A 141,333-nucleotide genomic window follows, 5' to 3' on the forward strand; every position below is an offset into this window, starting at 1 on the left:
TATAAAAGCGTGTGCCTGGTGTAATTACAACGTGTTAGGGGTTAGTATTTTACCTTTGTTTTCCTTCTCTCAGGGAATTTTGTCCCATTTGTTGACAATAGATACAATAATGACCGCTACTTAACAAGAGACAAAAGATATGTTCACACAATGGACGGGGAGGAGTGCGCCTGGCTGCACTTATCTTAGGCGTTTCTCTTAGAAGAGTAGAGACAGGGCAGCATTTGGGCTGGGGCTGGGCGCAGCTCCTCGCTCGCTCTGGCTCTCCCGGCGTTCGGGGTGCCAGAGGCCGGGGTCGCTGTGGGGAGGATTCGCCCCCACTGCGGGGCTCTGTCTCCGCTGCCTTTCTCCTCCCGCCAGGGGAGCTCTGCTCACAGCAGCGGCCGCTGCTCTGGGACCTCATCCACACCCAACCTCACCAAGGGGGACCCTTCTGCTTCTGCTGGGTGTCTCAGGGCAAACCCCGGCATCCTGAGCCCCTTCCCCCGTCCAAGGGAGCCTCTCTCTGCCCTGCTCGGGAACCGGCCTACCACTGCCCGGCCACTGCGGTTTCTTTCGCACTGCTCTGGGGTTTTTTGCTACACTGTAGCCACACACTCCCTGCCAGCTGGGACGCCCTGCGGTTCCTGCTGCCTCTTGCTGCCCCGGGTGAGCCCGCACTAGCCTACCAGCCGCAGCTCCGAGGTTCCTGTTGCCGCCCGCCCTCGCCATCCACCCCGCTGCCATTGCCGCCTGAGGGAGGCGCGGCCGAGCCCGCGCCACGGCGCCCCCCGCAGGCGCGACGAAACTGCACGTGCACGCGCACGGCCGGGAGCCAACAGCGCCCCTGCTGGCTGCAGCCGGAACTGCACCGAAGGGGAGAGCGCTGAAAGAGCGGCGAGAGCTCCCTGGGCTTTCTGTGTCTGTTTTGTTTTCTCTATGCTTGTTTTCCTTGTTTTCCACACATACACCAGTAAGGAACAGTTGTTCCTTCTCCCATATATTTGCCTGAAAGCCCCTACATTTCAAAGTTACAATAATTCAGAGGGAAGAGGATCATAGTCTCCATTCCAAGGGAGGTTCCCGCCTCCCTTGGCAGACACCTGTCTTTCAAGCCAAAACACAAGGTTAGTTTGAAATATAATAAAAGTGTGAGATGTTTTTGAAGTCCATTCTCTAAGGACTTCCTTGGAGACATGTCTTAGTCCTCTGGGGAGGCAGATGTCTCCTCATGGCCTACACACTCTACTTCCGGAGCCTGCTCTGAGCAGGAGGTTATTTTATAGTTATTGGCTGACATTTTGTGTGCCAATCTTGTTTTAAGATGAAGCATCTGTATAACTGTATTTTGAAAGGAATACAGTTTCACTCAGCCCCTGGAGTTAAGTGTCCTGGCAGAATTCCCAGTGGACTAGCATCCCAAGGACATCACTCAGCCCAGGCTCAAGATTTTATTTGAAGAATTCTCTGGTAGGCAATACCAGAATTGTTGGCACAATAAATGTTAGGAAACTTGCTTTGCATATAGTGGGCCTCTTAACATTGATAGAGGGGGACCCAAAGAAAGGGAAAAATCAAGGCTGTCTTTCATAGATCTCATAGTTCCACACTTGCTGACTCTGAGCTCCTCAATCCTGCTCTGGTCTGCCCTTCTAACACGGATGTGGTAAAACTATTTGCTCTGACAAAATTTGCAGTGCTCCTGTTTAGCAAAGTACTTCTCATAACACCTACAGGTTATCACCTACCAGTGCTTTGTCTTGTGTAAGCATGGGGCCATGATAAAAAGGTCACAGCTTACACATGAAGGAAAAGAAAAACATGTAAGTGTTGCTGCAGTTTTCTAAAGTGGAGTCCTGGAAAAATTCATGTAAACTGTGCATAGCTGTAATGTGAAAGGGGACATTTGTTTCTTCAGAAGGAATTACTATGGTGCAAGAATTGTCTTGGCAGATAAACAGAACATATTTGCCCAGTGTGTAAATAACTTTTTCTTCTGTAAAACTTCTAGTGAATAAGTAACTTTTTGAAAGTCAAAAAACACTCAATCTCTTTAATTTCTGTATAGAGACACATACCTGTTCCTTAACAAAAAAAAAAAAAAGGAAAGAAAGGAAAAAGGAGTTTTGGAATTTTTTAATTCTACCTTTTGACCCCAGTGGTTTTGGCACAAGTTTCAAATGTCAGACCAAAGAGTATTGCTCATGAAAAAAAAAACCACTGGCAAAAGTAATTCTCCTATCAGGGTCACATTCTGAAAATGTTCAAAATGTGGGGAAAATGATCATTTTTCCTCATTTTCCTAAGAGATTACTCACATAAACATTTTTTAATTAGAGAAAGCACTACACGCGACTTTGCCCATTGAAATGCATTCGAGTGTCGATCTGCGCAGTTTCGATTGCACAGTTTCACTGGAAGGAATGCCTGCTTTCCACAAGCTCTGTGCAAGCTGGCCCTTCCCCATTGCCTGACCCGGGGGAATGAAACCTCTCCAGACCCTGGCAGCTCTATAGACAGAGATTCCTCCTGCCTCAAGCCCTGAGAGGTCTGTGCCCAGCAAGGTGCAGCATGAAATCCGGCGTTACCTGCTGGTCACCAGCATGGTCTGTGTGAGTGCTGAGCTGCACCGGCTGTGCTAACACCAGGCTGGAGCTCCCAGCTGGGCCTGCCCTCCTGAGCCCACAGTCAAAGAGGTTTTCTGCTGCAAAGGGGTCTTTCACACAAGCATAACAGAGCTGAGGCTAAAATTTGCCTCACCGGAGGGAGAAGGGCGGGCGAAGTGAGTTCTGCTCAGCTGAGCCAAGATAGCCTTTTCCTCTAAGCTATGGTCACCTCACTGGCCTGGATCCTCTGACAGAGGATGTTCACACTCAATGCAAAGACTTTTTTTCCCAGTTTAATAGCAAGTCCATCAGGACATGGAATTAAAGGCTTTCCTGGGTGGTAGCATGGAACATAAGTGTACCCACTGTTACAACATGAGTAATTTTGATACTTGCCAGAACTCAACAAAATAGTCTCGTCTCCTTGCCTGTTCTCTTTGGAAATATGACTTTTAATTACACTATTTTGCCTGAACTTTTCTTCTCTCTACTTCTTTTCTGTGTTGCCAGTGGCAGAACTGCTTCATTATTTGCTGTACAAGAAAGAAGAATTGAAAAAGGGAAAAAAGCCTGTTTTAATTAATAGCCTATCAGGAGCTTAAAGTACACTTTAAAAATATTGAACAAAACAAAACCTAAATAAGTTTTTCTTACCATTTTTTGACATTCAGCAGGTTGGAAGTACTTGGTATTTTCTCATGATTCACCTGGAGATCCATACAAACTTTAAAAGAATTAATGAATATATCACCCCGCAGAACACTAATGCATGCATTACTCATTTTGTCTCAGCTTGTTTGAAATGTTTGCATGAAGAGAAACTCAAGTAGGTACTGTTTCATTTCATCACTTACATTGTCTGTAACCTGACTGTAGTAAAATTTACAGCCCTGGGCTCTTGTATGACTAAAATACTACTAGCCTAAGGATCTGCTGTATTTTTGGTACCATTATATACATATGTTTCTGTTGATACCAATCTGATACCAATCTATGACTTCACATAATGTGATTTTAAAGCTAGGAAATGCTTCCTTAAATTATGTTTTCAATATTATGGATCAGAGGTAGGAGATACTCTGTGAAACTTGTAGAAGAGCTCCTTTGGAAGCAGCTGATGCAAATCAAGACCAGCAAGTTGCATATGTCTACTCATCTGTAATTTAAAACTGGTTAACTCCACAAAACAAAAAGACCTATAGGAGTCCTAGACAGGTAAATTAATAAAAATCCAGCAAGGTGTCTCTCAGTTATCCAGCAAAGCATGGGTAAAGTGGAAACTTCACAACACACTAACCCTGCCACCTTTTTGCTCTTGTTCCTGGAATTCCTTATCATATGAAGTAGAAAGCTGCACAGAAAAGGCCCAACCAAAATAAAACTACCTGGAATAGCTTGTTTGTGGTGAAATCCACACTGCTCAGAGGACAAAAGGGAAGTGGGGGAAGAGGAGGTGAAACCATAATACATGTCACTAACTACCTGCAGTCCCCTGCCCCCCCAAAATGTGAAAGGAGACACAAGCTGAATACCAGTGGAGCCATCACAGGAAGTGAGAAACTGTGAATCCAGCTCCAGCTGAAAGCAGGGAGGGAGACCTAGCACATGAAAGCCTTCCTCCATTAACAGCTGTCATGAAAATAACTAGCTGACTCCTTCCCTATCTGAATTACTTTGGGAACATTTGAAATATCATGGTATAGCTGCTAGAAGAAAAAAATATGTTAAAGTGTACAACTATAAGCTAAAGGCGAATTTTTTAATCTTTCTCTTTTTTTTTTCCAGTCCTCATATGTGTGTGATTACAAAAGGTCCCCTCGTATTTTTAATTAAAATTCAGTGCCAGAAAGCAGCTTACAAGTTCCTACAGCTCTTGTAATCTATAGCACAGTCCTTTAGGGCATCATTTACCAAATTTGACCAATATGTTTAACTGTTGAAACAAAATTAGCAAAGGTTTGTATTATACACTGCTTGAATTGTGTGTAATTAAGAGTAAACAAGCTCTGTCGTTTCCATTGGTATCTAATATGGTGTTATAATAAACAGACAGAGACAACCTTTGCTGTTGGGAAATTTATATTCTGCAGAGTTATGAGAAACTGAGACTTCAGACTTCACTGTAGAGTATTAAGACACAATAGAACTGAGGAGACAAAGCTCCTTTATAATAGATGTGATCCCTGAAAGACCCTTGGAAAGAGACCATTCTTTAACAAGTCATTCTCTAACAACAGTAAAGCTGGTAAGTAGCAAATACCTGAGACTCTACAATGCAGTGACCCCTACTTGAGTTTTAATGGCTGGTGACATCAGATGCAGAAAACACAAATAGAAGGGAAACAGTCACTATTTCAGTTTTGAACACCTGCAGTATTTGATAATATTGCTGTGAAAAACCTAAAGATTGTCCAAAGCAGTAAATAAAACCTCAGGGAAGCAATTTACTATAAACAGGTGAAAACTAACAAATACAATTGTATTAAAAATTTATTCATGGACCCTGCAAAGACATCATCACTTCAGTGTTTATGCACTGCGCAATGCATAAGTGAACTTCTGCATAATTTTCAAGGGAATAACAAGTAGGAGGAAATCGTTAACAATAATTACTGGTTTTTAGATTGGAGCCACACTTGAACTCCCATTCTTCAAGTCAAATGCACAGAATTTTGTAAGATGCAACACCACGTATTTTCATTTTGAACAAGCTTTGGTTAGAAATAAAAATCAGAATTTATTTTTTCACTGGATGATTTTTAAAATGTTTTTTCCCAGATGACAGGGAACAATTTTGTTTGGGTGTTTGTTTTTTATTTCCGAGAATGCAGTAACACTTCAGAACAACTCAGTTCACAGAAGAAGAACATGCTCAGCCTGAAGTCATTTGAAGAGGCAGACCTCACCTCACTAAGGACCAAGTATCATTCTACATCAGAAATACCAGGAAAATTTTAAGAGCTGACACCTCAACAAGAAGCATTTCAGTAGAAAATAATATTCTAACACTACAGAAAGCCTGTATTGACATAAAGTCACTAACTATGGGATATTTTATATATACATATAAACTAATATTATTCATGCTATATATTTTAGATTATTTTACAAGTCTTCATATTGCATTTCATGAATATATTTGGAATTAATTTTTTTACATAGTTATACAAACTTATAGTTAACTTACAGTAAACTTTTACATAGTTTACATACTTACTAGAATGATGAAAATTTAGCCAGGAAAAGAAGTGATGGGACAATGTGCTCTGGCTGAGGGTTGCATTGACACCTAGGTGAAAGACTTGACACAGTTATCTGAGGATCAGTCAGGAAAAGGCCCTTCCTCCTTTTATAACAGTTTTTGATTGCTGTCAGATAGATGATGCAATTGCAGAATCACACAGAATCTCAGAATCAGTTAGGCTGGAAAAGACCTTTGATGTCATTGAGCCCAACCTGTGACCCAACACCACCTTGTCAACCAAACCATGGCACTGAGTGGCAGTCCAGTCTTTCTTTAAACACCTCCAGGGATAGTGACTTCACCACGTCCCTGGGCAGCCCCTCCCAATGCCTGATCAACCCTTCGGTGGTGAAACTCTTCCTGATGTCCAACCTGAACCTTACCTGGCACAGCTTAAGACTGTGTCCTCTTGTCATTTGTTAACTGGGAGAAGAGACCAACCCTACCTGGCTACAGCCTCCTCTCAGGGGTGACAGACGGGCTGTACATCTAGGCACAATTCTGCTTGCACAGCACATGACCAGGTAACCACATAAGCCAACACACTAAAGGACAGTAAATATTTGACTTGTGTTGACATTGTCCACACATTTTTTTCCAAGATATGAATTTCCTTTGCTAGCTTTTCTGCAGTGAACCGTCTCTACCTCAAGAATAGAATATTTCCTCTTGGCTTTGTTTCTTTCTATCTTTTCGCTCTCTTTTGGGGTTTTTTGTTTTGTTTTGTTTTTTTGTTTGGGGTTTTTTCCTGCTTTTTTTCCTTTTCTGACTTTGATGCATCTTTCTCTACACCCAAATTTTCATCCTTAAGGCAAACCTACACACAAATCAAAAGCACTGTTGTGCAAACCATGTTTCTGTTGACTCAACTCATGGTGCAAGCCACTGTTACTGCTACAAAGAGGATGGAGACCAGCACTGTAGCAGGAGAAACAGGACCCTCTTTATGGCTACCTCACTGTTCTACATTACAGGAAAACCAGCATCCAAACTTAAGAAGGATAGCATAGGCAAAAGTCAGCCACAAGCATCTTGTGGCTCCAAAGTAACAAGATGTCACTTCAGATTAAGCTCTCTTGATTTTCAGATGAAAAACCATAAGGCACAGAAAGGAAAATTCTGCTGCCCATGCTCACTTAGGCACCATTTGCACGTTCCCAGCAGACGCACTATTGTCTCTGCAGCCACACAATGAGCTTCTTAGATGTATTTATGTGGAACAAGTGACATCCAGTGGCTGGTACAGTCAATTACCATTCAGCTGTCGAGCCAAGTGCTCCAGCACCCACATCTTTCTTCCCTTGTTCTGCTCCCTCTTTAACCCAAGTGCCCAAACCAATTTTTCTGACTGAAAAGAACTTCTTCAAGGCCCTCACTAGAAAAATCACATGGGAGATTGACATAAGGATTAGGGAGGCACAGAAATAGCCCAGACCACATTTAAATGAGGATTTTGATGTTCAAGATTGCAGTGGAATTTGACTACAAGACTATTTATTTTGCAGCTTGTTTTAATCCTCAAAAAGGCAGAATGAAAATTGATTTCCCAGAGGCAGTCTGATGAAGTTTGCTACCTGTCTGTGATACTCATCGATTCTCAAAGTGCTGCATAGAATACTCTCAAAAAACACAGCTGAAATGAGAAGCCATATTAGAGATTGTGTCTGAAAAACCTCAGCAAGACTATTCTAGGACTAGGAAACAGAACACAACCGCTGCATTAGGCCTTTTTTCTGGGTATTCTGTATTCTGTTATGGGATATTTTCACACTTATAAACTACATTCAACCTCATCTTTATGAGCTCAAAAATCAAGCATTTTCATACTAACTTTTTCAGAACAGATGGTTACATAAAGACCTAGGAAATCATCTCATTAATTGGTTTTCCTGAGCATTACTCACAACAGTATCACATGGGCAGAATGTATACATCAGAGAAGATGGGCATGGGCAGATCTTCCACCTGGGCACCCTGGAGTGATTCCTGTGACAGTCACAAGCACAAGGCCCTGTCACAGCATCAGGGACTTAGACCTTCCTGTTGTTCTTACCACCAGCACTCAGTGAAAAAGGACACAGCACAGAAAAGCAGGCCAGGTCCTATCAAAAGGCAGCTATTGACCATTTGTGCCATGAAAACTACTACTACATGTCACTTAGGGACTTGGATGAGTGTGAGGTTTGTCGTTGGATGCAATGATCCAGGTAAGCAATGACAGACTACAGGATATGTAATTCTGTAAGAGGCTGAAGTGTTTCAGTTAACTTTAAAGATATATTTAATAAAACATTCAAATCAAGTACTCTAGTGTTGAAGACATCAAAGGCCAAAAAACACCATACAGTATTTTAAAAATTTTGCCCTTTTTTCTGTCTTGAAATCTCATCCATACCTATTTACCATGCATGCACATAATCTTTTATTTGCTGTTGCTTACTTAGAGGAACCAGATTAATTTTTGCTGTGTCAATAGAAACATGTGCATTCCATTTTAAATTCTTATTTAAGAATTGTCAAGATGTTAGGATTTACAATAAGATTAACAAATATTTCTGCTAGAGAAAAAGGAAAACAGACATTCATTTAAGAATAAATACCAGAAAAAAAACACACTAGATATATTTAGTGCTATATTAATGTTCAATAATTTTAGATCCCACAGCAATAAGAAATTTTGTAAAAGTCTGCCTGATATGCCATGGAAAGCAAGTGTTGTAAGAAGAAATAATGTAAGACCTAACGATATAGATTGGAAAAGGACCAGAGTATTTCAAGCTAAGCACACTTCAAAGCTAAGTACAAGGCCATTTCTGACTAGAGGAAGAAAATGAGGGCTGAAAAAATGTGTCTATTCTTTTCGCAACTACATCAGTTGCCTAATAAAAGATGTCAACCCTCCCTTTCATTTTTAGTCTGTTATGACAACAGCAGACCACCAAACAATAGCAACAACCAACCCACCAAGAGGGAAAGATCTTTTTCAGAAGACAATGCCATAGCTGCTCCCTTACACATTCTGCATGAGGTTAATTCTCAGTGGTAATGCAAATACAAGCTAAGCCAAAGCAACCTAACTGATGTTTCTGGAACAGGCTTTCAAAAAAGCTCTCTAAATATGCAACCAGGCAGCAGCATATATAAAAGTCTTGGATACTTGAGCAAAATGTGTTTGTGGAGACATATACCTGCTGAAACATAGGTTTTGACAAATACCGCAACACATGTAGAGCACTCTGCTCCCACTGTTTAGACCTAAACAGTATTTATATCTACAGAATTTTAATAAATGATGGCAAAAGTTTGGCCTTTAAAGGCCTTCTTATTTTGTGGGAACTCATGTTCCACACCCTGAACACTTAAGTAGTGATTGGGGTGACAAAGATCGTAAGTCCTCTTGTAGACTAGTTCTACCATCACAGGAAAGACAAGAGGCAAACTGCAACTCCCCTGCCCAGAAAGGTCTGTTATGAAGGAAAGAAAGGTCTGTTATTAAGGGCCTTTCTTTTCCACCATCCCTTGTTTTGGGATGCTGAAAATATTTTCTACACAGCAAATACAATCCAGTAAGGGGATAATGGTTTATCTACTCATTAATCAGAAATCATAAATGTCATACATAAACATCGCAACATCTACATTTCTTAAATGTCTTTTTCTTTTCTTTTTTCTTTTTTTTTTTTTGAAAGCTTGTGAATACTGTAGTACTTCCTATAAGGAGTACAGAAATTTTTGGATACAGCATCAAATTTACGCTCGATAAAGTATCTTCTTTATTTTGTGGAAACTTTCATATAAAAACACCAAAAGTTTTTTGGTAAAAAAAATGCTTTAGATACCCAACTCCTATTTGTCTCTGTTCCCTTCCTATTATATTTGTATTCAACACAATTTAATTGCTTGCAAAGTGTGGTAATTCTTTCCCATGTTTTTATGCCTACAGACTATGGCCACCTCTTCCAACACAAAACGCAGACAATTAACAAAATTACCAAAACTAATTTTCACCCACAAAATGAATGCATCAAAATTTATACTGCCAGATCATCAGAGTAATTTCCAAGACAGCTACAACTAGTCTTAAAAGTAAAAGCCATGAGGGAAACAATCTTTGGAGCTAGGTAGACAAAAGCGAGTTGATACTAACTCTGCTTGGAAATAGAATAATATTAATGAACTCAAACTCTGGCAGAATGCTTTGGTATTTCCTGCAAAGAACATAAGTCTTCAGGTATGGTAAACCTAAAGTCAAACTGATCAAAACCTGAGCTACTTCCCTGTCCTAACTTTGTAATGTATTAGATAAGTCTCGACAAGAATCAAATCTGTATATTTTGAGGATAGAATAAAAAGATATAGGTTAAAAACTAAGGCTCAAATATTAACTTTTGCACCTCACTGGAGTGGGATTTTTTTGAGGAAAGAAGAAGCATTGTCTGCAGGAACAATTCTAAGAAAATATCCTCTCAAATACACGTCTTTCACATACTAGAACTTACTCCTAAATTAAAGAGACAAGTAGGCTAAACAGCCTTTATAGCTGTTTGGAGTGAGAAGTTACCTTATCCACAGAAGCCTGTGCTACAGGTTTATTAAGATCTAAGGGTAGAATACCACCTTACAAACACAAGAGCAGTAAGGGACCATTCTGTAGACTATGTGTGTTCCAGGTTCTGGATGGCAAAAGATCCAGCTTTCTTCTTTCTCTTTTTAAGAGCTGACAATTTTGAAAACAATTATTTTGAGAAGAATGCATGCACAGAAACAATGTGTTGCTAAGGCTACTTCTTACTTTATTTAAAAAATGGTTGCTGTTTGTAAGCCATTGTACATTTTCTGAGATGGAAGGATATCACGCCCCTCCAAACACTGAGATTTAACTGTTCAGCCCAAAGCCACAGAACTGGTCCCTGAATAGAGTGAAAGAGAATTGACTGTTACAGCTGTCAAAATCACCCTCTCTTGAAAATTTTCTCATTTCTCATGTCATCAGCAAAGGACATAAAATTTCAGATGTCTCCTTATTCAGAGGGATGTACTGCAGCTCATTAGGGAGATCAATCCAATGCATCTGCAGGATAACCAAAGCAAGGCTTTTTATGTGCAGTGTTACGCTGTTTATTACACTAAGGTTTTAAACTATATTTTGGTCTTCGGTCACTTCAACTTCATCACAATATTGTTTTACTTGAACTTTTAATAAAATTAACTTCAGCAAACCCGAGGAATTGCAACATATGTCTAACATGAAGACTATGTAGTCCCAAAGTAACACAATATACTAGGGCATGTTTCCACATTAAAACTGGAGCTTCTCACTCATGTCATGTCCCATCCAGGCTGTAATGAACGTAAAGGGCTACCTGTGCCAGTGCCTCACCATCCTCACTGTAAAGACAAATGAGCACCATGCAAGTAACATTTTAGGAACAACCACAACAGCTGGTCCAGAAGAAATGGGAAGCTCCTTCTCTTTTCTAAAACTGGCAGCAGAGTTAGAGATACAGGGCAGTAAAGTGGGGCTGCTGCAGGGCTTCCTGTAAGAATAACTCCATAAAAATCTTGCCAAGATGACTAGTTCCTGAGGTAGACAACAGAAAGTAGATGCCTCAGAAAGAGTTAACGTTTAAGTACCAAATGTCATGATAATTTCTCACAGGACACAAAATGGAATTAGTAGGTAAAAAGGCAATAGATGCTTCTTGCTATATCATCCTGCAGGGAAAAAAAATAAAAATGGTTCCAAGGTCTACAGCCAGAGTTCAGCAGCTCCATGGATCGATCACTTTAACACTTTTCACAGATCAAATTAATCAGGTATAAAGTGTGGATTATGATATCTCTGAAAAGTTAAAAAAGATAAGTCAGTGTTGCATCAGCAATATGACACGAAAATTATAGCAATTTATAGCACATTGCATTTGTTGACATGTTTTACTTTTTTTCAGGTTTCAAAACTCAGATATAATTCAATCACATCAAATTATATGGTTCACTAAACTAACATTCAATTATTCAATTATTCAATTATTATTTTGGGAGACAAAATTATAGTGAAAAATAAGGTTGTTGATGTTGATTAGAGTTGTGTCCTGTGTTGTGTCTGTACATTGATAAATGCACCATAAAACTCTTGAAAACTGAAGTTCATTGTTCCATGGTCCATAACAAAAATGAGCTTCTGAGAGTGTAAAATCAGAAAATTAAATGGCTTTTCTTACCCACATCTGTAATATTTTAATAAGAGTAATAGGCAACTGCTAGTTATTACTGCATGAGACAGCTTTAACATCTGCTTGAGCTTTTTATATTCATTAGCTGTTAGTTTCCCTTCTGTTAGGGATTTTTTTAAATTATGGGTTAGACTGACCATGTAATAGAATAACTTAATTTCATGCTGTGCTGAAGTTCAACCTCAATCTTCTTTCAGAAGACACTTCTTATTGAGTGTGAAGCCCCTTCAGTCCTTCTTTCCTCCAGTTCCTTTGTTGCTTCCTTTCATAGGGAAATGGATGGATAATAACCAGTTTTATGGGGTTTTGTCAACAAGGGACAGGAAAAAAATGGTCAGGAGACAGACAGGGCCTTTTTAACAGTATCATGTCTAATTGCAAAACATCATACTTAGTAAATGTCATCCTTAGCGCATCTAACAGAACTGCATCATGTATAACCTTAATTTAAAGCCATACTTACATGTGAGGTTTGATCTTTACAGCATGACTCCTTTAATTCTCTGACATACAATTCTTTTCCCCTTTTCTGGCCCATTTTGACCCTCTTATCAAAATGAGTAACAGACATATTTTGTACCTTGTTTACATAATATTCTCAAAACAGTTGTAGTTGGTAAATAAAGTTTAACAGCTATTTTCCATATCATTTTCCAATGAAACTGCTTTGCAGAAGTACAGTCTACAGAGTTCAAAAAAGTGTCAAGAGGTGGGAATTCACTCAGTAATGGAGAATTTACACTGCCATTTCTCTAATAAGCGAGTAAAAATGGGTATTAACATGTAATTTATATATGCTGTGCAGAAAATTGGACTCTGAAGTGCCAGGTTTCAAAATTGATATAGAGGCCTATGTTCAGCCTGTGAGTGTATGGGGTAAAACAAAACTGATGAACTGTCACTAAAGGAAGAACACAAAATAACCTCTTTATATGTTCAGTTGAAGAATATGATCCCACTCACTCTCAAGGAAAATGTATCTCCAGGCAAAAGTGAAAAAAACAAAGCAGAACAGTTGTTTCCTCTAACCCTTTTTTCTGATCGATGTCTTCCCATTAGCTAACATTCCTCGCCATCATTGCAACTGGAGAAAACGCTCTTTCCTTAGAAGTCATTAGGATAATCACCCTGGAATAAGGGCTATAAATTAGTCCCTTAATTTCTCAAGAAATGCCTTAAATTAGTTTTTTAGGATTGTTTCTGCTGCTTAAAAAATCATCTTTTTGAGAACTTAGAGCTTGAAATATTATTAACTCCATTTATGGAAACATCTAATTATGTATTTTCCTCTCAGAAAGAGCCATGTATCACAACAGCCTAAGACAGCAATGCAATATATCCTCTGGGCAGCTGCAGAGCAGTTGGATTATGCAAGCTATTACCATTTGTAATTTGTTTATTCATACACCACCCCACACTAATCATATTGATGGAACAATACTCATTGCAAGTCTTATGAAATGAGTATTTGAACTGCACTTCTTAGGTACAGAACAGAGGATTCAGATCTCCTGCTACTCAAATCCCCTTCCGTAAAGTTTTCCTGCAGAATATGAAAGCTTACACAAAAACTCACATGCACTGATATTGCAAAACACTCTTGATTTTGAGCATTTCTATGAATTTAAATGTTCTGTTTGCTTACTACAAATAACTGAGGCTTAGAATAGAACATACTGAAATATTCCCCCTCATTGTTTCTCATGCACTGCAGATCTGGAAGACTACCTCAACTGGCACTCTAGAAACAAACCTAGCAAACAAGACCTTCTGTGCTGAGGATATTAAATTCATTCCTATTTGTTTGAGGATGTTTACTATGGATGATCTGTAATCTAAGTCCTCCAGACTAAATGTTCCTTCATGGTGCTAATATATCTTCTAGCTTAGTTTCAAAAACATCCAGGTTTGTGTGTTCTAACAGTGCCCTGCAACAGAATCCAAAACTTAGCAAGTGCATAGAAATCCAGATGCTGGGGGTTTTAGTCAACTTCAATACAGAAGCAGATTCAGTCCCCAGTTTCTCTGTTTGAATGGACCAGAATTACATGCTTGCTGCATGATACCAATATACACATGACACATTACACTGGAATTTCAGAAACCACATCTTATACAGAAGCAAGAATCTGAGAGACACAGATTGATAGATCACATAATGGAAACCTTCACATTTTGCAAACCTTGTTATTTTCTTAACAGTAAAATTGCCCTACTTACAAAAGATTTCAAAGCCAATTTAACAGCACACAAAATTTTGTACTTCTCAGTACAGAAAGTAAGAAGTGTTTCTTCGAAATACCATATTTTATAAATTTAATTTCTGATCTAAATAAGTCTCTGGCTCAAAAGGAGTGGAAAAATGATGGAAGATAGTTGGGCTTCAGCTCTGTTTTCAGTCCATCTTCCCCCACATGCATCCCCTCCCTTTCAGCCTCCTCTGATGTTCAATGCGGTTTGTCTAAGAACATCAGGTGGGTATTGCAGAGGGGACTGGATGCTTGCACAATTAATGCATTCCAGAGATGGGGAGCACATCAACCTGCTAAAGGGTATGAAGTGCTGCTGGAGACTGGAACAACTGGGCAAACTGGTCTCCTGAAGTTGCAGGCAATTCCAGTAAAGGAAATTCTAATTACAGTTGAAAAGGAAATTCCAATTACAATTAAAAAAAAAATCATTTGTTCCCAACTGGAAGAACTGAACACTGTAACAACAGGGAGGTGGACATCTCCACCAAGAAGTTCAAATGAAAGCCTGTACCAATCTAATCAAATTGGATCTGTTTTCAGCAGGGAACTGATGCAAATTAGTGGATCTTTCCAAACTAAATTTCTCTGTAGCTTTAGCACTGTAACAATTTGTACTAAAAGAAATAAATTAAAAAAAAAAAAAGCAGCAATGGTTAAAGTTCTTAGTGAGTCATGGACACACACTGCAAACTGCAAAAGCTCCACAGCTGAACAGAGACAAGTGTCCTACATACTCTCATTCTTGCTGCACTGCTTTGCCATGACCTGATCAGATTTTCATAGCCTGCTTGAGTCAGGCTGGAGCAAACCCTCTTGGATGATAATAAGAGGTTGGAGATAGGGTAGAGAGAGGAAAATCTTCAAAGCAGCAGTCAGATCCACAGGACATAGGCTAGATCTTTATCCTCTGTCATACTACAAACTCACAGGTTCTCTGTATATGTTTCCCTTTTTTCATCAAGAGGGAAGACAGGTTACTTCATGGGCCAATGCCAGGCTGCAGCCTCTGGAAGAGACCCCCAGTCTGGGCTTCACTAAAGCTTGAGGAAAACATGAAAGCTGCATTGTCGGACCTGTGATATTACTGAACAGACTGTCAGATGTCTAAAATTATTCACTTATCACTCATTTTGAAGGTGGAAACTGGAATCATCACAGCAATCAACTCAACAGTCTTGTAGAACTAAAAAACAGCGGAAGCGAATCTACATGGTATCTGGCTCAAAGGGATAGTATTCATCTCACACTGCAGCCACTAGAAAATTAACTACTCAGTTAATTATCTAGTCAGTTATTATAGCTTTTATCTTCCTTAATCTCAAAAAGCAACACATATCTTGTTCAATCACTCTCAGTTGTCTAACCCTTTTCATTCACTAGAAAAGCTAAGTGAAATTGCTATGGTCAGGTGACAGTCATACCTAGAATGAAAAAATGTAAAGAACCAATGCAATTAGAAAAGAAAAAAGAATGTTTTATTATTATTTCCATTCACTACAGCCTTCAATCTCAACATCCTTTGGTGGCAGCTTGATTATTTTAACTTTCAAAAATAACATTTGACTAGTTAACTACTCAGGAAAAACAACAGAAGAAAACAAACGCAGTGATCAACAGAGAAAAATAACTGACCTTTTATTAGCACTTCAGCAATTATCTAGTGTTCCATGGTAAAGCAAATGCTAAAAGAGAATCGTGGTACCACTTATCCAAAGTAACAGAATGGGGTTTTTCTCCAAGTACAAATGAAAAAGTGTTCACCCTCCCCCATTTGCTATTTTTTAAAGAAAAGCTGGATCTTTTATTAGCTATCTATGAACAGAGACATGATGCATACTGCAGCTGGATACTTCAAGTTTGACAAGACAAAAATTAATGCTTTAGCATGTTAGATCCCTTCAAATCCCCATTTTTTCTTTTGCTTAGTCAGGAGGGATATGGAGAATTTGTCTTCCCTATTCTCCAATTTTCCTCCTATTTTTTATAGACCTGAAGGAAAAGTTGAAATTGAGAAGCCATACATGCTAGATTCAAATATAGCTGTCACAGTGTTTTAAATTAAAATTCAATTACAAGCCTTTTCCTGCAGTATACAACATAGTGCTTGCATGAAAAATTTTATGTCAAATCATAGAAAAGAGATCTACAAAAATGATAGATCTGCTGTATATTGTTACATTTTTAATGTATTATCTGTTCAAAAATCTGTGTTTTAAGTGATCTTCACATAAAAACAGAGGTAGCCAAGAAGAAATGCTGTATTTTATATGAGGTCACTAGGCATGGTGTAATAAAAAAATGTTTGCTCTCTTGACCAAGATGGATTAATTTCAAGACTTTATTGATAATAGTTTGTCTTCTCTAACACAAGGACAGTGATTTCTATTTTGCCTTTTCACCATGGTCAGTTGCTATATCATTATGGAAATATGACAAATTCATGTTATTAGGCAAATATTTGAATTTCAGTCAAGGATACTTACTAGAATAAAAATGAAACACCAATCTATGTCATAATTTAAATTTGCTGGACTTATTATGGAAATTAAACAGTGCTTTTAATTAAATTAGCGAAAAGTCAATCAAAGCACTGGATTTTATGTTTAGTATGTTTCTATGCTGTCCAAAAAATAGCTTATTTGTATAGAAAAAATTCTAATGAACTTCGGCATCTTAAATATAGAAGCACAGAATGGCTTGGGCTGTAAGGGACCTTAAAGACCATCCAGGTGCAATTGGAACCCCATAGGCAGGGAACCTTCTGCTAGACCAGGTTGCTCAGAGCCCCATACGGCCTAGGTCATGAGCAATTCCAGGGATAGGGAATCCACAGCTTCTCTGGGAACCTGTTCCACTGCCTCATCACTCGCACAGCAAAGAATTTCTTAACATCTAGTCTAAACCTGTCCTCTGTTAGTTTGAACCCATTCCCCTCTGTCCTGTCAGTACATGCCCATGTGAAAAGTCCTTTTCCCGCCCTCTTTGGGGTCCATTTTAGGCACTGGAAAGTGCTACCAGGTGTCACTGATGCCTTCTCTGCTCCCCGCTGAGCATTACCAGATCTCTCAGCCTGTGCACACAGGAAAGCTGCTCAGGGCCTGTGATCAGCTTAGTGGCCTCCTCTGGATTTGTTCCAACAGGTCAACATCTTTCTTGTGTTGGGGGCCCCAGAGCTGAAGACAGCAATCCAGACGGGATCTCACAAGAGCAGAATAGAGAGTGAGAATTCAAATGTGTTTTTTTCAGCATCACAAGAATATTAATTAAGAAAGCATCACTATGCATCACTACTACTAAAGTAGTAAGTACAATTAAAAGCTAAGTGAACAAACTGAAGCACTGTGGTCCAAATTCTGTGAACAGATAGGTATGCAAGACATTCTGCCTGTGCAGAACTGGACCATATTTTTTCTCAGACACTTAAAAAGGCAACAACTGGAAATGATGGACAATTTAGCAGCTGCTTAAAATAGGTAAGCAGTGCAAGTAAATGTACATTTCCTTGTCAGACTTGACGATTACTTGGCAAGTGCCTGATAGCCTGTGTTTCATTTAACGTAAGTGCACAGCATAAAAAGTGGAACTGTATTTTAAAGAAAACTAACTTTCCTAAAATGTTCCTGATTCACAGCATCCATACAATCCCCAAAAGAAAAAGAACATTATGCTTAGATCTCAAATCATGTACACATCTAGTTCAGAGAATGTCCTGAGTTTGAAGGGACATGCAAGGATTTCCTTCTGCTTGCATCTGTTTGAAATTTATTTTTAAGTTTTGATGAAATCAAAAGTTGCATTGTCCATACCAGCCAAAAAACAGCTTTGATGATAAGACTGAATACAGTTTTGGCACAGTATTTTTTAGTGAATTTCCATGACAGAAGTACAGACAGTAAGGAGGAGGAAGTCAGTAACTACTTAAAGATGGCCATGAGTTATTAGTTCCTTCTTGTAACAGCACAATGCTGACCTTAAAATAAACCCATTTTTATTCTTTTATGCATTGTCTCATTGGAGATTTAGTCTGAAGGGCTAATCTGCCCATCTTTTTATAAAAGTCTATATCCCCTGACTGAACTACATCTCCTAGGAGTCAATGCAGTCTTCTCCAAAAGCCAGCTGCCTTAGGACATTGAGAGATGCTTCCACCTCTTGTTTTCTGTGACCTCTGTGACAAAACTGTAGTTGGAAATATGAGCCGAATATAAATCAGTATTTAGCTTTGGTACGATTCCCTGACTTTGGCCTGCAGGGCATCACAGGTCTTTTTAGCATCGCCCAACAACATGGCAGTATTGGGCTTGTAGAAGATGGGATTGTCCACCGCTGCATAACCAACTCCCAGAGATCTCTTCATTACAATGACCTGCACATAAAGAGTTCATGTTTGAAACAGAAAAGCACAGGCACCACCCTTCCACAAACAAAGGCAACGCAAAACCAACAAATAAAGAGAAACCTCTGACCAAAACAGGGTGCTCACTGCTATGAAAATGTATTTCAAATTTTAATATAGAAGATGAATTGATATCCAGATCAATTTCAGAAACATCTTCTTGTTAAAAAGAATGTTATAGTTCAGATTAAGAGATTGTGGACATTGCACATGCATTTACTTTATTCTATGTGATAAAGTCAAAGCAAGGCATGTCCACTGATGACCATAACACTGAAGGGACTTGAGACTTTAATTTTGAAGTGTTCAATTCCCTGATAGCAACAAAATTCAGATAAGTGTTCACACCAATACTTGGCGCAACAGTTTCTTTACTATTCATCTGTATTACTTCATACATAGGACATTAAAAAAAATTAGCCAGTTTTACCTATTGATTGTAAAATTAGTAAACCAAGGCATCTTCAGCAGAGAAACTGAGAAGCTTTATCTTAACTGTGTCCATTTTTATTTCTCAAATTGCAATACATAGCTACACACACTGCTGATAAATGTATATGCCTGTGACTGAGAATTTGAATGGATAACCCACAGAACAACTGAGGCCAGGACTTCATTCAGATCAAAGTATCAAAGATTTCACACCAAGGAAACACAAGTATATGTACTTTAGATCAGAGCAAAACTGTTAAGGTAACTACACTGTTGGTTCAACTTGGACAGTCTAAGTGCTCTACTTGTCTCAGTCATGCATTTTTTAGGGGTTTTGTTGGGAGGGATGTTTGTTGGTTTTTAATTACTATTTATTATTTTATTTAAGCATACTATTCATTCTTGTATTTCTACCTCAGTATTAAAGTTGTCAACTATAAACTTAACAAAACAGCTATTAGTACAGAAATGTTTCAGGACTGTGGATGTAAGCAGACCACCATTTATTCTAATCACATTCTAGTAGAAGCACCCTAATTGATCTTTTCTATTGCAGTCATCACTGGTCTCACTAAAGTACTTGATGACGATTCTGAAATCATGAACAGTGCATCACACTTGCAAAGCACCGACCATTTTGTTGGACAACCTGAAGAAAAGCTTCTTGTGGAAACCAGAATAGTAGAAGAATCCTGTTAGCTTATCCTCCAAACCACGTTTTTAAAAGCTTGCTAAAGGTAGGTGATAATTCAGCTCCATTAATCTCACCTGTTTGGACTTCCAGACCTCAAGAACTGGCATTCCAGCTATGATAGAGTTTGGATCTTCCTGAGCTGCTGAATTAACTGTATCATTTGCACCAATTACAAGGACCAAGTCAGTCTCTGCAGCAAGACAAAGAAAATAACACTGATGAAAAATTATCTGAAATTGAAACACTGAGGCTGATGCACATTCTAGGCAGAAGGACCCCTAACAATTAAGCATGCTCACAAGTATTTTATAAACTTCTCAGGCAAATTATATGTGAGAGTTCAAATGTGCTCCCAGCTACGTCTAACAAACTACACACATTCACAATCCAATTCAACCCTGCCACACAAAATTTAAAACCTTTTGATATTTAAATGTGGTTGAATACACATATCACTTTCACATTTTTTTTGTGCCTGGCTTTTCTTTTGAATATTCTTCTGAAAAACCTTTAGCAGCAACCTTCTGCCTTTCAAATAAAGATGTAAAAAAGCAAGAAGTTGCCAGTACAATGCTGTACATGACAGGGTCAAGTCATCCACAATAACTGACCTAAAGAAGAAATAATAATTTTCCTCTGCAAGGACAGGGCAGTAAAAGAGATAATAAGGATACAGCATTTGCCATTTACTTCACAGCTACAAGCAATTAAAAAAAAACTCCCCCTACCTACCCCCCCAAAAAAAAGACCTCTAGTCCTCTACAAAGAGAAATTCAATGGCTTGACTTCTTGACTTTCTATTGTTAAAATCCCTGTGCAGTGCAAAACCAGAATCAAATCAATCATCCAATCTAGTGGAAGCTTATGGCTCACATGCTAACCTGGGAAGTCTTCATTGATTTCATCCATTTCCAGTACAATATCATAGGGAACACCAGCTTCTGCTAGCAGTACATTCAGCTGACCAGGCATACGGCCAGCCACAGGGTGAATACCAAACCTAAAAAGGAAGAAACTCCATTAATAAGTTTGGACTACTGTGTTTTATACATTAAAATTGCCACCTGTGACTTAGAAGGCTGAGAAATTCTTAAGTATAAGCACAAATGGCAATTAATAAAAAGAATATGTTAAAATTTCACAGTTCACCTTCCAAGCAGTACCATATTTCAAACCTTGTGACAGATTCTTTTGGACTTTTACAAATGATCCTTTTAACTCCAAAACTACCATCCACATTAATCTATTTTTCAGGTCCTTTACATCACTGAAAACACCACAGACTAAAAAAAATTGCCATGAGAAAGGCAAGAGACCATGCCACCTTTCTGAAGCAGAACTACTCTTAGACCTAGAGATGCCCTTAACAAATGACCTTATTGACTCAGGTATGTCTGGAGTATGTACAAGGAACACTTGTATGAACACTTTCAATTCAACAGAAAAATTAACAGCACAAGATTTCAAGCACAAGAGAATGTCTAGCTGAATTAGGTTAACATGCCACTTTCTTCTCAGGATTGATCTTAGGAGGAAATGAAAAGGGGAAAAGGATGGGGAGTGAAAAGGTAAAGAGCTAAGAAACTAACAGTTTAAGCATTAACATTTTTTAAAATGTTTTCAGAACAGCTCAAAAACAACTTAGAGAGAATACACTGCTCATGAGTTACTAAAACTTCAGACAGACCAACAGATCTGGGGTGCTCAGGCATGTATGCAGCTCCCTAAGAGTAAGAACCTGAAAAAGCCAGAATGGTTTAGCTGCAAACCCAAGATGTATTTGGTTAGAAGCAAATCTATTTCCTGATGTTACTCTTCTGATCATCTACTGGCCCTTACAAGCAAGGCATAGCCATGCCTACCGTCATGTGCACTTTCTGTCTTTCCATCTCCAAAGCTATCACCAGATGGAATGCTGACTCACGCAGGCCAGAAGTGCCTCAGATTAAGATTGTATGGGGCTGAAGATAATGTTTAATTCAGAAGTCTACAGATACTTTGGAAGAGAAGGAAAATAGTAAAGAAAAAACTTGGATTTTTGAATTATAGGATTTTGGAAGAGAAATTTCTGAAGAGAAATCCAAGTAAGTCAGGAATTACATGAAAGTAATTCAGAATTCTTCAGAAAAGAGAGAATTACTAATAAATCAACTTGCCATGACAGATGGATTGTCATATACTTCTATTTTCAACTCCACTGCAATGGGAATGACTGACAGACCACAAGTCACAGTCCAATCAACACAGATCACTTGTGAATTGAGGACTGTACAAATACATCCTTAAATGGGCAACTGAGCACTCCATCATCAAGGCAACATTCATACAATAAAACACGAGACAATTGGAACTCCAGCAACAAAATTAAGGACATATGATTAATCCACATAATACTAGATATAATACAACTTTAAGCTCTAGGTCGAAGAGTAGGATAAAAACTAGTTTTAGAAGGAATGCTTTTAAAGAAGAACAGGAATAGATTGTATTCAGCTAGTAAACATTTGGGACCCTGTTGCACAGGCTAATACCTAGAATCAGAAGGAGAGCAAACATACAGCACAAATTACTAACAGCTTATGTTTCACACCACTCACTCAGTAACACAAGCCATGTGCAGTACTGCAGATAGATCTTAAGTATACCAAATTTGATCACTAACAGTACAGTAGGAGAACTCTTATTCTGAAGTACCCTTGAGAAAACTCATCACTCCTCTGGCAGTGAAAATAGATTTTCCAACAAAATTCTCTTTTGTGTCTAATAAAATTATTTGAGTGCCTTTGTGACCAAAGCTGCTTTGGCAATACACAAAACAAAACACTCGTGAGGTTTCTATTAAGTACTATATACACATACAATCTTATTTCAAGGGCTGGAAAGCCAAAATTTAAGCTGCCAAGAGAATGAATTTCACCTTTGACTTCGCCATTCCTGGCAAGATACAAGGAAAGAAGAAAAGAAAGGGACAAATTATCTTCATACAGGAAGAGTTATGGCATGAACCATCAGTAGTTAGAGACTTCTGACAGACTCTGCTTGAAACCACACACTGTGTATTCAAAAAGTTTGAGAAAGCTGCTCATACAAAAGCTTTTTTGGACAAATATTGAAGTGACTCCCAAAAGTCTGCTTGTAAGAGTCTGTTAACCAAATATGACAGTAGCTTGCCAGTACTACTCAAAATTGGATGTGCAAGAATGTAAAAAAGAGTAATTTAAAATTATAGCTTCTCTAAGGCTCTCACTATGTCACAAGGTAACACACACTTCTGGACTGAAATCAGCCTACCCGATAGAAAGCAGGATTCAGAATTCAGGTAACCATGCAAAATAGATACTAAAAATCCTTGATGGCTCCTAATGAGTCCAATAAAAGTAGCAATCTTGCCTCCAACTCACAACAGCAGCAGTTCTTCAAAGTAACGTGCATTTCAGCGGAACATTTTGTTGCATATGCTGTCTCAGATGTTCATAAAAGGAACCTCATTCATATTCAAAGATTTAACACAAATTATTTTAAAAGAGAAACATGTTTTATGGCAAAAATGCTTTCAAGTGAAAAATTGCAAAGTTTCTTTGATACTCTGCTGTCACCAGTAATGCAGGAACTCCCTTAGGTTGGTTGATTTGTTTATAAATCAAGAAGAAATCTTAAACCACAACACATAGTCACAGCCATGTTGTGTATGATTTGAAACTTTATTCTAGTATTTCACTGAAACAAAGAATTCAACAAGAATTTTTTCTTTTGACCTTGAAAACGATGTTGGGCTTGCTCACCACCAACGGTTGTCAAATACTGAAGTAAGTGTACATCACCTTGCTACTTCATAGGTAAACAGCTTGCGGCAATGATATTCAACTCTTTTAACCAGCCTCTACTGAATACCTTTTAGTTTTATAGTCTTATAAAGACAACACAACACACAAGTTTATGTTTTGAACTTTTTAAAGTAATATAAAAAGGGCAGCATTTTATTTTAAATTGAGATGAAATATCTAAAACTCCTGACATACACATATCTAGCACTTTCAGCACAGAAAACACTGCATTTGGAGTGGGATAGAAAAGACTGAACGTGGCTGAAGTAGTATGAAAGTCAGCAATATCAAAAAGACAGCTATAGCATCTAAAATGATTGGAAAATCTCAGAATAGAAATTACTTTTCATACAGTTCATAAAGTCAGTATCTATCATTATTACAGCTGGCTAAATAATATTCTTGTAATCAATAGCAAAAGAGCTGGCTCATAATAGCAGCACCTAACCCAGTACAGAAGTGTTTCAGGATCACTTCATCAATGTGAAGATAGGGTTCCTGTCATTATACCAGAGCTGGGCAGAGCAAAGTAACATCTGCTTGGTGCCTAGGTGAGCTTACTCAACAATTAAATTGTCATATTTGCCCATGGGTTTGGCTTCACTTACAGGTTGTCACATCTCATTCACTTTATTTAGACACCTCTCTGCAGCTCTGTTTTCAGTACAAACAAGAATACATCATTCTAGGTAATGGGAAGGGAAAAAAAGCCACCAACAAACTATATGAACAGAGAAGTACATCATTCAAGTATGCCACATCTTGAATCCTGCCATGTAACAGTTGCAGTGCAGCACGACTTAGAGTATAATGTTTATCACAGGTATGGACAACTGTAGGTTACAACTAGCCCAGCCAGCTTAGACTTCCTGTTATGCTGAAGGCAACATATGCTCCCAAAACCAGGCCTATGGCATGGATCAAGCTTGGTGGCTCTGCTGCAGTCAAGTCAGTTAAATTTAAATTAAGTTAGACAGCTAAATTACACATACTTAAATAAGGGCTGATACTGGCTCCCTATTTCCAACCACTATAGGTTATGACAGCAGGGGCAAGATGCAGGTGGATCTTAGCTCTGTGCAATAGCCTTCCCAAGAACCCAACTACAGGCAGAAAACAAGACCCTGCTTCCACAAAGAATCGTATACTGACCTAGTAAGGTCATCCAGAGGTGAGCTGACCCATATGGAACCAACAGCCCATCTACAATACTCCCCCAGGTGAACATAGTTACAGCTGCGTCCTTGCAGAAGCCATCAGGCACTGCATGGTTTGCAAGTTCTAACTACAGCAATAAAGCACTGGAGCGAAACAGACCTGTTGGACTTCGGCTGTCCCTTCATGTGCAGCATTAATAATTCAGAACCCACACACCAAAGTTGATTACAACAAACCAAGAACTGACACACAGGTACACAGTTTGCGTTTTCGTGCTGTGTATAACTCAGCTTCCCAGAAACCTGCACCAGCACACAGTGTCCTTATGCTGCCTCTCATCAGCGACAGTAATTTCCATCTTGCACATGAGCTACACAGTGTGTTAAGGCTGCTTGGGACAGCATCTTAACAACTCATCCTTTAAAATTCTTCTAGATTTTCTTGTAGAGCCACAACAGATGATGGTTTTAAATTGATACCATAAACAGTTTAAGGTAATCAGGCTTATTTATTAATTTGCAGATAAATGTGCAACTGATACTCACGCACATGCTCTATTACTTACAAGAAATTAAAGAGTGGAGAAAAAAATCAGAACACTAAACACATTTGATTAGAGTTCAACCACTGACATATCAATAAGAAAAACTTAAATACACAGGTACAACACTAAATCAATACTACCATATTTTCAAAAATGTAGAAAACTCTTGTTTTCATGTGTTCAAAAGTAATTACATTCTCCAGCATCAAAAGACAGAAATCCAAGCCCTTCAAGATATCTACCTTTAAGAAGGTAAAAAAAACTCCAAACCAGAACACTAACTTCCTAGCAACTATTTTGAAAAGCTGTTAAAGAGGCAATGTGCATGTTCCTCTACTATGAATTCCCAGAAAATCAACTTATTAACTACATAATTATTTAGAAAGTCTACACTAAACATAATTTTAAGAGTCCTTCCATACCAAAATGCATTTTTCTTATCAAGAACATCTTACTATGCAGGAGAACAAAACATATTGACAGAAAATGTCTCAAGAAAATCATACTGTGGTAAAAACTAGGACAGTTAACTGGATGTGGATATGGAGAGCATCAACAACCCGTGCATTATGAGAACATACAGTTTTAGACTGTAATTATGTTTGTATATACAAAATTACTACAGAATATAGTTTTATTATACAGGAAAAATCAGAATTTCACAACCAGGGTTCTACAAACAACATTGCATGTGGCTGATGAACTTTAGTAAGGCAAGAACTTTCAACAATTTACTTTCTTCTAACTTTGCAGAAATACAACACCAGTTGTAGAACAGCCATTTCCTCTCCAAGGCCAATAGATTCAGGGGGCTATGGGATTTAGCCTATAAAAAGTTTTGTTGTTTATCCATCCATGACAAGGGAAAGCTATACTCAAGGCTCAGTAATATCCAGCTTTCTCTGTGACTTTACTAATGCATTAAAGATGTGATCTGCTGCAAGACCATCTCAAGTGAGCGATGATGTTAGCTATGCAACTGAGTAACTAAAACAGTCTAAAGTTTCCAAAATCTCTCCTGTATTTCTAAATTTAAATCCTAGTCAAAGGTTACGCATCATGTTATATAATCTGCGGTCTTCAATGAGAATGTTATGGCTATAGGCAAAGCAAATTAAAACAACAGCTTCTCTGGATCAGTGGTGAGCCATGAAACAAAAAACCAGACCATATGACAGTCGCAATTTTTCTTGGCACACGATGGGCATTACAGACTGATGCAATCCTGTGTCCATGCTGGCAGCCCTCCACAGCGTGTGTGTGAGAGTGTCACTACATCTGGATGGTGAGTGCATTAGGGTCCCGAGGCACTCCAGGCCTACTGAAACCAGAGGACAACAGCTGCACTCAATGAACACCATGGGAGCTCAGCAAAGTGATGAAAGGCCTGAATTACCACAAACTGTAAATACAGATTTATTTCATTAAAATACTAGGTAACCACTGCAGTGATCCCTTCCTGAAATTGATTCATTTCAAGTATAAGCCATTTATTTCAAGGACTCATTCACTTTTCTCCCCTGCAAAGCCAACATAAAAGGCAACAGCAATTTTTTTCTTCATTTCACCAAGGTTAGTCAAAAAAGAGCTAACCCCCCACAGAAGCACTGCAAGGAAAGTCAGAAGTGTACAAGACTGTCATCACATTAGCCATGAAAGACTTTTTTTGTTGCAAAACTAAGAGCCATCAAATGCGATCTGGACACACACAGAGCTGTTGCTAAACATGGAGAATCAAGGTGTGAAGACTGCTCCAGGAAGCAAATACACCACCACACACCCTCATTTCTCATGTATGCAAAAACAAATACATCCATAAAGCAATTTTATATGCAAAATTGCAAAATCCTGGTTAAACACTAACAAGCTATTGCTGCTAAACCCTAGAACTCTACTGTTACCCAACACAATGCTGTAATATGCTGCAAAAGCTTACATGCAACTTTTTAATAAGGTTGGAAAAGTAGTGGAAGAAGAAAAACAAAACCAAAAAACCCTAATTACTAGAGGAATTATTCCAAAGGGAAGTCACCATCTAATTGAAATAAACATATGGAAATCAGAGAATGTCTGGCTAACCAGCATCTGCCAAAATACCTTGTTTGAAATGAAAACGGAGCCTCAATTGATTTTAAAATATTAAGTTATCATAAATAGAAAACAAACAAAATTTCAAACAATCAGCAAGATAGACATAATGTTTGCTTTCCAGTACTTTCAGAATCTATAAGGTCTACAGAAAAACTGAAGGAGGAAAGGACTTGAGGCCAATACTGGAAACCTAAGAATTATCTCTGTTTTTTGGAATAGCACTCCAGCAGAATAAATTCATGAGACTGGAGACATGCACTCCCATAATCCTTTCATGAGATGCTCAAAGAACTCTAATAGCAGTCTTGCCTGCAACAGCAAAATCTTACAGGAGCCCCATAAGTATACCATAAGTATAGGTGTAAGTTGCTTTATGGTTAGGACTATCTGCCATAAGAGGAGAGGCTGAAATCTGGGATTCTTCTGCCTGCAGAAGAGAAGGATCAAGGGAATCTTATAACTGTGTATAACTATAGATAAAGGGCAATAAAAAAGATAGAGTTAAATTCTTCTGAGGGATATCCAGGGAATGGGCAAGAGGCAACAGTTGCAAATTGCAACACAGAAAAAACTGGTTTTACCCTAAGGATGACTAAACATTGTAAGAAACTGCCCAAAAGAGGTTGTCAGCCTCCATCAAGATATTCAAAATCCAATTGGACAAGATTCCAGGCAACTTCTCAAGTTGATTCTGGTCTGAGCAAGGGGGCTGGATGAACTAGACAATCTCCAGAGGCGTCTTTAACTTTGCTATTCTGTGCCTCTGTCAACGCCGAAAAAAAGGTTAAACCAAAACTAGCAGTTTTAATGGAATGAAAAAAACAAAACAAAGCAAACCACCTGTAATACTTCTCATCAAGGAAAGCACTTACCTGACGTTTTTCCCTTGTTCTCTCAACATCTTCACCAGATCAGCTATTGGGTACTGAGCTTTTGCTGCACACAAGCCATAACCTGAGAGAATTTCAAAATTTTAATGTATTTTTCTGTTTTAGTGCAGAAAAACCAGTTGCAGACAATAAGTGTACCTTCCACACACAGAGATGTTCTCATAATTAAAAATAAATGAAATTTAAAAAACACACATCAGATTCTTATACATTCCCAGCCTGACCACTGTAATTAATCTCTTTTTTGATCTCCTGACCACTTACAGTGCAGTGATTTGACCAGTCAAACTACAAAAGCACTTATTTCACCTTCACAAAAAGACACGTTCCTTTCTATATCAGAAAAGGATCTCTCAGACAGGTATTTTGAAAAATTGATAAAAGGGCAATTGTCAGGTTCCTTCACAACCATTATCCTCAACAGAATTTCAATTTGCTTAATGCAAATCTAGTCGCTAGATATGGCTTTTAGCAGCAAATAATGTTTTCAGTCTCTCTGAGCTAATTCATCAGAGCAACTATGCCCAGGATAAAAATAAAAAACATGCATTATTAATGGTGCGCTCAAGATTTGACCACAGGAGAAAGAGGCAAACTCCTTGAAGATGATTGCAAGCTTCATCAGAAACAAAGGTAGCTTACCAAATTAAAACCCTACCCCACTGATGGTCTCTTTAAATTTGAAGCAAAATGAAAGATAACTTTTTATTTTAGCATTCTTCACATTCCAGTGCTAAAATGAGTTTAACATCATAGTCATGCCATTTAGTTGAAGGAGAAGTCTTAAACTGTCCCCTACCTGAGTTTTCCTTTCAGGGAACTACTAAACTACTAAACAACTACTAAACTACTAAACTACTACTAAACAACATGAACAGCCAACATAATCATTTCAGACAATTCAGGTTTCGGTTTTCAGGTTGGGCTTTTTTACTTTAATTATGGTATTTAGTACATTTTGGATGGGGGTTTTTGGCCTTTCTTTTTCATAAACAAATGCAGAATTGAACAAGTACATGAGAAGTGTAAACAAAATCCTGTCTTCCAAGATTTAACAGATCTGTCGATACAATTAGTACCACTGGTACTGTAGTTGTGCTTGGAATTCAGTTAATTTTGTGTACAGCTGTTGTGGTGTAAACTTAATTTACAAAAGACAGTCCTTGTTCTGAAGAATTTAAAATGCAAATAAAAATGAAAAACTTTGAGGACACATACACAACAAAAAATGAAGTGGCACACATCTCTGCACAGGGGAATGATATCTGACCAGGGAACAAAAACAAATCACATGGACCCAGTCAGCATTTGATATACTGCTGCCTTACTGCAACCTCTTTGCTGCTACATTTTTTTGGTTTGTTTTGTGTTTTTGTTTGGTTGGGATATTTTTTTTAAATCACGTCCTCCGAACATCTTGTTGTGTCAGTCAAGAGAGTCTTACCTGGAGTAATAATAATGCTATTAGCTTCTTTTATCATTTCAACTGCATTGTCCAAATTGATTTCTGTGTGAGTTCCAGTAATTTCCATAGGTTTCCCACCAGCTGTTGATGCAGTGCCATAGCCCCCAAGAATCACATTTGCAAGGGAACGGTTCATAGCCTAAAAGACAGGATGGTTTTGGTCATATAAAGATGAAATCCAAAAATAAAGGTGAGACTCCACAAAGAAAACTTCTGAAGAAGATTTCTGAAAATATTAAAGACTTTCTGACAATAGTCTTTATAAGCTGATTTTGCCTTCTTATAATCCAAAGACTCTTAAAACAGGCTCTTTAAAACAGTTTACCACAGCCATCACCAAACATCAGCTTCGAACACATTACATTACACATGTAGCAGGAGAACGCCAATATTTCTCCAAAACAAAGAACAAAACTATGCAAATAGCAAATATTGGTCTCTATTTGTTCTTAAAAGGGAAGAATATGAAAGAATGCATGTTTGATGACAGAGTTTCAAAAATTTTTTTTTATATTGGTATATACACATACACATTTTTGCAAGATATTTTCCATAGTTTTTAACCAATTTAACATGTAAGCACAGCACTGCTCCATGACAGCATGGAATCCACAAAGCTCTTACAGGTAGTACTGAAGCATAACTGCTACAGTAACAAAACAGGAAAACACAAAAGCACCTAATCAGCCACACTGACCCAGCCACATTGTAAAGAACTGAAGGGGGCCATTGACTTACTGGCTGACCACCAAAGAAAAACTAGAGATTTTAACTAGAATGTTTAAGAGAAGAACACACCCTGAAACTCTGGCTCCATTAGACACATAGCCAGGAAAAGCCATTGGCTAAATACTTTCTTTGGCACGCCTGCTTGTGACTGTGGTACCAAAGCAATATCTGTCAATAACTGGAAATAGGAAAAACTTGTAACTGCAGGGGAGAAAAAACTTTAGAAGCAGGAAAGGAAGAGGATAAAATGCTTCTTTAATTACACTTATGAGTCATACATCTTCTTTACTAGCTGAGAAGCCATGACAAAATTTAGGAATGGATCTGGAGAGACACAAATATAAGTAGGAGAAAGTACAAAATTGTGCTTCCAGATGTCCATTCTCCACTGACATTTCAAATCATGCAGTTCCACAGGTTTTCTGCTATAGCCTCAGAAGATATGCCATTCTTTGAAATTTATTATCTAGCAAATAAGCAAAATGATGATGTTAGAACTTCTGTTTTTCCTGATAAGTCATCACTGGTTTCAGATACTGTAAGGGATGCACACAAACATGGTGCAATCAACATTTTTTACTGTCTGCAGCACACAGTATTTCACATACCCTGAGAACACACTGCCTTTGGCATCTATCTCAACATTACAGCAGTTGTGTCAGCTAAGACAGCCTAGACAGATGAATACCCTCTGCAGATGTTGCACATGCCAAACTTACAGGGAGCAGAGCACTTTCTATACATATCTAAACCAAAAGACAACAGTTAGACCAAGTCAAAGGGAAAAAAAAAAAAAGAAGATAAAATATTATTAGAAATCTGAGAATCAGCTAAAAGCAAGCATGAGATTGAAGTACCCTTGCCTGCCTCCACTGCAAAGAGTCAAGAACTTCCAAGAGAAAATGTGGAAGGCAGAGAAGAGCCAAGACCTTATCAAGCAAACATTAACCAACATATCTGGGACAGTTTGAAAATTCTTCTGTAGCCTCTTCCACTTTCTTTACCACCACACACCACAAATATGGAGGTATAAAGTGCAAGCTTCATCACTCACTGATAATCCAACAAGCGGCAAAAAGCCCTCTATGCTGAGCACAGACAAGTAACAACAATGGTCAGGAGCTTACAGCCCAGGGAAGAGCAAATACCTGAATCCTGAGAACTGCAAATGCTTCCACTGTGCCCATAGAAGCTTCACAGCTAGTACACAGGAATGGCCAGCATACAATCTGTAAGACTAACACAGTTTGTCCCCTCTCCTGCTCTGTTTCATCAACCCAGTTAATGGTTCTTCTTCAACCTTAAGTTTCTTCTGCATCCCATAATGATTCTAATACCAGAATTGCAATCATCAAGTATTCCCTCCGGGTAAAAAAGGAGCGACAAGGACATGCTAACAATCAAATGTTCTGAATAAGATGTATTGTGTTGGTGTCTTAAAAGAGTCACAATTCACAGGATAAGCAAACAGTACAGGCCTTTGCTTTTTGAAGTTAAATTCCCTGTCTTTAACTCAGTTATCAACTGAGGTTTTAAAAGATTAGCTGGACTGCTTTTGGATAATTAGGTAAGTATCAATAAATATACTAGTTTTGACAGAAATCACACTAAAAAGTAGGGGGGAAAAACTAAACCAAACAAAAAAAAAACCCAAAAACCAACCATACAAACAAAAGAAAACCAAGAAACCAAACCAAACATCCACAAAAAAATCCCCCAAAAAAACCCCAAAACCCACAGAAAAAAAAAAGGACAAAAAAGGGGAAGGGGAAACTTTTGCTTCATTAGAACAGGTTGAAACATCAAGTGCAGAATTTATTGAAACTATTGAGCATTTCCTTCTTCTGAAATGCAGCTTCAAGACAATGATACTGAATCCCCTGGTTATAACAATGCTTTCTAAAGTAATGATTTCCATTAAAGGAAGTAAAGCAGAAAAGAAAAATTCTGGGCTAAGAGCATGTTATTCTGCTTACTGTGCAGAAATCATACAAAATAATTTTCATTTTACTGGTTGATAAACTTCAGTTGTCTAAGCTTATATAAAGCAGCACAAGATTTCTAGACACTACCTCAAAAACTAAACTTCCTGTAATCTGAGAAACACTGGGGAAAGCCACTGTGTCATTGCCTAACTATTTTGCTAACTACTCCCTCAGGCTTCCTATTTACCTAGGTTCCTCCAACCAGCTCTGTAAGTATTTCAAAACTCTCTTGTGAGTGCTAAGAGAGTGAGTGATATTAAGAAAGGAAAGAGACAGTAAAACAAAAATGAAGGTATAGGTAGATTACTGGTAAATACACACCAAACAGTTCACATTTTCCCTGATGTTTACAAGAATTCGATTCTTAACAGAGTTTTTATACCTGTGTAATCCATAAGCACTATTTTTCCACTAATGTGGACTAAATTCCTGAATGTATACAACCAAATATATGAGCTACATATTTGATTTCCTTTTGATAAGGGGACAGAAAATGTTCAAGAAAGAACAAGATTCTTTGCAATTCATACTTAGAATTGTTAATTTTAACTCACTTTCATGTAGTAGTACAAGAACACCTTTTTAAGCTTTTCTGAAATTTTTCCTCAAGAATGATGAAAAAGAATGATATTGAACATTCCTAACATGGTAACAATACTATTTATCAGCGGAGGTGAAGTAAAAGATGATTGCCAGAGCTGACCAGAGGAAAACATCAGACAGGAGAACAGCGGCATTGATCACACAAGGGCAGAAATTAAGCAGGATTACACAACAGGGGATGAGGAAGTTGGCAGCTGTTGCACTGCAAACTGTTTTCTTTAAACCATTACCTCTCCATCTTTGAATACAAAGCCGTTATACAAATGTTGCAGAGAAAAGGAGGTCATTACTAATACAATACAACTCTCACACCGAGATGAAGCTCAAGCTTGCTGACACACAGCACTGAACTCGTGCAGGCCTGCTGCCACCCCGTGGTACTCCAAAGCAGCTGCTCTGATGAAAAGGGCACACTTTTCTGCCCTCCAAAAACCAAGCTGTAAATCACTGCCTAACCAACGAACACAATTCTTAAAGTATCTCCTGCTACATATTAAATCTCGCTTAAATTTGACCACATTTCAGAAGCTGTATGACTGAAAAAAATAGCTGACCACAAGTAATCATACTTCTTTGAACCCAGATTCAAATCCTTAATGCTTAAGTCAATGCAAGGGCTTTCTTCAGTTTTGAGATATGTCTCTCACCAAAGCAAAGAAAAATTACTGACATCTAGTCCAACAGTTTCAATCAAGAATTTTCTAGTCTATAAACATCTAACAGTTTGAGATCCAATGGCTTATCTTCCTAAAAAACATGGTTAAAAAAGCTTTTTCATTACTCAGCAGACAAGCAGAGTTTCTGTTGACTTCTTACCACACACATGATGTAAGAGAGGATGGCCCCAGAGGAGCCGATGAGCGCACCAACAATGGTCAGCAAGTTGTTGTTCAGGAGAAAGCCCTCAGCACACAAAGCCCATCCAGAGTAACTGTTCAGGACAGTAATAACTACAGGCATGTCAGCACCTCCAATAGCTGCTGTTAAAGTAACACCCTGGAGAAGGAAAGAAAATATTTAACGTCAGCAATCACAAAGGAGAATACCCAGAAAAGACACTCAGCCTACAGCACTGAAAAATAAATATAGAATCATAGAATGGTTTCTGTTGGAAGGGACCTTAAAGATCGGCCAGTTCCAACTGCCCTGCTTTGGGCAGGGATATTACCCACTGGGATAATTAAATCATGTTGCCTAGGGTCCCAACCAACCTGGTCTTGGACAGTCCAGGAATGGGGCATCCACAGCCTTTCTAAGCAGCTATCAAGTTACTTAGAGCCTATTCAAGTATTGTCAGTGTAGGTATTCAGGCTGAGAATTGGACTTGGCAAATCTGCCTTTTCAGAGAAGACAGGAAGGTACCCCACAATTCTCACGCTCAGCTTAGTCACATTTTTTTACTTGCAAAATTATCCTACTAGCTCCATGGAACTGTTCATACCATTAAGGCATTCATATTGAACAGTCTTGCAAGACTCAGTTTACAGAATGGCAATATTCAAGGTAAATTTTGCAACGCTGGCATACACTGGCATACACTGGTGTACGTGAATGGCAAAAGTTACACAAGGACATCATCTCAAGAGGTTATCATAATAATCTGTAAATCAGAGCTCTTTTAGGCATTATAGGGATTAACTTTCTAAAAAGTCTTCTCTAATATCACTGTCATATAAAAAAACTTCATTAATCAGTAGCTGCAAAAAGTAAGTATAAAAATGCATTCCAGTTCTCTGGAACAGTTCTGGTTTACACCTAGATCTAGAAAAGTCAGTTGCTACTTGTTACTTCAAGTTACCACACAGGTAGGCACCATGCCTACTGTGACTCAGGATGGCAAAATATAATGCATAAAGAAGAAACTTGCAGGACTGGAGAATAAGCTCCTTTTGTAACTTGTTTCATTTTCTACAATTCCTCAACTTACCATTATGGCTGACAATGCTGACACAGAACCCAGGCAAGTAATTCCTGTCGTGTAAGTGAAGGATCAAGCATGTAAGGTATCATCCCACCAAAGCTGGCAGCCAGCAATCCTGCATTCAATGCATGCCGACCAGGCAAGAGCAGAGGTGCAGAGTTCAGGATACCTGCAATCAAACACATTTTCAGACATGAACATGCACATTCAAGGAAGCCTGTTGCTAACATTTGGAGAAGACTGAATAACTCAGCAAAAGAAAAATTAAAAAAGAAAAAAAGGGAAGGGTAGAAGAAAAAACAAGTTAGTTGAAGCTGAGATTTTCTGCTGACCCAGAACTGCAAGACATTCAAACTTCCTCTAGATTCTCAAATATCCTTCTTTAAATTCTATTTACTTCCTAATTTCACTGAAGTGCTCCAGAATAGCTAGAAAAATCTCTTTTCCTTTTGAAAAGCCTTTTTATTTTTCCTTCAACAAAGCCCTTCCACTTTGTCTTCAGGTCTTTGTATGTTGAATATGACACACAGTAGAAGGAAGCTTTTAGCTGGAACTGTGACACAAGGATTATCTCAGTCTCTCAAAAACTGTGTGCTTAAAAAAATATGACTACACAGGTAACACCAAATACAAAACATTCCTATTTTCAAATGCATTAATTTCACAACTACCCTCAATCACACGGAACTCCCACAGCTTCCCACATCTGCAGAAACTTGAGGGGAAAAGGCAGTTCAGTATTTGTGTGCTTCAGTTCAAAAAGACAGTCATATTTATTTCATACTAGGGTTTGTTTTTTTTCAAACCACATGACAAAGGGTTGGAACAATGCAAGTTTCGCAGTAATTACTTACATCAGAAATAAGTGTCTCATTTAGATTTGAGAAAAAAATTAATTCTCATTTAAAATTCATTTTAATTTCATTCATTTTAACTTCATTTAATTAATTTTAATTTTCTCATAAAAATTTGAGAAAAGCTGAATTCAAGGGAAAGAATGAACTGATGGTCTCAGTCAGGGGAATCAAAGTGTGTGACTTACTACCCTTTTCCATACCATAGGATCAGTAGTTCGCTAATATAGACAAGCTTCATATTTCATACCATGATGATATGAAAATGCAAGGGAGAAAAAAGTAAACAGAAACAGAAGAGCAGGCTCGAACAGGCAGTGAAGTTTACCAGGGACATGCACACAAATCACTGAGGAGGTACAATGGAGACAGAAAAAATAACTCAGAGGAAATAAATGAATAACTACTTAGCAGAGATACATCAGAAATACATACTACTGACAAATCCTTCAAAAGATTATTAGAGAAGACAGCTTTCCATCCTTTTCATATTTCCTCCTTCAAAGGCTGGTCTCACAAACATTGAAGAAAGCAAAGAGATGTTTCCCAAAGGAACTATTGCAAAGTTAACAACAGGATTAGTAATAGGAAGCTCTTAGCCTGAAATTCTTAGTACAAGTATTACCTCAGCTTCTCAAAAGCTGTGTCCTTACAAAACCAAAAATAAATGCAATAAAGAAACCTTCACATGCATAACAACCGGGAATTAGCGAGTATTTAACTTAGAAAACATATTTGCTAAAACAGCGAAAGGCATGGAGCATGGAGTCTGTGCAATAGATAAACAGACAGTGAACTGAATGGTTTAAAGTGAGGCAGCCTCAATACTGCAGGTTGCCTACCTTAATGAAGATCGCAGTGTTAAGAACAAAATCCTAGAAGTATTACTAGTGCTCACTGAATACAGTAACATGAGAGTTTCAATCAAAATTCTGCTCAGAAATACAAAGTTGTGATCATAAAAGTTCAATAAAATGAATTTGAGAAAAAGCATCAGGTAGTGTCTTAACACCAAAGCAACACTTATTTCTAGACAAGATGAATAATAATATGTCAAAGCACTGAAGACAACCTTTCATAATTAAAGCTGTACACAAATTAAACAGAATTAGAAACAAAAAAGTACACTCGTAAAAATTAAACATTTAAACTTTTACTTGATCCAAAATACAATGGTTTTTTTCCAATTATGTAGCAGTCTGAAAGTAGAGCCAAATCCCGGGGGAAGAAAAACCCTTTAACAAATATTTAATTCTAAACAGAAGGTCTCACCTTGCAGTTTTCCATATGCAACAAGAGAGCCACTGAATGTGACTCCACCAATGTACGTGCCAAGATATGCCACAATCTTGGTGAGGTTTGCAGCAGGGTTGCCGGAGAAGTGAGGATATTCAATCATGTACTCTGCTACACAGGTGAGCACAGCAGCCAAACCAACCAAACTGTGGAAAGCAGCCACCAGCTGAGGCAGATCTGTAATCTGGATGCGTTTAGCAATTGTCAAACCTATTGAGAGTTGAAGACAGAAGGGAAGTCTTAGAAAACACAGCCCACCTGCTCAGCTAGAAATTAGTACAGGATGGTTCAATGTGCAATGAATACACATACACAAGTCTGTTCCAACTAGAAATCCCTATGGCATTGAACCGAAGGCTGCACATGTGCATTTTGTGCATCATGAAAAATAGAAAGATTAAAGCATATCATGTGCTAAGAAGCTTCACCAAATATTGAGAAATTCATTGTTTTCTGTGACAAAGGCACAGTGTGAAAGAGAGAATTTGGCAGTATTCGGTCAGGAACTGAACAGAAGTACAAAGTTGGGCAAGATCATTTACCTCTGGACACAAGTTTTCCTATCAGAGATGATGTGGTCCCACTTTTCAGTCAGCCCATTCCTTATCACATTGTGAAGCATTAACAAAAGCCCTGACAGTTATGATATTTTGTTCACACATTTGCCGAATAATTTTGCACAAGCCACAAATGTCAGTTAGTCAATTCACTTGGGAGCTATACAGTATTTTATGTATATACAGGTTCCATATATGCATGCATGGAACAACGATTGTTAGTTCATTGTACACATACCTATTGTCCCACCAAGTGCCATTGCACCTGACATCTGTGCCAACAATGCAGGAGTGGGATTGAGGCTTCCAAGAGTTGCGGCTAAACCTCCTGCAACACCAATCATACCCAAAGCATTTCCCAGACGAGCTGTTCCTTGGGTAGACAAACCAGCCAGGGCACCAACACAGCACAGTCCAGAACCCAGATACATCACCTTTAAAATAAGAAAAAACATCAGTATGAAGTAGGGACAAATTGCATTGCTATAAAACATCTCTGATAATTACACAAAATGACTGATTTCTCCAGAATGTGTTTAAGTCACAATTCTTAATTAAAGTCAAGAAACTTTACAGGATGAGGTTTTGGCCAATTAAAATGTGATATCGATAAAGATTTTCCCTCCCTTGATGACCCTTTTTTATCTGCAAAATGACTATTAAATAAAGCCAAACCAATTTTCCTCATCAGTTCAGAAGCAACCTTTCCTTTAGCACACAAATCCAAAACTATATGGTCCTCTTCATTATAGGGATATTTTCAGAATTTGTTCATGGCAAATTTGAACTAAGAAATAGCTTTGATATTTGAACTAAGAAATAGCTTTGATAGTTCTGAACTACCAGCAAGAATGTGGCCAGAAGGAGTAAAACTGTGATCATTCCCCTGTAGTCAGCACTGGAGAAGCCACACCTTGAATCCTATGTCCAGTTTTGGACCCCTCACTCCAATAAAGACACTGGAGCAAGTCCAGAGAAGGACAACTGAGCTGATGAAGCATCTGGAGCACAAGCCTGATGAGGAAGGAGTTGGGGGTTTCAGCCTGGAGAAAAGGAAGATCAATGGAGACTTTACTACCCTGTACAATTCCCCAAAATGAGATTGTAGCCAGGTGGGAACTGGTCTCATCTCCCAGGTAACAAGTGAGAGGACAAGAGGAAATGGCCTCAAGTTCATAGGGAAGGTTATATTAGATATCAGGACAATTTTTCTTCACAGAAAGCATGGCCAAACTTTGGAACAGGCTGCCTAGAAAAGTGATGGAGTCACCATCCCTGGAACTGTTCGAAAAAACTTGTGGATGTGGCACTTGAGGACATGGTCTAGTGGTGACCACGGTGGTGGTGCAAGGCTGACAGCTGGATTTGATGATCTTAAAGGTTTTTCCCTATACTAATGACACCGTGGCATTCTGTAACTGTTGTTTGCAAAAAGTATAAACAAACTTACATGAACTGAGCTATATATGACCAGATAATTGACAAAATACAAATACATTACAAACCTCTGCCATAACAGTATGTTTGGATTCACTTTTTCCAAGTGCACAAGGCAATATAAAATGATTTTTCTTACTATTAAAACAAATGTAAACAAAAGTTTACTATAAAAGGTGTTACAGGTAAAATCCCTGTACATCCCTCTGCACTGAAAACTGATCCCATCCTTTTTTAACTGTCATGCCAAGTTGAACTTTCAGAAACATTTAACACAAAGACTGATTTCTGTAGTTACTGTATTATTTAGACTGCAGTTTAGGAAAACAGTCCAATAAATAAAAGCACCTGCTATGTTAACACAAAACCAAACAACAACAGAGCTTTCAAAGTATGTTAGCTATGTGACTGCAAGCTTACAGTTAATCAGCTTCAGACTGGCCTTGTGGGAACATGCAGCTGATGGAAAGACCTTGGATTATTTGTTATCTACTCCTCCACAGAAGAGGCATGAAGAAACATAACACTGAGCACTGGGCTAAGAGCCATGAAGTTATCGTCTTACTTGTTCAATGTAATAGCCACTGCTGAGAGCAGCTGCATAGCCTCCTACAAATACACCACCAGGGAGCAGGTACAAGTAGTTGTACTCAGGAGGGTCTGTGGGACGTTTGAACATATCCAGCATTCTCTGTGTAACTAAAAAGCCACCTGGACAAAGTAAAGGAGCAATCTTTAAAAAATAAAATCTGAAATCAAGCACATGCCAAATTATAAGAGAAATATTTAGTAATACCATATTACCACACGATTCAGCAACTAATAAAGCTAGTAACCTGGAAAACTACCAGGAAACAAAGGCATAATCAGTGTTAGATTTTGCTGTCTCTTTTAGCCTTTTCAGAAGAAAAGGAGGAATTGCTCTGGGTCCATACTCTACACTGACCGTAGGATACAGCTTAGTTTATGACTGCACTCTTTGCCCAACCTGCTTCAGCAAAAGCAGTATTTCTAAGTCACATTACTCACTTTGTTCCCTTTTTATTATTGAAGCTGGGACTTCTGAAGCTCAAGGAAAAAGAATTTTGTTCTATGCTGCTAGTATGTATTTCATGTAGGAAAATTAATACAAGTACAAATCCTCAACAACTACCCCCTTGGGTTACACAGGAAATAATATTGTATATAATCACCAGCCAAATTTATGAAAGGAAAATGTGCATTTAAATAATTCGTAAAAGAGGTTATTCCACAGGGTATGCAAAATGTCTACAATAACTACTGTGAAAATGGGAGGGCTGATGGGTTTTTATTGATAAATGCTCTCAGAATCTATTCTCAGAGTAGTATTTCTGGAATTATACAATTAATTAACTACAAGAAATTTAAAAATTACACTAGTACTTGAAGTTATCCTCGGGAGAAAAGCTAACATTCATACCTGCAATATTGACTGAAGATATAAAGGTTGAAAGCACTGCTAGGCTTTGGGAAATGTCTTGAGGGAGATAGTGTCCTCCCATCAGTACCAGCCCACCAACTGCAGTCAGACCTATTTAGGAGATAAAAGTGTTACTGGAAGAGGTTACTGTGTAACCTTAAAAGGCTCTACACCTTATAGGAAGTTTCCTTTCAACTGTTGGACTAATATCAGTTAACTCAAATTTTGACCCCTACTTACACATTAACGCTTAAAAGAAGACTACCACAGTCTTTTTCAGGAATACAAACATGCTTCAAAAGAAAAAGAAAACGAGTAAATGAATGTAGTTTTGAAGAACAGTGCACCAGGCACAGAATTAGCCAAGTACTTGTTCAATAAAAGAAACTTTGTTTATAATAATCAAAGCAGATCCACATATAGCCAAACACAGATACATAAAATCTTACTTATAAGAATTACAACTTTTATGGGTATTTTAGGATTTATTTTCTTTTTTCCCCTCTCTCAAAACACATAGTTTGAGGACATGAATAGAAGAATGTAAAAAATAGGAAAGATTAGTTATTTTCAGGGCTATCTTTTGAAGAGATGGGAGAAAAGATGTGATCTACAAAAGGAGACTGCATCACTCCAAGTAAAACAAACTTTTAAGCAAATAAGTCAAGTGTAAAAATTACTTAGGAAAATTAAAAGGATACAACATCACATTTGCCTTTCTTTTGAAAAAATCACACTCTCAGAAATACATTGTTTCAGGTGTCCTTGCTATTTATGAAAGTAAACTCAAACATGCACAGCAGTACTAATTCAGGTAAAAGGAGTTGTGCCTGCTTCAAGTAGAAAACAAGAGGCTGTGTGACAGCCACTTACCTGAGATAGCATTAGTCACAGACATGAGGGGGGAGTGCAGAGCAGGAGTCACACCCCACACTGTGTGGTACCCCACTATCCCAGAGAGGCCAAACGTTGTCACCATTTGTGTGAAAGCATCATTAGGTGCTACAATGCCCAGCCCTAACATACCAGCTAAACCTAGAAGGCAAGCACAGGAAAGCTCTGTAAATTTTCAATAACTTCTTACATTTAAACTGTGTAAAACAGGAGCCTAGTACTGACACAAAAGCAAAATGGAGTTCTCTGCATGGACTGGTGTCATGGTTTGACACTGGCACAATGCCAGTGCCCCATGAAAATATACTTCCCTGGTGTTTGCTGTGAGATGTGACCAGGAAATAAGCAAAGCAGGCCTCTAGCTTAGAAAAAAAGGTTTATTAACTAAACTACAAAAGGAAAACACACACACACCCACACACACCCACACACACACACACCCACCCCCCTGGAAAATGAAAACTCCACAAAAACATTTCCTCCTCCCCCCACCACATTTCCAGTACATCTTCCAAATTTCAACTCTCCATCCATCACCCTGTAAATACTCAATTTCAGTCCGTCAAGAGGAGAGGAGTCCTTCCTGGGGCCATGGTGACCTCTTCCTTGCATGCCCAGCACTCTCACCACTGTGCATGGAACAGAGCTGCTTCAAGGGTGCTTTGACCAGTTCCAAAAAAGCACAGTTTTCTCTCACTCTCGGGACCTCTTGTCCCCCCCATACTTGTCTACCCCCTGGGGCCGGGGGGTCTCCAAACTGAACCCTCTCAGTTCTGAGCCATCGCCTCCCCCCTGCATGCAGCCTCTGTATCACAAGGAAGCATGGTTCTGTCCATGGCTGTACCAAAAAGAGTCCAGCAACCAGCTACTCCATCATCTCTGTCCAACCTCTTCTTTACTCTCCCAGCCTCACTCACTGCTCCGACTGTCATTCTCTTGCCCATTTCCTCTTTATCATCCACTCCATCTCCCCTCCAGGAAAGGTCCAAATGCTCTGTGAGGTCTTCATCGTCCAGAAGGGGGTTAACAAACTCCTGCACTCGGCCAGGCTCCTTCCCTGCTGCACTCCCCCCTTCCCCCCACTTCTTCACAGGCCGATATCACCTCAAGGCCACAGGCCCGTACCGGCTTTCTCTCTCTCATCTTCTGGCTGGGGGCGGGGGAAGCTGCCCAAATCCTCTCGGGGCCTCTCTCTCTCTGTCTCTCCTGGAGGGGGGGCCTGCCCAACCTCCCCTGGTGCCCCCACCACCCTTCCATCTTGAGGGGTCAGGCCTACCTCTGCCGGGCGCAGGTTTTCCCTCCCCACCCAGCTCGAAGCCGGGCAGGGGAGGCCTTGCCTCTTTGCTGGCCGGAAATCAAAGAGAGAGCCCAAGGGAGTGCTCTGCTTCTAACCCCTGTGTTCTCAGAGGCGCATCCACCCTCAGTGGCCAAGCCTGGTGTCAGTTTAGAATCTGAACACCTATTGGCCTCTGGCCACTCCATTCCCAGAAAACCTGCTTCCTGTAAACCCACGACAACTAGTGTCAAAATCAGGGAGATAATTTTTTCAAATACACTAAGTTCTTTCAGTGCAAATCTTTCCTTTGTAACAGAAAATAAAGCCATAAATATAATCCACACATATTTGTTACACATGGACACAATGCAGCAAAGATAGGTTTCTACACCAACACTGAATCCTGCCACTCTCCTGTTCTGTCGAAAAAAATGTAGAAGTCACAATTATGTCGAGATATGGATGTATTAAAGCATATGTATGAAGAACAGGGATTAAAATTAAGACTACTGAATTCATTAATTACTTCATGCAAAAGTTCTGATACACTGAGAGTAACAAATGAAATGAAGAGCCAATGTTTATTTGTCAAAGTAAAGTCCTATTTCCAATACTTCAGTAAACTGTGGCCATTTAAGTCTCACACAATACAGTAAAATCTGAAGAAAGCAAAAGCCATTGAACTGATTCTGCTGCAAAGTAGAGGCACAGTCCCTGGCAGAAGTCCTTCAGAATTTTAAGCACTCTACTAATATTTAAGTAGAGACAAACACACATATATACAGATAATCAGCACTTGTTGAAATGTCAAATACTTTTGGTAAAATTTCAGAAGTTTTATTTTCCCTCTCAAGAAATTCTTACACTATGCTGATTTTGCACCAGGATACACTAGCCAATCAATTGCTCCCCAAATAGGTATTCAATTAAATGAGTTAGATGATGGGTCATTCAAAAGTATTAGCCAAATGAGAAGTACTCTACACTGATTCTTCAGCTATGGAAGTTGCCTACCTGCTGTGTATATAGATGCAGTAGTCATGGTTTTTCTGAAAGGTGTAATAGTAGCTGCTTTTTCTGCTTCCAGCTCTGCTACAGTCTTCTGCTTCACTGGTGCTCCCTGAGGAATGTTTTTTGGTGGAGGTGTCGGGAAAATCACTTTGCCATCCTGACAAGAGATATTTACAGTTACGCCTAACATGGAATATGCTTAGTACTCTTCTTCTCAATCCTGCAATTCAGGCAAGTGCTAACATCCTACAGCCATGCCCAGGAACAGGCTCTTTTTCTGCATCAGCAGAAGTTTGCAAGGCATGACCACGTTAATCATACTGGTTTACACATTCTTCAGACAAGATTTTATATTAGTGTCCAAGAGTACCTGGTGAAGACACAGCACAAGGCTCCAGAGCAGAAACAAGAGAAAAGCAAAGAGAAAAAGTTCCTTAAGTGGAAAACATCTAGGCAAAATAAAACTTAGGTCTTGGAAAGAACAAAATCTGCTACAGATGTGAAATGTAATCACAGCCTTTCCAGACCTCATATAGAAACCAAGGATGATATCCCACGTTTCTTGTTAATCTTCAGGCCTCTGTGGAGCCACCAGCACTGAGCTGTACTCACTACTTCAATGGCCTGGGAGAGCTGAAGTCTATGCCCTGAGTTTTTATTTTATTATTTTCTGATAAAGCTTCAAGTATTGTGCATATTCTAGTTTCACCATTTTCTTCTCTTACTATAAAAGGAACACTTTTTTTTTTTTTAAATAAGAAGAATGTTTTTCTGGAAGAATGTTTTGGTCTGGTAAAGCCTCAAATATGTTTTAAGTAGCTATGTTTTTATCACATGAAACACACAAACTTTATCTTTTTTTCCTATTTTTCATTGGTAAATACATTAGATTTAACCTTGACAAGAAGTCAAGACTACAAAGAAACAGAGGAATTTTCAGCTGAATAAACACACAATTACCCATGCACTCCACCAAGCCACCTCTGAAATCTGCTGACATGCAGTATCTCTGAATATATTTTGAAGAGACAGAAATTATAAATGATAGATCTGTACTTACAGATTAAGAATAGAATATTTAGTGGCTCACCTTCATTACTACAGTTCCTCTAATAACATGATCCAGAGTCCCATAGTCGAAGTCATCTTTTGGATCAAAGTAGAAGTTCTCTTTGTCAGGACTAATAGCTTTTAGAAGTTTGATAATATTATTAGAATACAGAGTACTGGCCTGAGTAGCCATTCTGCTAGGCAGATCTGTGTACCCAATGTGTGTAACACCCTGAAAAAAATCCAAGTAAAATAATAAGGATTTGTACAATCTCTGAAAAAGCATCATCTCTTCCAGTATATCCTTCTAGAAATATCTATCCAAACTGTATCATTTATCTCTGTTTATAACCCCAACTAAATTGGTTACCTGCATCTCTGACACTACTAAGTCAGGGACAGATCACTCACAATAGCTACAGAATCCAACATGATCAATTCCAACACCTTAAACTCTATTAGCAACAAGACTTCACAGAGAGGAAGACATTGGAGCAAGAGCTTGTCTTCTCCAAATCCTACATTCTCTCAGAACCTAAATTCTTTAAGCAATCAGGTAACAGATTCATCCACCTAATGCTTGGCATCTTCTCAGTTTTTCTGGAAGGCAGGCACTGGAGACAATTTTCTGTATGCCGCTGGAGTGAAGGAAGCTCCCTCAGAGCTGTGCAAGAAATATGTCTGAGTTCATATGTATGTAAAAATGTAGCCTAATATACCCTCACTGCTTAAAGAACTAATGAGAACTAAAGGATATCAGGCTTTAGGAAAGAATGGGAAGCTGAGGCTGGCATACACTCTGAGGTGTTCAAAAGCAGGCATGTGTTAAAACAGTGTTCCCACAACTTACAGCTAAGATCCATACATGCTTCCAGAACTCTGGCTTTCTAATGCAATGCTCTGGCACAATTCTAATAGTTCTGCACTGCTGCTATTTTCCATAACACAGAGCCAGTACACTAAATCCAGGGGTAACACTCCTCTGACTAAAAGTGTTCCATATAAACCCTTCATGCAAGTGTCTGCTTACTTCTCTTCTACATTCTCTAGTTTCAAGTTTTAAGCAATGACATCAAAAGCCCAAGAAAGCCACAAAGACAAGTGCAACGTGTGATTCTTTGATATATACAAACAGAATTCTGCTTATGTCAATGACAACCATGGCTGCACTGTCCTACAGGCTTCCCAAATAAAGGCATTATATCCTTGCACTATCAAATTACAGCCTAGGAAATCTGCTACTATAAATTTCATCGCCCAGATTTCTGTAATTGTTAGCAGACTTCCCATAAGCACCAAAAACAAAACCCAAAAAGCAGAAAGACAAGTTCTCAATTAAGCAAAAGAACACTGGAGCAAAACTAAAGTAGTTCAGTCCAGACCAAAGGACTTACTTTAAGGAACCAATTTTTGCTACATCTACTTTGGGTTTCAAGTGCTTTGGATACTCTATGGGCGACACACTCACATTACTGAAGATAAATAAAAGCAAAGTCAGCACCCTCCTGAAGCTGAAATAGTACTGAGTAAGCCAGAGACTCTGCACTGAAGTAAACACCGAGAGTCTGAACCTGCTTAGCTTTGCCTATGACAGGAAATGTTTACCTCCAGCCATGGGAGGTGATAAGCAAATCAAAGAACCTATTGCTACTGCTGTGTTTTTTAGCTAGACCAAGAAGGAGATATCAAATCCCACCTTCAATTCATAAGAGACGAACACTGGAGTTGGAATTTTAAGTAGCAAGAATTCTGTAATATCCATTAACAACAAAATTAACTATACAAAGGTGTCAGTTTCTTTAAAAATATCCAAATTGAAGTATTTATATAGTGACCAAATGCAAATCTAAAGGATTACTTCAGCCCAAAGCAGCTGAAAGACTGTTGACAATCCAGCTCTTCTTTTCAGCATACAGTTTACAGTTTTTTTCAGGTGAACTGAGAATGAACTGCAGATTAAAATGCTCACCTTATGAACATACATTTCTCCAGGCTTTGTAGTCTCAATATTTCCTCCTGCTTCTGCAGCTAAATCCACAACAACTGAACCTTCCTTCATAGATTCAATCATATCTTTCTTAAACAAGATTGGAGCTTTTTTGCCTGACAAAACAAGGCATAGCAAGTTAAACACAAAATAACAGCTTTCGATCTGTTGAGCTTAGGAGATGACTTCTCCTCTTTGCTCTATACATAAGCTTTAATTTTGTAAGCAAAATTTTCAAGTAATTGGTACCTAGGATAAAAAAACCACAGAAGGTTTTTTTAGATAGACAGAAGAAGTGCTAGAACACCTGCTCCAAAAGCATACAGGAAAGTTATGCATGGTAGTCTACCAAAGATAAGTCCAATTCTGCCAGCAAACTGACAGTCTTAACATCCAGTCTTACACTTTCAGTCATAACAAAAAAAAAAAAAGAGCCACCACATTGCCAGCTGTTAAAATAGAGACATTGTGCAACACAAAGCACTAAAATCTAAGCTCTACCTTACTATGTTTCAAAGGACAGTTCCATTTCAATCAGACTTGTTCCAGTGCACAAGTTGTATAGCAGAAGTAGCAGTGATGCAATAAATATGCAAGAGAATTATATATTCTCACTTTATTACTAAATACTCCTTTTTTAGTAAGAAAAACATGATGATATTTGATTCACACTGATAGTCTATGGAAACAAAAGTTGTTTAAAAAAAAAAGGACACACTTTAAAACCAGGCCTTTATCACAGAAGTGCAAAGGTGCACATTCACACAGACATAATTCATTATCCCCTCTGTTTTCATGCAGATGCAACCCCAAAATACAACTTACTTAGAAGACTGAAAATTGTCATTTTTCACATAAAGCATACCTGGAATAAGTGCTGTAGTGATGATAATGTCAACATCTTGGCACTGTTTGGCAAAGAGTTTCATTTCAGCTTCAATAAATTCTTTGGACATTTCTTTAGCGTAACCTCCTTGTCCCTCTCCAGATTCCTTTATGTCTACTTCCAATGGCTCAGCACCAAGAGACTTGAACTGTTCTAGGGCTGCAGCTCTAGAAAAATAAAATCGTAGTTGAGAGGAAAAAAAACCCACTACTTTAAAAATACATCATGGGTTTACCAGTGGTTTTAGTAGCAATCTTCAGACAAGAGATGTAAAACTTATTCTAGTATTAAGGAGACCATAACGAAAGTCCTCAGCTTTCTGTATTCAGTGCAAAAAATAATTGCATTGATAAATTTAGGTTCCAGTCAGACTTGAATAAGGAATGAAGGCAGCCTATGGTTTCCTGTATAGTCAGCAGAGTTGCTTCAAGAAAAATCTCAGAGCTGAGGCTCTGCTGATTAACTCTCCTCACACATTTCTGTTGTCATGACTTGGTAAATTTACAGCCCAAACGAAGGTGCCAAAAATGGGAGATAAGCACAGAACCCATGATCTTGTCTTTAAACTGTGAGATGGGAAGTATTAGTAAATCTCATTTTCACAGGGAAAATTACCAGGGGGTGGGTGTTTGAAGTTGTGGCTTGCCAATATTCTGTAATTTATTTTGCATCATATGACATCACATTAAATAAAGAGACTAAATTTCAGTGTTAGGCGAACAGTGACAACATGCAGAGAATTAAACATAAATGTTCTTGAAACTCAAGACAAAAGTATTGAGAGAGCTTAAGAAGGGAATTAAAATAAAAATGGAAAAGTTTTAGACAGATTTTAAAATTAATAAAACAGGAAGGACTAATAACGGCATGAAAATAGTAGGAAGTGAATTATGACTCAAGTGTAGTACAAATTATTTCACTCTAATGCAGGCATAAACAACTTAATCTTCAAGTAATTTCTGACTGGTATTACAATTTTCACACCCTTACCTAGTATCAAATCCACGAACCACTGCACCCATTGATTTTGCTGCTCCTGCAGAAGCCAGGCCAGCAACCCCTCCTCCAATGATCAGCACCTAAAATGATAAATCTCATTAACCAGTCATTTAAACAAAATACCTTACGATAAAACCAAATTTAATTGGGCAGAGTTGTCCCATATATCCAACAGTTTAAAAGCTGTAACTCCTAATTACACATATCTAAGAGGCAACTCTTCTGTAGCTAACAGTTTCTCTAAGTAAATACAGGTTTTCTCCTTGATTTATCTTCCTTTTTTTCTTCCCTAATTCTACTTTCATTTCTCTTCAACCCAATCCACCTGTAATTCCAACCAAGTAAATCTTTCCATTGCACTCCTCAATGCACCAGAAATACTACTATCTCTGAATTTTCCTAACTGCTTTCTTACCTTCTCCTACTTTGAAAAAAAATAAATCAAACCCCTTATAGCTAATCTGATATTTAAAACTAAGCAAGCTTAAATAAAATTCAAATTATTCTATTATTCCCAAAACAAAACCAGAACAGATGTGAACAAAAAATGGTATGAGAATAATTACAGTGATTTCTGAAGTCGTTAGAAACAGCCCAAAGGCAGGAAAAAAGCCTTTTAACATAGTTTCAGCAACAGGTACCTTTGCTCAGAAATTCACATATTCTTTTGGCACAATGTGTGTTTTATTGCACATACCTTTGCTGGAGGAACTTTACCAGCAGCTGTGATTTGACCCGTGAAAAATCGACCAAAGTGATTTGCTGCCAGGACCACAGCCTTGTAACTGTCAATCAAGGATGAACACACATCAGTGCTTTCTCAGATTCAGTAAATTCCATTCATTACATCAATCTAAAAGATGAACATTTGACCAGAGTATGTGTAGGATAAACCAAGCTTAGTATTCTACCATTGAACACAAGCTTACTAGTCTTTATCCATATTTCTATGGAGACGTCTGACAATATTTGATCTTTTGTTTGTAACTGCCATGGCAATTGCATTCACACTGACTATTCTTTGGGTTAGTTAGCTCCTAACACCAGATCCCCATGACAGACAATCTGTATTCAAGATAACTTAGTTCAGAGCAAAAAGGTACTAGACAAAACAGTCAAGGAATTAGAAGAATTATGTTCAGTTTTGTTTATTTTAAAAGCATTGCTCTGATCTGCTATAAAGCTAACCATAAAAAACTTCAACACTACCCTGCTTGAAACAGCTCTTCATGAAAATAGAGATGTAGAATCATTTTAGATATACCTAATATCAAAGCACATGACTTTAATCCAGCTATACTTAATAAAGCAAAAAAAAAAAAAAAATCATACCCAGCAATGTTGGCCATGGAGCTAAGTGCATCATATCCCTGAGCAATGGTGACCCGTGGAACCTGATCCATAGCCAAAACAGTAGCTTTTTTTTCTGCAAGTTTTTTCAGGAGATCTGGATTTTGTGCTGGGTAGATAAAACTAATCAGGGTTGCTGCTGTCTTGAAAAGATCTGCCTCATGTACACCTAGAGATGAGTTATATATAGGAGCTCTCACCTGAAAAAGACAGAAGTTTCCAAGTTAAGAGGAAAAAAATCAGAACACATTCCACTTACTTTCTCTCAGTTTGCAGTCTGTCCATTCCCATCCAAAAAGTACAGAAAGAAGAAAGTACATCAAAGGCTATTTACACAACTGAACTGAGTAACTGCACTTCCCAGCCGCAGTCCACATCATGGAATTGGCTCTAGCTGGATTGGTAACAGGACAAAAATTGTCAGCACACACCTTCACAAAGGTCTGATGACTTCTAACGAGCAGTCACTTGCTTTTGTAACAGACAGCTACCCTCAAACCCACCATTCGTAAGCAAAATGATTACTCAACAGATATGACAATTAAGCTCTACAAACTAAGAATCACTAATAAGGTTGCAGTGCATGACTACATACATGGAATTTCATGCCAGATGTTCAGCAGACACTGATCTTCATCTACATTCACTTCTGAGTTTCTCACTTTTCTCCAAACAGAAACCTACTTAAAAGCATTGTCCACAAAGCAGCTCACAGAAATTCCATGTTCAGTGCTGATGGGATAATTTTAAACAGAGCAACTGAAGGAAGCCTCAATAAGGTAAAGGTATTTTTTCTCTTTTTTCCCCTTCAGGACTCTGTACAATCTAAGACTTCTCAAGTAAGATTGGTTTTAGCTCTTTTCTCAAATTTTAAACACATCTTTGCTGTGGAATTCAGAGAAGTTACATAATCATATTTTCTAAATCCCAAACCACGCTATTTAAAGAGTAACTAGAGTTATATGTTACCAATTTTGGATAAAAGATTTCTTAGAGCAGGGATCTCATCTGACTAGATTCCAGAACTAGTCTACCTCACTCTAGAAAACACAAAAACTCTTAGGTAGTTAAAAACTTGCTAGAGATATTATCCACATTTTTTCAACATTGTCATTTACTTTTTATTAGTGGAGGTGCATGCCTGAGCTATTAAAAAAACCACAAAAATTGAATCAGAACTCAAAATGGAAAACACTAATTTAATGGAACCTTACTTACTAAATTTTCCGCAGATTATCAGAAAAAAAATTACCTATACATTTCTCCAAAAACAATGTAATAGGAAATATACTAATAAAGCAATTACTTTCACAACCAAATCAGAAGCCAAGACTTCCTTGGTCCCCTGAATCTTTGCTCCAACTTCTCTGTAATGGTCATCAGAAAATTTAGAAGCTTCTCCAGCACCAGATTCCACCACAACATTGAAGCCTTGCTTAACCAAGGCTTGAACTCCAGCCGGTGACAGAGCCACTCTCTTCTCATTCTCAAATATCTCCTTGGGGACACCCACAGTCAGTTGTTTATATGGAATTCCTGTAAGAGTGGCAAATAAGACAGTATTAGTTGTACTAAACATTAATTAACTGGTATAAGGGACACTCTTCAATGTTGTACAGACACATGCAAACACGTCACAGTTAGCAATTCTCCCCTCCTAAGTGAGGAGGAAGCAGAATGCTATTTTCTAGGAACATTGTTTACATTTCCTTAAATTACACCATCTTCCTAGAGATCCTTGTTTTCTCAGCGATCAGCAGGTGAGCACAATCAGCCACATAAGCAGTAACAAGTGTTTGGTGCAGTTCATACTCATTGTCGTTTACACAGCTCTGATTGTGTAACTGGCATTCTGATTTACACAATACCTGGTGTACTGGTGATAATACATGCTGTCTCAGACCAGAATTTAAATTGCTTTCTAGTCACTTCCAGATTATTGTGAAGAAAGAAATAAATGAGCTTGAACACTGGAACTGCATTTTAACTGAATATGTTTGTAATGTATATCAAATTATGCCAAATTATTGAATGCAACATACACGCCACAAAGTACACTGAAAGGTATAACTACATCAATAAGGTACTCTAAAAGTTGCCACAGAAATGAAAAATGTGAATTCAGAAGTAGTTGAAGAATAAAGGAATATCCTGCTACTAGTTTCTTCAAAGTATTTATCTTCAAAGTTATTTCCTTGTCTTAACTTGTTCAAAGCTCCACTAAGTAACATCAGGAAACTGCTAAAGCTGAAATTTATGCTTTAGTTAAAGTTTTCAAATTACAAACATCTAACTTAATTCAAGTACAATTTGGGGGCTTTCAGTCTCGTATCTGAGAGATAAACTTCTCTGATCCAAACAAGTGTTTAAATACATTATTTATAAATACACAGGCTCAAGCAGAATAATCATACATAAAACTATTACATTGCTTTAATTACACTGAGAGCATGCAGTCCAACATATAGGCTGAATTCTGTACCAGCTTTCACTCACATCTATGCAGAATTGAAACCTGGATTGTGACATTACTATGCAAGACATTTACACCACATGAATATTAATAAACTATAATTTGAGCAATCTAAGCAGTCACTCATATTAATGATCAAGCAACAACAACAACAAAACCCACCAAAGAAACCCCAAACCTAAAAAAGGGGAGAAAGTGTATGAGAGGCTTGTTTAAAATTTCAAATCTCTTTTTAAATTGTCCAACAATACTGTGTATTGTGCTACAAAAAATTGTACCAAGCAAAGAATGCAAATTTTAGGAAGGCCTCCTTTTGACTTTGAGATAGAAACAAGTAAAAAGAAAACTAAAAACATACTACAATATAAGAGCTTTGAGGAACTAGATTTAGATTTAAAATATCAAAATAAATTATCTGTGAAATTGAACCTGGATTACAATGTGCCTAAAGTTGGCAATCTGAAAATGTTTTTGGTTAGAAATTTTCAAGCTACTGTCAACTTACTGTGTTCTGAAAAACCAGTACAGAGCTGCTAAGAATTGGTACTTAAATACCTACTTATACTTCTCAGCCTACTAACACATTAAAAAAAAATTAACACATCCAACAAGACAGAATGACAGCTCACCAGACAAAGAAGTTCATTACTTCTAATGGCAGCACCAGGCGAGGTTTAACTGAACCACAGGAAGTTCAGGTTGGACACCAGAAAGAATTTCTTCACTGAAAGGATGGTTAAGCACTGGAATGGGTTGATAAAGGGAAGTGGTCAAGCCACCATCCCTGGAGGTGCTCAAGAAACAACTGGATGTGGCACTTAGTGCTATGGCTCAGCTGACAAGGTGGTGTTCAGTCAAAGGTTGGACTTGATCTTAGAGGTCTTCTCCAACCTTAATGATTCCATAATTCTAATTCTAAAACATACATTCACAGAACATAAAGCCAAAACAGGAGCAAGAATGCACATCTAAACCAACAGATCCACAAAGGTAACAGAGCTTTGCAATGATTTGTTCCACCAGCATACATCAAATCTAAGCATCCCCGTGCAACTCAGGCCATACCCACCACAGCAGCACTAACCACTTGTTACCAGCTCTGGTAACTGTTGCTGTCACTCAAATTACTCTTGTCATTTGAAGAGACTTTTCTCCTCATCTCGTCTAATTACTACACAATAAAGTCCTGCTTCTGATTTTCACTAAATCAACTCGGTGGAAATGAGCTCTCTTGTCTTTTAGAAGTAGGAATGAAACCTAGAAGATTGAAATTTGTTAGGATAACAGAGACCAACCAGAATTTCAGAGAGGAAGCAGTTCTAGGGTAGGATAGGATGCAAAACATTTTTCAAAAAGCACTGAGAGAAGTTAAGAACTAAAGTCCTACCTTCCCTTTCTCCTTTTGGAAGTTTTTGTAGCACAAGAATGCCAAAGGGGAGGAAAGGAGGGGAAAACATGGGGGAAAATAGGGGAAGGGAAAAACAAGGGGAAAGGAGGAAGGAAAAAAGGGAGGGGAAAGGAGGAGCAAACAAGGAAAGGAATAAATTATAGCATAAAGGAAATAGATAACTGCAAATTTAAAGGTACAAAGACATTTGACTAAAGCTTTTATTTTTCTCAAGCAAATCTTCTATAGCTCCTAAGCCTCAAATGATAACAGATGCTTCTAACTTCCTTTTGCTCATTTGCTTCTGTGTGGGGTATCAGAATAGAAGAGTAAATGGCTAGGAGTAAAAGGACAGAAATATACATTCACTAGATCCAGATATGTTTCCTCATTCCTCACTTCTTTCTTTATTGGTACATCTTGCATGCAATAAAAATTAGTACAACTTTTTCAGATAGAAAGTATTTGCACCTTATTTAGTAAACAGAATGATGACAGACCAGCATTGAGGAACATGCTCTTCTCAGAGTTTTAGGAGATCAAATCCAAGATAAATATCCAACAAGTCTCATTTGCCTCACCTACTTTTCTTCTCTATCCCACTACCAGAACTCCAGCAATCCATAAATACAAAAGCAAATGAATACATAAGCAAACTGTCAGTTTGCCAGCTTTTAGCTAGAGTAGGTATAGGACATTTTTCAAGTAGACTGCCCCGAGCTTCCACATGATTCAGTACCAAAATTAAGCAGGTATCTACAGCTCAAAAACAAAGATCTATCTTAAAACTGCAGTACAGGTCTTGGGAAGAAAGGGTTAAAAAGCGGAACACTGGCATGGAGGATTGCAAAGCTCCCTTTCAGCTGGAAATAACTCTTGATAAGCCTATGTGAACAGCAGGTCTGTGGTGATTTACTGGTGCCTGTGTCTCCGCTTGTTTTCCTCTGCCCGGGTGCTGCTCCAGCAATATCCTGTTAGCGAAGTAATGGAAATAAACTATAAATTTACCCTTTGGATTCTAGACATGACTTTATGGCTGTCCCACCTGCCTGTCTGCGCTGACATACACAACAGCATATGATCAATACTCTAGCTGGAGGAAGCTTTGTGATTAACACAGATTTGGTTTGTTGGATTCAGCAATTTCATCAAAGTCAATAGTTTTGAAAGGTTGAAAACTAGAATTATAAACTTAGCATCTTGATTTAGTTTTTATTTTGAGGAAGCCCATCTGCTATCCCTGCCATGTATTTAAAGTCACGTTAGAGTGTGAAGCCTACAAATTATCTCTCTAATCCTTCATGTCAGGTAATCTCTTTAAGTACTGCCTTGAGTATGTTTTAGTGCTGCTTTACGACATCATGGACATCTTCCAAATACTGAGTAATATTACATACCTGGAGCACCTTTTTGACTCATTAAGTTTTTTAATATATTGAGTAGAAGATACACAGTACTTAGATTCTGCCACTATCAGAAGTAGAATCACTACATTTCACAGGTCTTAGAATGGAATATACATTCCAGTGAAATGCTCTGGCATATACATAACTTATAACTTCAAAAAATTAGTAAGAAGCCACTCTTTCATTCCCTTAGCACAATCCTAACTGTGTAATGAAGACGTATTCAAACTTCAAGCAAACGAAACTATAACTGTGACTTTCTCCATGTAACTTCTATCTACAAAAATCTTAGAGAAGATTATAAATCAAAACTATAGCAGAAAATACAGTTTTTTGATCTCCTTAACCTGACTTTGGGAAGTAGTCTGCAACAAAACAGGATCAACCAATAGAAAGTGACTTAAGGAAAAGATAAAGGAGAAGTTTTGACTCTATGCCACGTGTTCTGGGATTGAAAACAGGATGCCTATTTTCAGAGTTACTCTAATAACCTTTAAACAAACCATCTCACCTGTCCTGAAGATGAGGACATATTCCAAAGAACAGCAATATGATGTTGGCAAAAAGAAAAAAAAGGTACAGAAGATTAAACGAACACCTGATCCCTCCTGATACATAAATAAGGATTTTTTTAAAAAGGGAAATTAAAGGAGAATATTTCTTTGTTTATAAATAAAATAAAGCTTACCTATAGAACTAATTAAAAATTAACTGTTACAGGTTTAGAAAAAACAGGAAAATTTAAGAAATAAGCCTCAAAATAAAAAGGATATTTAAAGTCCCAAAATAAAGAGGGGTAAAAGTCATAGAGCTGTAGGACAAATTAATCTAGAAGTATACTGGGAAGCTCAGTCAGTCACTCCATATGCACCTTTCCCAGAACTTCAGAAAGTTTTGTATCTGTTTCTGAAGTAGCTGGTCCTAGTGACTACCTGGCACAGATTATGGGAATACTTGTTTACACCTGTATGAAAGTTCCTATGTTTCTATTAAGCAAGTAGCAGCATAAAAGCTGGCAGTAAGAAAATTATCTATGCTCCAAGTTCACTTTTCAGCTGACTACGTATCTCCGTACTTCTTCTCCTCAAGCAGCTATTGCTTTTGCACACAACATAGGCTGGATGGAACGAAAGCTAACCTGAGACAAGGAAAGTAATAACTACAGCCTTAAGAAGAAACACTGTGACACCAGTCTTTTCAGAAAACTTACTCTTCTTAGTAATACAGTGATTTTACCAAGTGTTACAATAATCAAAGCTAATCTCTGAAAGACTAAAACACAGTTCTTTTGAATCTGTCACATTTTGATTCAAGAGCACTTAAAAAGTAAATATAAGCAATAGCCCTGCTTCTAATTTGTCATTAAATTGCTGTTTTCTCCTTGATTTGTCCTCTACCAAATGACAAATCACATATTACCAAAGCATACTACAAGGGCAGCTTAATTATCAACCAAAAGACTACCAAACTTGTAGTTCTCCACATTAAATAACTGCATTTCATGAATATTACTAATTCTTAAATAAGGGCTTCCACAAAACAGATTTGACAGGGCAGCACTGAGCATTTAAACATGACACTAATCAGAATTCTTCATCCTTGTGGGAAAATTTTTCAAAAGTTATTCTTAAAAATGAGAAAATTCACACACACAGAGTAGCATACCAACTTCAGTAAAACAGAAGAGACTCTTTAGTTTCATGATTAAATTTGTGGTCAAAGCCAAATACAAAATTGATTCCAAACTCAAACAAGGACACTTACCTGGGATATTTGAGAAAGAACTTTGAACCTAGCTTCCTGTGTGTCAGTTTATGCTCCCAACCAAGGGACAATCTGCCATATGAAGACTGACAGATGTCTCTTTCATTCTGATATTTAACGTGGAAAAAAATTGAGAGCATCTCAAATCTATCAAAGACATTCTGATTTCAGCACACAACTGCGATACAGATTTATCAGGAGCCCTCAGAGTAAAGAAACTTCCCCTCATGACATTTCTTCAGAAGTTCCAAAATCTTCAGTCACCAGGTTGAAAGGGCCACAAAATGCACCATTTACTGTTAGTACTGCCACAAATTCTACACAACACAGGCTTCTCTGAACTACTACATGCTACTTTTGTGTCCCATGTTTTCACAACCAGACACTTCTGTTTCCAACAGCACTACTTTCCTTATAATCTCAAGTACCTAATGCAGTTACCTACTGTCTACATTTAGAAGAACCAAATGTCATGTGTGCAATCAGTCTAACTGTCCACATTAATCTTTTGCAGACTAAGATCCTTCATATCCACAGAAGCAGGGTCTCTAAATTCCAAGGGACACACGACCCATTCAGTAATAATGGGCAAAAATAGCGTTAAATCTACATTAGGTATTCTTCAGTCTTCCTTCCAACTGTCAGGTTATATACAGTATAGAATAGAGAAAAAAATTGTCAGTTCTGATCTTCATGTACCAGGCTCATAGTAGAAACTGGAAATAAGAGTGCCCCTTTTCCCAGTTTTTTTTTCCTGAAAATACCAGAACTTGTCCATTATCTGCTGAAATGCAATTTTTGCAAAAACACTAACAAACCCTACACGTGAAGATACATATCAATAGTTTTTCAAAGTGATACAATGTGTTTCCTGAACAAAGTTAAGAGGTTTTTTTTAAGATCGGATAATAACGTCTACAAATACTCATGCTAGCAGATGCTGTCTTTGTGAGGTCTGTATTTTCTCACATGCATGCAAATAGCTGCACTACCAAAACTAATGAGGAACTCAGGATTTGAACTAAGAAAAGCATTTATTTAAATACTTCCTTCAATCAAGGAAAGTATTAGCAGGAGCTCAAACCCTCTAACTGTAAAAACTACGTGGATCCAAAGTATTCATGATAAACACAAACACCTTCTGTGTAAGCCCTATAAAGCCAGACTAGAATTGTGCTGCAACTGACTCAGGTATGCTGCTGACATGATTTAAGAATGTTCTTTCTATTTTAAGTCTTTTCTGTACTAATGCAGATCTGAAAGAAAGAAAAAAGAAAGAAACCATTTAAATTCGTGTTTTAAAATAAAACATTGCTTAAAGTACTTTAATCAATTTACCTGGCTTTGGAGCTGCCTGAGACCCAAGCACCTGGTAAGTTCTAAACATTCGCAAGCACAGCACCTTTGCAGAACGCGGCTTCGGCGGGAGCACATTGCCAAAAACAGGAGCTGAGCATCCACCCACAGCAACACGCAGAAGGCTCGCCATTGCAAGCAGACCTCACAACAAATTCCTTGCCACGTATGGAACCCCTACAGCAAATGTGAAAACAAATCAAGAGTTATTAATGACACTGCACAGAAGGCATGTAAACGCAGCAGGTTTAGAACCAGCCGACTGCCAGTAGCCACGAGACAATCATTCCTCACCACCTTTATCTTTCAGGCTAGGAAAAAAAAAACACTTTCTTTTTTCCAAATTAAGTAAGACAGCTCTTAACCAAAACAACTGGCGTGACCAGCCGCCACCCGGGATCGCATTTCTGCGACTCAAGGTCATTTTCTCTTTACATCGTTGCTTTAAAACGGGAACTTTGGTACGGGAAAAGCGCGGCGCCCCAAGGCACCAAACAAACGACTCCAATCCGTGCCACAGCTCCCTCAGGAGTCACTCTGGGTGGCACACAGCTTGGGAGGCGCAGCAGAGCACGCACTCGGGGTGGGACACCCCGGGCAGCGGGCAGGGGAGCCGGGAATGTGCTTCTCGCCCGGAATCCCGCCGGGCCCCCGCAGCAGCAGCCCCTTTTCTCTCCTGTCACTATTTATAGCCCGCGGCCACCGAATGACCTTGGGCGGGCGGCTCGTCCCCCGCCATGCACCGTCCCCGCTCGGGGGACACCCCGCAGCCGCCACCGCCCCGCTCCCGGGGGCCCCTTCCCGGGCCACCTGCCTCCTCCCGCACGTCCGTCCCGCCACGCTCCCTCCCTCCTTCCCTCCCTTCCCCCTGACAGCGTGGCACCGCTGTCTTCTCCCCACCAGCGGCTGGCCCCCAGAGGCACCAGGAGAATGAGGCGGTGCCGGCGCAGCCCCTCACGACGCGGCGCACACGCCCCGCGCGGAGCCCCTCACACGCTCCTCCCGCAGCCCCGCACCGAGCCCGCACCGAGCCCCGCTCCACAGGCCTCCACAGAGAGCTCCGCGCAACGCCGCGCGCGCGCACGCACCGCCGCCGCGCCCCGCACGACGCCGCGCTCCCACCCGCGGTGCCGCCGCCGCGGCTCCCACTGACCTTGGGGCGGGGCGGGGGCGGGCCCGTGCTCGCCAACCCGGAAGGACTGAGGGGCACGCGGGGGTCGGGCGGCCGCGTCACGCGGCGTCTGAGGGGCGGCGGCGCGGGTGCTGGCCGAGCCGGTGGCGGCAAAGCTGGGTAAGCGTGCTCGGCTGGCCGCGGCGCGGAGCAGAAGGTCGGAGCTGGCGGGGAGACGTGCTGAAACGCGGGTGTTGGACGTGGGGCTAACGCCATAGCACGTAAGTGGTGTCCGCTTCGTTATTGTTACTTCTTAAAATGCGCGATAAAGCAGAGAGGTGTCGGAGTGGTAGGCGCATTACGGGAACAGAAAATGGGGAGCTGTGTCATCTTTGGGCATTAGGAGGAATTTCTTCACAGAAAGGGTGATTTGATGGGCTGCCCGGGGAGGTGGTGCAGTCGCCGTCCCTGGGGGTGTTTAAGGAAAGGCTGGACGTGGTGCTCAGTGTCGTGGTCTGATTGTCGTGGTGACGTTCCGTCATAGGCTGGACTCGATGATCTCAGCAGTCTTTTCCAACTTAATCGATTCTGTGATTCTATAGCTGTTGAAATAATACATGGCTGGATGAAGAGCACATGGGGCTGGAGAGGCAGTTCTAGGGGACAGCCAGCCGCGCTGCCCATTGCCTCTGTGCATTGTCTTCACACAGTCCTGCATATGTTGTCTTACTTCACACGATCTGTGGATTCCGTGTATGAGGCGTATTTTGGTTTGGGTTTTTTTTTTACTTTACTGAAGTCTGTGTAGCTGCTCATGCAAACTACATGTTGCTGGAGATGACACAGCTTCCAGACTTGTAAATGGTGACTTAGCAAGTAAAGTTAAGCACTGAAAACATGAGAGTTCCCTGAAAATAATTAATAGGATTCTCTACTACTAAATGTTCATTACTTTTGTGCTTTTGTATAAGCTTGTGTGAAATCTGTGGAGCTTTAGAGCTACAGATTATGCCTGTGGTTTATGTTTTGGGCTTAATAGCCACTGACTCCTACAAAAACATGCCTTATCAGTATGGCAGCAATTGGAATAATTCCAGCTAATGACAATAAATTACACTTCAAAAGCTAGAACCAGCCCTCTCCTTTTTTTCTAATTAGAAATACGTTATCAGCGTTTAAAAAAATAGAGCAAGTAAAAATGCCTGTGTTCTGAATAGTGACAAGGTTACAGTGTGTGACTTCTTGGCATCAGGCACTGAAGGTGTGTGTGGATTTGGTTCTGAGCTAAGTTTTAGATTATTTGGTAGGACACTTAGGACAAAGCAGGTATCTCCTAGTGACTGCCTAGAATTGTTCGTAACTGTATTTAGTGAAAGTTTTAATCCAGTCATTGGGTGCTTAGGTGAGGTCTGTCTAGTTAATGATCTCAGGGGTTCTGCTGTATGGCCTCCAAGGCTTGAAGTAATTCACAGGACTTCAGCTACTCAAGCCAAAACCTTCTAAGCATAATGTCTTAACAGTCTAAAGGGGTGTACTGTTGTAGGCAGTATTTGGGGCTTGTTATTTTGAAATTAACTAATATTATTTTTAGTTAATATTATTAACTAAAAATAATCATATTTTTCTTAATTTTGTTTTAGGTGTCTACACTAGGGAGAGGAAATTGGGTTCCCAACCAAACTCAACTGCGTTCATGCAAACTTAAGTAGTGCATCTCTAAGAAAAGTATGGATTTGGGATCACATTCCACTTTAAATGGTAAGCAGTTGCGAAACGGTTATTGAATTAATATAACATAAAATGTCTGCTAAGTGAACAGAATTCACATTTATGTCCAAAGGTGAAAACTTGTCTTGTTCCATAACTTAAGGCACTCAATTTCTCTTAGGTGTAAACTTTAAAGAATGAGATTTGCTAACTTGAAAGATTGGCATATTCAAAATTGGCATATTCTCCACTAGAATATAATGATGGAGATTTTAATTTTTCTTCACATTAATGTAAGCTTTTCATTCTCCTTCTGGCAAGGCAAAGTCTACAGATGTGGACAGAGGTCACAATATAGGCGTTAAAATTTGAGCTGATAACACAAGAACACTGAATATTTTTAATGGAGAAATTTAGCAGCTAATTTGTGATCTTTAAAGAATTGGTAATGCTGCTTAAAATAGTTTTGACAATGGTTTACACAAGTGAAGTATTATAATGGTTTTTTAAGACTCATTCAAAACATCCTGCACTGGCTCACATTCCAGTTGCAGAGTATAGATTTATTAGTTTACCATTCTATATTTCCAGAAGGGTTGCCTAGGAACAGTTTCCCCATGAGCCTCATTAATTTTAACTTATGACACCTTTAATGTCTGGCCACCTTTTTATCTTGGCAAAAATCAGTCCAATTCATTCCTTGGGGAGCTAACAAATGTTTTACACCCTGCCCCTCCCCTGTTAATAATTGAAAATGGTAACATGTAATAATAAACCCAATAGGAACCTGACTTCTAAAGGCACCATTTTACAATCCAATTGCATTTTTTTTTAATACAAGACAGCACTATTGTAATATTTTAATACTGTTTCATGCATACTTGCCTATTTTTTTCACCCCTTCATAGTGGTGAACAGAGCAGGACTCAATGCCACACAATCTTTTGATTTTTTTTGTGGCAGGAACAAGTGGCAAGGACAGCACAGACCAGACTGTTCAGGGAGCAAAATATAAACTCCCTCAGTAGGATCAGCTGAGGTGCATTTGTGGCACACCAGATTACACTTGCGCTCCTCATCTTGAAAGCTGATTGTGATACAAAGAGTTTGCAAAACAATGAGAGCAAGACTTTGGACTGAAATTGAAGAAGAGTAGATTAATTAAATTGTAAATGGACATGTGAGTTGAACTGTTCTCAGTTTATGTGATAATATTAGGAAAAATGCATTCCATGAACCATGTTCTTCAGTTGGTTCCTAGTGGTGTGGAAGGTGGTTGTTAAACATTAAATCAGAAGAGCATTTGTTATCACATCATGTGTAAATTATAAATGAAAATTATTTTTCTGAACAACCATAGTTTCATTAAGTAGCCCTAACCGTACAATAATATGGTCATGTTGGAGGCTTAACTTTATGGGGTTAAATTTAAAATTTCGCCTATAGCTTTTCCATCCCTCTCTGGTGTAAACATCTGTGTATGCACAGCGTGGCATGATGCACCTGTGGCTGCAGGTCTCTCCTGCTGTAGCTGAAGCCTTGGCCCTGCCACGGTCACCTCGCCCCGCTCGTTACCGTGGAGATGCAGTCGCAGGGAATACGGTGCCTTTGGAAACGCTGTTTCCAGGCTGCCGCGGCTCGGGGCGGGCGCGGCCATCGCGACGCTGCGCGGGGGTGAAACCGAAAGTGCGGGGCCAAGGCGGGCCCGCGCTCCGCCCGCCCTCCGCGTCCCGCCCGCCCCGCTCCGCTGCGCTCCTCCCTCCCATGAGCGCCCGAGTCGCCCGGCCTCAGCATGTCGGAGAGTTTCGACCGAGCGTCGGGTGCCGGCCGGGGCCGCGGGTGCGGCGCGCCGGAGAGCGGCGGCGGGGCCCGGCCCGCGGGCAGCGCGTCCCGCGGCTCGGGCCCGGCCGAGGAGCAGCAGCACCAGCCGGGCGGCCTCTTCCCGCAGCAGGAACCATTGCGGCCTCCGAAGACGGCCCCCCTGGGCACCGGGATGGCAGGTACGGGCTGCTCTCCCCGCTCTTTCTTTTCGCGGGGCACTTGCGCAGCTCCCCGCCCGCCGCAGGGGCACCGGCACCCGCCCTCGGGAGCGTGGTCCCGTTCCCGGGTGCGCGATGCGGGCGCCGCGCTAAGGCCGGGTCAGCCTGGTGAGCCCTGGGGCCGGCAGACACCTGGGTGACTCGGGAGGGGTAAGAGGAAGAAAACCGAAGAGAATCATGTGATGCACTGTGCAGTCAGCTCAGCACCTGCTGACCGATGCCCAGCCTGTCCCTCGGCAACAATTGACAACTCCTGGCCAGCTCCCCCCCAGTTTATATACTGAACGTCACATTCTGTGGTATGGATTATCCCTTTCACCAGTTCGGGTCAGCTGTCCAGTCTTTGCTGCCTCCCTGCTTCTTGTGCATCTGCTCACCATCAGAGCATGGGAAACCCGTGTTATCGTCGCTTGCCTCATACTGAATCCAAACCACAGGGCTGTACTAGGTAGCAAGAAGAAAATTAATCTAGTTGAAACCAGCATACTGGGTTATGGACCTGGACCAGGTAAAGGTGTGATGTTGTATTGCAGCTGTTTGCAATACTCTCTGTCCTTTCCCCCCTTTTGTGCCCCCACATCTGAGTGTACTTTTTATCCATCTGACTGCAATCTGACTGCAGATGGTCTCAGCCTTCCCCCACTGAAGAATTCCAGTCTATTTGCAAAAAAATAAACCCAACCCAACAGTAACACAAAGCTATGTTTGTTGGTCAGCTTTTTCAGGTAGGTATCAGGTTCTGTTTTCAATAAACTTATGAGCTAGTCTGTAAAGAGAGGTTTGGAAAATAGTGTTTTAAAAACACTTCAGTTGGATGTTGTGGCAAATGGTATATAAGAACAAAAATAGCCAAATGTCCTTTCAGCATTTTGTTGAAAATAAGTGTTGGTCAAAATCAGTGATGTCTGTCATTTATTGACCTTCCAAATGTATCTAAAATCAATGAAAAATCACAGGATAATCAGATAAGCAGATTTACTAGTTGCATAGGTTAACTCTTGAATAATTTGTTTACATTGAAAATAAGTTTTTTCCCTTCTCCTTTTTTTTTGTTCACCTGCACAAGACCACTGTTTACTTTCCATCCTGTAGAAAGACATGTGGAGTCTGCTTAAATGAATATCCATACCTCAGAATAAGCAATAAAACCTATGTATTTTAAGTAGGCCTATGTAGTTAAAGGAAGTATATTTATAGTAAAACCATACTTTATGTAAAAGTATACTTTAAATTTTATATATATATATATATATATATATATATATATATATATATATATATTCTGTGTTTACTTTCTGTGAATACATACTAATTTAGTGATGCCTAAGACAAGCTGTTAACAAAAATTTTTCAGAACACCTGCAAAAGACAGGAATTCCATCTGGATCTCAAGATAAAGTTTCGGTTCTTGATTCTGGACCAGAAATGGCTGTGGATCCTGTAGCAACATCAAACTTGTCTGCTAAAGCACCTGAATTTTATCCATCAGGGTACCACCAGAACTTCAATCAGAATTTCACAGTGAGTGTTTTAACTTCATTCTTTAGTATGAGCCAATTTACTTGTATTCAAATTAATAATATTTTCTTGAAATCTTTCATGTCAGATAATTTGAATTCTGTATTTGCTAAAGTGTTTACAAAAATTCTGAATATAACCTCCAGAGTTGCAGCCAGGATGTTAAGTGATATTGGGTAGATATTATGATGTACATGAGCACCTCTGCTGTGAAATATTTTGCTAAAGCTTGTTTCAGATAACCATGTTCCTTTTTGACTACACCAGGTGTTGGTTGCATTCAGTATGAGAGTAAGCTGTTTTTTTGGTGACTACCTCTCTTGTAGTTACATCTATACTGCATTTTAAATGAAAGCATAGCTTCACTCTTATGTAGAAATCACAGGGAGAGAAAGCTTGAACTTTAGCTTCTCTGAGCACAGGCTTTGCCTTTCCTGAATTTCCTGTGCCACAGGTACCATTCCTCATGACTGCCTAAGCTAGCGTAGCATCATGTGTCATCAGTGGTGTTGTATCACCAAAGGGCAAAAAAAGTTAACAGTTACCTACCAACACACCTAGTAAGAAATATATTTCCAGCTAGACTCAGATCAGTTTGTAGATGCATCATGTAATAAAAGCTATTTTATTTCTATTTCCTGCTCCATTGTCTTCCATGTTACTGCTTCAGTAACTCTACTCCAGGGAAGATCTCTTTGAATTCTTCATATATCCTTTTGTTATGCAAACATCAGACTCTGGTACTATATCTAAACAGGTGGGAACTTTTACAAATACAATCAAGTGATTAAAAAAAAAGAGGGATGCTGAATCAAATTGATTTTTGATAACTGGTAGAAAAATACCTCATTTGAATGCTGAATATGGTGCTTTGGTATTCTGAAATCTTTTCCTCACCAGTAAAATTGATGTTACCTTAGTGTTACCCGCTTTACCTGTTTACTAAATGTAATTACTGTCCTGTATAATAGACCCCACAGCCAATATACAACTGTTCATGCCAGTGTGAACATGTTTTGATGAATTGATAATCTAGGAGAAAAAATAACTGCTTTCCCCCAACACTGGGTCCATGTTTTCTATAAATAAAGTGTTTCAGTTTCAAGACAAAGAAAAAACCCAAACAGCCTTCCCAATAGCCTACATAGTGCACTCTTAAAACTGCAAAGTTTCAATGCCAACAAGTTGCTTTTCAGCTGTTTTGCAAAAACACACAAGCATGTGGGAGTGCCTGGTTGCTATGTTGTTGGAATATGCTATGAATGTGACTCATCTATTAATAAAACTACCTCTGAAAATGTTAACAAAACATGTTGCAGGCACTTTAATCTAATTAGAATATGATACACATAAAGCAGTGGTATTTTTCTTTCATTCTTCACTATTTGAAAATCTCTTGTTTTTTTTAGTTTAGTAACTGAAGGAATTTTATAAATTGGGCTCACTTGTCATAAAAATAAAAAAATTAGCACGCTTTACAGTTACACTGATTTTGACCATGAGTTTTAAAATTTGAATCAAAACAAAGTTTTGAGAAACTTTTTTTATTTAAAATTAGTACTTTATAGTTTCCATTTGTAAAGATCCCTGAATTTTTAGATCTGAAATATTGTATTTTTCTCATAAAAGACACAGTTGTTTTGCAATTGCAAAAAAACCATTATTTTTTAAATAGTGTTGCTTTCTTGTTTGATTGTGCACTATTATAATTACTCTGTCTGTCCATGTAACATTTGCTATTAGGTCAGTTAATTTCCAGTCTTTCCAGTTTTTGATGCTCAAAACTATCAATTACCTGTGAAGATGGTTTAAGGAGTACAGCTTACCAGGTTTTCTAGAATTTTCAGAAGAACTTTACTGGGATATTGAAGAAGGGCCTCCATGGAATTCTCTGTTTGTATACAGAGTCTGACCCATAGAAATTGTAGTTGTCTGCAGCAGAAATAGTGACTGTATAGGTTTGAATTGCCAGTAGGAAACACCAGGTTTGTTCCTTGGAATGGCTGTATGATAATAATATGGCTGTCACTCCATCAATGGGCATAATGACATTCTTACTTCATAGCTTTAGGAGTGAGGTTTTTGTTATTTTAGGGTTCCACAATCCTTCCCTCCTGCTTTTTTCTTTTTTAATTTCAGTAATTTCCATCAGAAGACCAAGCATGACAGTGCCACTTAACCTCATTCAGCATGAATAGGTGGTTTTAGCCTTTTTGTGCTTGGGTTTGCAATAACTTTATTGGAAACTTGTTGAGTTCATTTAACTTAAACGACAAAAAGCTTGTTCCTAAGAAGTCTGAAGAATAATCAATAAGTTGTTATTAGTGACTAAGTTCATAAGTGGAAATATTAATTTACTAGATAAAGAAAAACAGCAATCAGTACATATTAAGAAACTTAGTAAGAGCAGATTTGTCTCATGAATCTTTCCTATAGACTTTCTGTTTTATCTTTATGTATATCAGAGGAGTCCTAGTACCTATTTAGTCTTCTACCCTTCTATATGTAAACCCATGAACTGACACATAATAAGACAGGGGAAAATCTATAATATTTTCATCAGTTACTCTTTTGTTGTAAATAATCCAGAATCCCATCCTAGAGCTATCAAAGTTTAGAGAAAGAAATTGGAGCGCTGGCTTGATGGAGTAATTATTGAAATTAACAGAAAATCTCTAGTTTACTTTTGTGGCTTTAAATTATAACTTTGTAGTGATGTGTAATCTTCCAGGCTTCTGTTAGCCAGCTCCTCTTGAAAAATAATCAGGAGCCATTTGCTTTGTTTTCCTTGGGTTCATACATTGCGTGGATCTACGTTTATGTTAAATTTTGAAATCTGAAAATGAGACGTGCAAGTACTTTATTTCTAGAAGCTGAATTTAGTTCGTTTTTAAGGAATCAATTATAAATAATTTTAATAAAGTTGTATATTTCTGAATTTCCCAAGTACTCATTTTTCTCTCCCATTTGCTCAGTTCCCTGGCATAGTTACTGAAACCTAGACTTCTTTTGAAGTTGCATATTTAGTACAGGTAGATAAATATGATACAGAGTTTAGTTCTGTGTTTAGCCTCTTAATTACAAATTGAAAATAAGGGTATACAACAGGGACGCTAGTATACCAAATGGCACCTGGGATCCCTTACAACACAAGGATGTTCTCTAAGACTGGATCCTTGCCAAGTGAGTGTGAGAGGAAGATACCTTCCTCTCTGCTGAAGGAGGGTCTTGTAACAATCTGATGGCTGTCAGAAGGAGCAGCTTCTTTTACTAGCTACAGCAATTGCATGCTCTGCAGCCTGGCTGGAGAGTTTTCAGACAAGTTGTTTGGAGAGATGCTAGTTCAGCTGTATGTGATTCAGCTGCAGTAGCTGCACAGTAATGTAGTAGTTCTGTGAAACAAACTAGTTTTAAATTTATTGCGCAGAACTCCTACTGGGCTGTTTGAAATTGCCTTATAAATGTTGATTTTCTTTAGTGAAGCAGAGTATGTGGCAAGTCATACATAGGCCTGTTAGCCTTTACTTTTTGTAAGCTCCAAGCCTTTTAAAATCATAGAAAACTTTAGGTTAGTAAGGACCTCTGAAGTGCCCATGCTCCAATCCTCAGGTTGTCAAAGGCTTTATGTAGTAATAATTTTCCTTATTTTCCATAAACCCATATTTTTTTTCGTGTTTCTGGTGGGTAATATTGTTATTTAGCCATTAGTGTTATTAACTGGCATATCTTCTAGTTAAATATATTTTACCTCTGTTACACTGGTGTATGTCCCACCTCACTAACTTACAACATGTCTGAATGATTTTAGAAAGTCTGCTTTTTTTACCCACACATTCTTCACAAGTCATGCAATTAATACCAGGATGTGATTTTCAACAATGTGTATCTTGTCTTTCTCATAGCTCATACCCAGCTAGAAATTTTTCACAGATCCATATTGCTATTCAGTAGAGGAGAGATAGGCATTTAGAAGACAAAGAAATTAAAAATCCCTATTAAGGGAGTAGAAGGGGGAGGTGGACAATATAGTTATAACCCTTGTCAATATATTTATGTACACTAAGTAAAAAAAAAAGCTTTATTTTAGCTCAGCTTTACCATAGATACCCTTTAAGCATTTTTAAATGGCAGAATAGTTGAGAATTCTGATTTTCTTTACATTACTCTTATGTCTTGAATTGCTAATTTTAAGTCATTTTTTTTAGAAGTGCCGCTTCAGGCTCCTTCTTGCATTTCTGAAATATATGAGGTGATTTACACAACCTTTTGTGTAGTGTGACAAAATGATGTATTTGGACTGTGTTACTACTAGTGACATGACAAAGGATGCTGCTTTCTTTGCTATTCTCTTCGTATACCTGCATTATAATCATCTGGAACAGTGTTGACTTTAGATACCCTCACATAGATTCATTTCTGAATGGACAAAAATTCTGTTTCATCAGTGGGAGCATAAATATCAATGAAGTGATACTGGGTAGCCCCTCCTCTGTTTAGAGAGCAGTTGTGTTTACTGTCTTGTCTGGTTTTAAACCTCAGTAGCTGTAAATTAATGCAATTCAATTTGAATAGTTTCATTTCATGCCTTGTAATCTTTTATCTTTTGCCAAGAGATACAAATACTCTGGCTTTAAAATAGCCGTTTTTCTGATTATACTTCTTACATGGGAACAGTACTATGTATTTATTGTATTTCTCTAATTACTCTCACTTCTGCATATTTTTAGAACACTGTACACACTATCTAAGCCCAGAATACTTTGTTTCAAATTTTTCCTTCTTTTTCCTTCTGTGGTTCATAAATCCACAGTACAGTACCAGGAATGGTTGTTGAGCCTCAGTTTGGTAGTTCTACCCTTAACAGATAAACTTACTTGGTTTGTTAGTTAATCTTATAAACCAACTTTTGAAGCAAATTTCTTTTCCATTTTTAATGTATTTTACTGGGAGACCCTAATGTCTGTAAAAATACTTTGCCTGGCTCTTAAGGAGGCTTCTGAAGTCTACACTTCAGGAGATGTTGGGGTCTATGCTCTGTAAAAATATTGAAGTCAACTGTGTAATCCAGCATACAGAGACTCAAAACTCAGGGCTGTATGGTTATTTTTGGAGACAGAAGGTGTAACAATTCTTCAAGGTTGTTTTTAAGGAGTTGGCATATTCTTTCACTTCTACAGGATTCTTCTTTTGAAGATAGATGTGATGGCTATCTGACTCTGGCAGAATATGTACAAGACTTCCTAAATCACCTCACGGAGCAGCCAGGTTGTTTTGAAACAGAAATAGAACAGTTTGCTGAAACACTGAATGGCTGGGTTATTGCAGATGAAGCTTTACGAGAACTTGTTGAACTCATCTATCAGCAGGTAATGTATTACAAGATGGACATTATGCCTCTGTTACCCAGTGTCCAAGATAGATATTCCAGTATTTGTTACATTATTGTATCAATGTAGTAATTTAATGATTGATATTTTTTTCCTTTAGACTTAAATATATAGGGAAGGATTTTGTTCAGTTAATCGAAATGGTAGCTCAGATTTCAAATGCCTAAGTTGTATACATTTTCCCAGTTTGCTGTTTCCTTTGTTCTGTGTTTGTATCTCCTGGGTAACATACTACAGTTGAAATTATGCTATTTAATTAAAGGAAGTTGTTTGTATTTTAGTTTTTGTTAGTAAAGATTGAAGAAACTTATACAATATTGTACACTTTTATTCTCTTGTGCAAAAAAATTCTTCATAGTCCTAAGAAACTTTTAATTTCAAGGTATTTAAAAAAAATAAATTTATACCTACTGTGCACACCATCTTTTGGGAAATACCTCCTTTCTGCCAGGCTTTTTCTTTATTTGAAATATACCTATTTCAGAACAGCATAATTGGAGAAAAGGAAAGCTCCTCTAAGGGTAACTAGGTCCAGTCCTATTGATGGCCATGGAAATGAGGACAGAGACCTTGAGCTGAACTCTGCACTAATTGGGGGAGCCATTGGAAAGAACAGCTTAATATGTGTTGCTTAGCAAATGAGCTGCTGTTACCGTCTTCTGGGCTCGCTGCAGAAAAGGAAGCCATGCTTCTTGGCTTGCTCTTCATTATTTGTTGTTATCCCAACAAACCTTTCATAGGTTTGTTGCTTACAAATTCTACCTTGAATAAAAGTAAGAAAGCAGACTTTTACTTAAGTAAAGATACCTGCAGAATATTTTAATCTAGTATATGTAGAAGTGGAATGACTGGTTGGCCATTGTACAGAACTGTAGAGTCTCAGGTTTCTCATTATTATACAGAATTAATGCAAATTTAATTGAGACCAGTTTAGTTAGACATGATGATCACCTGTGCTGCATTTGGCAGCATCATTTTACCATTCCTTATTTGAACCCATGGAGAATAGTTTATTGGAACAGAAAAAAGAGGATTTCATGCTATTTTTAACTTCCTGTATTTTAAATACACTGACTTACATTTAATAGAAGTCTTTAATGTTACCTCTTCTCCTCTGTCCCCCTTTAAAAGCAAGTTCAGCATTGGGGTTTACTGTGACTTCCTCAACTCAGAAGTTCAACATTAGTCTGAAAAATTTACATGAAAAAGTTACATGAAAAATAAAGCTTAATGCTGAAAAGCTGTGTTAGTATCTACAAGCATCTGATTTTAGATATCTTATGTATCAGGCCAGCATAGTGTCTGAGCAAAGCCAACTATACTTATTCTTCTTTCTTGAGCAGAGGCTCAAGCGTTTGTCTCCCATTTTTTCACAAAACAATTAAAATTGCTGTAACTTACAAGCATCTGCCTCAGTGATACAAATTTGACCCAACTAAGCTGATTTACAGATGCTAGGTTTGTAAAGGAAATATACTGAAATGAAATAAACCCATGTCCTATAGGGTCTTCCCATCACTTCTGTGTAAGGCATCTTAGCCTGTCTATAAATAGTAATTATATACTTATCTTATTTATGTCTGAACAGAGTGAAGTGCCAGTTCTTTTGTGACAGTCTTCCGAAAGTTGGACACTGAATTCATAGTTTAAGAACCTTTACTGTTGTCTAGTTAATGCAGTGGATTGTTCCTGTTAGAGCAACTACAGTTTCCCAAGATATGTCTTGGTAGATTAACCTTCATGCTTAGATTGTGACTTTTTTGAGTTGGAGGTAAAGTGGTGTTGCCAGCAATAATTGTTCCAAGAATATGATTTTGCAATGTAATGATTGATTATTAGGAAGATATAGGGTGGAATATTTGTTTGTCTGGGTGTGCTACCCCAGATCATAATACCTAAAATTTAGTCATTTCAATGTTTGGTGCAACCACAAGTACAGCCCAACTAGTAAGGAAGATAATGTTTAAAAAATACAGCTGAGATTTGAAGAATTTGTGTATGTGTTGGAATGTTAAAGTTTTTGTTTGCTGGGGGTTTTTTGGGTTGGAGTTTTTTTGTTAGGAAAAAGTATTAAAAAGGCTCACTTTGTAAAAAAAGGGGTACCTTTTCTAGTCAGAGCAACTGATTGAACCACAGCATGAAAGTCTTTTTAGGTAGTTCACATGCCCCTTACGGGAAAGTGGTGAATTCCATTTGTCTATCTTAATTACTTAAACTTGTTGTATCTTCCAGAGACACTTAATTTTTTTACCAGCAATTCTATGCACATAGGAGAATTATGTCTTTTTCTCTGCCTGTAAGAGGTAGCTAGGTATAATTGCATTAGCAAGACTTTTTTTTTCAAACATGTTGGAACAGCTCAACCATGCAAACATATCTGTAGCACTGATACATGATCAGGATGCAAAGAAAAATATTCAAAGATTGTAACGCCAGAGGAGAAGTTTACTGAGTTCTTAGTATCCTCATTTTCTTTTGGACAGAGCAGGTGAAGTTATTTGCAGCAGAACCTCTTTTCACTGTAACTGCGTCTGAGAAATAATCTGAAATTCAAGTGTTGTTAGAGGAGGCTTGAAAATGAGTGAACAAAATAAATTTCCACCTCTTAAAGTTTGAGTTATCAGATTAAAACAGAAGATTTTTTACACAATATCATTCCTACCACGTTTTTTTAGATGACAAAGGTGTAGATGTTCAGCAGTAGCGGGACTTGTTTTAGCAAAAAAAGGATACATTGAGAACTGTTACTTGTAATGATCTAGTCTTACTCTCTGATTCAGAAGTTTGCAATTCTGCAGATTGCTGGAGGATGTATGGGAGAAAGTATTTCTCTTTACTTGCCATGTTCTTACACTCTCCTTGGGTATTAACCATGGCAAAAAGAGATTATGGAATAAATAGCTTATAGACTGAAAAAAGACAACTTTTGATGATGTTGTTTGAATGTACTCATTGTTCCTTGAGAGCGTATGTGTTCTTGAAAAAGTGTCTTAATGTCCACTGTTGATTTTTTTGTATAAGAAATCTGTAAGTGACTTTGAGACACTCTTCAGTTGTAGGTCACAGTGCAGAAATAGAGTTACATGAAGACATGTGGCATAATGGTGGTTGATTTCTTAGAGCCATAGAATTATAGTATAATGAACTTCTAAGTTCTGCTGAAGTGCATATATCAGCATGCTGGAGCAATACAAAAGTGAACATGGCAAATAGTAATTATTAATCATTAATTTTCTGCTCATGAGTTGTCTGATCAACATTAAGCATGGGTTTCAAAAAAGCTTTTAACAATATTTTCTGACAGCCTAATCATTACTTTTATAAATAATTTATTTTTCCTTTTTTTTTTGGAAGGCCACATCTGTCCCAAATTTTTCATACATGGGAGCCCGGTTGTGTAACTATCTATCTCACCACCTAACCATTAGTCCACAAAGTGGGAACTTCCGACAGTTGCTGCTTCAAAGGTCAGTATCAGTTAATTTAAGCCTTGTTCTCTTCAGTTACATCTTTCTGGTTTGTGTGTTAACTCCTTCTGTTGAGATAAGAGATACTTATTTAAAATATTACAGATTGAGGAGTATCAAAACACAGGTACATGCTGAGTACTGAACACATGCATCTTAAAATATTTTAATATTTTTAAACATAAAAATAGGACTCCATTTGAAGTTCTGTGTGATCTTTTGAACTGAGTATATTATGCTGATCCCCAAAATAGTGCAAATTGGAAAGTTAATCTACTTTAAAAGTTTACTAAATGCACACATAGGTACTGTCCTTGTCCTTTGACTCTTGCCAGTACTTACTTAATTGTGGTTTTTTAATTAGTGCTTTGATTTTTTGCCTGGAATTGCTGTGTAAGGTTTATTCACTGATGCGCTAACTGACTTTGTATCTATGAAATAGCAGTATAAAATCCAGAAGGATAATTTTTTTCAGTTTCAGTTGTTGCAGATTTCTGGGGACCGCACTTAATACTGATTAAACTTTGTAGTTGACAAAAATGCAACATTTTAAAATTATTATATCCTCTCAAATATTATTGCATGACGTTTGAAGGAGTACTGTCTTGGACACTTCAGAATTCTTTAGAAATTTGCATTTTGTTTTTTTTTAAAGACTGGCTTTCTAAGCTTCAGGTTTGCCTCTTATTTGAAAAGTTTTTACTTAGTCCAGCAAAAGTGTGGTAAACTTTTACTGTAGTGCATTCCAATGGTCTTTTTTCATGAGTGGAATATTGTGGTTTAACCTGGCAGGTAGCTAAACGGCTTGCAGCCCCTCACTCACTTCCCCACCCTCCCAATGAGATAGGCAAGAGATCTGGGGGCAGAAAAAGCAGTATTCATGGGTTGAGATAAAGATATTTTATTAGGACAGGAAAGGATGTGGATATATAATAACAGTGATAAAAGAATTAGCATATACAAAACAAGAGGCACACTGTGCAATTGCTCAGCACCCACGATGCCCAAATAGTTCCTGAGCAGCGGCCTCCAGCAGCTTTCTCCCTGGTTTGTATGCTAAGCATGAGGGCGCATGGGATGGAATATCTGTGGGGCCAGTGGTGTCTCCCCTCAGCTTCCCCCCAGCCTCCTCACTGGTGGGCTGGGGTGGAAGCAGAAGAGTTCTTGATGTAGTGCAAACACTGAAGCAAAAGCTAAAACCAGGGCATGCAGAAGCTGAAAACACTCATTTTTCTCTCATTTTCTGGTTGTTGTTCTCCGTTTTTTTATTGTTGTTGTTTGTTTGTTTTGTTTTGTTTTTTCTTTCAAAGTCATTGCTTATGATTTTTTTTAACTGTGTTACTTTGTTACTGAAACATGAAAGGAAATCCCTGTTAATGTTGCATTTTCTGGCTCTTGGTTTTGAAGCAAACCGAATGGATAACATTAATGATAGCACTCTGAAGCTATTAATTTAAAGCTGCTGATGTTTTGCTTGCTGATATGGATGAAATTGGGAGCAGGGAGGATGTGTGCAGATAAACAACCTAATAATGTGACCACAGAGAGGTCATCTTGTGTTTCTCAACTAAGTCTCTACCTGAAACTTTGTATTTCAACTCTTAAGATTTTTCAGTTTCTCCACTTTTTTTCAATCCATTACACAATCATTAAAATTTGTTTGGGTTTCCTTTTATCTCAAATATTTTTAATTTTGTTTTTGTACTTTTATGTAAACCTGTGTGGTTTGGCACAGTTGCTAAATACTAGAAAAATTACTTCACTACCGTAGTATGTTAATCCTATTTTTGTATTTATATCTAAATTACAAAATCATGGACCTATTGGGTTGGAAGAGACCTTAAAAATCATCTAGTTCCAAACCCCTCTGCCATGGGCAGGGAACCTTCTGCTACACCAGGTTGCTCAGAGCCCCGTACAGCCTGGCTTTAAACACAGGGATGGGGCATCCACAGCTTCTCTGGGAACCTGTCTCAGTGCCTCACCACAGTCTTAGTAAAAAATTTCTTCCTAATATCTAGTCTAAACCTGTCCCCTGTTAGTTTGAATCCATTCCCCTCTGTCCTGTCACTGCATGCCCATGTGAAAAGTCTTTCTCCCTTTGGGGCCTCTCTTAGGTACTGGAAAGTGCTACCAGGCGTCACTGATGCCTTCTCTGCTCCCCGCTGAGTCCCTGCTCTCTCAGCCTGTGCACACAGGAGAGCTGCTCAGGGCTCTCTGGTCAACTTAGTGGCCTCCTCTGGTCTCACTCAATATGTTTGTGTCCTCCCTGTTCAGAGGACCCCAGGTCTGGATGCACTGCTCCAGGTGGGTCTCAGCAGAGCAGAGCAGAGGGACAGAATCCCCTCCCTCCCCTGCTGCCCACAGGCTCTGGATGCAGGATACAATTGGCTTTCTGAGCTTCAGGCATGCACTGTCATATTGATCTTCTCGTCACACCCCCAAGTCCTTCTTGGCAGGACTGCTTTCAACCATTTCCCTGCCTAAGCTGTTCTTAATGCTTGGGACTGCTCTGACCCTTATGCAGAACCTCACACTTGGCCTCGTTGAACTTCATGAGTTGCACAAGGCCACCTCTCAAGCCTGTTAGGGTCCTGTGCCATCCCTTCCCTCTAGAGTGTCACTTAACACCACTCAGCTGGGTGTCATGAATTATGTATCACTATCACTTAACATGGCAAGATAAACAATTAATCAAATAAGTGTAAAGGCATCTAAGACAATGTGGTAAGCACCCTGAAGAGGGGAGCATGTCTACTTCATTTCTTTGGGCATTGGCTGCCTGTGTTACTGTTGCACATCCTGGACCCATATTCAGTTGTAAAAATTGTGTAACTATTAATTTCTACATGTTGTAAGTTGTTCTTTTAATTTTGCTGTGTCAGATATCTCAGTGCTGAAAGACCTAATCATGTAATCATATGTGTTTCTCTAAAAGGATGCAAATCCACTGCTTCTTTGTGAAGGCCGTTCATTCCCTTCACAGATCATACATCCCAGCATTCAGCATGTAACAGTTTTCATGCTAAAAGTTCTCAGCATTCCTTTAAATGAGTAACATGTTACATACGTTGGAACGACTACAGATGGTGTAATTGTTCTTTAATTTTTACAGGTGTCGAACAGAGTATGAAAACAAAGATGAAGCTACTAAAGGGGATGAGACTACTAGAAAACAATTTCATGCCTTCGTGCTGTTCTTAGCTGAACTTTATCTTAACTTAGAGGTAAGAAGAAAGTCGGCTGTCATGTGGCTCTTCATACAATTTTTGTTGTGTGTAGGTAAACACTGCAACTTCATGCATCTGTGATATGTTCAAAAATCTGTATATTTTTTTTTATGCCTGTGCTTTCACCAGCTTCTCTTCCTGCTATAGCATAGTTAAAAATACACATATAACTTGATTGTTTCAGTGGTTTGATTAAAGCAAACACTATCAAAATGTTCTGCTGGCATGAGGAAGATCCTTCTCTAACTCTTCCATTTCTGGACCGTAAGTGGTCCTTGAGATCTACCTTTCACTTGCTAGATGAAAAAAATGAAGATTTTCAAAGACTTTGGAACAGGGGAAGTTGTCCCTTTGTGGAGTATGCCATAGTCCTTGGAGTATGCCATTTGGTTTTAAACCATTTTCTGTAATTTTTTAATTATATAAAGACTGCTTTCTAGAATTAAGCTACCACTGCTGTAGAGAATAGGCAATGCAATATGGAAAAGAGCATGAGGTTCTGGGAATTTGGTAATTTTTGGACCATTAAGCAGGCATTTGGTAGCTTTTCTTATTTTAGCAGAGAAACAAAATTCTAGCCATGCATTGTTATGCCAGAATTGCAAGGAAATTACTCAGATTAAGTTTTCCACTGACACCTAGCTGTGTGGTGCAGTCCATGTGCTGGCAGAAAGGGATGCCACCCAGAGGGACCAAGACAGGCTTGGGAGGTGGGACCATGCAAACAAGGTCAAGTGCAAGTACTCATCTGGGCCAGGCACAAATACAGGCTGGGTGGAGAATCAGTCAGGAGCAGCTCTCCTGAGAAGGGTTTTGGGTGTTGGTGGATAAGGACCTCAGCATAACATGCATCAGAAGATGTATGGTCAGCAGATTGAGGTAGGTGATCACCTACATGATGTTTAAAGTCCATTCCAACCCAAACCATTCTATGATTCCATGAAAGTCTGTGTTCTAAAATGGTTACAGTATTTGGCATATAGATGTCAACTATATTGATCACAAACCAAATTATACAGCATTCAAGAGAGAAAATGTGCCCAAAATAATTTCTAATATTTGAAATATTGGGGGGTTTCTTATATGTTTTGCAGATTAAGGGAACAAACGGACAGGTTACACGGGCAGAAATTCTTCAAGAAGGCCTTCGGGAATTACTGAATGCACTCTTCTCTAATCCTGTGGACAGTAATTTGATATGTGCAGTGAAACTGCTGAAGGTGAGACAGTAGTTTTAAAAGAAAAAAAACCAGTTTTTTTAAACTGCCTAGCTTTAATATAGGGAATCGTAGGGTAAATTGCAAATGAGTAAGTATTTATAGGGGTTTATGCATTACAGCATTAGCAGAGCAAACTACTATTTTTGTTTTTCTTAGTACCATTAGGAAATTGAGCCAGTAAAAAAAGTAACAAGTTGCTCTAAAAATAAATCCAAGGCCATTTGTGTACAAATGAGCAATAGAACTGAAGTTGAGGTGCCAGTGAATAAATGCTTCCTCTCGATCTCATTTTGCTGCTTCTGTGTAGGAGAAAACTAACATGTCTGAATGAATTGTGATATCTTAGGTATGCTTTGTGTTCTGGAGGACACCTGGCCATTGGGGTCCATCACTTTTTGTGGCAAAAGGTTCTTAATATCTCTTCCTTCCTTCTGTGTTATGGCATTATTATTGTAAAAATATATAGATTTCTCTTTCATGTGGAAAATAAACCTCTTTGCTCATAACCCATAGCTTTTCTTGTAAAATTGTTAGCCTCTGTGTAGGAGAGGCTCTTATCTTCACTAGGCATCATTATACTTGTATTTGGGAAAACAGTTTAAAATAGGATAGAAGGTTAAATGCTAAACAGTATTTTTCTGAAGATTTTTAGTTGGCTTGGTTTTTTTCCTCATTCCTTACCCTTCCTCATACTCCACTGCTTCTCAACCTGCTCTATCTTGAGTTTCATTTCTGACAGCTTCTCTTGATATCATAAACATAGAGTAGGGAAGAGAGATTTTTGTAATTTAAAACCTTCATTTGGCGTTTGGATGTTTAAGGAGGTTGCTTCACAGCAGGTGTGAGATTGTGCTCAGTGAGCACATTCACTCCTGCGGTCAGTCCTTATGTTGGCAATGCTTCCCTGAGGCAAGGCCCACTGAAGAACCTTTTTAAGCAGCAATACACAAATCAGGAAGCTTTATAGCGCAGTAAAGAAGAAAAGAAAAAAAACAATCATCTAAATTGTTTTATGACATATTGCTATATCTAAACGGTGTTACAGAACAGACACTATTTTTCATGCAAGTGTTTTCTGACGTTATATAGTATCTACAAATGTTGAGTATGTATGTATCTAGACTGGGCTGCCTCATGAAACCTTAGTTTCACTACTGAAGCAATAAACGTCTCATTTTATCTTTTCCATTTTATACACTGATAGATACAGGTTTTTCTCTGTTTGCTGTGCAGTATGTTTATTTTTAATTAATCTTGATACTATTACCTGATTATCCAGGATTAAGGTGAGACCACTGTGGAATGCCGAACAGATGCTGACCAATATACTTGCTTTTCTCTTGGGATCCTTTGTATCATCAAGCGCTATTCCAAGCATTTTTGATCATGTAGTATTTATGCTGAGGAGATTGCTATTAGTGGCAAACTAATTATTTTTCTGATTTAACTCCTCCTGCAATTATAGGGAAATGAAGTACCTATTCTTGTAGTAAAAAGCTTTCATCCACAGCTGCTCTAGACTGACTCCTGCTAAAGCTTTCCTGGCAGCAGTTCTAGCCTCATACACTTTTCTATATTAAAGTCCAGGCTGGCTTCTTCAGATAATTTTGGTTTCCTTTATATAAACCCAGAAGAAATTCTCTGGCATGTGTGATGCTGGCCAAGTTGACTGAAGTGTTTCTAAAGCTCAATAAAGTATTTCCTGTTGTCATGTAAACTGGTGGAATCAGCTGCAAAAATAAGATTTAAAGGAAATAAATGATGGTAGTATGTACCTAAATCAAGTAAGATCTGACCAATGTCACTGAAGAGTTGTTTCGAAATTGTATTTCAAGACTGAAACAAGTGGCTGTGAACTTCTAGGTAGTATAAATACTGGACACGAAGCTCCTATACTGTCTGTAGTTTAAAATAAACTAGTTATGAGGGCTGTTAATCTGTTTAGCAAAGAGATACAGGCAGCTGGGAGTGTCAGCCATCAGGTAGTCCAGTGTCATGAATTGTTACAGAATCTCTTAAGTTGACTGTTTATTAAGGATTTCTAATTTAAAAAGAAAAATACCAATCCGTTGTCTTTAGTTGACAGGTTCCGTTTTAGAAGATGCCTGGAAAGAAAAAGGAAAGAATGATATGGAGGAAATGATTCAGAGAATCGAAAATGTTGTGTTGGATGCAAACTGTAGCAGGTGAGAAGATAAGTTTATGTGCAGTGTTTTGTTTTTATGAAAAAGAACACCTTGAAAAAATCTTCAACTATAATGAACAGGGCAAAAAAATTATCTTTGAAACTTAATATTTATGAAAATTAATGTGTTGTGTGTGCAGGTCATTTTTCATGTAAAAAAGGTGATTTTCAGTTGAAGGGTAATGTGGCTTTTTTGGCAGTTGGGTTGATTTTGTTTTGGGGTGGGTTTTTTGTATTTTAGTTTTTAATAGAGATTCAAGTTCCACTATTTTTTGTTTGGTTTTTTTTCTGGAGAGCATACCTTTTTGGCAAGGTCTTAGCTTTAATCTGGAAAAAGAGTGGCTGACTAATGTATTAGTAATATATTAGTGACTGACTAATCATGAAATTGTCATAAAGCCACCTTTGTGCATGAGGTTATCTTATTCTGCTGTGCTTCATCCTCAGCTTCTTGCAGCCTTACTAAAAACCTGTAGTGGGCTCAGACACTGATCTCTTGCCATATGGAGGGAGGCCAGGAGTGGCTCATAACATCTGTGGATTGTAATTGAGCTGCCCACAAGGAGGATGAGGAAATTTTTGCTTCAGGAACCAAAATAGATGGCACAAGCTGAGGCCTCAATGATGTAGGACAACAAACAAATTTTGATGCCTTTTCACTGGTCCTAAAATCATGAGCCAGACACAGTTACCTAACAAAAAGGGGTTATCTTACGAGGATCCTTAGATGCTCAACTCACTGGGTGGAAAGCAGCATAATGTGTATACATGTCTGTATGTTTAGCAAATTAGCGTAACTGACAGGGATCCCCAGGTAGAGATATAAGTGGTGAGGTAGTTCCCCCCCAGGGCAACCCTTTCTGAATTCCTCCCCCTCTCAGATAGGAACTAAACTTTGTTTATAAAAATGTGTCTGGGAAAGCTGGTCTCAGCCTTGGCTTCCCAGGGAATCTAACCTTGGACCACCGGCTTGGAGGTGCTGAGGAATTTCTTGTGTCTTTCTATGTAATAGAGTAGATAAAATGCTAGCTGCAAATACTGTGATAGGCTACTGAGCTATAAATATACATGTAAAGAATATAGAGAATATATAAAAGAAAAAAGAGGCAAAAATCAATTTGGCATCAATTTCAGCTGGGAAAATAATGGATTTTTTTAATATATTCTTTAATGATAGTCTTCTCCATAGGAACCCCAAGGGGAGGGAAAATCACACACAACCAATGACAAGGAACATAGTACACTGAAAGACAAACCCGGCTGACAAATCATAATACAATATGGGAGCGGCTCCCCACCCTGACCCGATCACCCTCTGTCCCTGGGAGAACTTTCTAGGGATGGGGAGGGGGCAGAGAGTGATGGGCAGGGGGGTTGCCTGGGAAACCAGGGAGGAGAAAGACTTCATTATGACACAATTAGGGAGGGGTTCTCTAGACTGACATCAAACTCGAAACAAAAAGGCGGGAATTGCCATGGCAGCACATGATTGACAGTTAACTGATCGGGGGAGAAGGGGGAGGGAGCCCTGAAAGCTGCATCTGCAAACGCCATTTTGAGTATTAATAAAACAACTAACTTCTATATAAGAACTAAATAAAACTCTCATAAACAGAACATGCGCATGCACCACAACATCTCCCCCTTTTTTAAACTAAACAAATGGAAAAGGAAAGGGGGAGATTTAACGTCAACTTCAACTTGAAAAATTAATAAGGTAGAGTCTAACTTAAAAGTCCAACAAAGTCTATAATTAGACTTCTTCGTAATCGTCTTCCGGCTCGGCCTCCGGCACTTCTTCTGTCTCTGGGCTCGCGGTGTTCTGGTTGGCCATCTCTACGTAGCCGGTGGTGTCTGGTGGCGGCGGGAGCGTGGCCAGGACTGCATTGGCTTGTGGCACGGAGGTGAGCCGGTGAATTAATTTCTTCAAACAAGTCCATACAACTAAAGAACTAATAATGATGACAACAAGAACTAACACAAGATAACCAACGTCTCTGATGATGGAAACTGCCCAGCCGGAGAGTCCTGACTCTGGGAGGAGGTGGTACAGCCAGTTGGAGGATTCCTCTCGGAGGTCTTTGATGTTTCTTTGAATCTCTCCGTCCGATTTTTGCCCGTACATCCTCGGCCTTTGACTTTAAGTCAAAGCAGCAGAGGCCCTGGAACTCCCTGCATGAGTGATGGTGGAGCAGAAGCAGGTAGTCCAGGGCTGCCCTATTTTGCAGAGTCGCCTGTCTGGTTATTTTCTCCTCCACTAGGAGGTCGCTGAGTGCCGCTGATGTCAAATTTACCTGCTTTGCCGCCCAACACTCGAGCTCGCCTAATTCGCCCAAGGCCTTTGCGGCCGCAACCCAGGGCAACAGAATGGACATAGTGGCTCTTTTGGATTTAGGCCAATGCTCGATTTCGGAGTCGCAGTCCGAGCCGAATTGAACTATGTGCCTTTTGGATGAAATTATGTACCCAGTGTGGTTTTCGGCTTGCCAATTGTCAATTTTGGTCATGTTAGGCGCGAACAGGGTCAACTGGCCAAGGGTACATGGGCCTCCTACCAGGTGAGCAGGGATGCCCGCCCACGCCCGGTCGCCGCAAATAAAGAAAAGGCCTTTAGGGAGAATACAGGGAAAATTGTCGATGGTGGTGGCAGCGGCGATATTAACTGTGGACTCGCACCATGCTGCTGCCTGGAACTGAACTTTGTTTTGCTTTAAAACAATAAGGTCAGGAGAGGAGGAGATACCGTAATTTGGGGAGAACTGAAAACAGGTGGGGGCTTTGGCGGCACCGAGCAAATGGAATTCAAGAGGGGGGTCCCCGAGCTTGCCTTTGGAAAGGTGACTGATCTCTCTCTCCCAAATGACCCTTGGGCTGGGGCCAGCATTGGGAGGAACGACTTGGGGATTTGCCCACCCTCTGAATCCAAGAGGCATTGTCAATGGAAGTTTGTCAATGGGCAAGGGGATCCCTACCAAACAGGTACCCAAAGGGTTTTCTGCTGCGCCAGTGTCCAGGCACAAGTCGTCACGGCCGAGGGAGCAGGCTAGCATCTTCCAGGTGTTTTCGGAAGGCTGTTGGATTTGCCACGGGGCCACGATGGTCAAGAGGGCCCCGCAGAACCACGACCTCCACAGGACCGGGCTGAGCAGCGTTGTGCTGCAGCGAACTGAAACATGAACAGAAAGACAGTGGCGTTAAACAGGTGCTCTTACAGGGGTCAGGGTCTGGGTAAGAGAGAGGGGGGGACAGCTCCCAGAACCAATGGTCATCTACCAGGGACAATTCTGGGAGCCTGTCTGGGGAGCTGGGTCGCCTTTTCTGCTGCCAACTTGTGAAGGGACCCACCTGGGGCCTGAGGGAGTGGACACGCAAGCGTATCCCCTCCCCCACTTCACCAGTTCAAATGGTCCCTCCTGCTGCCAGGTCTCCGGGTCCCTCACCAAAACTGGAGGCTTCTCTTTCGCCCGAAGATCTCCGTGCCCCCCGAAGTGCCTCACAATGGGAGGCTCAAGTTTCTCATAAGAACAATTGAGGGAATTCATTGTGTACAGCGCCCGAGATAACTGGATTTGAGGGGACTCGATCTTCATTGCTGGTGTCAGATGACTCAACACTCTTTTGAGGCTCTGATGGGTCCTCTCAATCACGGCTTGTCCCGTGGGGGAATAGGGGATGCCGGTCTTGTACCCTATTCCTCATCGCTGCAGGAAGCTTCGGAATTCCCTCGAAACGTACGCCGGGCCATTATCTGTTTTGATCACCTTGGGGATGCCCAGGACGGAGAAGGCCTGGACGAGGTGTTTCTGAATGTCCATGGCCCTCTCCCCTGTGTGGGCAGAGGCGAAGAGGCGGAGAAGGTGTCAACGGAGACGTGAACGTACTTGAGGCGGCCGAATGATGGGATCTTTTGACATCCATTTGCCACACCTCACAGCTCGCAAGTCCCCGGGGATTTGCACCAGCAGGCAGCGTGGGCAGCTGACTCTGCTGGCACTGTGGGCATGTCGCCACAATGGCCTTGGCTTGGTCGCGCGTGAGATGGAACTGCCGAACCAAGCCAGGCGCATTCTGGTGGAAAAGCTGGTGACTAATGTTTGCTTGATTGAACACATTGGGGAGTGGGGCCCACTTAACAGCAGCAACCAGGGCCCCTTCAGGCTCAACATCATCAGCGGCCGCAAGGGCATCGTCCCTGCGGTTGCCTTCGGCGATGAACCCGGGCAGGTCTGTGTGAGACCTTGTGTGCATCACATAGTACCCCTGCTCCCTCCGGGAGATGAGCTCTATCAATTTTGAGAGCAGGTGGTACAGGGCCAAATTGGGAACTTCTTGAAGGATGGCGTTCTCAGCCCGGGCAACTATACCGGCAACATAAGCTGAATCGGTAACCAAATTGAAAGGCCAGTCATGGAACTTCTCGAATGCCCTGACGACTGCATCCAACTCAGTGACTTGAGGGGACCCCTCAACCTTCTGAGCATCCATCTCCCAACGCTGAGTTTGGGGATCTTTCCAAGTCATAACTGACTTGTGAGACCCCCCGGATGTGTCTGTAAACACAGTCAGAGCCTCAAGTGGGACATGGCTTAGAATTCTTTTTGCTGAAAATTTGAAATGCAGATTGGTGTTGAACAAAGGATGGGCAGGGTGCCCAACATTGATCTGCCCGGTGTAATTTGCTAGGGCGAACTGCAGAACTTCACTTTCCATCAGAAGTTCGTTTAACATTTTAATTTGAAACTTGCCAGATTTAAGCTCTAATGGTATGTGAATGCACGCAAAGTCCACACCTGCCAACTCCCTGATCCGAAAGCGAGCTTTCCGGATCAGTTCTGCCACCAGCTCGTGTGGCTGTGTAATTCTTTTGGATCTGTGGCAACTGAGGAACACCCACTCTATAATCAAGAGGGGGTCGCCAGTGCCTTGATCTTTGCCCTTCCCTTTAAATGTTGTGCGGGACTGGTCCCACTGGTAGATGAGACCATGGAGGTGTGGCAATCGGCCCAAAATGATAAATTTGAATGGCAGGCCCGGATCGTACCGGTGGGCCTGCCTTGCCTCAAGTACCTCAGGAATCCGCTCCAGCGATGCCTTGGCCTCTGGGGTGAGGTCCCTAGGCGAACAGAACGCCTCTCCCCCTTCCAATAACTTGAAAAGGGGGGCCAGGTCTTCGGTCATGATTCCCAGCCAGGGCCTTACCCAGTTCAAAGCCCCACACAGCTGGTGTGCATTCGCCAAGGTGTTCACCTTTGGGTGAATCGCCAATTTTTGCGGCACAATGGTCCGCTTTGTGATTTCAAGGCCCAGGTATTTCCAAGGTGGCATCTTCTGAATCTTGTCTTCCTGAAGCTCAAACCCTGCAGCGATTAAACAATCTGTTACGCGGGAGAGCACGTGGGCCAGCAGGTCGTCGTCCTGGGCACAGACCAGCACGTCATCCATATAATGGTGAAGGATGACGTCACCATATTCCTCGTGGATGGGCGCGAGGAGGGCAGCAACGTACCATTGGCAAATAATTGGGCTACACTTCATTCCCTGTGGGAGAACCCGCCAATGGTAATGTTTGCCGGGAGCTTCACGGTTCAAAGAAGGAACCGTGAATGTGAAACGTGGGGCATCATCAGGATGTAGGGGAATTTGGAAGAAGCAATCTTTAAGATCAATTGTGGCCAAATTCCAATTTCGGGGGAGCATCGAGGGGGATGGCATCCCTGGCTGGAGGACACCCATGTCTTCAATAATTTCGTTGATCTTCCGAAGGTTGTGCAGGAGCCTCCACTTACCAGATGACTTTTTGATGACAAACACTGGGGAGTTCCATGCGGACATGGTCTCCACCAGGTTGCCTTTGCGGACTTGCTCCTCCACGAGTTCGGTGAGCGCCTTTAATTTTTGCTTGTTTAGCAGCCACTGCTTCACCTGGACTGGTTTGTCAGAGCACCAATTCAGTTTCCAGGTGACGCGCTCCTCAGCGGCCACTACCCGAAAAACCGGGCGAGGAGCCGGGAGGTCAATTTTGGCTCCCCATTGCGCGAGGGTGTCTCTCCCCCAGAGAGGCTCAGAATAATTCAAAACGAATGGGCGAACACGCGCTAATTGCCCATCCAGCCCCGTAATTTTGACGATGCTCCTACTTTGTTTTGCCAATTGTGTCCCCCCTACGCCCTGGATGTATCCTGCCACGTTTTGCAGCTCCCAGTGTGACGGCCATTCCCGAGCGGGAATGATCGTCACGTCTGCCCCCGTGTCTAACATCCCCCGGATATGGATTGTGTCCCCCCCTTGGGCGAGGCTGCAGTCGAGGCGGGGCTTAGATGACCCCAGCCTCTGTGCCCAGGCCACAGATGGGATTTGACGAAGCCTCTCCTCCCTCTTAATACAACGGAGAGGGAGGGAGGAACGCTGGCCTGGGCAGTCGGGGTCCCAGTCCCCTACTATGATGTCATCAGTTTTGTGGACTGGGATTGCCTGGGCAATGATAGTGCCCTTTGGGAGGAACAGTGGGGGACGGAGACACGATGTGGTGACTTTAAATCTGTGCTGGTCTGAAGACACCAAGGCCGGGAATACTTGCAAATCCGGTGGTGTGAACTTGGTGTCTCCCATGACGACAAACTGGTGGTCAAGCTGACTCCAGTTACCTGGGACGTTGGGGTGCACGGTGAGGAACTGAATGTTTGTGTTCTTAAGGCGGAGGTCCTCCGTCGTCGCCAACCTGAAAGGGGAAGAGATGGAAAAAGTGGTTAGCGACAGTTTTGGTGAAGGAGTGGGATCTATGCACAGAAGGCAGGCTGCCTCCCTGGTTGTCGCATCTGGTTGAAAGTCAAGTCCGGTAAAGTCGCTGTCTGGAAAAGGCAAAACGTCCCACCCAGATGGAGATGGTGGGACTGGCGGCGGGCTCCCTTTGGGCTCCTCCCTCCCCCTGCAGCGTGATGGTGTCAGCCCGCTTTGATTTTTGTCAAGGTGCAGGGGGCCACTGCGCTCAGAAACTAGTTTTTTTGTGGGGGGGCTCCTCCACTAGGACACCCAGACTGCTTGTCCCTCCTAAATTGATAAAACTCCTTGCGGAGAGGGCAGTCTGGCATCCCATGTCCCTCCTGCATGCAAAGATGACACGTTGTTTGCTGGGCGGTCTTTGGGGTCCCAGGGGCTGAACGCGGGGTGGCAGCGGCAGCAGCCTCGAGGTCTTCAGGGTAGTCCAGCATGGCGACGCGTCGCAACGATGGAGCGGTCTTCGCGTCGCCGGCCCGCTGCGGCGATGGTACCTTGCGGGCGCAGACTACCAACATGTCTTCGAGGGTGGGACGCGGTTGGAGGGGCAAGCTCAAGATGGCGGCTTTGCAGGCTGAGTTGGCGTTTGCTGCCGCGATGGCCTTCACCATCTCTTGTCTCGTCCCCTCCTCCTGGCTCCCGCCTTCAGCTGCATGACGAAGTTGTCGTACGACTCATCTGGCCCCTGGAAGATAGAAAACACCGGGACCGCTGGCACCCCTGCCACTATCTTATAAAACTCTTGAGCGGCCGCCTGTGCAGTCCTTTCGAGAGTGTCAGATGGTATGAGCTCGGCGGCCTCTTGCCCCTTCGCCCAATCTCCCAAGCCACACAAATGATCCACAGTCAATTCATTCCCGTTCCCATCCCTCGCAATGTTGGGCTGTTCTAATATCTGAGGGAGGAGGTCAGTGACCGCTTGCCTCCAGGCTACCTCCCATCGGGAGAACTGAGACTCGTTCAACAGGCACTTGAAAATCTGCCGAATATCAACTGGAACGAGTTCAGTCTCCATCAGGGAGGCATCCAGGAGGCCTTTAAAGAACTCGCTATTGGCCCCGAATTCTCATTGGACCTTGCAGAGTTCCTGGATCACTGACCTGGGAACGGGATTCCACCTCATGTCCCATTGCCCCCCTTGCCTCCAGTGAAATGTCACCGGGGCCGCCGTGATGGTGTTCGGTGCCCCGGGCCCCGCGTTTCCCACGCTCTCCCCCTCCGCTCCCAGCGCTGAAAACAAAGATGGCTGCCCGTGGGAACCGGAAGGGGGAGCGTGGGAACCGGAACTCATGGGGAGGGGCTGGGAGGTGACGTGGGAACTGGAGGCGGGGCCTGATGACGCGAGGACACCCGCCCCCGGCGGCACGGCTTCAGGAGTGGGCGTGATGAAAGGAGGGGCGAATGACGTGGCAGGGGGTGGTGCAGCAGGAGGAGCTGGAGGAGGAGCCATGGGCGGGGGAAAGGGAGGGGCAGTGGGGTGGTACTGGGGAGGAGCTTCCATGGGAAAGGAGGTGGGATCTTGGGACAGGAAGGGGTTAAACGAGGGGAGGAAGGGGTTGGGTGGCGGGAGGACGAAGGGATTCTGGGGAGGAGAAGAGGGTTCCCGCCACGGTGCCTCGTGGTCCCCGCCATCTTGAGCCCCATGGGGGCCATCTTGGGCAGGGACCATGAAGCGTACTTTTGAATTTAACTTTGGGGATTTTAACAGACAGAATCGGGGGTTCGGGGAGGAGAGGGAGCGGGAGAGGTGGAAGGCGACTGTGCCCTTTGTCACGCTCCACGGGGGGATTGGGGCTCCTGAGGAGGGCCAGGGCGGTGTTGAGGCTCCGGATGGCTGTGGGACGGTTCTGCCCGCCTCAGGATCCCAGGTCTGTTAGGGATGGCAGGGGAGGAATGAGGGGTAGGGACACCTTGAGGGGTAGAACTGGGGACTGAACTAGAACAACCAACATTAGAACTCGAACAGAACGAACTTTGCCGGGCAACCCGAGCACCGGCTGTTCGGGGGCGTCCTCTCAGTTCCCTGGCTCGCTTTATCCTTAATGCAGCAAGGAGCTGCGCCACCCAATGGAGGTGTCATGCCAATTTTATCCTTTTAGCTGTATCAATTTCCTCAGACCTGGCCAGATTAGACAATTTGCGGGAGACCTCTTCCCAAAACTGGAGGTCTCGACAACAGTCTGCGGAAAAATCCGTGAACTGAGAGCAAACCCACCGAACGAGGCTTTTGACCTCCCGCTCCTTCAGCGGGAGGTCTGCGCCAACAATTAAAGCAGAACAAACGTGAACAGCCTCACGCTGTGCAGCTGAGAGCTGAGCACCCATGGCTCTACGATGTTAATTTGCTGCACACTTCTCACTGACACTCGTAAAGTAAAAAGGGAGGGGGAGAAAAACAGCAAACCGAAATGGGGAGGGAAGCCGCGATCCCACCGACGCCACTCAGGGACTCGCGGAACGCAACAGGGAGTGAAACTGGCAGCTCCCCGCTGCCACCGGGAAACCATGAAAAAACCGACGCTTAACGAAAACAAATAGGGACTCCCGGCCAGCACCCTGATTGGCTGACGTATGACGACGCCGGACGACACGACCGCAGTCCCCCCCGTCGCGCGAAGACAAGGGGCACCTTGGCGTATGCAGCGACACCGAGGGGCTCGATAAAACAGGGGAGCGAGCAGAACTCACCGTGACCTGGCCAGGAGAGGAAAGGGGTCCGGGTGTTGGGTCTCCGCCTCAGCAGTCGCCTCCAGGCGTTGAGGGTTCACCGACTACTGGTTCCTCCCGGAGCGCCACCCCAAGCGCCCTGGGGTCTGCTCACGGGAGGGTCTGCCGCGCCCAGTGAAGACTTGGAGATCTTTGCGCCGTGGGGCGGACGTCAGACGAGGGTCCGGCGTAATCCAAATCCGCCCCACGTTGGGCGCCAGCAGCTGCGGTTGCTCGTAAAGGGACAGCCCGGCAGCTCCCACAGCAGAGCAGGAGAGGAAAGGTGCGCAGCCGGCAGCCTAGTGGGCCGGCTGATATGACCACTGCAGTAAGCAGGGCAACCAGCTGGCTTCCTGGGTCCTCCCTGTGTTGAGGCAAGGGATTGCGGCTCAGCAAGGCAGCTTGTCCCATGGCAGCAGCGTAGCAGGCGGAGAAAAGAAGAGGCGTGAGGCAGGCAGTCTTCCGCAGCGGGGGTGGGTTTATTGGAGAGGAGGAAGGGTGTTGACAGGAGAGGGTGTGCAGAAAACTGCGCAATTCCCCGCCCCTCGGTTGGGGCAGTTATAGGAAACCCCGAGGGGGGGAAAATCACACACAACCAATGACAAGACATAGTACAATGAAAGACAAGCCCGGCTGACAAATCATAAGAACATTGGGAGCGGCTTCCCACCCCGACGCAATCACTCTCTGTCCCTGGGAGAACTTTCTAGGGATGGGGAAGGGGCAGAGAGTGATGGGCAGGGGGGTTGCCTGGGGAACGAGGGGAGGAGAAGACTTCATTATAATGTAATTAGGGAGGGGCACTTAGATAGACATAAAAATTGAAACAAAAAAGGCGGGAATTGCCATGGTGATATATGATTGACAGTTATCTGTCAAGGGTAGAAGGGGGAGGGAGCCCTAGAAAAAAGGCGGGAAAAAAAAAATTTAAAAAATAAAAAAAAAAAAAAAAAAATAAAAAAAACAAAAAAAAAAAAAAAAAAAAAAAAAAAAAACACACAAAAAAAAAAAAAAAAAAAAAAAAAAAATAAAATTATTTATTATTTGATTAAATAAATTTTTATTTGTATTAAAATTAAGGAGGTTTTTGTTTTTTTATTTTTGTTATAAAATATAATAATTTAGAATAAAGAAAAGAATTATACAATAAATAAATAAAATTTATATTAAATATAATTTTTTTTTTTTTACCAAATATTATTTTTATAAAAAAAGGGTTTTTTTTTTAACTTGTTTTGGAGGGTTTTGGATTATCGGAAAAAACACAGCGGTTTCCTTTTTCATGTGAGCTCCCTACTAAACAGCAGAGGAAGTGAAGAGGTTGAATATCTCATTACTGACACATAAAGCATCTAGACTCAGAGTTGTAAAATTGAATTCAAAATTACCTACACAATGGACCAAATATTATCCTTCTTGAAGCTGTTGTTTTGGATGGATTTAACTATCTTGTATTTGCACAGTAAGAGAAGCCAAATTTCTTGCTTGTCACAAAACATTCTAACTTATGTAATGCTTCTCTATTTCAGAGATGTGAAACACATGCTTCTGAAACTAGTAGAACTGCGATCTAGTAACTGGGGTAGAGTTCATGGAACAACTCCACATGCAGAAGCTACCCCTGAAAATGACCCAAATTATTTTATGGTAAGAATATATGGACATTTCAGTTCTAAATTTCATGAGAATTTGGTTTGATGAATAGACAATTGCATTACTCAAAACTGCAAACCTCTTTCTCTCTGAATACATATAACTTTCTGGATCTTTATTTTTAGAATGAACCAACATTTTACACTTCTGATGGCGTTCCTTTCACTGCAGCAGACCCAGGTATGGCACAAGTTTAGCTCACCTGTCTTCTCAATCTTCTTTAAAAAGTTGCAGTTAAGTTCACGGCCTATTGAAGAACATAAAATGTTATTCTTCAAGAATCTAAAACCTATTCAACTTAAAAGACAAAATTCTCCCTGAATTCCTGGTAGAGCACAGGATTTATTCTGCATTAAAGGTAGATGTTTGAAATGGAGAAAGTGCATTTGAGTTCATATAGGTCAGAAGAACTTGTTCAGTAATCCACAGCATCTGACCTTTCCAGAAAGCCAAAAATATTCAAGTCTTCTTTTGTTTGTCCATCGTTAGCATCAAAATCAAATCAAAATCCTTGGTTTCCTTATCTGTAATCTGAGCACAACATGGCACAACATAATTTGAGGTAAAGACATCTGTCACAACCTTACCATTCTATGGGAAATTGGGCATCATTCCTAGATATCCGTTAACGTCCTGAGAAAACATTGCAGAAGGATCTTTTCCTGTTAATACATTTCCTGCCTTTTATGATTCGTTAACTAGCCAATTTTCAAACTTCATATATTTCTGTTAATTTAGCAGAGGAGTCTTCTACGTTACTCAGTCTCATTTTTACTTTGCCAGATTATCAAGAAAAATACCAAGAGCTGCTTGAAAGAGAGGATTTGTTTCCATATTATGAAGAAAATGGAGCAGATCTATCAGGACCTGGAGAGCTGTATGTTTTCTTTTTAGTGATGTATTTTTTTAATAATGTTGTTTTTACTCCAATGCTGTGATAGTTCAGACTTAGGATCCCAATGTTGATAAAAATGAAACTAAATAATGTAATTGTTACTTAGTTCTACAGTGGATGTATTTGTTCAGGTTTAAATTGGTTTTTAATCACACAAGTTTGAAACCTATTTCATGTTTATTCTACTGAGTATGGTAATTACATTTCAGATGTAGTTGAGATGTTTATGCACGTGTGCAAACATACTTCTGCACTTAAGAAAAAAATTTGCAAGCAAAATGAAGCACCAAGCCTTCACGTGTTTGTAGAGAGGCAAACTAAATTTGTTGTACTGATGTGCATGAACATCCCAGCAAGAGATGATTACCAGATTTCCAGTGTCTTTGAAAGGGAGAAAGTGTTAACTTTCTCTCTTCAGCCTAAGGACTATTCCCTTCAATTAGAGGGCTAGTCAGTATTCCTGTAGAGCAAGAAAAGCACCCTAATGGCAAAAGGGGAAGCAATAGTTGAGAATATAGCCTGACGTTTTGGCACCAGAATATAGCCTGACCAATTTGGCACCATTATAAGGAATATGGTCTAAAATAAATTGGTCTGAGCTTTTTCCTTGCTGAAGAGGACTCTCAGACCATTATTTCACACAAGAACATTTTCAGTGTTGTTTTTATGTGTGATAAGAATGCAGGCCTGGATCAGTATTTTTTTAGTACATTAGAAAACTGTCAGTATGTACCTAGCTGAGGGGAACGTAAAGAACATCAAGAACTGGAAGATATATTAGAGATGTCATCAGAAATCAACAAGCTCATACTGAAGGGAAAAAAGGACCCATGTGAACCTCTGCTTAGAAGAAAAATGCAAATTGAACACAGACATCCATGAAAAACACAGCAAATCCTAAGAGTGTCATGTGTAACACTGAGTCAACCTTCAAGCACAATGACTGTAACCTTCTTTATTGAAGGCTTAAGAAAAGCTTAGACAAATGTCTGCTGATTCTCTGTCAGCTATTTCTCATGACATCAGGGAGGAGGGTTCTTTGTGAAACCTCTTTCTTCTGAAGGCTACACTTCTACAAGAACAAAGGAATGCGTGACAAATATTTAGACTGCTTCCTCAGTGCACATCACTTGGAAGCAAAAACCTTTCTTACATATTTTCTATGTCCTTCTTTTACATATCAACAAACAGGAATGCAGGGTTTCTATATTAATGTATTCTGTCTTTGAACTAGAATGTTGACCAATCAAAATTACATTAATATTTTATTAATTATGGTTTTTTGTAATTGGATTAGTACAGATGCATTATTAAACTTTCTATCATCTTGGAAACTACTTCTGTCTTTTAAACTTGGCAGCATAAGATGATCTAAAAAGGTGGCAAACCCTGTAAGTATTTGAACATATCTGTGCTGCTTTGAGGTTTCTGTTTATTTGTTATCCTAGCACCCATTATTTTTTTTCCTTTTCATTCCCTTTAGGAAAATGTCATAAATAATAGTCATTTATAAAGCTTTGTTTTATTCCAGACATCTACACAAATTCTAAAAATCTGTTTGCTCTGAAAATCTGTATGGAAATCTGTATGGAAAAGTATTAACCTTTGGTAATTTTTTTCCCCCAGGTATTTTGATGAGGTTGATGATGAGATGGATCCAGAAATAGAAGAAGCATATGAAAAATTCTGTCTAGAATCAGAACATAACAGAAAACAGTGAGATGTTATGTATTAATGTTAGTTTATTTAACCACTTTAGATATGGTTAGAGTGAAGGGGGACACAAAACATTTGTACCAAAATTAGAAACTTGAGTTTCTCCAAGTACTAAAGTTACACAATTTCCATTTTGTTTAACAGAACCTGCCAAAAAATGTAAACTTATGCCCTGTAACTTAAAATGTTGTGTATATATCATAGTTTATTTTGTGAGAAATGTTTTTTGAACAATGTTTTGGCTGCAATAAAAATTATTTAAAAGTTATAATTGAAATTAAAATTTAATGGGGAACTGTCCCATAAAACTTCCCTTGAGGAAGAAAGGGAAAGAATAATGATCTGAATTTGCTTGCTTGTTTGCTTTAGTATATATTGGGATTTACTCATCCTATTTACCATATACAATATATCTTGCATTTACTTCCTCCACTTCCCCCTCCAAGAAGAGTATGATCCAAATAAGAAAGAAAATTTCTTTTCTGTATATCACAGTCATGAAAAGTGGCTTGTGAAAGTTTTGTGTATGAGTTTTTGTTTTGTTCATTTCCTTTTTCTTCTTTCGAAACACACATGGGTGAGGTCTGGACTTATCTCTTTTCCTGGAATAAATATGTTACATGTTGATATGTGAAAAAGCAAGCAGTATTTTGGAAGTGAGGTGCTTTCAAGATCTTTGGTTCAGATAAGCTTATTTTCAAATCTACAAGAAAAAGCTATTCTGTAATTTGTTGTGTTCTTCAAGGCAATAGTAATAGAGTTATGTTCTAAACCATGCTTCTCAAGAGTATGTGCAGTGCTTTTTTTCTTTTGCTTTTTTTTTCTAGTAATGTATCTAACATGTCTAACCTTTCCCAACCCCTGTAACTTTCTTTTATTCTTCTAATTTTATGTAGTTTGATTTAATTTTGTAGTTGGAGTAAATTCATATATTTCATAACTGTTAACATTCTGAAGCCAACTGCTCTTTTTTTTGACTCCATATAATCATGTTAGTTTTCCTAGGATACTCCATTGTTGTTGTTGCCAAACTCAGTTGAAGTGTTTCCTGTTACCTGTTGCTGGTTAGACTTGATTAGAAATCGTTACCAAAACCAAACACAAGTATTTCCCAACAGTTAGCTACTCTAAAGAACACACATTGTAAATATGCATGTAAATAATTCTGATAATATTTCACTGTTATTTGTTTGGTTAAATAAGTTGTGCATCTGCTAGTAGAGTAAGCACTGGCTGTTTTCTGGGTGTTTACTTAACATACTTATTTAGGTTGGAGTTTTGGAAAATAAAATTTAACTAGCTTTATTTCCTTTGGTATAATATCACTACCTTGTCTTCTTGCTTTCAAACAAAAATGATATTTTATCTTCTTTTATCTTTCCTTCACTGAGCACTCCTTTCTCTTCTTCAAAGTACACAATTGCAGAGTCGATTATCTTTTGATTCTTGCTGGAAAAATAAAATGTATCAAAATGCAGTATGCTCATAAAGACTGTATTAGCATTCCAAAGTCTTTAGACTAAAATTCAGAAACTAGAAATGTGAAAACTAGATGACTTTCAAATACATGTTCTCTAAGTTGAGCACAATTTTCATACAAAACTTTTAATCTAAATACAGGTCAGACTTTCTGCTGGCTTTACAAGCAGATGTCTTGTGGAAATTATTTTTATTCAGAACTTATAATGCCAAGGAACAAGTATTCATATATCCTTTACAGTGAGGTAACAGTGACTCAAAGGGACATGCATTTTACATGTTTTAGTTTTGCATGATTTGTCATGAGTCGTCTTTTTCTGTCAGGTAGCTGTCAGCTCCAGATGTACTGTCAGCTTGTGGAAACAGTAATTTTATGAGTAGATAAGAAGCATGCCAAATCATTGGGTAAAAAAAAATCAGGAGCTAGGAACTGTATATATAAAGAACAGCTCAAGTCAAGTTTGCAATACAAGGTTTTTCCTCCACTGAAAATATTAAAAATCATAAAGTGAGACTTTCATTCAAACCAGTGTAGAAGTATTATAGTCTGTACATATGAACTTTGTAAGTGCTTTCAGTCTTTACTGTAGCAGGGAAAAATTTGTTTTAACTCTGTCCTGCTGCATTAAAAAAACAGGATAATATTTTCATTAAACACTCAAGTATTTCCCACTTACCTTAAATCTCACAGAACTTCAATACAAGCTAGTGAATGTGAGAGAGCAAAAGAAAGCAGCAGGTTTCTCACTGTAAGGATCCCCTTTGCTGCTTGTCTGCCCACTCTTAATCACATTGTTCTGTATATGATAGAGATGAGTCACGAGAGGTTTAAAGGTTATTTCACCTGAATTTTAGCATTTACAAATTTCAAATGCACTGTGTAAAAGTGTTTCTTGTCTAAAGGTTTCTGAACAATGCCTTGCAAATGTACAACTTTTTAAAAAGATGTATTTTCTTAATGGCATAATGGTTAATCAGTGAAGGTACTGAAGCATGGAAAGCAAATTTTGTGGGAGATGTGAAGCAAGGTTCTTTAGCACTGGTTCTGAAAAGAAACAGGCTTCACATCAGATTTGAGCATGAGACCCAGGCTTTGCAGATCAGTAAAAGTATGCACACTATTTCCCACTCTTGACAAATTACTATGTTTTAGCAAAAATGTTTAGTAGTTGAAAATCACACTTTGTGTAAAGGAATTTCAAAATGGGCTGCAAGAAATGCTGCTTTGCATGTGCTTTGCTGTTGCGTGATTTTCATATCCAGAAATGCAGCTTGTTTTCAGTATTTTCCTTTAAAATCTTCAAAGAGGTCTTGCTACTGGCCTTTGGCTTTTTTTTTTAAACAGATGAGGTCACTGGGTTTTAACTGTTGAGTTTGAGAATAATTGTACCACTAGAGAGAAGCAAGACTGGCCCAGCCGCTTGCAGTATCACAAACTGCACATAGCTAGGTTGTTTTCATTTTCAATAGACTAATCTGTTGTGGCACTGAATGTTAGTGACACTCCGTCTGGTTTGTACTAGTAATCTTTTTTTTCCACTGGGACATTATTTCCTTATCACATTCTGCCTTTCCTTCCCTACTGCACACAACTCATTGAATTACTGACAGCTGAAGTTTGCAACTTCTCTCTGAGTTGTAGTTCTAATCATCCAATTATCCAAATCATATAGTTGATACCAGAACAGAAAATGACATTCCAGCCAAAACTCAGGGAAGATACCACACTGTACCCTGAACTGCTAATTTGCCACCTCTACTTCAGCCTCTGTGACCTACTTCCACAGCTCCTTTGCTGAGGGTTCCAACCAGAGCAGTGAAATTGTGAGCAAAATGCAATGCATCATCCATAAATAATAATATTCATTACTCATTCATAATCCCAATATATACTTTGGAACTTGCTTTAGACAACTACTGAACAGAATAATACTCATTAAAAAGGGGTATTCTGAATAGAATCAGGTTGTTTTGATGCATGGCTGTATCAGCAGCCACTTGACTGGGTATTGTTCTACTCTCTGCTGACACCAGCTCTCGAGAATGGAAAGTTGTACTGAATGCAGTCAGTCGATGATTGCCCTGCTATGAGGAACCTATACTCCCTAAGCAGGTAAAGGAGCTGAGAGACCATATGGACTAGTGGGGATATTCAAGTCCATTTGCTAAGGGCTGGGGGTGGGGTTTGATAATAATTGTCACTCAACTGTGAACTGTGAAGCCACTTAAACAGGTTTGATTAAACTGTAAGTATTGGTGGAGGGTTTATATAATAGTCAAAAAAGGCAACTAGGCCTCATGTTAAAATTGTCCTTTGGCATCTTGGACTTCCTGTTCAGATAGGGCTTTTACTGCCCAGTTCTAGGTACAGAGCTGTGTGTTGGCTCACCTCACCATTTTCAGCAAATAAAAAAAATATTTTAAATTTTATTAAGAAAAATAAAGTACAAGGACACCGTGTGCAGTTCCCTCAAGCTTATTTCACCGATGCGTGTGCGGAATGCGCTCATCTTGCCTGAGGGGAGCAGGAAGGCGCGGTTACTTCACCGGCGGAATGAGCTGGGGAGGAGCTCGGTAAGAGATCAGGTCGGTAGCACGTCAGGAGAAGCTCGGGGGGAGTTTGGCGGGAGCTCGGCGGGAGTTGGGGCGGAGCTCCGGCGGGAGCTCGGGGGCGGAGCTCCGGTGGAAGTTCAAGCGGAGCTCGTGGGGGAGCGGAGTTCGGGCGGTCGCCCCGCCCCGCCGTTCCCGCCGTGCGGCGGCGCGGGCGCTTCGGCTGCCCCCTTCCGAGCGCCGCTCGCGGTTCCGGCTCGGCCTCCGAGCGATGGAGGCGGAAAAGCTGATGGTGCTGTTCGGGGACGACTCGGTGGAGGTGCATTACGCGGGGGGATCTCGCTTGCTGCTGTCTCCTTGCGGCTCCGAGTATCTGTACGAAGCGGCGCTCCCCGCGGCCGCCCACCCGCTCCAGCCGGCGGAGACCACTCGCCAGCGGGTCGCCTTTGTCGTCAGTGCCTACCGGGTATGCGGTGGGCAGTGCCTTTGGGGACGGGAGTGCTGTCCCTCGTCCCTGCGCCGTCCCGGGGAGCATCCCTTGGACAGTGCCGCAGTTGCCTCCCTGCTCGGGAACCGGCCGGCCCAGGGATCACGGCCCCAGCTGGAGTTCTTGTTTCTCTCCGTAAAAAACGGAACGGGTTTCATAGCCTCACCTCCACAAAAAGTGTAAAATCGGCACAAAATGTTATCACTGCATGTAAAAAATCGTAATAGGGTTTGTTTTTCTCTGCACTTTAACAGGAACAACTTCTACGAGCGCTAGATTTCCGGAACGCGTTTTCTTGTCGCCCGTACTTGCCTTCACGTCTTATACCTCCAGAAAGAAAAAAGGTGGGATTGCACATTAGGCGAGTAATGCTTCCATTAAAAAAAACTTCTCTCGCGGATTTAATATAATTTCACATGCCTGTGTGTGAGTACAGGCCGTGAAGATCTATCGAATGTGGTTTGGCTAATGGAGTTGTCATCTTTCTTAAGTTACTGCCTTTTTAAATTACAGTTTTAACTGTTACTTAGACTTCTGTTAATGCATTTTCTTTGTAGAAACAAACACTAAAACTTAGTTTATTCCTAGCAAGTGTAAAACCTAGGATTTTGTGTGTTGTTACATTTTGGCAGTAGAAACTTTCCAGGGAGGTCACAGTGCAACAGGATGGTATTTTCCAAGTCTGTCAGATCTCCCCGTTGGAGTACCCCTGTGAAAATGCTGCTGGGGTCTATGAGAGGAATGGGACAATGTCCGGGTCAGACTAAATTGCAGAGACCAATTTCGTATTTCTGGAAGCTTTGCTCCAGATCAGCATCTCTCTGAGTTCCCACTGAATATGAGTGTCTGCACAGTGTGGCGGGAATCTTAAGACAACTGATTAATCAGGCGAGTTTTAAAGCTTTTAGACTGACCCTTCAGTAGTAACACCCTTCATGCTAATGTTTAGTTGCCTAAAGCGCTGTCACTCAGTGTCACTACATACTTAATTAAAAGACAGCAGTCCTTAGCAGTCATGCAGTCAGTGCAAAGAGCTGATGCTCTGCTCTTAGCATTGAGGAGTAAGTTCCACCTTCTCTCAGGCCTTGAACGATCTAGCTCCTTTGGAGGTTGGCTGGGTTTCTAGACTGTTTTTAACTTACAGCATCCCTTTTGACTACTTGCTTCAGGATGCTGAAGGATAACTTTCCTAGGCCACAGCAAGCACTTGACCATATTGGTCGGCTTCTCCCCCACACCCCTTTTCTGTTGCTTTGGTTTCTTCCCCCTCACTTTGAGAAAAACTCCTGCTTTTCATAAAGCTAAAATACTCTTTTTAGAACTCCTGAGGTTGTCCTTGTCCAGCAATTTACTGTCACTTTATTGTCCTGTGGCCTGTTATCAAATAGTGCCCATGTTTTCAAGGCCCTTGCTGTTTCCCACATTGCATTGGTCCACCATAATAAAGTAAGAGTTACTAAGCTTCAGCTCTCATAATAAATTGTTAACAAGCCTGACAGGCCAGCCCGGGGCCTAGCAGAGGTAACCTAAGGCCTGAGGCCTGTTACTACCATGACAATATCTTCATGGGCACAAAAACACTTTGACTGTGTTACTTGCCTTATGTTTGAGTTCAAAACAACCCTGTTCCTGTGGTGTGCTTAGGCTCTCATTTGGCCACTCCAGCCACCCACATATCTAGGCAGCTCCATGAGGGGGATCTCGTCAGTGGTCTGGCCTGCTCAGAACTGCAGCTGGTATTCAAAATGCAGGTTAGCTGTGAATATGTATTCAGTGGTAGGTTCAGTTTGCTCTTGTTCCATTCCTAGAACTTTCAAGCATTTCATACTGATTAAATTGCTGGTGAGCATTGAATGTGTTTTCATGGGACTGAGAATTACACCAGGATTCTGGTTGGAGGCAGTCAGTTCAGAGCCGTCCTCCTACACAGAAATATATATAACGATATATAGTTAGGATTGCCTTTCCTCATTGAAATAAGATTACATTTATCTCAACTGAAGTTTTACCTCCAGCCTTGTTGGTTATTTTTTAGCGTTCTTCTGCAATTCTTCAAATTCACTGATAATTGCTATGAACAAGATAATTTAGCCATTCTCTCCCTTTTTTCTGAAGAGGCTGATGGAAACACCAACATGTACAATTGTACCTGGTCAGTTGCCCATGTACCTTACTAATTTATGGCTTGATTAAATTAAAACATTATTGCTAGATAGAACTGTGTTAGTACAGGAGGAACCAGATATGAAGATTAGATGTTTTGCTTCCTCTGAGCTCATACACACAGATAAATACAGAGCAACATTTCTTGCCATTCATCACCTTGCAGAAGGACTAAATTAATTTAAATGTAAATGCTTAATTGAATTTCTGGGAGGCAGGTAATTTTTATCTTCCTGCATATTTCAGTCCTTTTTCTTGTATTAGATTCTTCTCAGTGATATCTCAGAAATTAAATGGCCTGACCCTGCAACACCTGATCTGACAAGATGTTTAGACAATGGCAGTGTGAAGATCTCATCTGTAGATGGCTATGCTCACCTTTACTTGTCAGAATTGCAGCAAGAATTTACAGTGGAGTTCTTATGCAAAGTCAGCCAGTCACCTGCAGCATCCTCATGCTCCTCTGAAAAGAACAGCAACTATCAAAGCAGAGATCCGTGTGGAAAACCAAGTAAAAATTCCGCCACAGAAGTCTCATCAAAACAAAGAAGAATAAAGAATAGGAATAAATGTGGTTGTGCTGAAGGTAGATATAGGGAACCAGCCAAACCAAAGGACCAAAAAGATGGAGATGGAGTGCCTTTGTTCCATACAAGCTGTTCTTCTGAATACGCATGGGTTACACAGCGTTGGACTGTTTCCTTGTGCCCAGAAGAATGGAAATACCCTTTGTCCTTGGCACTAAAATGCTGTAACTTACATACTGTGGAAAATGTAATAAAGACATATGAGACAAACAGCTGTACAGCTGTTGAAGGTGATGTTTTAGCAGACCCTGAAACACATGAAACAGTTTCTTGTTTACCTACAGCTTTGCCTCTCAGCTGCAGAGCCCCACATCTACACAGGTAATTTAAACTCTTTACTTTGTAGTTGTTATCATATGCTTTACAATTCTGCATTTTGGATCTTCAACTTCTAGCAAAATAATTGAATCCTAGCTATAAAAAAAGCTTAAAATTACTATCAGTTTTGGGTCTTTTAGAAACTTCTTGTAACTTGACCATGTAAAACCAACATTCTGTAACCTACTCTAATGAAGCTATAGTGATTAGTTCAGATTAAAAAAATAAATTTTCTGACATGCTTTATGACTACGTAAATGAAAAAAGAATATTGAAAAAAGAACACAGGTTTTATATTGGGGTAGGTTGGTTTTTCCTCTTGTTTTCAAAAGAGTATTTCTGAGGTGAGCCAGTGGCATATGTTGTCTCTCAGCATCACTAAAAATAATAAAACAAATCATTTGCACTATTGAGAAGTTTAATTTGGTAACTAAAGTGGATCACTAAGGAATTGGAGGACTCTGGAAATTTGTGTCCATTTATCATTTGAATAAGTGTGCACACTTCAGTTCTAGTTACAGAAGTGATTACCAGCAAACACACACACACAAAATAACAACCAATATATGGACTTATTGAGGCTGTCATTCTATTTTACACACACAGGTGGGCATTCTGTGACTTCTTGCAGAATGAAGATACGGACGAGTATTCATTCCATCAGCTAATTCAAGTTGTGTGGTGCCAGGGTGTTTTCTACAGGTATGTAAGAGGTCATCTGTTATCTGGAAGACTTTATTTGTACGGGAATTAAGCTCTAAGATGAAATGTCTTACTTTGTCCCTTTCTTGCTCTTTGAGAAATTGAACACAGTCTTCATGTCAGAGTCCATTTCTGCTTTTTTTCACTGGACTTCTAGCATGGTATATTATCAGGCCTGAATCTGAAGTCATGTTTAACTGATCTGATAATCTGATTTCTTAAAGGTTTTCTGGACAGCTGGAGTTACCACAGATTTCACTTAAAATAATGGTACTTGGTTTCTTTGCAAATTAGTTCTCTGCTCTTGCTGCTGAAGACTTCACAGCTTAGAAGTGTTGATCTTGGTGACCTACATAATTCACATATTCAGCTGTGGATTTTCCTGGCAAGTCACCTTGTCCATATGGTTAAAGGAAAAAAAAAACCCAGAAAAAAACCAACCAACAACAGGACTTTCAATTTGAAATTGCTATAACTGCTATTAGCACCTAAAAGTCTTTGATAAAAGCATCGCTGGTGTTTAGCCCTTTAATCTTTCTGCTGTGTTCTTAATTTTTCCTCAGTGTAATTCCTAAATTTTTATCTCATCTAAACAGAATGTTTAGCAGCACTTCAGAGTTTTTGCAGAGCTTTTTTTCTCAATTAAGACCTTTAGATTGTTCAGGAATTGTTCAGTCTGGCATTTTCCTGTGTACACTAGATGTGGCTGGTCTACTAAGAAGGTTGGATTTTTCTTTACAGGGTCACTATGTTTTGTGGTCAGTGGAATGAGCAGCTCTTGAAGGTGTTTACCTTGACGCAAAACCAGCTTTCTTTAGCTTACTAAAATCCCACCCCCATGCACGTGTCAAAGAGCCTAGTAATATTAATATTCTGTGTTAAAACACATTATTGGTACATTCTGCTCTTTGTGAAACAGTAGAAATTTTTCACACCTGAGTTGCTGAAAATGTGTCTCTGCTTATTGTTTTCTTCAGGTTTAATAACTTGTATTGCTCTGTCTAGTGACGCAGCATTTTAAATACTTGCTAAAAATCTTATTATTTTTCTTAGATTTATCTATGGTAGGACAAACATCACAGAAATTTATCCTGGTGATGACTCATTTTTCAAGTCAGAGGGAGAATTTTTGGGAAAATATTTTGTACGCTGTGCAATCCAAAAAGGAACAAAAAAGGTATGAAACTATTTAAAAACTAGAACTTCTTAAAAGGATATTCCAAATTCCTTCAAATTAGCAGCTTCCTTGAGACATTTGTCTATGCAGTGTGTAGTGAAGTCCCTACACTGGTAATTACTATAATGCCTTAATCAAGCCATTAGTTATGCAAAAAGATGAGATTATTCCTTCTGGTTCAGAAAGTATTTTTGTAAGTGTTACACAATAAGAAAATTCTTCCTCATTGTAACATTTATTTTATCAAACTCAAGAGTAAGATTCTACAACAACCATTTCTTCATGAATTCAGAACTTTAGTCTTGAAGCTAATGTTATTGATTAGACATTAATCTCTTTGTACTTGGAAGTGTTTACTACTGTATGAAGACAGAACCTAGAAGATGCAGGTTTTGTCCTGGCTTTGCTGCAGACCAGTTGTTCAGTGGAAAAGGATTTTGTCTTTGTGCCTGTCTGTTAAGTTGAACCAGAAGAGAGGTCCTCTCAAGTGCTAGTGCAACACCTTGTATTTTTAAAGCAGAATTAAGGATCAAATTTGTACTCTTGGAACCCAGCCTTTAACTTGTAGTCAAACATTGCAGCTCAGTAATGTCCTTTATTCTACTCTCCGACAAGAAAAGTTCCTGGTTCTTACTGAGTGTAAAGAAACTGAATATTTGAATATTTCTTCATACAGGCGTAGGCTTAAGGATACAATTTTCAATCAGATATTTGTCTGTGTTCTGTGGCAGATTTAAATGTCATTATAGTTGGCTTCTGGGAGGTTAGAAATTTCATAACTTGCTCTTAATTATGTTTTCGTGCTACAGTACCTGTAACTAACTCATCTTCTTTCTGCTCTTTACTCAGATGGAAGAAAAGATGTATTCAGTGAGCAGCCTACCTCCAGATGTGCCTGGACATTCATACTCGATATCCTCCATTATTACTCAGGCAACCAAGTAACTTTTGTTACATTAATTCTGCTGACTTAGAAAGGACAGGAGTTAAAATGACACAAAACGCTTATTACTTTAAGTATAAAAATTAAAGGAAGTTATCTTAGCACTGAGGGCATATCTAAACTTACAGAACAAAGTTTGCAAGTGCTTAGAAGACACAATAGGAATTAAATGTTTGATACTTTGGTATTTTTTTGTCTCCTCAGAATTCTTCAGTATTGCTGCAAAACAAAACTGTCACTAAGTCATAATTATTATCTCTGCTGCTGGAAAGTGGTATGTAGCTGAAAATTTATAAATCTTGCAGTGTTATAAGAATGATTATACAGACTGTAGGGAATAGGACTTAATCTAGAGGGAAGAATGGTGAGTGTATCCTCACAGATAGGGAGGCAGATATTTGGGAACCAAAAGCATGCATTTAAAAGTTATATTTAAGAAGCAATTGCATGATGAAGAGAGCTGGTTGTGATCTGGAAAGGAAGTGAATAAAATATCTGGAACAGATACAGACAGTTGTAATGATGTAAATAGCCTTTCTTCAAGTTTTTAATGTATTTGTTTGGTTCTAGGTATCTGAGACTGATGGACGAGAAACGTTGCCAGTTTTGCTGCATGAAAAGGTTATTCCCAGCAGAGGAAGACTGGTTGTGTACTCAGATCATAAAGTCCATGCTGTTTTTTGGGATAGGATGATCCTGACTATGGTTTGGGATTTCAGCTCTTCCTGTAGTGAGATCCAGGTAACATGTGACTTATAGGAAGGACTATCCATGGAAAAGTGTTACTAGGAAATTAATGAGAATACCAAACAAAAGTTCTGATGCCAATAAAATACAAAAACAAAAAAGACTTGAGAATTCTACAGGTTTGGAGACATTTTTACACACTTCTAGAAATAATTTATTCTTGAATAGCACAAAGGAAGAGTTGGGGCTGTGCCAGGTGTTTTTCCCTTGCATTTATCATAGCAGACTTTAGCAGATTCTATCCCTAGGAAACCACACACTTGCAAGTTTTTAAAGTGGATTGTTCATAGATATTTCATTGTTAAATTGGTATATTATACTTGCTTTTTTTTTCCTTTGGACTGCAGCAGAAAATGAATATTTGAGTTTGTTTTTTTTTTTTTCTTCTAAGATAAATGAAGATGTAGGCTGGTGTAAGTTAACTACTCCTGATGGGCTACAGCAGCTAATACAAATAAGTCATCCTGGAGTCTATGAAAGGTAATTTAAATTAGTTGTTAAATTTAAACAATTTAAATATAAAAATTTTTCTTTATAAATCCTCTTAGATGAAGAAACACTATTTTCTGATGATAAACTGGTATGGGTGGACCAAACATGTAATGATAAAAGCTCCATCTTATTTCTGGCAAAGATTCAAGACCTGTGTGACTCAGGGCCACTGCATGCTGTGATTCCATTATAACTGTTATGGCAGTGTCTTTTTAGAAAAATAACTAGAGCTGCAACTTGGCATTTACTACAGTGGATAAAAAAAAAAACAAAACAAAAGCATTTGTTCTATATAGAGCTGATATGCAGAACTGAACAGCACTTTCTCTAATTTTTGCTTTATTACAGATATTGACCTCTGCCTACAGATTGTTTTCTAATCTGCTTGCTGTAATTACAGCCTCATTATTGGAATCATCAGAAGTTTTCTGTGCTGCATTTTAGCAAGCAGATATTCACAAACAAAAATTAACACTTAACTGTTCATTTCAAAACATACAGCTTTGTTATAATTTACTATGACTGTATAGATTTAAATATGAAGAAGATTGTAGACAAAAAATGGCAAGACAAGCTAGGAGAAAAAACTAGATTTTTGAATCACAGCTTTTTCTTTCAGATCCAGGTGTATTCCTTGGTGCCTTCAGTTTTTCTCTTGAATTTATTTCTCAAATAAATCACTACTTTTTTGAATTTTCATATTAACACAGGTACATCAGAACAGCAATAGAATGGTGCAAAAGTTTGAATGAAAAGAAAGAGACTGCTGAATATCCTGCACACTCCGTAACTGAAGAAAATTGGTATTCATCTTTATCCCAAATAATTGACTATAAATAACATTGAAAACAAAACTCAAAAATATTATAATCTGAATTTTATAGCTTACATTTCCTAATGGTCAAAAATGAGAACCTCTTTTTAAAGTCCATTTATTTTGTATATGGTTTCATATTTTTCATTCATTGTTTTAAATGTTCAGTGAGTTTCAGCTGAAGGTTGTTTCATTGTGGTTTGCCTGTCTTAAAAGTCAGAATTATGGTGACTTTGTCAAAGGACAGTTAATGTTACAAAGATGGTGTCTTGCAGTGAAAAGATATCAGATCAAGAAAGATGTTTTTTAACAGAACATCAAGCATCTGAAACAGTACTTTGAACTGCCTAATGACAGTTGTATATCTTGCTGATGTATTTGTCCTTTTTAATACATGCTACTGACCAAAAATCTATTGACATCATCTCTAAACATATTGGGATATTAAAAACGTGCTAATTGAAATCAATTGCAGTTGCACTTGCTACTTACTGACCAAAAATCTACTGACATCATCTGCAAACATTAGGATATTAAAAATGTGCTAATTGAAATCAATTGCAATTGCAGTTGTTACTTAAATTATAGCAGATTCAGATGATTAATTTTATAGCATCAGCTATGTTACATTTATAGCATTTTGTAGCTGATGAAATGAAAATTATATCTCTATTTATACATACTTACAGCAAAGAGACTATTCTTAGAGCAGAGACCAAATTTTTGGAAACACAAATGATTTACAAATGTCAGCCATTGAGCAGTGGTATCAAAGACAGAGATTTTGCTAATCTAATTCTCAGTATTGCTGGAAACTGTTAAAAATAAAATCTGAAGTAGAAAATATCCTTGAGAAATAACCTTTGGTTTTTTTGGACAGGTCTCCTGATGCTGAGCTTGAAAAAATACAGAGATTTAATTGTATCCTTTTAAAAGCTGTAAAGATTTTTTTCACTTTTATATTCTGCTGCTTATCTGCATGTTCAGATCTGCACTTTAGATCATCAAAGACTCTCTATCCTGATCTTATCTTCTTTTACTGTCTCTCTTTAAAAACCTCATTTTCTTACTTATCTTTTTTGTTTTATCACTTATTTTGTGGTAAAGATTAAAAAAAATTAAAAACAGTGATGAAGTACAAAACAAAAATGAAAAGTTGCCAGAACACAAAGACCTTTAATGTGTAATTGTATCAGTTTTGCTAATAATCATCTACTGATCTGTTTTTGAAAGAGGAACAACACAGTTGCCTTTGGGCTTGTTGTTGCAGTACAGTATCTTTCTGTTTATCAGCTACCTTAGTATTGTTCTATTGTGTTCAGCCAGCTGTAAATGTGCACTGTGCTGAATCTGCTTAAAACCACTCTAAAACTGTCTTTAATCCAGTGTTCAATTCCATTAGTATGAAAAGTGCATGCTGTTAAACTGAAGTGTAACACCCTTTTTCTTTTCAAAGTAACTTTTGGATAAATTGAAGTCTAAAAGACATTTTTCTATGTATGTTTTAAGTCATACAGTCTTATTCTTTTTTTACCTGTCTGTAATTACCATGCTACAAAATGTGAGATTTTGCAAGGCAGAATGATGAATACAAATGCAAAGATATAATAATATATATTATAATAATACTAATTTTTCTCTTTAGGAGGAAGAGTCTGAATTTTTTTTCTTAACAAAGTAACACTAGTTTTATTAGACAATAGCAACATTCTGAAAAGGTCATCTGCCACAAAATCCAATCCATCTGGTATCACTGTCAGACAAAAAGAAAACGGGGGTGAGACAGAAGAACTCAGTGAAGATTGCATCTTGGAGGCTTTGGAAAAAACTTCTAAAGTCATTCAGGATATTGAATCTCTGCTTGCCGCTTCTGGGAGGTGAGGCCCTATGTTCCCTGTCCTGACAGGAGCTGTTCCAGCTGTGTCTGAGGAGGCTCTGCGGGGAGACAGGAATGAGAGCTGAGGCCAGAGGGACAGGCTGCCAGTGTATTCCCGGTGAAGTCTGTCAGGTGCCACTGTAATACCAGTAATAACGCCATTGCTATATTTGGTATAGGCAAAGAAAACAGTTGCGATAATGGAGCACTGCTGTATAAATAGATCAGGCCTGACCTAACAGTGCTGCGTTTAATGTTTGAATGTATGTTTGAATCAACTGGATTGACGGATCGCTGCTGAAATTACCAGGGTAGACATGGGAAGTTTTCACTGTAACAACGTGCTTTTGTTAGATGCCCACACCAAGAAATCTTAATACTGAATAAAATGTTTCCCAAGTGCTTTCTATAGTGCTCTCTTTGAGTAAATAAGTACTAATTTGAGGACAGAAGACACTTCTCTGTTCTGTGGTCTGTCAGAGGCGCAGCATGTCCTAAATGACAAAACACTAAGCTCTCAGCATCGATTTTCCTCCCAGCATTTAAAGGAGCCAAAGCGCGAACACCAAACCCTCCATTTAATAATCAGGGAAACGCTTCTCCCTCACAACCAGCGCCGCTGCCGGCGGGGATGGGCGGAGCGGAGGCGGGCCCGGGTCCCAGCCTGCTCCGCGGCCACGCATGCTTCCTGACCGGCTCCCCGGGGCGCTCTCCGGCCCGCTGCCTCCGGGCTGCCCGCCCGCTCCGGCCGCGTTGGGCCTGGCCGAGCCCCGCGGGGCGAAGGGCGGATGGCGGCGGCCGCGCTCCAGGTGGGCTCCGGGGCGGGCGGGGCGGGCGGCGGCGGCTCCGAGGCCCGCGCCTCCCCTCACGCTGCTGCTGATCTCGGGTTCCCAGGTTAATTTCCTGCTCGGTTTAATTTAGTTTGTTCTTCGGCGTCTTGGTAAAATCCTACCGCTTCCTTGTGGGATTTTGCCCTCTCCAACCCCAGAAATGCGTTATAATCATATCTGGCCCAAATATATTTGCTAGATCGCTGCAATGATGCATTGTAATTATCTGGCCCAAAAATATTTGCATGATCACTCCAATAACGTGTTATAATTATCTGACCCAAAAATGTTGCCACTGTCAGTTCTTCACAGATAGTCTTAGGCTGGTATCTCCTTTTCCACGAGATTGTGTGCTAAAGGTTTGAGCTGGTGTCTTAATTGTGCTTCATGCAGTTTTTAACATAAATTAACATCCACTATCAAATAACGAGAGGTTTAGGAGATTATATAATTGTAAGGAATTACAAGTCTTTTCTTGTGCAGAATGCATAATTCTATTAGTTGGCAGGGTGTTGTTTGGTTGTAGGTTGGACTAGATGATCTCAGATGTCTTGCCCAACCTAATTGGTTCCGTGATTCTGTAACTTCATGCATTAAATTCCTATATGTATTTGCATATCTGATAGCGTCATGCAAAACTGGGGCAAAAATTATGCAGAGCAATATTTCTAAGTGGTAATTTTAGCCATTTGATTCTTGTTTTGCTCGTACACCATAGCCTCTTAGCTGTTTTCCCAAAAGTGTATTTAGTTTTGATCTAAATAACTTCGTCTGACAGTAATTTAAGTGTTAACTGTGTGTTCATTAAAATTATTTTGGTAATTTCCTTAAGTTAAAGTAAGCATATCTACAGAATTCCAATTTGAGACTATAGACAGAGATTATGCTTAGTGCTTTATCTCATGTAAAAATGTCATGAGAAACCACAACTCAAAGCTGGGTTACTCTGTCAGCTGTTACGTTTTATGTAAAACCAACCTAGAGCTTCTCTTCAGGATGTTAACTGTACTGACTATACAGAGATCTATACACGTTTTCATGTGAATTATTCCCCACTTTTCTGTTTTAGCAAGAATGTAGGCTACACAACTGCTTTCTGAGATTTATAGGCTGGAAAAATCTACGCTTTATTGTGATACTTTGTAAAGAGCCTGAAAAGCATCATTTTTCAGGGAGAAAAAATATTCTAGTTTTACATTAAAATTTGCAATATTTTGGTTGAGCAGAGTTTTGCTTTTTGTGGTCTGATTTCCCTCTTGATCTGCAGAATAATTCTGGGAAATTCTGTTGTACCTGGGAATTTGAGTTGATTTTTACATAGGCAGCGCTCATTTTTTTCTTAATAGGAGGCTGAAACAGATGGCTTAAAAAAGAACAGTTGAATGTGGCTCTTGACAATGGTCAACCTGAAGCTGGTTTTGCATCCTGTTCTTCATTCTGGCTCAAGGAACACACGCTAATGCCACCCATAGCACAAGAGTAAGCCTAACACAGAACTGACACAGACCTCTGTTGCTATATGAATTTCTAGGTCTCTCTTTGTCTGTTCCAGGGTCACTAAGTGATGGGGTGGAATTTAAAAAGAGGTCCCTGAAGGGGACTCAATAAACGTTTCATTAGGTAGGAATCTCCTAGGCACAAGAAGAATCTATGGAAAGGGATTGCTCTATCAGTTGAAATGCAGTTATGTAGAAGACTGGACTTGTGTTTTATTATTTTTTAGTTACTATCACGTTCTGTTTTTATTTCTGCTCTTCTCTTGGTTTACAGTTTTTTTCTGCCTTCTTTCACAGAGCTTCAAAGTTTAGCTGAAGTTGCTTTTACCTCAATTATATTTGTTTACAAATTAATTAAATACATGTTTATTTTTTCTGGATTTTTTTAACCGTTGTTCATATTTCATGTATGCTGTTTTGCCTAATATCAGTGCTTACCAGTGCCTGGTTTGTTTTAATTTAGGATGGAACAAGTGGTGTTTGGTATTTCCTGCACTGGACTGGGCAGACTGGATTCAGAAAGCACAGAGGCTCAACACTGAGGCATAGACCACAGACATTTCATACTGGAGTAAGGCGCCTGTGATGGAAAAAAAATGTTCTCCTAGTCCCAGGGGAAGTTTGATTCTGATTACTGGTGTGCTTTTTAAAGGTATGTTGCTGCATCACCTCTTCACAGACTGGATTCTTACACAGCCTTTATGATAATTTTAAATGAAATCCCATCTGACATGACCATAAAGAATAAACATTTGTGAAGAGACTGCCATTCTTTTCCTTAGCTTGGAATTTATTCAGCAATGTCCTGTGTACCATAAGGTTGCCCACAGAAAACAGCACTTCCATTGTTTCAGGAAATACTTTGTGTCTACTCATTCATTCAGAAGAGGTACTGTCATGGTTAACAGACTCTAAACTTGACCCACTTTTTTTATCTCTGTGCAAAGTCCATGTATTATTCATGCTTTCTTCTCTTTTACTTTTTTAAATGTTTTCTAAATAAATGATTCAGTGGGCTTTTTCTTTTCCTACAGAAAGTGACAGGAGTTCTGTCTTGTAGATAATTCTACAACAGACAGGCATGTAAATAATCTGGAACAAACATTTATATCTTGTGAGATTTATAGTGTGTTTAATACCATTCATTGTTATGTGTCATCTTAGGAAGTCTAATACACTCAAAAAGGCCCTTCAGAATAAGAATTTACCTAGTAAAGAAAGGTTGTCAAGATTTAATGTATTGCACAAAAATGGTGAACTGATGGGAAGTATCCATTTTTAGGCAGGATGTAGGCTTTAAAACTGTGGTCTGTCTGTATAGCTTCCCAAAAAGACTTGTGTAACAGCTGGGACAGTTAGAACTTCTCTTGCAAAAAGAGGAGTTATGAAGGTAAAGTGGTAGACAGTAGATAAATCCTAAAAGTAACAGCCAACTTCTCTGCTGGAGCACATGCTGAGGAAAAGCTTAGGTAGTTTTGCTCTGTAAGGAAATGATTTTGATTACTTTGCTTGACTAAATGGCTGTTGTCTTTGTGTTTATTATAAATAATGAAGATATTTTAGTGGGTTTGGCTTTCTTAAGGTTTATTCTACGTTCCAGTCTCCAAATTAAACAAGGCATTGCTCAGGAAAGGGTACCAGGGGAGTAGTACATATGTTTACAAAGAATGTAAATTAAAGCAGTGGTTTGGATTATACATTGAAAACTCAGTTTTAACAATTGTTTTATAGAGAAAGCTGGAATTTTGTGCATCAGTCGTAAGAATCTTCCAAACTGAATCTTCTTTTGTTATTATAGTGTAAAGTATTTAATTGGGTTAAATCATGTATTTAAGATAAGAAGGAATCTTGAAACACATTCAGTGAATTATCGCAGAGATGTTTCAGATTATTTTGTAATATTTAAGGTTTCAGTAAGTGGAATTAGAGCTCTCTGTGTTACTTGTGCTGGTTCTAATTAAAAAAAGGCAGGTGTTTTAATTTGAAGGTGTAGTGTTCTAGTCAGTAAACTAATTGAAATAAAAAATTCCCTGGGAATGTTAAATGCAAACAGTGAAATTGGGGTCTTAATGCCCAATTGTAGCTGTGGTGACAAATGTTTTGTGCAAATGGATTTTCTTTGTTTAATAGTTTCCTTTCCGATCTCTGACATTTACAGAACAACTGACGATACGAAGGACAATGCACAGTGTGTGTCCTGATGACATTTTGTGTGCTGCAACATGGCTCTTGTCATGGCATCTGAGACTGAAAAGGCCCACGCTCTTCTCCAGACTTTCAGCACAGCATCAGTTCTTTCCAGTCTAGGTTTGGGGATATTTTGCTTTGTAGCAGACAGACTCCTGCAGGTTTCCTTCATTCAGCAGAATGACTGGCTCCGAGCCTTATCTGATAATGCAGTGCATGGTATACTGGGGATGTGGTCCTGGGCAATAGTGATTGGACTCAGGAAGAAAAGTGACTTCACTGAGGTCACCCTGGCTGGCTTCCTTGCCTCTGTCATTGATGTGGACCACTTCTTTCTTGCTGGATCTCTGTCATTAAAGGTAAGTCAATAGATCAGTAATTTGTTAATTTATCACTGTTTATGTTACTTTTCTTCTACCATGTCCTAGACAAAAAAAGTTCCATTGATAATTTAATTAAATAAATTTCATAGTTATACAGGAATTATGTTTTTATGCAGTTGTTACAATTTTAAAAGCCATAAAAATGTTTTACATCTAGTGTTCAGTTTGTGCTGCTTAGAAAGGAAAAAAAGAGTTTTGTGCATGTAGATGTTATTCTACATGTATCACATAGTTGCTTTGTTATCCAGCTTAAAGAAGTTAGATGCTGCCTTGCACGCTTTTATGGTTGAAGTTGTTTATTCCGCTTCTCTTTACAGTAAGGGTTAGAAATACCTGAAATGTGAGGTAGAAATATCTGAAATGTAAATGATAGAGCTTCTGTTTAATTTAATTCAGTCATTATGAGTAGTACATTTGTTTTAGCCAGCCCTAAATATTTCTCCCATGAACAAGCTATATGTGAGCTGTCACCTTTTAAAAGGCAGTTTGAGTTGCATTTAAATATAGTTCATTGCAGAAAAAAAAAAAAAAACAAAAAATAGTAGATAAGCAAGCATCAGCTTATTAATAAATGTGGAAAGGTGAATTGGCTCCTGTTAAGCAGTGAATGGATCATCATCTACTTGCAGAACGGCTTGTTAGAACAGAGTTTCTCAATAGCATTAGTACTACCAGATTATGGCACTCTTTTCCAGAAGTTTTCCTCCTCTAGTTTGCTCATGGTACTATTAAGTTCATAGGGAATAGCTAACTGTTCTTAGGGAAATAGGTAAAAGGCAGGGAGGAAGGACCCCCTGTTTTTTATATTCATGTAAGTAAAGAACAACAATGGTTTACCAATTTTTAAAAAATATTTAAGTGACAGCTAAGTGCAAAAGGCAAATACTGCTTTTAGTTGAGATGTAAAAATCAGACTTACAATGGAAAAATAGTTTTTATTTACATACAGTGTCACTATTATAGAGAAAAGATGCCTCTTATTTGTGTGTTTGGTCAGTTTTCCCCTCTTGGCCATACCAGTGCTGAGGGGAAGGGGAAGAATTGGGTCCCTCAACCTGCTGGCCACATTCCCAGTGCAGTCCAGGGTACCACTGACCATCATCTTGCCACATGGACAGTCAGGGTCCAGCATGTCCTGGTGCCTGGCATCATTCTTCCCTAATTAGTCCCTGGTTCTCCCCTTTTCTGTACTTCCAGCATGTGGAAATGCTGTGCAATTACAAAACTGTGTAAAGAAAAGGAAAGTTAACTTGGTTGGTTAATGGATCGCATAATGTTACTACTGAATAATAATATGAATAGAATTTAAATCTCTAATTAGTCTCATCTGTTTTTTCTTATTTTAAAATCAGTGAATGCAAGTAAATGAATGGCTAGCTATTAGAAAGTATTAAAATTTTATTGCTGCTTTTTCATGGATTTGAGATGATTACCAGTATTTTTCTTAATTACGACCACTAGATGTCACACTTCACCGATGTCAGTTTGAGAAGCTGACTGTTGAATTGTGTTGCGGAATTGGGAGGTGACTTGCCACTTGGTAATATACTATATTATACAAGGTTATATATATTATATAAGGTTAAATATATGTATTTAATATATATATATATTTAACCTTGTATATATATTATACAAGGTTAAATATACTTACACCTTCCTTGGTGGGGAATGTTTCTGTAGCCCAGCCTATCCCTACTATGCAAAACCAAGTAAATTTTTGTAATTTTGTGACCTAATTTCTTCCTGTGTTGTTTCAGTTCCCAAGCAGATAGCGGTTTATTTTCTAATTGTTGATGACAGTTAGATCTAGTTCTCTTGTTCTTTAAGGGTTTTTTTGCAAAAGACAGCTGATTTCTGTGATCTCCCCAAAATGTTTTTCAAATCAGAAACACAAAACATTGTGGGTAGAATCATAGCCCATTTTAGTGGCCAAATGTATTTAGCTGTGGTAAGGAAAAGACAAGATGCCCAAAGGCTTTTTCAAAGTGATTTGCCTACCAACTCCTTTGCTTTCCATATGTTAACTGGGCTGATAAAGGAAATAATCTGGTGTAGGTCTCTCAACTCTTAGAGCAAAAGCATCAATACAACTTGCAAAGCCCCTATGCTTTGCAAAGACTCTCTTCTCAACTAAATAACTTTAAAAAAAATCTTAAGGAAACAAGTTTATGTTTTCTAAACCTCATACTATTTTTCTCCTCTCCTATCTATTGCTTTTTTGCCTAAATTACCTCTGAAGGGTCCTGTCCAAAACCATGAGTAGTATTTTAGGTGAGACTTCATTTGAGCCAAATACTGTAGTTTAATTCCTTTCAATGGCAGAAAAGTACAATCCTTCTGTCCTTTAAAAAAAGAATAATAATCTGTTACAGGTTTTGTCTTCACAGTGCCATCAGAGTCCCTTTGGTTTGTGATGTAACATAATCCCCGTAAACTTTTCTTCTGTGTGCTGTCTGGCCAGCTAGATCTGATTGTAATACGTAATTTTTTTTAATTTGGCTTTATATGATGTGCCTGTCAGTTTCTTGGCATAATTTCAGGCTGTCGCCTATATAATTTATCACTCAATGGGATACTTTTTTACTACATATTTTGTAGTTACAGTCCCATTCTTTGTCTTTAAATTGTATGGTTGAGAGTAACTGCTTTAAGATACTAACATGCTTACTGCTTTTGCAACACATTACTAAATAACTAATAAATTAATTAGTATAATTAACCAACCACACCACTATTACTAATTTGTACCAATAGTATATTTCACGTTACTGTACACAATCACCTATGAAGCTCATCATCATCACTTCTAAATCTGATGACGAGTTATTTTTTCTGGAGTAACCTTTCTGTGCAGCACAAGGCAGTACTGCCTTCTGCCTCCAATTGTTACCTTCACACTACTCTAGTCACCTACTTCTGTTCCTGCTGACGCCACTCAGCGGCTGGATTGTTTGGCCATTGCTCTGTTTTTCATGGTCATCATTATTTTTCTGCAGTATTCAGGGTAAATAGTCACCTGTGGTATTTGTATGTTTGCTCTGATAAATACTTGTGTACCAAGTACCATGTGATCTGACCTTTTGCCCACATTATTTTTGCAATGAGTATGAAGTCTACCATGACTCCACTACTTGGAATTTGTAGTTCTTTTTGCTCCATGTGGTTTTTACTGTGCACATAAGTATAGAAGGACCTGTCTCGCTGGCTACTCCAAAGGTGGTGGTTCCTGCAGCCTGTTGTCAGTCAGGAGTGCTGGTATGACATGATGGGCTGCTCCCAGACTCCACCAGGATTGTAGCCCAGACACTCACGTTGCAGAACAGACATGCAGAAATTGCTGTCTTGGTGCTAAAGAGTCACCAAATTCTGGAAGTGTAGAACATTCAGTTGGTGGCAAACATACGTAACGCTGGCACTGCTGTGAAATGTGCTGCCCATGACTGACCCGGGCTGTACAGGAGCATTTCTGAAACTAGAGAATAAGCTTTGCACAAGCACAATTGATGTAGCATTGAATATGTTACTATGTTGTTAATATTACTACTTTATGTTACCTTGAATATATTACTATGAACTAAAGACTTCAGGGTTGTGAAGCACCACAGCATATCAGTGAGGGAGCATCTGTTATTACATAACATCCATGGTGTTACCCTGAGCATTAAGGCAGATAATTTGGGTGGCTTCTCCTGCATGCAATTATTGTATCCTGTCTCCAGCTGCTCATTGTAGTTAGCGAGGCTGGAGGAGCAGCAACTGCAAGATGATCTTGCATCTGATTGCATATGTAGGCAAAGGGAAAAGGTCATTTGTAGATAAATTCTGTTTGCAGCTTTTTCCACGAGGTCTAAGGCAGAAAAGGGGGCTTTTTGTGTTTTGCAGTGGTTTTTTTTTTTTTTCATTGTTGTTGCAGGGTTTTTTTGTTTGTTTTTGAGTTTTTGGGGTTTTTTTAAAGATCTGCTTTAAAACAAGTTTTCCTGTTAGGAGAAAGAGAGTATAGCAGCTTAAATTAGCAAACAGAACTACCTGTCTGTCTCCAGGGCTTGGCAACTCCAGGATGTAAGGGTTCCTTTAGTCACAGAATGTAAAAGAGGAAACAGACTGTTCTCTCAGGCCTTGGGCAGCAGCATATCAGAAGCTTGATGGCTGTACTGCAGTTACAGAATAGGACTTTCTCTTGCTGACCCTGAACACTCAGGTTTGCTATATGAACAACCCTGCCATCTGAAATTTATGTGGAAAGAATTTAAGCATCACCTTGGCACCAATACTGATAAACTGTGTACCTAAGTATCATTAAAATTTTCCTTACTCACTGTACTGCTGGTTTTTTTCCAAAGTGCAGAAATAGAGGCCAGTCAATAGATTATCTGTGGAAACATTCAAGTTTTTTCAAAATTAAGTTAGTATGTACTTTTGAGCCTTTTGTTGATAGTAACAAAAATTGGACTCTTTGTAAGGCAGATGATAAACAATTTCACCATCACAAGATTTTTCTGCCTTAATCCATGAACAATCTGCTTGGGTGAAACAGAACTGAAGTTGAAGAAAATACACCTTTTGTTCCAACTTAGAGGAATTGTTTCCACAACATTAGAGTTAAAAATTGTTGAGACAGTTTGTGAGCTTTTAAATCCCATTACTTGATCAGGAGTCAAGGACAAGTGTGTGGTGGGAAGCTAATAGAACAAAGCTTTCTGCAGGCCTTTTATGGTTGGCTGTGGCTTAAAGCATGAGCTGTTTTATTTCAAGGTAGCCTGTAACTTCCCATCTCTAATCAGTTAATAAACTGGCTAAGGCTACATTGCAGCTTCCTTGCAGAGAAGGTAGTGTTCCATGCAGTTATCTAAATTATGCGTGAGTTTGATGAACCTATTCCAGAGTCCCACTGCCAGGCCCTCTTCCTGTTGAATCCTGCAAGGATTAACACAACTGAAGAATGAACAGGTTAGAGATGCTTTGTTTGCCTTCTGCGCTAGGTGCAGTGAGGGATGTGTTCAACACAGCAAAGATACAAAGATGTCACCTTACATCTCTGGGGCCTTGTTACAGGTTTTCTGAGTGTCCCCCAGCAACTGAATTGAGCCAATGAATATCAAATCAGCACTTCTGTAGACCTTCTGGTAGTGTGCTGTTGTTTCTCCTGTGCTTACAGACACAAGAATCTTATTTGTGAAATAATAATCCAAAATACCATTAGTGTTTTTTTATGATGTTTGAATTAGGGGTGATGGTTGTAGCTGTTGCTACTGAGTACACCCACAGAATATCTTCTCAAACCTGTATATTAAATTGACATTATCACTTCTTAAAATGGCTAAATCTAATCTCAATAGCTAGACATTCACATTATTAAAACCAAATATCGAGCTTTCAACTGAGTTATTGTTAAACAAGTTGTTGATACAAAAATTCCACTCACAGATGTTTCAGATCTTCATTTATGAACTTTGTTTTGCCTGTCCATGAAGAATACTGTCTCAAGGTGATCAAAATACATGTAACTTTGCTCATATTTTTGTCCTCTTGAAAATTATTTTGGTATTTTAAACACTGTGCAACTAAACCAACTTTACAGGTGATAACTATAGTAAAATAGAGGATGTATTTTTGAGAGTAAATGCCATTAAATCACGTTATTTATTTCAATTAAAACATACTAAATATTTCAAGTGTATTGCATGGTTGTTTTCCTTTTAATTGTCTTGAAATTAAAGACATGTAATCAGCACAACAGATTATACAATGTTCCCATTTTCCACCTGACTGTGTGACAAACAGGATTCCTCATCCCTCTCCCTCCCTGTTTTGCTGATGAGAGTACTTAGTAGGATGCATGATTCATATCATACATAGAGACAGGGCAGCACACAACTCTCATGCATAAAATTTGCTTTAAGTTATTGCAGTGGAAAGGAACAGTATGTTTTTCTTTCTGCTTCCATTTAGTGCACTGACAATGCACTTGTAAACACTGATGAAACTTTTCTTCTCTTGTCACAGTTGTAGCCATTGGCAGTAATGTTTTTCTCTTCTGCAGGCTGCTCTGACTCTTCCACGGAGACCACTTCTTCATTGTTCTACTGTGATTCCTGTGGTGGCTCTGACATTAAAGTTTATCATGCAGCTTTTCAGGCTTAAGGACTCATGGTGCTTTCTTCCCTGGATGTTGTTCATATCCTGGACTTCTCATCATGTCCGTGACGGGATTCGTCATGGCCTCTGGATCTGCCCGTTTGGAAAAACTCCTCCCTTGCCATATTGGCTGTATGTGGCAATTACAGCATCTTTACCTCACCTGTGTTCATTTGTTATGTATTTAACGGGCACTAGAGAATTAATGTCCATAAAACATGGAATTCGCATTGATGTATAGGAATAATGGCTTTTAAAGGTGGTTTGTGCAAGCACTTGAAATAACCTGCCTGTCTGTCACTGAAGGGTTTCTTTGTGTTTCCTACATCTTCTGAATTAGGTATTTTAAAGTTGTGGAGCCAATTACAGCTCTTGTGTCAATTCCTTGTGGTCACAGAACCTATTTAATGAATGATAATAATTTTATATCTCTACATTTCCCTTGTACAGTGTGTGGTCTTCCATGATAGTTCATGCATAGAGAGCTGATTATAAAGTACTTAGTTTCTCTCTGTAGTAATTACATTACATTTTACTGTTATGGTGCCATTCATTTGATCACCATTCACTTTGGATTTGTATTCTGCCTCTGGAGAATACATTTCATTCAGGTAGTATTTGTATAGCACTTTAAAAATGTGAAGTTCTATATAAATGCTAGGTATTATTGAGGATTTAACAGTGTATGGCAATTCTAAAAAAATCCCTGTTAGCCTTTCTAATTTATTAATATGTTAGGAGTCCTGCTGGATTTTTGCATTCAACCATTTTAAAAGAAACACCACCTCTACTTCACACTGTCTATCCACACCTCTTTGAACCTCTAATCACAAAGTGTTTTACTAAATTCTGCATCCCCTTGTCATTGCTTAATACTAAATTTGTAGATAATTACTTGCCTCAAAATTAGAAAGGGGTATACAGATTGGTTATAGTATTATGGTGTGTTGTCCAATTTGTTTAATTTTTAAAAATACACTAAATATGAATACTGTTTAATTTGAAACCAAGGAATTTTAGTTAATATTTAAGAATTGTGTGAAGATTCAGGGAGACTCAAGAAAATAAAAATTGCTTATAATACAGGCTTGCTTAAAGACATTACTACTCAGTAAAGCATTTTCCATTAAGTGCAATATCATCCTCATAAGTGTAAAATGAAATGCATTATTATTATTATTATTATTATTATTATTATACTACAAAAGTATAAATTTCCTCATAAAGAAGATCCATAAGGAAAAGTGTTATTATGCTGCAGTTTATGAGGTAGTAATTTGCACTATGGACTATTCAGTTTTTGTTTATAGACATCTCTCAGAAAGCATCCCAAATTAAAAGTTGTCTGGTCTTGTCTAACTAGACAAGACTGTCTAGACTTGTGTAGTTTATGATATACAAGCTGAGAATGTCTATTAATAAGTTTTAAATTTTTTATTCACTGCCCATTAAAGAAATGGGGCCTTAACTACTCCAGCTTGTGATGAATAGCTGTCAAAAGGGGATCATTTTTATGGAACTGCATGTATAAGGTAGCATGTGTTTAACTTAGGTTACCAAGGGGTGTAAGGGTTTAACGTGATGTGTACATTTACATTATTAAATGTATATTAGAATAAAGTTTTAAAAAATTATTAAATGCGATGCCTGTCGTAATGAGTACCAGAAATTTTCTGTGGCTGCAGAATCCCTGAGGCTCTTTGCAGCACTCTATGCTAATCATGGAAAGTGTTGCACCTCTTTAAAATGTGTCTTTGCACCAAAAGAATAGTCCCTGTCCTGTCTTCTTCATGTTAGAAATGTATGCCAATGCAAACTTGCCTGATAGTATAGTGGGCCTGTCTAGCCTTTATTATAAAATGAATAAAAAGTTTCTTTGTTGGAAAGAAGATTGGAAGAGCAAAACATTCCTTAGAGGGTTATCCTCATGCTGTGGATTTCTGTCCTTTAGAGTTTTCCAGAAACAGCAGAAGAAATGTCTTGCTTTAGAGCTTCAGATCAAAATTGGTTTTCATCCAAAGGCATGATGGTTTACTAGAGGAACATTGCTCATTCATTTACTTCTATCCTGTATTTTAATGTACAGGCTACGAAATGCCAATAATGAATAAATTTTGTGCAAGGGGTGAACACTGAAACCTGTGTAGAAAATTTTCTGTATTCTTGTTTCATGGTATAAAGTTTGTATAATTTTTTGCTTTATCCAGATTTTTTGCAAAGGGAAATGTATAGTAGGAACAAGGTGTAGAATTACACTTTCTCACTTTCAGACTGTAGCTGTAGTGTTTCTGGTAATTAGGTCTACCCACAGTCCTTAAAATCAGTACTACTGTTCTAGCTATGTTTAAGGACCATTTAATGGGTACATATTCAGTAGTTGAAAACTATGTATTTTAATTCTCTTTAGGTCTAGATATTTCTGTGTAAGCGTTCACAGTAACTTTGAGCTGTATTTTGAAACACCGTTTTTTCCAGCCGTGTTTTTACACCAATTCTACCACAGCAATAGGTGAACCCCTCTTGAACCCGGACACAAATTAAGTAGCAAGTACTTTGTACCATGACTTCTCTCCCTCCAGACAGGCATGGCAGTCTCTCACCTCAGCCTGACATTTAGGCAGCTTTCACTGAGGCCATCAGCAGCTGCTCAAGGTAACCTGACACGTGGCATGCGCTGCTGTAATTTGTGGGTAGGCAGGGTAGGGTACAAAGGGGAAGTTAGGTGTTTGTTTCAGCCCATGTGTCGTGGGCAGAGTGGGAGCTACAGAGATTATAGAGGAGCCCCCTGTTGAGTCACGAGGCACAGACAGGATCCTCTTGCTTTCTAAACTCCTCATAGAGGCCTCTGGGTGCAGCTGGATCCAGCCTCAGCCCCAGACCCTGTCAATGGTTTATATTAATGGATTAAATGGGCATTATTGAACCTTTTCACAGCTTTGTCCCACAGGATTAAGGATGACAAACCAGAGGCACTTACATAAAAATAAATTAGGGTTATTATTAGGGTTATAACTTACTATGATAACGATGAGAGTAAAAGATCTTAATCAGAATTATTTACTACACAGTATAGGTAGCTATAACTACTAGTCTAGTTCAGTCCACTATTTTTTAAGCAATATTGAAGCAATTATATCAAAGGTACAAAAGAAATTATGAAGTAAGAGATTGATTTTACTCACCCATACTGATGACTGTGGGCAAATCGCTTTCTCTCAGCTTCGAGGGGTAACCTTGAGGCAAATCCCAACTCAAGGAAGGAATCTCCAGAAAGGGGATTGTTGGAAGACTCTCCCCACTCATTAAGTGGGAGTGGGCCCTATGTTTCCAGGCCAGCTCTGTCAGCTCAGCATCTTTAGAGAAGTTAGTAGTAGTAGTAATAGTACCACTTGTTTGTTGCTTTATGGTACCTTACCAGATCTGCCACAGCTTCACCTTTCTGTCAGGAGTGTTTAACTCCGGGATTGATGAGTCAGGCTGGTTTCAGCATTATTCAGCACCAAAAGCACCAGGACAACCCCCTCCTCTGTTCACCACTGGTAGCTTTGCAAACGGGGCATTATTCCAGCTAATTTACTGCCATCCAGGCAGAGCATCCTGCTAGATCTCCTCACCCAACACCTGCCTGCTACAGGTGAATTGCCCAGCAATTCCTTACCAGTATTCCGTGTGCATTTCAAATTCACTGATGTTTCCAACTATGCATCGATATCATGTCTAGAAAAACCATAACAAAAATAAACCAAGATACTAAAAATATAATGACTTTGTACTTTATTGTATGCATTACTATAACAGGTAAATGTAAAATATAAAAGGCATGTGAGTTGCACAAAACATGGCTTGCAAAGTCAAGCTAATGATGTTGTGCACAATGTATCATAAATATCACTAAAATACTAGGTTTTTCAGTGATTCTTTTAACATGCCAATCTAAAAATTTTCCATGTATTTTCAAGTTAAACTTTAAAAGTTGAACATAGTGTTGGGGTTTTGTGACTTACTTTGTTAGAACTGTGCTGCCTTTTTTTCTTGCTTTGGTGGATTTCTGCTGTAAAAAGTAGGTACTAATAGCTCAAGTTAAAGAAAAATATTTCTTCCCCCAGTCCTGGAGAAATAAGATAAAATTTTTCATAATTGCTTAGTGGCCTTAACAGAATGCATGAACATGTTTCCTATAACTTTGTATTCTACTTTAAAGTCTAATCTGTATTTTCACCTGACTGTTGGCATCATTTTTTACTACAGTGCAGTATATATTATAACATGTGCCCTTAATAAGGTACTGGTAAGTGAATTATTCATAACTGATCCCATGCCCCAAGGAAAATGATGCTAAGTTTGAAAAAACTGAAGTAATTTTTACAGCATGCTACTGATACTGACTTATTATGAGAAGAACATTTCCTCTGCTAATGGAAATGAAGTTCCAGAAAAAGAGAGAAGGGGTTAAAATTCAGTCTGTAGGAAATGTCAGTTCACAGTTTACTTTGGACACATACGTTTTTATTCCATTGCTGTCAGTATGAAGCTGGGTGATGAAATGCATCAGAAGAGTACGTGTCTGTTTGTGTAATTGAGCCAATCAAAAGTCTGTCAATTATGCAAATTTATTCAGGGCAGAAGAAACTTTGTATTCTCAGTGTTACATTGTGAGCTTTGATCAGCTGGTAATTTTGAGCCCACAAACTAGGTTTTGTTTCCCTGCTACTGGCGGACCTTGCATTGAAGCAAAGGAAGAGCTGTAAAGTTGAAGTACCCTTTGTGTTCATCACAAAAAAACCAGTAGTAATGCTTTTCCTCAAAATTATAAGCTGGTGCCTTCAGTTCTTTTTAAAATTTCCCAAATTTTACATCCTCTGCATTGAATTTTTGAATTTATATTTTCAAATTGTATATTTGAATGCTGCATTGTAGAACTGTTTCCTCTTATTTAAACCTGTTATTTAAAACTGTTTCCTATTAATTAAAGTTAACCGGTACTTGTCTTTTTTATATATACATACATATCTATATATATGTTTATGTATATGTACATATATGTACCACACACTGCTACACACACATCTTTCCTTCTGTGTTCATATAATAATTTTGCATTTCTTCAGCTAATTTTGTATTGGTGTTTCCTGGAGTGAGTAGAAGTGTTTGTCTCACTGACTGTGGAAAACCAGGCATGCTACAACTTAGCAGAAACATTTTAGTGCAAGGAAATCTTCACATACTGAAAACAAGAGAAGAGATTATGCTGTCCTTTTGATGGAAACATTCTGTTTGTTTCTAGGCAGTTCTTGAAAACAGATTTGTTTAATCAAAACTAATAGACTGAAAACATTTGTCTTAGTAAATATGACTGAACAATCTTCATGAAATAGGATTTGTATAATGAAACTGTTGCAGGGATAATCGGCCAAGTTGTTGTTGCTATATCCACCACAGAAACAGCTCCTTTGGCCTAGGAATGTTAGTAACATCCCTGGAGCTTTCCTCATGTTTCCAAGGGAATTTAGTCTTACTTTGATCTCATTTTTCCCTTTAAAAATTAAATTGAGCAAGAGCTCCTTTCCTGGTGTGGAGTAATTTCTTTAAACTGCTGTCCAGTCATTCACATCAGTTTTTACAAATGAGCCAAAAAAGCTCAGTACAATAACTCTGCAAAATAAATTAAATCAAAGGTAGTGGACATAATATTGACATAAGGAATTTAGAAGGTAGAATGTTTCTAGTTTCACATTTCCATTCAAATTACTGATAATCAAAACCGCCTCCTTTTTATGTATTACTGCCAGCAATTTAGAAACAAAGTTTGTGGTGACAAAAAATTTCAGGTTTTTCTGGGCCAAGTGAATAAAAATACTGTAAGAATTGAGTAGTAAGGCTTTATGAACATTTTTCTGACAAAATCATCTCTGTCATCTTGTTAATGTAGCTGTTTACAATGTGTAGATACAAACACTCAGTTATTTCCTGGTCTTATCGTGGAAACATGGTTATGGCTTGGAGAGGTTTGGTAGAAAATGCTCTAGCTAATATGACCTTTGAACTGAAGTAGTTTTTGTTTCATTAGTCCATGTGGAGATAGATCTTCCTTCTATTTGATATGTTTTGTTAAGGTGAAAGTCTGAATGCTTTACCAGCATCTTTTGTGTGAGTGTTTTGTGTGCCTTGTACATGAATAAGCAAAGCAGAGACACTCAGAATTTTAAAAATGTGTGCACATGATTTATTTTCAGTTTTTCGCCATGGTGAAAAATAGTTCCACATGCTTTAGCATCATGCGTCTTGCATTTAAATATCTATATAAATGTTGACCAAATGGCATTTCTAGTACTTTTATATGGCTCGAGAGACAGTTAGTGTTTCATGTGCTCTCCTGGTGCTTGACTTAACTCAGGTTGGATGATAAGCGTGATCCTACTGCCTCAGTGTACAGATTGCTCAGCTGGGTGTAGCAAATCTAAGCGCTAGACATCTGTCTAGTAGTAAACAATCATAGAGACCCTTTCTATGCAGTGTGTGACTGTTCAGCCTATTCAGTGGTGCTTCAAATGTGATTTATATCTTCCTAAAAGAAGATATAAATTTACATCCTAAAAGAGATGTATGCTTCTGGTGTACTGAATTGCATTCCAGTCATCACCTATTGTTCTAACTAGATGGTACAAGAATATAATGGGGATTGTAGATTAGGCTTGACTTCCTGTTCTTCATGTGATTTCTCCTTGCTGGAGAAGTAAACCATCTTTTCAAGGACTGTTTTATCCAGGGATTTTTTGATGTGTAACATAATAATGTAAACATTAAAAAGTGAAACAACTAGAGGCAGTTCTCAAGAGGCACTGATGCTATAGCTGCTTCTAGACTGGCATATTTCAGTAAAGGGATGACCAGCTTTTTAAAATTAATTTTAACTTTTGAAATGCAGATGAAGCATTTATTGTAAAGTTAGACAATTATGTGAACATCTGTCCAAACACAGGAGTGTCTCTTTGAAAGATTTCACAATTTCGGTAAGAATATTTATCATGGCTGAAGTTTTCAGTGCTAAATCTTTGCTTCTGTTCACTATTTGTTCAAGATTCAGTGTATGGGGACTCAGACTTAGCAACATGAAATCTTTTGAAAGTTTGCACCTTTTTCTCCCTTGAAACTTGACACAGAAGAGGCTCTGTTTAAGTTTCCTAAAGTAGAACTTGTATTAGGTGGTCTAGCTCTGTGGTAATACAGAAAAGCTGACCACCTGATACTGTCATGATACACATTTATTGCAGTTAGAAACCCCTGCTGCCGCTCTGCAGCACTCCCAGGGAGGTGTGGGCTGTGTCTGGGGCTGCCATCTACAGACTCGGTGCAAAGAACAAGTGCTGCAGTGTCAGTTAAGGGAAACCATGGCTCGAGTTTGTGCTGTATGAGGCTCCACACTTCAGTGGTTTCTGTGAGTGCTAAAACCTGCTTCTGTTACAAAGAAAATCATGAGTTTCAAAAAGAGACCGTTTTTTCCCCAATGAATTTCAGCCACTGAAAATCTTGTTGGATGATCAAATTTCTTGAAACTCATTTCAGATAAGAAAACCAGTTTCGCAGGGACTTGATTTACAAGTAAGCATATTCCTGCTGTCTGTTTCAAAGTGAGGAATGCTGGCACATTTCCGTAGCTCTCTGTTGCCTGGATTAGCTTTGCAGAAAAGGATGTGTTTTCTTAGTCACCAAGTGTGAGCAATTCCCCTCTTTTTAGTGAACAGATAGATGGCTTTGAAAGTGTGGAGGACAACTCCTTTTGCCTTTGGCACATATTCACAAGCATTCACCTGTCACGATTATGAAAGGTATTCAACAAAAGATGGAAAATGCCTTGGACTAGGCATGCACTGAATACTTAATCAGAATGTTTCCAAGCTGCTCACATAACACACTCTAGGCGAATCTACTCTGCAAGAAAGTAACTGATAGTGTGAAAAAATCTTTTGGGAAACAAATGATTGAAGACAGTATTGTTTTGCTCTGGCTTTTTTCTTCACCCAGCAGTTCTACCTCCCTGCCTTGCAGCAGGACTGGCCTTTGAGTGGGCTTGTTCTCATTACTACATAGGGTGCACATACACCAAGCTTATTTGGAAGGGGAAAGATTTCAAATGCACAGGCAAAGATGAGTTGCCTGACGGTACCAGATTGCTGTGTTCCTCAGTTGGTGATAGGTGATACCAAGAGGGGGTGAGGGAAGCACTTCTCAAAAGGATTACTATTGATTGGAGGTAGAGAACAAATCATTTCCCAGGCCCTGGTGATACTTCAAGGAACCGGGCAGGAGTTACTTTACTGCTGGGGCTAAAAGCTTTATGTTTTAGCTGAGATTCCATACTGACAAAATTACATCTACAGAGGTAATAAACACTGATGTTCTCAGTGTAATGAGAACAGCTTTTACTAAAATTTTCCAAGTTTGTGCTATATCTAGACTTTCAAAAAAAAAAGGCAACAGAATACTTTGCATTGGAGATGTTTGAAAACACTCACATCCTGCCATGTTTACAAAGGGTGTTTGCTGTTTCTGCTTCCTTTCTATCCCAAAGTTAACCATACTTGCCAGCTTTACCCGCTTCACACAGAAGGAGAGAACTTGTTGAGTTAAATACAGAAGAAAATCTGTTTTGCCAGTGTTCTGAAGGCTTTTTGCTAGGGTTTCAAAGTCAAAACAGTTGATCAGAGGTGTTATGGGGCATACAGAAAATACATTTCAATGGAATTGAAGGTTTTATTCCTTCATACTTTACAGAAATAAAACTTCACTGCCACTTGTTTTCTTTCCTCCAGTCCATGGCTAGTCCTTTCTGTGCTCTATCTCCAAGAGTCTCCTGGTAGCATTTCAAATTTGTCTCCAATGTAAGAATTTGTAAGAATTACCCAATCTCACTAGGTCCCTAATTAGTTTACAGGAGAAAAAAAAGCTTACTGTCTAATATGAAAAAATGGGGTAGCTGAGCCAATAAGTATGTTCAAAGATAAATTCTTTGAAGCTAAAGAAGGGGAGCTAAATGAGAGAATGTTATGATGAAATGTAGTTCTTCAGGAAAAAGACTGATCTAGAGAGGAGCTTGTTTCAAACTCTGTAAGGACTAGGTTGGAGTTTCATGGTTAAATATTATGTACCAGTCACTTCCTGCTAGCTGACCTAAAGTGATGAAATAGTTTGGGTTTTAAAACTACAAAAACAGAGCAGGTTTTGCAAACAACTTTCCAGTGCCAGGAAATAGGATCTGGAATAGTGATGAGGAACTAAGATATCAAATTCACTTGCCAAAGTAAATCAACTCCATGCCCCAAGTTACTCAATAAATATAAATGTGCAGGACTCTTTCCATCCAAGTATTTGATGGACTGGAAACCACTGGATAATTTGAAAAAAAAACAGGCATTGAAAGAGATTACAGGAAGACAATGTGTGTCCTTCTGGAGGGCATAGAACCACCCCATGGCAGGACAGTCAGCATTTACTTGAAAGATTTGTCTCTTATTCCTGTTTGATTTCTGTTGCAACCCAAAGACTGGCTCTCAGAAGAAGTGAACAGTTCAAGGTGGTCCATCCTTAACTGGAAACATACAGTGAGTGATATTAGAGTGTAAATGAAATTAAACAAAACATTTACTTGCCAAACTTCAGGTGGATAACATAACCTAAAAGGCATTTAAAGTTCAGATTTATACCTGTGTATCTTTACAAATCAAAGTAATTCTGTTACATCTATCTGCTGACTGTGAGATGAGTTTGTTTTCCTGCGGTATTTTAATGATGTAACCTTTACTGTAAGTGAGGAATATTTGGTGACAACATTTCTTCAAGTGGAATTCAAAAGAAAAGCAGGCTAAATCCAGCAACCAAAGCCTTCTGGTATTAATGAGCAAGAGCTGCAGAACGTGTTATTACATATTATTAATAACATCCTTATTAATAATTTATTTGTCCAGGTCAGTGCAGGAAGGTTTCAGTCACTCATTGTGTTAGATGTTGTTTCACAGTAGGACAATCTGTGCTCAAGTAGTCTTACAATGTAAATAGTTTGGTTTATATCATATAGGTAACATTTAACTGTAAAAATATGAGAATACGGAAAGGGATTGTAATCTTAAGTTCAAGTAACAGACTTAAAACATGTAAACTAAAATTAATGAATGCAAGTGAATAGTTCTTTTCTCAAATTAATGGCATTTCCTGTATCTCAGGGACTTGTCAAATTCATGCTTCTGGCATTCTAAAAAGAGTGGCCAGGAATACTCCCACATTTTTTGTGCTTTTTCTTTAAATTCATGTTTTAAACAATTTCTTAAATATGTTTTCCTGAGACAATGAGCTCATGGAGAATGATGGGGAGGATCTACATCTAATTCATCCATCATTTTACTATTCAAAAATGTACTCTCTCTCTGTCCGGTTGTTGGTAGAGTCTGGCCTCTTTTGAAAGCACAGCAAATCCAGTTTTTTTCTAAATGAGACAGACTGCAGTCCTGTCTATTGTGTTTCATCATAACGCACGATGAAATTGTACACTGAAGTTATTTTGTTCCATTCTGTGGGGAAAAAAAATGAACTAAAAAATTTAAAATGGCATGGGGAAGAAGCTGTTTTGGATGACTGCTCCTTCCATGGTGAGTTTCCCCACCTGTGCTACCTGACAGCCCCAGAGACAGAATGGGCATTGACAGGAAATTCAAAGACACCGAGTGAAAACACTCTTTTACAGGGGGCCACAAGGCCTGTTCAGGAAGGAAAGATCTTCCATTACTGTCACCCTCACATTTCTTAGCCTGGGATATAGAAAGCATGAAAGAAGTTTTGGCCTCTACTGATCTTAAAGAATTGAATTCAGCTCTAAACAAAGAACCAAGTATGCTGTGCGAGACTGACAAGTGCAGCATGGCCTCAGAGGCCTCAGGGATGTGAGGGGACAGCTGCCTGTTACCTGGCAGACCTGAGGTCATGTGAACTGTTATAAAAGCCTCGGTGCTAGCTAAACAACAGACATGTAACACAAGGACATGACGGTTTGTAAAACAAAATTTAATCTCCTGGTATAAACAAGGGCTGCAAGAGATCACAGTTCAGGGTTGGTAGTGACTTCACAAGCCGCTGTCAGAGTGAATTTGGGTCAGGAAAGTGTTAGGATGACATTTGTTCTCTGTGAGAGCGGTGCAAGGCTGCTGCTCCCCACGCGTTGCTGCAGTGTGCTGCACATGCCCCGCTCACTCTCGTGTTGGTATAACCTTGGTTGTTGGTATAAACCTCTGTTTGCGCTCGTCCTGCGCAAGCCTCTCTGAACCTAAACGTGTTCAGACAAACTGGAACACCAGGACATTTCTGCATGCATTTATACTGGAAAAAAACAGCAGCAACCTCTTTAAAAAACTTGACTTTATGCATTTCCATTGAACATTTGTCACTTTTTGTTATCATCCTATGCATACAATGTTGGGTTTTAAAAGATAGGGAAATCAGAACAGATGCTCAGATACATCTTGTCCAGAAAGACAGCTTCAAGTTTTTTAGGATGCAGGAGAAGCAGGTTAGAAACAGAATATCCTGCTGATCCAGACCACTATCCTGTGTGGTCAGATACTGCCTCTGTAGGGCATGAGCTTTCTCATGTTTGTGAGTAGACCTTCTGTCCATCCCCCATTTTAGTATTCGCCTTTTGGAATCAGAATCACAGACTCATTTCCTCATTCAAAAAGTCAGTTAAGGCCTAGGACAAAAAAACCAAAAAAAACCACCAAAACACCAAACCAAGCATCCAAAACTTAGGGGTATCTGGCCTTTGGCACTCAGCTTTGTCAAGACAGAAGGCAAAATCTCCTGGGAGGCAGAGTTGGAAAGAGGCTGTGTGGACACTCATGTAAATGTCTTTTTTTTTTTTTTTAATTTGGTTTCAAGAACAAGTCAGCTATGTATTCAAGAAGATACATTTATTTTTAAAATAATAAGGAAGCATGCAGAATTACTGGTCTTTGTTCTGTTCAAAAACACAATTGGGAACAATGTACTTAAGCCATTGGGAACAATGTACTTATTTCCTGCTTGTGCATCTCAGCATCAGGTTTTCTCCTGAGCTATTCAGCCATGGAAAACATCTGACATTCTTTTTTTTCAGCACTCACCTTGTAATCCTCTTAATTATTATTATTATTTTTTTAAAAAACAGAGGTGGAGAAGGGAAGGGTCTTCAGTTTGTCCTTTTGCTCATTGCTTCAATAAATGAGGTCCTTCTTATGCTGCATAATGAGGCGTCAGTCTTAAATATCATACTGGATGTATGAAAAATATTATTATTTGGCTATCTCAGATAGCCAAAACATGCTATCAGAAGCCAAGATTTTCAGTTTACCAACAATATTGTACTCTTTGGCAGTCTTGAATTATGTTTCTGAGGTGAATCCGAGGGCTCTGCTCAGGGCTGACTTCCCAGCCAACATCTGCAACGTGATGCTAATACAGCAGTCTATCGAAGCACTCCTTGCTTCTTCAGTAGTTGTTTTCTGGGTATCAGCCTCTCTAGTCTGCAATATTTTCATGGCCACCTTGTCTTCAGTCTGTTTCATCCTTTCAGAGAGGAACAGAATCACAGAACTTGTATCAGCCTCAGTTTTCTCATAGTTCTCACTTCAGAGAGATTTTCACTTCTCTTTTGAATGCCAGTCATCTTCTCTTCTTGGTTAGCACCTGTGCCACAGCATTCTCTCCTCCTCCTGTGGTTTGGCCCCCAAAGCACTGCCCTGTGAGGAGCAATTCCCTTTGCTGTGTGCTAATGGCTGGGGCTTCCTCTGTGCTGTTTCCATTGGTGATGATAATTGCTGCCACAGGAAGAGCTGAAGTCTATACAGCCACCTTCATGTAAAATGCCTGGGGGTGTATATCACTGTCTGTCTGTACATGACTTTGTGTGTCAGCTGCTCCAGATGGAATTCAAAATACCCATAATAAAGCTTGCTGAAATAGACAATGGGAAATAGTAGGTATTTCTCTGAAATTTTAGCATTGCAGCCAGAGCTGGCACCTTTACCTTCTTGGTCTGTGAAGCCCAAAGTGTCATTTCAGGACAAAAACTGCATCTTCTTCCCAATAACTCAACTTTCATCCTATTCTGTCAAAATTTAGTAGGAATGGCAAGTCCATGCCCAGGCAAGAGCACAGACAGAGACAAGCCTTTCAGCAATTCCTGCAAGTGCTGCACCTCTGTCACCAGAGAGTCCTGGGGAGTCTGAGCACAGCAGCAGCATGTGAACATCATCTGTGGGGACATTCATCAGGTGCAAGGGGAATGGGTGCTCCAGTCCCTCCTCAAGTTTCCTCCCTGTTTTATGCACCCATAAGATGCAGTGCTGAGTGTAAGATAGATCCCACTGAGGCCCTAGCTGGCTGCTGGGGAGCCATCCTGACGTGTGGGAGTATCCATACCCTCCCTCTTGGGCAGAGGACTGAATCTGGCTTGCATATTGGAATTTGCATATTAAGGACTAATAATTTTTCACAGCCCAAAGTTTTCTTTGGGACTCCTCTTTTTTCCCCCAAATGAAGTACCCACAGATAAAATATCTGGTATGGAGAGGGCTCAATGAGAGTCATGCAAACCATTTTAAAGTGAGAGGTTTATTACAGGCACAGGGCCAGCCATTGCAGTCTGGAATAGGGGACATCTGAGGAGACCAGTTTCGGGTTTTGATACATACATAAACTGTTGAGACATTGCTAGGAAGTCCAAAGTATATTTCATTGTGAAATCTGTCCTTTCATTATTTTAATGAAACTAGAAAAAGCATTTATTACTGTGGATTGGTTATTATGATCATTTACAGCATGATAAGTACTATTATAAGCCTATTGCATCTATCAATGTATTGGAAGCCTTCATCAAATTAAGTCTTGCTGGAAACAGTAAAGATCCAAAGTTGTTTTAGCATTAATTATCCTGCTTTAGCAAACTGGACTTAGTCTTCCTCAGCAATCAGCACTCCTGTGGCAAAAGAACGTTGTTTGACTGCAAGGAATGGGTAAAGGAAGGAGCATTAATTCTTGCCTCAGTTTAGTAACTGCAGAAAGATATACATAACGGAGGGGATTTTATTGCAGTGCACACTGAAGTAGAAGAAGTTAAAATCATTAACCTCTGCTTAAAAACTGAAGGCTCAGATTAAAAGATTGGTCAGTTTTAGCCTTGCTAGCCATTCTACTTTCACAAATAAAAGGAAGAACTTCAAAAAGGATTTTAAAAAGCATTTACTTTTTTTCTCAGGATAGAAGAATGACTGCCTTCTGAAATTTGCAACAATTTCTGCCTGCATGTTAGAGCTTTGATTTGAGCTTTGAATGCAATCCAAGTCAATATGTCAATAAAACTCTTTGCCTTTGAGCTATACCTGTAACTAATGCCACTGTCAACTCCTGTCAGCCCAATTCTTGGAAAAGAATTTCTGGCTAACTCCTTCTTCCTTTGTAAATTGGATGGCTGCCTGCACATTCATGTGGAGCCATAGCACAATATTCGCTATTGTTCTCTTTGTTTTTATTTTTAATTTTTCAGTCTCATAGATCAGTGTTTCCCCAGTTTACATTTTGTCCTGTTCCAATAGGTTTACCATTTTAAATTACTGACACATTATATAGCCTCCATAAGGTGGGAAGCATGTTCCAGTTCTGACACAATCCTAATTTCCTTGTTGCACTTTAATGTTGAAGCAAATAGCCATTTATTTAATTATGAACCTATAAATGACACCATGAACATAAGACAGAGGAACATAAGATATAAAACTTGAGCTCAAGTTGAAAGAAATAAGTTTTATTGTGTGCTGGTTTTTGTTGCCAGCAGCAAATAATACCCAGATACCTGTACTTACTCCGTGGTTCTGAAAGCACAGGAGCTGTGCATGTCTGAGTTACCTCTGGGGAGCACTTAGAACTCACCACACAGGAACAGGTCTTAAGAAACACAAAATGCTTTGGTTCTTCTTCCATCCCCATCACTGCTACAGCTCCCTGTACTCCACACTCTCACTGTGGAAAGACCCTTGTAATCGGTATCAGGTCTTTAAAACTGTATCATCCCTTGTGAAGAATTTGCCAGGACAAACAAATTAATTATCTGCAAGGAAACAAAGCATCCTGATTTGCAGCATCAACCAGGCACTGGAATACAAAATCTAATACTGACTGAAGCTGTTTCTTTAACATGCCACTCCAGTAGCACCCGTCTCACTGTACTTCTTTTAATCTAGTTTTCTCCTCCTCGTGCTACTTTGGAGAACAATAATACTGCTAATATTCTTGTCCTTATGTAGGTTCAGGTTAATAAAATTGTTGTGATCTGTCTTAGCTTCGCCCAGGATCATGTAGCTTTTACAAACTAAATGGTGACAATGAATCAACTTGCTGATTTCAACATAAATGACTTCCTCAAAATCATAATTTAAACAACACACATGATTATCTTCTACTCTTTTTTGATTTTTACAGTAGACTTTTATGTCACAGTATAGTAGTCTGGATTTGCCCTGGTCTTTTATCCTGGTAGATAACAGTGAATAACAGAAACAAACAGCTAGGAAGGAAAACACCGATAGCCAGAAAGGTTGATTGCACTTTATTAATTTATTATTAGAAGAAATTGCAAAACCAGTGTTGGGACAATGTAAGTATAGACTTAAGTCCCTGAAGTTTAAAATTTCTTCCACCTTGTGGTCTAAAAATTTAGGAATAGTAAGAATGATGTAATGAGCCAGTGCAAAAATGAGCTTGGTTGAATACTGTAGGAAATTCCCAGACTGATTTTCTAGCTCAGCCCTGGGAAAAGTCAAAGCAGGCAGCTGTCACTGCCCTGGCTGTGGTGGAGTACAGCAGCTGCTTGCTACCCTTACAGCCACTGTGCTCAGTCCACACTGAAACCATACAGTAATCTTTTTAGGGGTTTGGAAGCTTCGAAACTGTGCTGAAAGCCAAGTGTGCCAGGAATAGCATGGTCCTTACAGACTGAAAATGCCTAGGTCAAACACAAAGCTAGGGCAAGGCTGGGATCTCCTTCAGGTTGTATTTTTTGTGCTACAGCAGGTTTGGCCCACAGCACTGCACGTGTAGCTTCCATGCAGGTGACACCTAATAGCAGAGGGGTATTTTCTTAATCCTCAATCCTGCAAGCACTTGTTTCTGAAGTACTCCTACCCTTGGAAAGTCTGTTGCTGAAGAGCCTCATCAGTGAGGAGAGATGTGAGGATCTGGATGTAAGGCAGTACCTTCTTGGGGAGCTGTGTGGAATACAGCCTGTCTTCCCGTCTGGCAAAAAACTGAACCACGCATCTTCAGGTGAGAGGAGGATCCTGCTGAAGTCCACAGTGCCACACAGGACAGAACTGACGCCAAGCTGCTGCTCAGGGTGGGGCTTTAAGGCACATTCATCCCCAGCAGCCAGCAGGTAGGGTCAGGTGTCAGTCCTGCAGCTCACCACCTGCTCTGTGGCTGTGCTCCTGCAGCTCCCAGGAGGAATGGATGTGAAACTTGTCACTGTTCTGGTTGTTCTAGCAGTCACGGTTAGTCAGACGTCTGAGAGTAAGTAGTAATTGTACTTTATCTATTTCTATACTTTAATTTCTTAAAGATAAAAAACCTGATGTGTGCCTACCTGGAACTGTGTCTGCTTGAGCCTTTGCAGCTCTGCATGGGACAAGAGGTGATAGCTTAAATGTCTGTACTGCTTTTCTTCAAAAAGTGAAACTTGGGCGTCTTGACTGCACAGAGCAATTGGCATTTTCAGTGGAGTCAGGGCTTCACCTGAGAATTTCCTCTGCAAACCTGATGTTTCCACAGCAGGTGTGAGCACACTATAATTCTGTGAAGTGGCTTGAGCAAGGAAAAGCCATGTGAGCTATTTGTTATAGGAAACATTTCAAGAAGACTTTAGCTGCTAAAGGTGTAAGAAATTTAAAGCAGTGATTTCCTGAGAGAGCACCTTGTAATGTCAGTATTTGTTCAAATGGATCTCTCAAGTTCAGGTGTAAATTCTCCTTTACAAACTTCCCAGAGGAAATGTGTTTAGAAACTCACTGGTCTTTTTCCTTTAAAGTGAAGTTGCCCTGGGTGGCACAGGTTTCAAAAAACTTTTTATGACAAACTTCAAGTAACAGATTTCTCCCAGCAGAAAAGCAGTTTTGCATGCAACTTTGCTCTGTGTTGAGTGCAGCATGTCTCAAGGATTCAGGAGATCTAATAACACTCAAAAATTAAACTTAAAATAAAAAAAAAAAATAAAAATTAGACAACTTTAAAAGTTTTCAAAACCATCTAGGCAATGCTGTGCTTGAATCCTTACTTATTCTTTGTAATTTTTCACTGTAAAATAGACTGCGTTCACAGAGAAGGTAACTCAGATTCTGGAGCACTTTCTTCAGGACAATCCTTTTTCAGGCTCTTCTGGCTTCAGTAGGAGTAGGAATTGTGGAATTCCTTGAAGATGTCAATAACACATGGACAAAATCTGCCTTACAATTTTATCCTGTTAAAATGGCCACTACACCAGCTGGCATGGGAATGCCCTGCAAGTGCTTTTGGTCTGGATATATGATCTGGCCATTCAGCAAGGTCTTGCACAACAGAACTGACACCTGCATGCTCAGGCCAAAGCAAAGGCTCTCTTAGAAAGTGCTCTTTTACACTGAACCACCTGACACGGGGGAAATAAATGCCTTTACCACCCAACTTTCCTCAAACAGACGTGCTCCATACTTGACTGCAATACTCAAATGGCAGAACCCACAATAAAAATGAGCAGAATTTCAGGTGTCTGGCTGGGTTACAGGCATGCCCTACCTGAGCTGAACCAGATTTGGGTGTAACCCTACCTAGGCTTTATGGATCCATTTATTTCAGGGTGACAACAGACATACAAGTAAGATATGGGCTGGCAACTACAGAGGTTTCCTTTGCTTGTGGATGTGAATTGGCAGCTGTTGACAGAGGCCACGAAAGCCATCTGAAATCCAAAATCGCACCTACCTACAGGCTTAAGCATCACCCAGCCAGGCAAGGCCAGAAAACAAAGATCAAGGTATTCTGTAGAGTGTGATGGGGATTTCCCCCTCCACATACTCTACCCCTATTTCCCATAATATGATTCAAAATAAGTTTTTGAAATTTTACTTTAAAAAATCCCAGTAATCTTCCATGACCGCATCTCAGTGCCAGGGATCTACAGGGTGCCACACATGCAGAGAAGGAGGCAGCACTGCATGAAGTATGCAGCAGGCTGGAAAATGGAGCTTATTCCAGAGATGGTTGGTTTGAATTTCAATTTGAGAAGACAAAAGTGCTCTTCTGGAAGCTCCTACATGTATTTCATCTTGAAGACATGAAAGGAGAAATTTGGTAATTCACATACAGTAATAGCATCCAAATAAAATGTTTGATGCTACAGCATAGTAATAACAACTAAATAAGACTGTCTGACACTTCCCAAAGGAGTTATCTGCACTTATCCTACTGAAGGTGTTCCAGTAATATTAGTCTGGTCTATGCAATGTGGGAGATGGGTTCCCTCTTATCAAAATGTATTTCTTTATAGAAACACACCAAATCTCTGTTGATACGACAGCTTCTTTCTGCATCCTAATATGCAAGACATTATGATGTTTGTTTTTACTAGGAACAGCTGAACTTTCCCCTTCTGGTAAGGCAGTAAATATTTTTTTGACCACATCAATATTATACTCTGTTTTGCCAATTTTCAGCCTGCATTTATTTGATGCTCTGTAACCCAAGGATGTTGTGTGAAGACAGACAGCTTGCAAACTGATCATGATTTGATGGACAAAACCTCATCCTAAAATTCTGACCTACAGAAAATACCCATCTACCCATCTCCAGTCAGCCTTCCAGCTTTGAAAATGTCCATATTAATAGCAGCCCTCATAGCGAAACAGGAAAAGCATCACCACATAACTTCAATTATATTTATTCTTTAAATTCTTTATTCTTTTTTAGATTTATGTATTATTGTTTATGGTTATAGCTTAGAATCCCTTTATCTTTTTTTTAAACTCTGTCTCAGAATTGTGCTTTAACTGTGTGCATTACCCTGTTAAAATAGTAGGATGCATTGGAACATTTTTCAGCATTTGAGTTCCCCTGTCAAGTCCAGCTGTTAAGCAACCTCCTTGTTGTTACATTTCCCAAGAATTCTAGCATCCAGCTTTGTTCACCTGTCAATCAGGATCAGAGTCTTCTACATAATGAAATAGTTAATGACTATCCTTAAGTTAAGATGAAAAGACCTGCCTTGAGGTGCTGAACTCTTAAAATAGCCTCAAGTTTGTTTTAAATGAGAGAAACATTTTCTGGCAGCTTTATGAAATGAGCGCTAAATAAGCTGCTTTACAGTGGCTAATATGAAGTGTTGATGATGTGATAGTCCATTTCCCTACAAGGACAGAGCCTGGATTCTATGTTCATAAGCCAACAACATGGGACTAAGTGCTGAAACTGGTCTGTGGAGGTGGCTGTACTGATACCAGAGCATATCAATAAACACCAGGTTCTGACTAAGCAAGACCATAATACAATCAATCAATATAAAATTGTGTGGGTTTTCTTTCCAGATGTACAAAGCCTACTTTGTAACCACAAAAGAAATCCATTAGGAAACACTAATGCCTGCTGCTAATAGCACAGGTGTGCCAAACTTGTGCAATGTGTGCAGAGCTGCAGGTTCAGGGTGAACTTGAGGCACAATTACCAGCAGGTCTCACATTTCAGCACAGAAACAAAAAGTGCCTCAGGTGTATGGATCTCACTGTGCAAGAGAAGCTTCCCCTCAGACCACACAAAGTGTGGGGGGAACACATCCTGCTTAATAATGTTGCCCGTATTTGCTGGGCTCCCTCATTTTGTGTAAATTAAAAAACTGTACCGGTTTTCTTGGTTACATAAAAGAACAAGTACAGCATGGTTTTTCATTCAAGCAGTGCAGTTCACAACGGTGAACCAGGTGCTCTGCCAGCATTAGACAGGCTCCTGTGCGCTGCCAGCAGGATTCAGGAGGGACCACCAAAGGCCTGGTCAAAACACTAACTGCTGGAGTGAAACTTGTGAAGAAAAGAGCTGCCTAAGGCAGCTGGGTTGGGTCTGGAGTGGAGGGAAATGGAGAAAGGAAGGAAAAATGTCTTCCTTACTGTTGTCACTTAAAGCACAGCTTTTCTTTATCATGCTTAGTCAAAAGAGACCAAAATTAAACCAATAGGTAAGAGCAAGCAGAGGGGTTGGGGGCACAATGGCTCCATCACTCACCATCTGTTTCCATGGGGCATCATCTCCTCTTTTTTCCTCCATCTGGCCCTCCTCCTTCATGAGACAAAGACCTGCCCTGCCATGTTAAATTCTCTATGGAGGAGGCTGGCAGAGCCCTGTCTGTCCTTACCAGTGCTCTGCCCCAGCTGCCTGAAACTGCAGAGGACAGCAGCACCAGAGCCTGGCAGGCTCCCAGTGTGTGCCACAGGAGGGCTCTTCATCAGGCACAACAGTTTTCCTAGAAGACTTGGCAAATCTAGGAATATCAGCTTGAAACTGAAGATGGACAGAAAAGTTCTTTGTGGCCCCAGAAACCGAGCATGCACCAATAACTTTTTTTGGATTTTTTGCCTGAACCCTAGACAACCAGCCTTCTCTGTGTGATTAACATGTGGCTCTCAAGTTTGAGAATGACAATGAAAAAAGTAGAGCAGAAGGGTAAGACAAGTTTCTATAGACTAAGTTTGGTCAGATAGCAGAGAGGAAATGGAGAAGGAAAGTTTAGGCAGATCAAGATTTGATACTGATCAACTTCAATGTAAAAGCAGATATAATGGACAGAACTCATAGAGGTATTTTTCCATGAGAGGCTTTGTTTTCACTGTGCTCCATTCCACTACGCCACTTCAATCATAGAATGCTTTGGTTTGAAAGAGACCTTGAAGATCATTCAGTTCCAACCCCTTCTCTACCCCTTCTGTCTTGTGCAGGGACAACTTGGACAACCTTCACTTTTCTTTTCTTTTCTTTTTCTTTCCTTTTCCTTTTCCTTTTCCTTTTCCTTTTCCTTTTCCTTTTCCTTTTCCTTTTCCTTTTCCTTTTCCTTTTCCTTTTCCTTTTCCTTTTCCTTTCCTTTCCTTTCCTTTCCTTTCCTTTCCTTTCCTTTCCTTTCCTTTCCCTTCCCTTCCCTTCCCTTCCCTTCCCTTCCCTTCCCTCCCTTCCTTCCCTCCCCACCCTCCCCTCCCCTCCCTCCCCCCCTCCCTCCCTCCCCTCCCCTCCCTCCCTCCCCTCCCCTCCCCTCCCCCCCCCTCCCCTTCCCTTCCCCTCCTTCCCTTCCCTTCCCTTCCCTTCCCTCCCTTCCTTCCCTTCCCTTCCCTTCCCTTCCCTTCCCTTCCCTTCCCTTCCCTTCCCTTCCTTCCCCTTCCCCTTTCCCCTTTCCCCTTTCCCCTTTCCCCTTTCCCCTTTCCCATTTCCCATTTTCCCTTTCCCTTTCCCTTTCCCTTTCCCTTCCCTTCCCTTCCCTTCCCTTTTCTTTTCTTTCCTTTCCTTTTCTTTCCTTTCCTTTTCTTTTCCTTTTCTTTTCCTTTTCTTTCCTTTTCTCTTTCCTTTTCTTTTTCTTTTCTTTTTCTTTTTCTTTTCTTTTTCTTTTTCCTTTCTTTTCTTTTTTCTTTTCTTTTCTTTTTTTTTTCTTTTTCTGAATGTGCTAAATAACTTTGAAAACAACATGTCATTCCCTGGAGAGAGTTCCCAGGGAAGAAATAACCAAAATAGATAATATCACTTGCTAAAACAACAACAGAGGAATCCTTTCTGTCTCAAGATCCACCACTAAGCTTAGTCCTTTCAGCAGTTC

At 39.5% G+C, this 141,333-nt stretch overlaps 3 protein-coding genes across 9 annotated transcripts; 2 read left to right on the forward strand and 1 right to left on the reverse strand.

The window, feature by feature from the left end:
* Positions 1–15,807: 15,807 nt before the first annotated feature.
* On the reverse strand, positions 15,808–59,627 carry NNT (nicotinamide nucleotide transhydrogenase). The gene is given in 23 exon segments (XM_030968169.1): positions 15,808–18,680; positions 19,911–20,026; positions 20,718–20,836; positions 28,326–28,407; positions 29,788–29,947; positions 33,942–34,121; positions 35,053–35,106; positions 35,109–35,215; positions 37,173–37,406; positions 37,992–38,187; positions 39,756–39,901; positions 40,632–40,742; positions 41,505–41,666; positions 43,816–43,969; positions 44,903–45,094; positions 46,832–46,965; positions 47,715–47,902; positions 48,726–48,814; positions 49,432–49,519; positions 50,067–50,284; positions 51,391–51,620; positions 58,453–58,647; positions 59,498–59,627. Coding segments are annotated over 22 exon segments (3,261 nt in total). The 5' UTR covers positions 58,604–58,647; positions 59,498–59,627; the 3' UTR covers positions 15,808–18,530.
* A 41-nt stretch (positions 59,628–59,668) lies between these two features.
* PAIP1 (poly(A) binding protein interacting protein 1) lies at positions 59,669–96,210 on the forward strand. Of its 2 annotated transcripts, XM_030968171.1 has the most exons (12): positions 59,669–59,862; positions 61,222–61,339; positions 64,682–64,848; positions 70,023–70,211; positions 73,587–73,699; positions 76,815–76,926; positions 78,024–78,149; positions 80,229–80,335; positions 91,344–91,461; positions 91,593–91,647; positions 92,251–92,344; positions 93,989–96,210. In XM_030968171.1, the coding sequence occupies exons 2-12, from the start codon at positions 61,309–61,311 to the stop codon at positions 94,080–94,082; spliced, it is 1,206 nt and encodes a 401-aa protein (XP_030824031.1). In that variant the 5' UTR covers positions 59,669–59,862; positions 61,222–61,308; the 3' UTR covers positions 94,083–96,210. The 2 variants fall into 2 exon arrangements, with proteins under 2 accessions (XP_030824031.1, XP_030824030.1); XM_030968170.1 differs by lacking the exons at positions 59,669–59,862; positions 61,222–61,339 and adding an exon at positions 62,719–63,288.
* Positions 96,211–98,269: 2,059 nt separating this feature from the next.
* On the forward strand, positions 98,270–121,086 carry TMEM267 (transmembrane protein 267). Of its 6 annotated transcripts, none has more exons than XM_030968906.1 (14): positions 98,270–98,573; positions 98,849–98,938; positions 101,022–101,665; positions 102,269–102,364; positions 103,418–103,541; positions 104,391–104,482; positions 104,689–104,758; positions 105,055–105,225; positions 105,623–105,711; positions 106,434–106,526; positions 107,418–107,458; positions 108,225–108,414; positions 111,203–111,391; positions 112,898–113,027. In XM_030968906.1, exons 1-13 carry the CDS (start codon positions 98,379–98,381, stop codon positions 111,279–111,281), a joined length of 1,974 nt encoding a protein of 657 aa, XP_030824766.1. In that variant the 5' UTR covers positions 98,270–98,378; the 3' UTR covers positions 111,282–111,391; positions 112,898–113,027. The 6 variants fall into 6 exon arrangements, with proteins under 6 accessions (XP_030824766.1, XP_030824769.1, XP_030824768.1 ...); XM_030968909.1 differs by having other exon boundaries at positions 98,270–98,426; XM_030968908.1 differs by lacking the exon at positions 112,898–113,027 and adding an exon at positions 110,590–110,722 and having other exon boundaries at positions 108,225–109,222; positions 111,203–111,316.
* Positions 121,087–141,333: the final 20,247 nt, after the last annotated feature.

Source organism: Camarhynchus parvulus, chromosome Z (genome assembly GCF_901933205.1).
Source record: "Camarhynchus parvulus chromosome Z, STF_HiC, whole genome shotgun sequence".
Classification (NCBI taxonomy): domain Eukaryota; kingdom Metazoa; phylum Chordata; class Aves; order Passeriformes; family Thraupidae; genus Camarhynchus; species Camarhynchus parvulus.

What these genes read in the sequence shown, in the direction of transcription:
- PAIP1 (XM_030968170.1), top strand. Translation starts at nt 63,081, where the DNA reads ATGTCGGAGAGTTTCGACCGAGCGTCGGGTGCCGGCCGGGGCCGCGGG. An exon ending in CGACAGTTGCTGCTTCAAAG is followed by an intron (nt 73,700 to 76,814) that starts GTCAGTATCAGT and finishes TAATTTTTACAG; the next exon opens with GTGTCGAACAGAGTATGAAA. An exon ending in TTGGATGCAAACTGTAGCAG is followed by an intron (nt 80,336 to 91,343) that starts GTGAGAAGATAA and finishes TCTCTATTTCAG; the next exon opens with AGATGTGAAACACATGCTTC.
- TMEM267 (XM_030968906.1), top strand. Translation starts at nt 98,379, where the DNA reads ATGGAGGCGGAAAAGCTGATGGTGCTGTTCGGGGACGACTCGGTGGAG. An exon ending in AGAGCCCCACATCTACACAG is followed by an intron (nt 101,666 to 102,268) that starts GTAATTTAAACT and finishes TTACACACACAG; the next exon opens with GTGGGCATTCTGTGACTTCT. An exon ending in TCCGTAACTGAAGAAAATTG is followed by an intron (nt 106,527 to 107,417) that starts GTATTCATCTTT and finishes TTTTTTGGACAG; the next exon opens with GTCTCCTGATGCTGAGCTTG.